Source organism: Cervus elaphus, chromosome 1, assembly GCF_910594005.1.
Source record: "Cervus elaphus chromosome 1, mCerEla1.1, whole genome shotgun sequence".
Classification (NCBI taxonomy): Eukaryota; Metazoa; Chordata; class Mammalia; order Artiodactyla; family Cervidae; genus Cervus; species Cervus elaphus.
The window spans coordinates 92,152,895-92,297,073 of record NC_057815.1 but is presented as its reverse complement, the minus strand read 5'-3'; the positions used below and the strand labels follow the sequence as shown (position 1 = coordinate 92,297,073).

Sequence of the window (144,179 nt, the reverse complement as noted above, 5' to 3'; positions counted from 1 at the left end):
ATTCATTTATGCACCAACTCCTGTTTTTTCAAGTATTCATATTCTATTAAAAACTGGAAAACTTCCTTAAATAAAGTGTGTGTGTGCTATGCTTCTTGTTCGAATCTTTGCCACCTGTGGACCGCAGCCCGCCAGGCTCCTCTGTACACGGGGTTTTCCAGGCAAGAATACAAAAGCGGTTTGCCGAGCCCACCTCCAGGGGATCTTCCTGACTCAGGGACTGAACCCGTGTCTCTAACCTGCATTGATCGGTGGGTTCTTTACCGTTAGCACTACCTGGGAAGCCCAAATCAAGTATTCATTCATATGATAATGAAATAGAGAGTAATTTATAGGATGAATAAAATATATCAGAAACATCTGTGAATCTGAATACATTTTTTCCCCTTTTGTACATCATTTCAAGGGGACAATCATGTGAAGCACACTAAGACTGATTTTAGAAAAGGTATATAGCATTATGTTTACTCATGATTTTTTTTTCATTCCTTATATTAGAAACTTCTCTTTATCACAAAAATTGCAATTATTTGCTAAAGATATTTTGGGAAGAACATAAAAGCAAATTTATTAAATTAAGCATATTAATAATCTCAGCAGCCTTAAATAGCTAAAATTAACATTTCTCAGGATCACTGTCTAACATAATTTTCTAGGAAGATAGTTTATGTTTATAAATACATATTTCTTAGCTATATTATTTTTCATAATTAAAAAATCAACTATAAAAGCTTATTAGTAATATTTACTTCTACATGATAATATAACATAATTTTAATCCAAATGAATTTTGTTTATTCAAATTCATTTGACTTCATGAAAAAATTTTAATAGTTTAAAAAAAATTTTTTTTTTAATATTTATTTATGTTTGGCTGTCCTGGGTATTTGTTGCTGCATGCAGGCTTTCCATAGTTGCAGCAGGTGGGGACTTCTGTTTTTGTGAAGCACAGGCTCTAGGTATGCTGGCTTCAGCAGTTGTGGCAAAAGGGCTTATTTCATCCAGAGTATAAGGGATCTTCCACGACCAGGGATTGAACCTGTGTGCCTAGCAATGGCAGGCAGATTCTTAGTCACTGGACCATCAGAGAAGGCCTGATCACATGCAAAATTTTAGTCCTTGACAGTAGCTGAAGAAAAGAATCTAGATCCTCTCTGATGTAAATAAAGCACCATTAATGTTAGAAAAATACTACAAGTAATCAGAAACATGGAGGAATTTATGGTAGTTTATAGTTAGTCCAGATATCATAGCATGTACATCAATTGTTACCTGTCACACTATACTTTCACTAGAAATACAGCATAGACCAAGTCATGGGAGGGCCGCTGTTTATTTCTCAGAAGAGGAACCATCAAATCAATGCAGTGAGATCATGCATCCTTATCACATCTAATACACACTCAGTCAAATCCGAGGAAGCAGCAGCATGAAAGGGAAGCAACAAATAATTTATCATACAGTGGGCCTCTTATGCAAATATAGTTTGCATATGACCCTCATATGGTCAATTTGCAAAATGACCCTTAAACAAAAATTATTTAAAATCATTTTTGTCTTTAAGAAATCTGTCTTAACTGACATATTCACAAGTGTAGACAAAAAGACTGAATAAGACAAAAACAGATACTGTGCTGATCTTCTGAGCTGCTGAAATGCCATGATGTTGAGTGAATAGGTTCTGTAGAACTCATATGTGATAATAATAGAACTGAGGAGAGAAAAACAGGACCCTGAGATCCCCGTGTGGAAGGAAGATGTTTGAGCAAATTCATATGACTGTTGAGTTTAAGTCCTCCCACTCCAAGGAGCTTGCTTGAAACCACAAATAAGTTTGCTATTAATATGAACCATGAAAGCGTATGAATGCTAAATCACAACAAATGTTAATAAACAAAACCCCACACACGTACACAAGCAAAGGTAAATAAGTAAAACAGAAAGGAAAAGAAATAATATACACTTTAGCTTCTTTATGGGTGGGGACATTTAGAAGCTCTCACTTTAAAACATACTTATGTGAAAGACTTTATGTCTACTGAATGCACAGGATGAAATGATGAATACACTTGCCTAATACTGGAAAGAGATCTGAAGTTAAAGAAATTAAAGAAATTCTATCAGATCATGTTAAACATAATTGGCTTTCATTACAGGAAACATTTTGAGAAGTGTGCATAGGTGGTATAATCTGTTACATGTGCATTTTTGGTACATACAAAGCATTACTTTGGCAAATATGAACTACCTTAACCTCTATGCATGCATGCCTGCTCAGTCACTGGAGTTCTATCTGACTCTTCCCGACCCCACGCATCTTGGCTCACCAACCTTCTCTGTCCACAGGGCTATCCAAGCAGGAATCCTGGAGTGGGTTGCCATGCCCTCCTCCAGGGATTGACCTCTTGTCTCTTGCAGTGCAGGTGGAGTTTTTACCACTGAGCCATTGGTGAAGCCCCTAATCTCTTTATATCCATCAGTGAAATCAACTATTTCTTGCAAGGTTGTTGGGAAGATAATCAATAATGAAATCTTTCAGTATATTCATGGAACCTGGAAATGTCTTCATATGTCAGCTAAATTAGATTTTCCTGTTAGTTATTCTTCATTTCTTAATAGAGACAGCAAGTTGCCTAAAACAGATTACTTTTACACATGTACATGCAAATTCTTTTAGGGTGACTAAACTGTTTTTCAGGGGTATGACAATGAATAGATACCGTGTTTCCAGGTAAGAGTCCTCCAGGCCCCCACCATGACCCAACTTGATGCCTACAAGGGGCATAGAATCAGCGCTATACTGCAAATCGTCAAACAATCTGGATATTGGTAAAATACGGCACCACACAAAATATACTATGTTTACTTGTAATGAAAACTCTGTTTTGGCTTTCTCATGTGCTTCGTAAAATACATATTGTGAATAATTTATGAATTATTTTCTGCCCTTTGAGACTCTCCTTAAGGAGATACCAAGCAATTTCTTGATCATCCCTGAAGCATTTGAAATCTTAACAGAAACAAGGGAGGAGATGTGGCTATTAGTAGTCTTGAGCAATTTGTGTTTCCCAATAGCCTGGTCAGATTTATTTGTGTGCATTTCATTTTCCTTTTCCTCATACTTGAATTTCATTTTCCTTTTCCTCATACTTGCTGCTGCTAAGTCGCTTCAGTTGTGTCCAACTCTGTGCGACCCCATGGACAGCAGCCCATACTTAGGTTCATATTAATTCTGTTCCTATGCTTCACCCTAATACAATCTCATAAGGATTTGGATTAAGATATATTTTATCCATAGTACAAGCCCTTCGGCGTTCCTGTAGCTCTGCAGTGATCTCCTTAAGTGGATGACATAATGGAGATGTATGAAATCATTGTCTTATTTAAAATGTTTAAATACATTAAACATAATAATATGATGTGTCTAGATAAGATAGTGTTTCCTTTTTTTTTTTCTTTTTAAAACTCTAGGGAGAGGAATTAGCTACTTCTATTTTACATTCTCATTCCATACTGCATCATCATCATTTTATTACAGAATTGTCTTTCATTTGCTTTGTTTTCATTACATTTCAATGTAATAAAATGTTCAATTCAACATTTTCACTATCACATGCAATACCTATTCTCATTTTTCTCTCTCAATTCACAGATTCTACTGTGCTTCACTTAAGCCTTGCATGATCAATATGTTTTGCAATATTGCCATGTTTTGTGCACATATGTTTTACTATGTCTACATATTATTGAGCAGTAAAATTGCATTGTTGAATATAATTTGCTAATTATTTGTCATATACAATGATGTGACTTTTTTTCTTCTTAATTCATTACAGTAAAAAATACATGGAGAAAGTCATGGATCTTTTCTTTATTAACGCATATATTGTTTTTCCTTATCCTCAGCTATCATGAATACTACTACAACATATAGGCCAATAAAAAGCCTCGTGTTTGACATGTTATTATGTTGTGAACAAATTCCACATGATACACACATCACATATCTGCCTCTGTGAGTGTTCCTGTGTAGACAGAGATAGAGACAGGACTTTTGAGTTTTTATGCCAGGCTGATTTGAGAGTCCATACCACAGATCATGGGAGAAGTGCTTGCTTTTTTCAAATGCCTAATTTTTAACAAAATATCACAGGACATCACAAAGAAACACACACAAAGATCACAAAGAAACAAGGAAAATAGATCAATTCAAACAAACATAACTCTCCAATATATAAACAAACTGAGGACATAAACAGAGGTAGAAAGTAATTTAAAAAGAATAAAATCAAAAACTCAAAAGCCGAAAACACAACAATTGAATTAAAATTTTACTACCTGGTTTCACCAACAGATTAGAACAATCAGAAGTTTATAATCAGGGAATTAAACTCAAGTCATTTTAAAGTGTTGAGTATGAGGAGTAAATAATAATAATACTAATAGTAATAATAATAAGTGAACAGAGACTAAGGGATTTAGAAGACACCACTAAAAAAGTTTATTTACAGAAATAATGGGCAAGAATTCCCCAAATTTGAAGAAAGGCTGATACAAAAGTACAAATGCAAGAAACTCACACATATAAGTGGGGTAAAAAATTTCAGAGCTTAAACAGAAACATATTATGATCAAGATGTGGTAATTAAGTCATTTGGCTCAGAGGTTAAAGCGTCTGCCTGGAATGTGGGAGACTGGGGTTCGATCCCTGAGTTTGGAAAAACCCCTGGAGAAGGAAATGGCAACCCACTCCAGTACTCTTGCTCGGAGAATCCCATGGAGGGAGGAGCCTTGTAGGCTACAGTCCATGGGGTCGCAAATAGTCGGACACGACTGAGCGACTTCATTTTCTTTCTTTCTTTCTTTCCTTTTCTGTACCTACTATTCTTCCTTACCCCCACAGAGCATACACACAGTCCTTGATTGCTCTTATGGTCTATTCTACTGTCCTCTAAAATATACTTAACTATTATGCTTACATTTCATCACTTCTCAAGATGGAAAAGAGTTTTGCCTTTTTCTTTTAGCCAATGTGTTTATACCACTTAGGAGTATGACTATCAAATAGAATACTCTAAATTCATGATGATCTTATATGTACTTGCTTTTCTCTCTGAATGCACCCACAGCAAGGTGGAAAGTACCTAACCTAATTTGTAGGAATGACATGGACAGTGACTTTTAAGGAAAGATATTGCAAAGTTTTTTCCATGTCCTTTGTAGTGCATATTTTACATCTTTGTTTCTTAAACTATAGATCAAGGGATTTAACATGGGAATAACAAGGGTGTAAAATATGGAAGCAACTTTATCAGTGTCAAAGGAATGACTGGACTCTGGTTGCACATACATAAATATCAAAGTCCCGTAGAACACGGTGACCACTGTCAGGTGGGATCCACAGGTAGAAAAAGCCTTGTGCCTGCCTTCAGCAGAGCTCATCCTGAGAATAGCTGCAAGGATGAGCAGGTAAGACACAAGAACTATTAGAAGAGAGAAAATCAAATTAAATCCTGATAAGACCAGGATGATTAATTCAATTTCATGTGTGTTTGAACAGAGCAGGGATAATATGGGGAGACTGTCACAGTAGAAATGACTGATGACATTACAGCCGCAGAAGGATGAATTAAAAATGTTTACAGTGACTAGAAGAGAAATGAATGTGCTATAGAGGTAGGGGATTGCCACCAGAACCCGGCACACCCTTTGTGACATGATGACCGTGTAGAGCAGGGGGTGACAGATGGCCACGTAGCGGTCATAGGACATTGCGGCCAGAATAAAAAGTTCACTAATGATGAACACAATGAAGAGAGCCAGCTGCGTGGCACACATATAATAAGAGATTGTGTTTTGATCCACAACGAAATTCATCAACATTTTGGGTCCTACAGCTGTGGAATAACCCAGATCAGTAAGAGCCAGGTGCCTGAGAAAGAAGTACATGGGTGTCTGCAGCCTGGGGTCCACCTTGGTGAGGATGACCATGCCCAAGTTGCCCACCACTGAGGTCACGTAGATGACGAGGAAGAGCCCAAACAGTGGAGCCTGCAGCTCGGGGCGGTCTGTGATTCCCGTGAGGATGAATTCACTCAGCACTGTTCCATTCTCTGTTTCCATTTTATCAGAAAACCTACTTTAATAGAGACATTGTATAGTCAATGATATCATTAATGAAATATAGTGATTTCTTTTAGTTTACATACATGAAATAAATAAATCTAAATTATATTTTAAACACAAAGAAAGACTTCTGTGTCCTTTAAATAAAACATACAAATATAAATAGAAATAAAAAAGAGGGATAAATATACATCTGGAGAAAGAGAGAGACCTGTAGTTTTTCACTGGTGAAGATTAACCCCCCAAAGAATATGTAACAATATTTTGAGGCCATTTGGTTGTAAGCATTGGAGGTAGTTAGAAACCAGTGAGACTAGTATTTATCCTAATATATTAGGGCTGCCGCCAAAACAACAAGGGGGCTTCTCCATGGCTTAGTGAGTAAAGAATCTGCTTGCAATGCAGGAGACTCAGGAGACATGCGTCCAATCCCAGGGTTGGAAGATACCCTGGAGGAGGAAATGGCAATCCATTCCAGTATTCTTGCCAAGAAAATTCAGTGGATACAATCTGTGGGGTCACAAAATGTTGGACATAGCAATAAGGAATTATACAGACCAAAATGCCAAAGGGCCAAGACTGACCAGCAGTGGTATATGTGTGCATAGAGATATGGATTGATATAAATATAGATGAGGGAAACATATCTAAAAAAATTTTATGAATTTTAGCTGCTATTTTATAGGTGAAGGCAATCTTTTCTGTTATCTTTTGTGTAATGACCATCACACCACTGCTTTCACAAAATTAAAGCCACATAATACTACATAGTACACATGCTAAACTTTACCTCATAAAAAATGAAGCCCAAATTGCAATATGCATGGAAACATTTAGAAGCCCTTACATTAAAATAAGTTTATCTGAAGCCCTTATGTCTACAGGGGGTGCAAGATGATAAAATTAATACATTTGACCAATATTGAACAAAGGTGTAAACATAAGGGAATTCTAACATATGATACCACACTGGTTGTTTTTTTTTTTATTCTTTTTTTTTTCCACAGGGAAACATTCCATATAACATACATGGGTTGATATAATCTCTGCTATAGCAATACTTTTTGTATATGCAAATGAGTACCCTAGCAAATATGGTAGGTTATTTCAATCTCTTTCTTGCCAGGTTGTGGGAAGATATGTGAGATTTAAACATTTAATTGCATTGATGTTATCTGAAATACCCTTCAAATATCTAATACATAGAATTTTTGTGTGCATTTGCTTTTAATTTCTTAGTGGAAAAAGCATGCTACCTGAATTGGATTCTCCTTACACATGCACGTATAAATTCTTTTGTGCAACTTCCTTCTTGGCTGTACGATGGTGCACAGACTGAATGCTATGTTACCCAGGAAACAGCCCTCAACGTCCCCACTGCCCCTACGGCTGCAACTGGGACCATCCGTGAGCTCTTGCTCAAGTTTTTTAACCTCCTACATAACTTAAAATATGTAATATATATTTTCTCAAAATGTAACATTTTTTCCTCCTCCCCAACTGCATTTTCACTGAAACTGACATATATTGAATTGTTTGTAACATGGACAGTATATTTAGCCAGGGAGAAACCAAGGTCACAATGAGGAAATTGAGCCACTGGAGAGACTGTGATGTAACTAAAATTTGTTTTAGATAACGAAGTTTCATAAATACTTCCTTTGGATAAAAGGATTCTCTATTGAAAAAGAAAAGTTTTAAAATTATTATATATTACACAATATCATACTGAAAAAAAATTTTAAAAAAGGATATACAAGCATACATCTATATCATCTATCTATATATATTTATATGTATCATATATTTCCAGAATATTATTTTGTCTGATTTCACATCAAGGCTGCAAATATCCTCCATACAACATTAAATGCAGAGGTATAAGTACAGTGAATTAAAGATATATATGAATACTCCTAAGAAAACATCATTCTTATCATGAATATTACTAAGAAAACAGGATACCAGAGTAGAATGTAGATTTTTTTTGAAATGTAGATTTTTTTAACTTAAAGAATTCGCTGAGGTTTGCAACACTGTATAGTAGGTGGTGATCAAAACCATCCTCAAGAAAAAGAAATGCAAAAAAGCAAAATAGTTGTCTGAAGAGGCCTTACAAATAGCTGAGAATAGATGAGAAGCTAAAGACAGAGGAGAAAAGGAAAGATATAGCACCTGAATGCAGAGTTCCAGAGAATAATAAGGACAGATATGAGAGCCTTCCTAAGTGATCAATGCAAAGAAATAGGGAAAACAATAGAATGGAAAAGACTAGAGATCTCTTCAAGAAAATTACAGATACCAAGGGAACATTTCATGCAAATATGGGTACAATAAAGGACAGAAAAGATATGTACCAAACAGAAGCAGATAATATTAAGAAGAGCTAGGAAGAATACACAGAAGAACCAAAAAATAATAATAATAGCAATAATAATAATGACCCAGATAACCAAAATGGTGTGATCACTCAATATGCCAGCAAATTTGCAAAACTCAGCAGTGGCCGCAAGACTGGAAAAGGTCAGGTTTGATTCCAGTACCAAAGAAGGCAGTGCCAAAGAATGTTCAAACTGTGCACGATTGCACTCATCTCACAAGCAAGCAAAGAAATGCTCGAAATTCTCCAAGCTACGATTCAACATTAGGTGAACCGAGAACTTCCAGAAGTTCAAACTGAATTTAGAAAGAGCAGAGGAATCAGAGATCAAATTGCCAACATCCATTGGATCATAGAAAAAGCAAGAGAATTACAGAAAAACAACTGCTTCTGCTTCATTGACTGTGCCAAAGCCTTTGACTGTGGATCACCACAAACTGTGGAAAATTCTTAAAGAGATGGTAATACTAGACCACCTAACCTGCCTCCTGAGAAACCCATATGCAGGTCAAGAAGTAACAGCTGGAACCAGACATGGAACAGGGTGTCCTTTGCCAACAAAGGACTGTATAGTCAAAGCTATGGTTTTCCAGTAGTGATGCATATATGTGAGATTTGGACCATAAAAAAGGCTGAGCACTGAAGAATTGATGCTTTTGAACTGTGGTCTTGGAGAAGACTCTTGAGAGTCCCTTGGACTGCAAGGAGATCCAACCAGTCAGTCTTAAAGAAAATCAATCTTGAATATTCATTGGAAGGACTGATGCTGAAGCTGAAGCTCAATACTTTGGCCACCTCATGCGAAGAGCTAATTCATTAGAGAAGACCCTGATGCTGGGAAAAATTGGCGGGAGGAGAAGGGAATGACAGAGGAGGAGATGGTTGAATGGCATCACTGACTCAATGGACGTAAGTTTGAGCAGGCTCCAGTAGATGGCGAAAGACTGGGAGACCTGGCATGCCGCAGTCCATGGGGTCACAATGAGTCAGACACGATGGAGTGTCAACAATTAAAAGAAAAGCAATAGCAAAAAAAAAAAAAACAACTGATTTTTTTTAATATACTAATGCTTTACTAAAAAAAAAAATAAGAAATAGAATTGATATTATTACCAGGAAAATAAGTGTCAGGATTCTCTGTGAACTCTAGGAAAGTAAATAAAAATATAATATTCATAAAATTAAATTATGTATGTGTTGATTGGAAATCCACATTTATCTCATCAAGTGCGTTGCTTATAAGATTTTGAACCTCTGATATCCTAACCTATCCCCATATACATGCTTTCTTATATCAGAAATATGGCACTACAAATAGGAAAACATGAAGTGACATAAATCTTTGTTTAGTTTGCTTCTGAAAGGCTACTGAAAGAAAAAAAAAACTCTACACTGGTAAATGCTGATTTTCCTGTAAGATAAGGTGGGGGATATTGAAGAGAATTTTCTGTTTGCTTCACCAGCTTTAGAAATGTATGAAATGTATGAAATTACTTTTCCAAAGTTTACTACCTGTGCTGATCTCCTGATTATTATTTTTAGAACTATACTCTAAAAAAGTTATGTGTTTTCTGTCCGATTCCACTGGAAACTGAACTTGCTGGATGGCAGATTTACCGAAACACTGGGTACTCAAAACTCCTAGCCTCCAAAAATTTCTTTTCACATCACAGTGCAAGATGGAAAACCCTGCTTTTGCTCATCAAGAGATCAGAAATATTCCCATGAATACCTTGATTTAATTATTCATTAAAAACACAATATTTTGGGAAGGCAATAAGATCCCAGAGTCACTAAATGACTGAGAATTTCGAAGAATACCAAACAAGAACATGACCACCAGCAGCTTTGTAATTCTGACTTAATTTTTTTCTTTTAATTCCTGAATCTTCAGGTTTTCTTGTCCCACTGTTGTGTCTTTTCTTACTCATACAATTAAGCGTTTATAGAAAACATCTGCTGCCATTGCTCAGTTCCCAAGTCATGTCAGACTCTTTGTGGCCCCATGGACTGCAGCACGCCAGGCCTCCAAATATTAAATAATATGACCCTGACATTTCAAAGATGCTCCTTAGTGTTTGTGAAAATATTTGAATGGTTATCGGCAGGAAAAGGGATGCATGCAGTTCTATTCTGGTCATACATTATCAACAGAAAGTTGTACATGGAAAAGAACCAAATATCCTCATGTTTTGCTGTGATTTGACATAGAATAAAACAGCTATCTTGCAAATGTCACCAAAGCTATCCATCTATTGTTAAAATAAGGCACCACATGAAATATGCTATTTACCTGTAATGAAACCTCTGATGTTCTCATGTGCTTTGCAACACAAATAGGGCAATTTATGCATTTTTCTCTCCCTCTGTGACTCTCCTTGAGGAGTTGCCAAGCAATTTTTTGACTGTCCCTGAAGCATTAAAATATAACAGAATGCAAGTAATGAGGTGTAGTTATTAATAATCCAGAGCAGTTTGTATGTACCTGTAAATAAGTTACATATATTGGTTTCCTATTTTTTTTTTTTACCATTTATTAATGTTCTCTTTTTTCCTGCTTTGATAGTTAATTTCTGTACCCATTTGGCTAGGCTGTGGTGCCCAATTGTTTAGTTAAATATCAGTCTAGTGTCACTGTGAAAATTATTCTTTTTAAAATTTTTATTAACACTTAAATGAATAGACTTTCAGTACAGCCAATTGCTCCTCAAAATATAGGTGGGCTTCATCTAACCAGTTGAAGGTCTTCAAAAGCAAATACTGAGGTCCTTTAAAGGAAAAAGTGTCTGTCTCTAGACATTATGTAAGTAATTAAATAAACTGAAAATAACAATGCATCATGTAGATTTTATATATGTATACAACTATGTATAAAGGACAGGGAGCTATATTTAATATCCTGTAATAAACTGTGAACTGACCTGAACTGAATAAACCATAAAGGATATATAGAGTCTTTATCTGCTATTTCCAAATTGATCCCTCCCCCCACTTTCCACTTTAACCATAAGTTTTTTTTCCATGCCTCCAGTTTATTTCTGTTCTGTTGCTAAGTTAGTTTGTAGCATTGCTTTTAGATTGCACATGTAAGTGATATCATGCAGTATTTGTCTTTCTCTTTCTGACTTCACTTAGTATGATATGCTCTAAATTTATCAATATTGATACAAGTGGCATTATTTCCTTCTATTTTTATGACTCAACAGTATTTCATCATGTACATACACCACATCTTTGTCCATCCCTCAGTGGACAGGTGTCTTCCATGTCTTGGCTTTTGAAGTTCATGTATCTTTTTGAATTGCTCTTCTCCATATATGTGCTCAGAAGCGGGATTGCTGGATCACATGGCAACTCTATTTTGTACTGTTTTCCATCGTGGTGATGGTGGTTCAGTCGCTAAGTCGTGCCCATCGTGGCAGCACCAAATTATATTTCCACCAGCAGTGTAGGAGGATTCCCTCTTCTTCACACCCTCTCTAGCATATACTATTTGTCGACTTTTAAAATGATAGTCATTCTGAACAGTGGGAAGTGATAACTTACTGTAGCTTTGATTTTCATTTCTCTAATAATTATCAAAGTTGTGCATCTTTTCATATGCCTACTGGCCATTTGTATGTCTTTTTGGAGAAATGTCTATCTACACCTTCTGCTCATTTTTTGACCGGGAGCAGTCTTCCCCTAAATATACACATATTCCATTCACTCAACTTCTCAAGTGTTTATTTAACCAATATTCTTACAGAGGGCTACCTGACAACTTTAATCAAAATTTAAGTTCCATCCTGGCTACTTCCTCTTTTTCTTTTTCATATTGCTCAACAACACCAACCATACTATAGAGCTCACTTTTCATTCTTCAAATTTTCTGTATTTTCTCTAAGCCCCATGAAGAAAGAGTCTTGGTTGTTAAAATAGCAATGCATGTTTATTTTCCTGAATGAATCATTTAGGTAATATTTATCAGCTATTCTTTTTGTACCTTTTACTCTGCTAGTACTACAGAAAAACTGAATGTACTATACATTTTCTGGTTTATAAAAATAAGTGCTTTAAGAAAGAGACACGTTAATAGGTCACACGTGAGAACACGTGGGAATGGCAGTTAGATGAGGGCCTGAAACTAGGTATGGGTGAGTATCTGAGCAGGGAATAGTCATCTGTTAATGATATATTTTGTTTCAAAGTAATGAATGGTTTTCTTTATTTCTATGCTTCTCATACATCAATTCTTGTTCATCCAATAGAGGCAAATTTACAAGGCTTAAACACACCAATAATAATATACTTTCACTAATACATCATCCATTGTTAGCATATCCTAGAGTGAATTTTAAATAGTATATTTGCACATATTTTCCAGTTTCTAGAGAGGGCATTTTTCACCTCTTTGTTCCTCAAACTGTAGATCATCGGATTCAGCATGGGTATTACTAAAGTATAAAATAAAGATGCCATTTTATCAGTATCAAAGGAATCACTGGATTTGGGCTGCACGTACATAAAGAGGAGAGTGCCATAGAATATGATTATCACTGTCAAATGAGATCCACAGGTGGAGAAAGCCTTGTGTCTGCTTTCTCCTGGTTCATCCTGAAGATGGCGACAAGGATCAAGATATAGGACACGAGAACTATCAGAAGAGATGAAACCAAATTAAAAATTGAAAAGATCAGAATTACCCATCTAATCTCACGTGTCTGAACAAAGCAAAGATATCAAGGGCAGACTATCACAATAGAAATGTTTAATGATATTATGACCACAAAACGATGAAATAAAAATTTGTATGACGGTCAGCAGAGACAAAAAGAGGCTGTACAGATAGGGACTGGCCGCTGGTCTGTGACGTAACCTTTGTGACATGATCCTGTGTGGAGCAGAGGGTTACAGACGGCCACGCAGCGGTCATAGGCCATCGCAGACAGCGTGAAAACTTCACTGTGATAAACGTGCTGAACAAAGTGAGCCGGGTGGCACACCAGTGATGGAGATTGTACGCTGATCTGCGGCAGCATTCACCAGCGTTCTGGGCCCTACAGCTGTTGAATAACCAAGGTCAGTGAGAGCCAGGTGTCTGAGCAAAAAGTACATGGGTGTTTGTAGCCTAGAGTCTATCGCAGTGAGAATAACCAAGCCCAGGTTACCCCCACTGAGCCCAAGTAAACAGTGAGGAAGAGTCCAAACAAAGGCGCCTGTAGCTCAGGGAGATCCGTGATTCCGAGGATGAATTCAGTCAGCAGCTCAGGCTGTGTTTGTCCAGCCAGGCCATTCGGGAAACACAAACTGGGAATAAATATAAAATAATTATTAACCTTCACGAGCTGTGATGAGATTATCATTGTAATAAGTGGCTAAAATCTTAAATCTTATGCTTATGGTTTGTTAATTTAATTGGCAGCTCAGTTCTCTCTCTCCCAAGTCACTTAGCTCCTGACAGGTGTCTTAGATATGACACATAAACAGTAAAAATATAAAATAAAATAAACAAAAATAAACAAATTGACTTTAATCTAAATGAAAATTAAAACAAAGTTTTGTCTGTCAAAGGACAGTCTCAAAGTTTTAAAAATGTGACCCTCACAATGGAAAAAGTTGGGAATCATATGCCTGATGTGTCTAATGTATTGAATAATGTTTTGTATAAAGTATTGAATAATGTTTTGTATAAACACTTTTATAACTCAACAACAGAAAAATACCCAAATTAAAAACAGACAAAGGATGTGAACAGAAATTTCTCACAGGAGATATACAAATGACCAGTAATCACCTGAAAATATGTACAAAATACAATGGACAAGGGTGAACATTGGACCTTCACTGTAAAACCACACGAAGTACAGAGGTTAGAGAAGCCAAATCATCCCCAACCCTCCCCCCACCCCCTCTGCCGGGGACAATTACACCTTTCAACAATAAATGCGTGACAGTAAGTGCAATCTACAAAGAGAGATAAAATATATATATTTAAATGCATACATTTAAACATCAAAGCAATTTTTTGAGAGACAATAAAGTGAGTTTTGGTAAGAGCTACTAAATAAATAAAGAATGGAAAATAATATAAATTTTAAGCAAAAAATACATTCCCACTTCATAATTTTGAAGGGACTGTCCTGTGCATAAATTTGTATTTGTACAGGTTTTCTTTTTCATTCCAGTCTCCAATAGATGTCCAGTCAGTCATTTAAGGGATGATTTGACAGCCTCAAAGATTTGTAGGTGGGAGGGAGTGAGAGTCCTCTAACTAATTAGATATTACGGTGTGGTGAAGCCACAATGTAGTGAAATGGATGCTTTAATATTTTATTTTGACCTCACCTCTACAAAAAAATAAAAAATGATGACTTTCAAATGGCATTGATCCTTGCAATGATATGGATACATCTGGGAAACTCATGTTATATTAGAAGCAGATAAATTACAAGGACTATAAACACATGGATATAATGCCTTTAATTCAGACATAGTTGGAAAACACTGTGGGAATCTGTCATTATCTGGTGTTAAAATTTTGAAGTAAATTCAATTTATATCAAATCTGCCCTCAATCTTTTCCAGCACCCGGGACTTTTCCATTGAGTCATGTATGCATCAGACGACTGAAATACTGGAGCTTCAGCTTCAGCATCATTCCTTACAATGAGTATTCAGTTGATTTCCCTTAAGATTGAGTGGTTTGATCTCCTTGCTGTCCAAGGGACTCTCAGGAGTCTTCTCCAGCACCACAGTTCTAAGGCATCAATTCTTTGGTGTTCTGTCTTCTTTATGGTCCAGCTCTTACAACCATACATGACCACTGGGAAGACCATAGCCTTGACCATATGGACCTTTGTTGGCAGAGTTAAGTCTCTGCTTTTCAACACACTGTCTAGGTTTCTCATAGCTTTCCTGCCAAGAAGCAATCATCTTCTGATTTCATGGCTTCAGTCACCACCCACAGTGATCTTAGAGCCCAATGAGAGGAAATCTTTCACTACGTCCACCTTTTCCCCTTCTGTTTGCCATGTACAATATTATGGACCTCTGCCCATAGTTCTTCAGGCACATTGTTTACTAGATCTAATGCCTTGAATCTATTCATTATCTCCACTGCATATTCACAGAGGATTTAAGTCATACCTTAAAAATGAACATTCAGAAAACTAAGATAATGGCAGCCTGTTCCATCACTTCATGGCAAATAGATAAGGAAACAATAGAAACAGTGAGAGACTTAATTTTGGGGGGCTCCAAAATCACTGCAGATGGTGACCACGGCCATGAAATTAAAAGATGTTTGCTCCTTGGAAGAAAAGTTGTGGCCAACCTAGGCAGCATATTAAAAAGCAGAGACATCACTTTGCCAGCAAAGGTCCATCTAGTCAAAGCTATGGTTTTTCCAGTAGTCATGTATGGATATGAGTTGGTCTATAAAGAAACCTGAGCACCAAAGAATTGATGCTTTTGAACTGTGGTGTTGGAGAAGACTCTTGAGAGTCCCTTGAACTGCAAGGAGATCCAACCAGTCCATCCTAAAGAAAATCACTCCTGAATATTCATTGGAAGGACTGATGCTGAAGCTGAAACTCCAATACTTTGGCCACCTGTTGCAAATAACTGACTCATTTGAAAAGATTCTGACGCTGGGAAGGTTGAAGGCAGGAGGAGAAGGGAATGGCAGAGGGTGGGATGGTTGGACGGCATCACTGACTCGATGGACATGAGCTTGAGCAAACTCCAGGAATTGATGATGGTGTGCTGCAGTCCATGGGGTCGCAAAGAGTCGGACATGACTTAGGGACTGAACTGAACTGATACCTGGCTGGCCTAGTGGTTTCCCCCAGTTTCTTTAGTTTAAGCCTGTATTTTGCTATGAGAAGCTGATGAGCTGAGTCACGGTTGATTCCAGGTCTTGATTTTGCTAACTGTAAACAGCTTCTCCATCTTTGGCTACAAAGAATGTAATCGATTCTAACACCAGAAAAAAAAAAAAAATGTTCTACTCAAAAGAACCTGGAGTAACAGGCAAATTTGGCTTCGAAGAATAAAATGAAGCATGGCAAAGGCTAACTGAATCCTGCCAAGAGAATGCAGTGGTCATAGCAAATACCCTTTGTCAACCACACAAGAGACGACTTCACACATGGACATCAACAAATGGTCAATACCGAAATCAACAGGGTATTAGACCAGAAACTTCAGTTATCAAAACAGATTGTTAAAGCTATGGCTGAATGACCAAGTTGGGGTATTAGGAAATCAACTTCAAGTCATTGTTGAGGCCATGAGTCACTAGACTCAGAATCAAAAACAGATATAATCTACTCACCTCTAATGAGGAACCTTCTGTTCCCAGTGTGTTCCTAACAACCCAGTGAGAAGAATTTATGGGTTTCTTTGCTCCTTTGAGACTCTGCCTGAGGAGAAATGATACAGTCTGATAATTAGATGCAAAGCATTTTAAAGCTTCAAGCAAAGCCAACAGGATGTCTGGGGATTATGCAGGACATCTTTACATTCCTATACAAATAAAGGTATGTTAGATAACTTTCCACAGTTTTCCCTGGTTAAGTTTCCTCTACTGCAACCCAGAGATCCAAAATCAATTGTATTAATTGAGCAGGCATTTTAGATTTTCTTGCAACCCTTAATTTTCTCCTCTTAATATAGCAGCTTTTCATGACTTCATGGCTGAGGACGTAATGGACAAAGGTTTGAACAGTGCTTATTGCACTGTTTTAAAAATTCACAAGGGAAAATAATATTTATGTTATCAACTTTCTCCTTATTCATGGTGTTTTATTATTGGAGTATAATATACATACTAATGGGGCATGACCTGATGTCTCAGATGATAAACTGCTTGCAATGTGGGAGACCCGGGTTCAGTCCCTGGGTCATGAAGATCCCCTAGAGAAGGAAATGGCAAACCACTCCAGTGTTCTTGCATGGAGAAGTCCATGGATATAGTAACTGGTGTTGCAGTCCATGGAGTTGAAAAGATTTGGACACAACTGAGTGACTAACACTTTCATACATATTCAACACACGTGTACAACATACACTTAAAACTTAACACATCTGTATAATCAGAATCCAAATTAAACATCAATAACAAACCCTAAACTAAAACATTACCAGGACTCCAAAAGAACCCTTTATTTTTCTTTTTACCATGAACTTTTCCACTAACACACACACACACACACACACACATTCATATAACCATTTCTCTGACTTCTAACAGCATAGATTATTTTCACCTATTTTTGTTATTTTATATAAAAGAAGTTCTGTATATGTTGCTCTTTTATGTATATGTGTCTGGCTTTTCTTAATGAATAATAATATATAGTTCTAGATTGCTCATTGTTTATTTTGTGTACAATTCCATTTTGTGAATAAATCACAAATTAGTTAAACTTCATTGCATTGTTACATATAAGGATTGCTTATAAGGAGGTTTATAATTAGTGACTCACTGGAAAAGAGCATGATGTTAGGAAAGATTGAAGGCAGGAGAAGGAGATGACAGAGGATGAGATGATTGGATGGCATCACCGACTCAGTGGATATGAGTTGGGATAAACTCCGGGAGTTGGTAATGGACAGGGAGACCTGGCATGCTGCAGTCCATGGGGTCACAGAGAGTCCGACACAATTGAGCATCTGAAAACACCGAACTGAACTGAATTAGTGTTACTGTGAACATTCTATTTCATTCTATGTTTCAATAAAAGTAAAACTATTTTTCCATATGTCTGAGTCTTTATAAAATAATGAAAATTGGATTTTTGCCCTATATTTGTTAAATATAATCATTTATAATTTATAAAAATGATGTACTAATGTTATGCAGAAGTTTTTTGATAATGCTAATTAAAAAGTTACTCCCACACTCCTTGTGTCCCTAGTATTATTCAATCTAGAATGGCTTAATCTTGAATGCATTTCTATTTGGGTACATTCCTTATAATGAAATTGCTGAGTCACAGGAGGGAGAGTCATATTCAGTTTTATTAAATACTGCAAAATAAATTTCCAGAGTGGTTATAATCAATATGAATTTTCACTAGCAAATAGTTATGATTGCTTAGTATCTTAGTCAAGACTCAATATTTTCCTTTATTTTCTTTCTAGTCATTCTGGATGATGCATACAGGTATCATTAATTTTAGTTTATTCTAATACTGAATGAAATTGAAAACATTTTCATGTGTTGAAATGTTGCTTAGGTTTTTTTTTTTTTCCAAAAAGCACTTTTTCATGTCCTTTGTTAACTTTGTATTGTAATTCATGTCAATTATTTATTGATTTGTAGGAGTTATTTTTGTATTTTACATTGAATCCTCTCTCAGATGCACTCAATGTAAATAACACGTCTGATTATGTATGTATGATGTAAATATTCGTTCACACTATGAGAGTTTCTTGTTCATACCGTCAATTTTGATGTTCAGAATTTCTTTAAATAGTCCAGTTAATCTTTTTAAATCTTATGTAGTTACTTCTTTGTGTGTTCTGCTTAACAATCTGTACCTATTTCAATATCGCAAAGATTTCCTACTATGCTTTCCTCTGAAGTGTTTATTGTTTGCGTTTTCACATTTGGATCTTTAATCGAGGTAGAATTGAATCTGCATAGCATATGTGCCGGAGAAGGAAATGGCAACCCACTCCAGTACCCTTGCCAGGAAAATCCCATGGACGGAGGAGCCTGGTGGGCTGCCGTCTCTGGGGTCCCACAGAGTCGGACACGACTGAAGTGACTTAGCAGCAGCAGCAGCATATGTGTAGGTATCTGAATCCTGTTTTTTCCCTAAAATAATTATGCAAATGACTCAATAGCATTTATTGAAGAGATATTTCTTTCTCCTTTAGAAAGCAGTGATTTCCCTAAGTCAGATAAGAGTAGATGACTGGATCTGTTTCATTCATCAGTCTTATTTCATTGATCAGTCTGTGCTCAGCAAAATGTTTTCTAAATTTCTAAAGCTTTATAATAGGCCTCAATGTCTGATAATGTACCTTCTTCTACTTTACTGTCTTTCTTTAAGATTATCTTCACTATTTTTGGTGTTTTCACTTTCTGAATAAATTTTAATATACAAAGTGTCAGTATCTTATAAGTACAGATCAGTATCTTTTATGTTTGTATCTATTGGTATAATTTTTGGAGAGTCTGTCACTTAATGTTATATCCATTCATGTTTCATTTAATGTTATTTATACCCATTTATTTTTCTCCTCATTTGTTCCCTTCCCTTCCCCTCCCTTCCCTTCCCTTTCCCATTCTTCTTGCATTGCTGTGTATAATATATTGCATTAACAGCATAGAAAGTACCCTTATATAATGACCCATAACATCAGATTGTTTTTATTGAACACCTATAATGAATATATTTGCTCCAAACATGCTATTGCTTACCTTCCAGTACCCACTGTTACTTAGGAAAGGAACTGCTGCATCAGAGAGAATACACATTCTAAAATTTAGTGTTTGCTTATTTTCCCAGTCTTTATAGCAACATACACTTACTCAGGCAACTAAAAGGGGTTTAGTTTCTTCACATTCTCATCAAAATCTCTAACTGTTCAAAGAAACTTGACTTTTGGCCATCTTGCCGGATATGTAGTGATATGGCTGTATAGACTTGACTTCCATTTAGCTAATGATCAGTGATGTTTCTGAACACATTTATATGTTTTTTTATATTTTGATGTACTCTTTTGTGAAGCAGTTCTTCGGATATCTTGCTCTCTTTTCCCCAATAGTCTGTCTAGCTCGTACTGATTTTAGGAATTAGGATATCTGTTCTATTTTTACTTTTTTTTTTTTTTAATTATTGATACCAGTACTTTGTAGGATGTACTTGTTTCAAATGTTCTCTCAAGATTTCCTTTTCACTCTCCTATGATGTATTTTCATAATTTTGTACAGAGTGTTATTTTTCTATCATTTAGAGTTATTACTTTTTGTCACTTGCTTAAGTAGTCTTTGTTTATCATGAAGGTATCTATTTATTTTCTGTCAAGAAACTTTGTGATTATAATATTTCTATTATTTTTTTACTAAGCAAGTAAATGACTTAAATGTCCATGGTTTACATAGGAAGCCTAATTGTACTGTTAATTTACTAAAAATATCTTCTTTCCTCATTACATTTCAGTTGAGTTTTTGCTTGAAATCAGGTGAAATTGTACATGTGAGTTTATTTTTGGATTCTATTTTCATTTAGTTTATTGGTCTTTCTATTCAAAGTTTCACTGATGGCATACTCTTTAAAAATAATCTGGCTTTTAAAAAGGCATTGAATATAAGCAACTCCTGCAGCTCAATTCCAGAAAAATAAATGACCCAAGCAAAAAATGGGCCAAAGAACTAAACAGACATTTCTCCAAAGAAGACATACAGGTGGCTAACAAACGCATGAAAAGATGCTCAACATCACTCATTATCAGAGAAATGCAAATCAAAACCTCAATGAGGTACCATTACACACCAGTCAGAATGGCTGCTATCCAAAAGTCTACAAGCAATAAATGCTGGAGAGTGTGTAGAGAAAAGGAAATCCTCTTACATTGTTGGTGGGAATGCAAACTAGTACAGCCACTATGGAGAACAGTCTGGATATTCCTTAAAAAACTGGAAATAGAACTGCCATATGACCCAGCAATACCACTCCTGGGCATACACACCGAGGAAACCAGATCTGAAAGAGACACGTGCACCCCAATGTTCATCGCAGCACTGTTTATAATTGCCAGTACATGGAAGCAACCTAGATGCCCATCAGCAGACGAATGGATAAGGAAGCTGTGGTACATATATACCATGGAATATTACTCAGCTGTTAAAAAGAATTCATTTGAATCAGTTCTAATGAGATGGATGAAACTGGAGCCCATTATACAGAGTGAAGTAAGCCAGAAATATAAAGACCAATAGGTATGCTATTGCATATATATGGAATTTAAAAAGATGGTAACAATAACTGTATATGCAAAATAGAAAAAGAGACACAGATGTACAGAACAGACTTTTGGACTCTGTGGGAGAAGGCGAGGGTGGGATGTTCTGAGAGAATAGCATTGAAACAAGTATACTATCAAGGGTGAAACAGACCACCAGCCCAGGTTGGATGCATGAGACAAGTGCTCAGGGCTGGTGCACTGGGAAGACCCAGAGGGATGGGATGGGGAGGGAGGCAGGAGGGGGGATTGGGATGGGGAACACATGTAAATCCACGGCTGATTCATGTCAATGTATGGCAAGAACCACTACAATATTGTAATTAGCCTCCAACTAATAATAATAAATGAAATAAATTTGAAAAAATAAAATAAAATGCCACTTAAAAAAATTAAAAAGGCATTGATATCTGTTATTGGCACTCCTCTGGATTCTTTCTTCACATAACATACTCTTCTGACTACTCTAGATCTTGTGCATTTCTATATAACTTCTGATGCCAACTTAAGTCTTAAAAATGGAATTTTGATTGCTCTTGCTTTAAATATATATGAAAATTTAGGGAGAACGGATTTCATCATATTTAGTTCTTTCAGTCATTGAGCATGGCACATTGCTGCTTTTATGTTTACTATTTTTTTTTTTTTAATTAGTTGGAGGCTAATCACTTCACAACATTTCAGTGGGTTTTGTCACACATTGACATGAATCAGCCATAGAGTTACACGTATTCCCCATCCCGCTCCCCCCTCCCACCTCCCTCTCCATCCGACTCCTCTGGGTCTTCCCAGTGCACCAGGCCCGAGCACTTGTCTCATGCATCCCACCTGAGCTGGTGATCTGTTTCACCATAGATAATATACATGCTGTTCTTTCGAAACATCCCACCCTCACCTTCTCCCACAGAGTTCAAAAGTCTGTTCTGTACTTCTGTGTCTCTTTTTCTGTTTTGCATATAGGGTTGTCGTTACCATCTTTCTAAATTCCATATATATGTGTTAGTATGCTGTAATGTTCTTTATCTTCTGGCTTACTTCACTCTGTATAATGGGCTCCAGTTTCATCCATGTCATTAGAACTGATTCAAATGAATTCTTTTTAACAGCTGAGTAATATTCCATGGTGAATATGTACCACAGCTTCCTTATCCATTTGTCTGCTGATGGGCATCTAGGTTGCTTCCATGTCCTGGCTATTATAAACAGCGCTGCGATGAACATTGGGGTGCACGTGTCTCTTTCAGATCTGGTTTCCTCGGTGTGTATGCCCAGAAGTGGGATTGCTGGGTCATATGGCAGTTCTATTTCCAGTTTTTTAAGAAATCTCCACACTGTTCTCCATAGTGGCTGTACTAGTTTGCATTCCCACCAACAGTATAAGAGGATTCCCTTTTCTCCACAGCCTCTCCAGCATTTATTGCTTGTAGACTTTTGGATAGCAGCCATCCTGACTGGCGTGTAATGGTACCTCATTGTGGTTTTGATTTGCATTTCTCTGATAATGAGTGATGTTGAGCATCTTTTCATGTGTTTGTTAGCCATCTGTATGTCTTCTTTGGAGAAATGTCTGTTTAGTTCTTTGGCCCATTTTTTGCTTGGGTCATTTATTTTTCTGGAATTGAGTTGCAGGAGTTGCTTGTATATTTTTGAGATTAATCCTTTGTCTGTTGCTTCATTTGCTATTATTTTCTCCCAATCTGAGGGCTGTCTTTTCACCTTACTTATAGTTTCCTTTGTTGTGAAACAGCTTTTAAGTTTCATTATGTCCCATTTGTTTATTTTTGCTTTTATTTCCAATATTCTGGGAGGTGGGTCATAGAGGATCTTGCTGTGATTTATGTCGGAGAGTGTTTTGCCTATGTTCTCCTCTAGGAGTTTTATAGTTTCTGGTCTTACATTTAGATCTTTAATCCATTTTGAGTTTATTTTTGTGTATGGTGTTAGAAAGTGTTCTAGTTTCATTCTTTTACAAGTGGTTGACCAGTTTTCCCAGCACCACTTGTTAAAGAGGTTGTCTTTTTTCCATTGTATATCCTTGCCTCCTTTGTCAAAGATAAGGTGTCCGTAGGTTCATGGATTTATCTCTGGGCTTTCTATTCTGTTCCATTGATCTATATTTCTGTCTTTGTGCCAGTACCATACTGTCTTGATGACTATGGCTTTGTAGTATCGTCTGAAGTCAGGCAGGTTGATTCCTCCTGTTCCATTCTTCTTTCTCAAGATTACTTTGGCTATTCGAGTTTTTTTGTATTTCCATACAAATTGTGAAATTATTTGTTCTAGTTCTGTGAAAAATACCGTTGGTAGCTTGATAGGGATTGTATTGAATCTATAGATTGCTTTGGGTAGAATAGCCATTTTGACAATATTGATTCTTCCAATCCATGAACACGGTATGTTTCTCCATCTGTTTGTGTCCTCTTTGATTTCTTTCATCAGTGTTTTATAGTTTTCTATGTATAGGTCTTTTGTTTCTTTAGGTAGATGTACTCCTAAGTATTTTATTCTTTTTGTTGCAATGGTGAATGGTATTGTTTCCTTAATTTCTCTTTCTGTTTTTTCATTGTTAGTATATAGGAATGCAAGGGATTTCTGTGTGTTAATTTTATATCCTGCAACTTTACTATATTCATTGATTAGCTCTAGTAATTTTCTGGAAGAATCTTTAGGGTTTTCTATGTAGAGGATCATGTCATCTGCAAACAGCGAGAGTTTCACTTCTTCTTTTCCTATCTGGATTCCTTTTACGTCTTTTTCTGCTCTGATTGCTGTGGCCAAAACTTCCAAAACTATGTTGAATAGTAGTGGTGAGAGTGGGCACCCTTGTCTTGTTCCTGATTTCAGGGGAAATGCTTTCAATTTTTCACCATTGAGGGTGATGCTTGCTGTGGGTTTGTCATATATAGCTTTTATTATGTTGAGGTGTGTTCCTTCCATGCCTGCTTTCTGGAGAGTTTTTATCATAAATGGATGTTGAATTTTGTCAAAGGCTTTCTCTGCATCTATTGAGATAATCATATGGTTTTTATCTTTCAATTTGTTAATGTGGTGTATTACATTGATTGATTTGCAGATATTAAAGAATCCTTGCATTCCTGGGATAAAGCCCACTTGGTCATGGTGTATAATTTTTTTAATATGTTGTTGGATTCTGTTTGCTAGAATTTTGTTAAGGATTTTTGCATCTGTGTTCATCAGTGATATTGGCCTGTAGTTTTCTTTTTTTGTGGCATCTTTGTCTGGTTTTGGAATTAGGGTGATGGTGGCCTCATAGAATGAGTTTGGAAGCTTACCTTCATCTGCAATTTTCTGGAAGAGTTTGAGTAAGATAGGTGTTAGCTCTTCTCTAAATTTTTGGTAGAATTCAGCTGTGAAGCCATCTGGTCCTGGGCTTTTGTTTGCTGGAAGATTTTTGATTACAGTTTCAATTTCCTTGCTTGTGATGGGTCTGTTAAGATCTTCTATTTCTTCCTGGTTCAGTTTTGGAAAGTTATACTTTTCTAAGAATTTGTCCATTTCATCCAAGTTGTCCATTTTATTGGCATAGAGCTGCTGGTAGTAGTCTCTTATGATATTTCAGTAATGTATTTGTAGTTCCTAGCAATGAACTCACTCAAATCATTCATTAGTTTTCCCTGAGTATTTTACAGACTTTTTCTGGTGTAATGAATTGTTGAAAATCTTGCTTTAGCCTGTTTTATGCTAGCATATAGCAAAATAACTATTTTTGTATGCTTATATTATAGCCATCAACCTGGTAAAATTCACTTCTTATTTCTAATATTTTAGCTTGAAATTTATTTTTGGGTTTTTAATTAACACATATCCACTTGAGAATAACTTCCCTTTTGTTTTTGTTTCCCAAAGCTTAAAAAATGTTTGTTTCATAATTTGACAGAAATTTGAGATGACAGCAACCATAAGGGGATATGGCTGATGTTTCATTAAGGCAAATATTTTTGATGTATTGCTCATTGTTGTACTCGCCAGCAAAAGAACACTAACTGCCATCTTCTACTTGTCAGGATGCCAGTGTGATGGGCACTAATATTTAAATGTTGTGTAACCAGTTTCAGTTCAGTTCAGTCACTCAGTCGTGTCTGACTCTTTGCGACCCCATGAGTCACAGCACGCCAGGCCTCCCCATCCATCACCAACTCCCAGAGTTTACTCAAACTCATGCCCATCGCGTTGGTGATGCCATCCAGCCATCTCATCCTCTGTCATCCCCTTCTCCCCATGCTGTCAATCTTTCCCAGCATCAGGGTCTTTTCCAATGAATCAGCTCTTTGCATGAGGTGGCCAAAGTATTGGAGTTTCAGCTTCAACATCAGTCCTTCCAATGGACACCCAGGACTGATCTCCTTCAGGATGGACTGGTTAGATCTCCTTGCTGTCCAAGGGACTCTCAAGAGTCTTCTCCAACACCACAGTTCAAAAGCATCAATTTTTCAATGCTCAGCTTTCTTCACTGTCCAACTCTCACATCCATACATAACCACTGGAAAAACCATAGCCTTAACCAGACAGACCTTTGTTGGCAAAGTAATGTGTCTGATTTTTAATATGCTATCTAGGTTGGTCATAACTTTCCTTCCAAGAGTAAGTGTCTTTTAATTTCATGGCTGCAGTCACCATCTGCAGTGATTTTGGAGCCCAAAAAAATAAAGTCTGACAATGTTTCCATTTTCTCCCCATCTATTCCCCAAGAAGTGATGGGACCAGATGCCATGATCTTAGTTTTCTGAATGTTAAGCTTTAAGCCAACTTTTTCACTCTCCTCTTTCACTTTCATCAAGAGGCTTTTTAGTTCCTTTTCACTCTCTGCCATAAAGGTGGTGTCATCTGCATATCTGAGGTTATTGATATTTCTCCCGGCAATCTTGATTCCAGCCTGTGCTTCCTCCAGCCCAGCGTTTCTCATGATGTACTCTGCATATAAGTTAAATAAGCAGGGTGACAATATACAGCCTTGATGTACTCCTTTTCCTATTTGGAACCAGTCTGTTGTTCCATGTCCAGCTCTAACTGTTGCTTCCTGACCTGCATACAGATTTCTCAAGAGGCAGGTCAGGTGGTCTGGTATTCCCATCTCTTTCAGAATTTTCCATAGTTTATTGTGATCCACACATTCGAAGGCTTTGTTGTAGTTAATAAAGCAGAAATGGATGTTTTCTGGAACTCTCTTGCTTCTTCGATGATCCAGTGGATATTAGCAATTTGATCTCTGGTTCCTCTGCCTTTTCTAAAACCAGCTTGAACATCTGGAAGTTCTTGGTACACATATTGCTGATACATACACACAAAAACATTTTATTAAAAGACACAAGAATGTCTTTAAAAAATATTTAATGATAGATGTAGTTAAAAAAAGAAAAAGGTTTCCCTTCAATTGAAACATAAACACTTGGCAAAGTGGGAACAGTGATCTGGACTTGAGTCTCTTGCACTGAAACTTGAGGTTAAGCCAAAGTTGACACCAGAAGAATGATCACAACTTGAACATCTACCGTTGACACAAGAAAAACCATTTTTAGTTTGCATGCTTTTCATACATTACTGCTTTTGGGTAATTTGTCACATAAAGTAAACAATTGTCTATAATCTAATTTATCGTGCATGCCTTTTATATTTACTTTTATATGGGGATTTTGCACAGATTTTTCCACACCCTACGCAGAGCACCTTTTACTTCCTTGTTCCTCAAGCTGTAGATCATAGGGTTCAGCATGGGTATGACCAAAGTGAAAAATACAGAGGCCATTTTGTCAGTATCAAAAGAGTGGCTGGCCTTGGGCTGCATGTACATAAAGGCTAGCGTGGCGTACAGTACAACTACCACTGCCAGGTGAGAGCCGCAGGTGGAGAAAGCCTTCTGCCTGCCCTGTACAGTGTTCATTTTTAGGATGGCTTTAAGGATCAGCATGTAAGACACAAGGACTATCAGGAGAGATGAAACCAAATTAAACACGGAACAGACCAGTATGAACAGCTCGATTTCCCATGTGCCTGAGCACAGCAAAGTTAGCAAGGGGAGACTGTCACAGTAGAAATGACTGATGATGTTATGGCCACAGAAGGATGAAATAAATATCTTGATGGTAGTTATCAGAGAAACGGAGGCGCTGTAAACATAGGGGATGGCGACCAGCACCCAGCATACTCTCGGTGACATCACTACTGTGTAGAGCAGAGGGTTGCAGATGGCCACGTAACGGTCATAGGCCATTGCCGACAGGATGAAGAGTTCACTGATGATGAACAAGATGAAGAAAGTCAGCTGTGTAGCACACCAATGGTAAGAGATTGTGTTTTGATCAGCTATGAAATTTACCAGCATTTTGGGTCCCACAGATGTGGAATAGCCCAGATCGATGAAAGCCAGGTTTCTGAGAAAAAAGTACATGGGTGTCTGTAGCTTGGAGTCCACCTTGGTGAGAACGATCATGCCCAAGTTTCCCACTGCCGACACTACATAGATGGTGAGGAACAGCACAAAGAAGGGAGCCTGCAGCTCGGGCCGGTCTGTGATTCCCGTGAGGATGAATTCAGCAGGCATCGTTTGATTTTGTTTGTCCATCCAGGCCATCAAGGAAAGTAACTGTGGGAAGAACCATAAGAATAGACAGTGGGGTTCAGAAGATGCCATCTGATATAATTTTAGTACGCAAAGCCATTATGTGTAAGACGAATCTAATTATTTTTGATGGAGTGATATAAAACAAGACTCAGCTCCGTCACTGAACCTGGAACCAAATTTAGAAACCATCATGAGGTAAGATGGACTTCCCGGTGGCTCAGCGATACAGAATCTGCCTGCAGTGCAGGAGAGGCGGTTTGGTCCTGGAAGATCCCCTGGAGAAGGAAATGGCAACCCACTCCACTCTCTTTGCCTGGGAAATCCCATGGACAGAGGAGCCCTGCAGACTACAGTCTATGTAGTTGCAAAGAGTCAGACACAACTAAACCACCAGCACCAGCATCATAACCTAAGATATATAGTAGTCATTTTACTTTTTGTCTCATGTACTGGTTCTCATTGCAAAATATACACCGTTCCTTTATGGCTCTGTTAGCAAAATGTCATTATAAACATTTGGGCAGAAAGGGAAACCTGATGTTTTTTTCAAAAATATTTTTCAGTTGAAATACATATAATTGGTAAAAATGTAACAAATTTTAGAAAGAATCATAATACAAAGTAACAGTCCTTTCTTTCTTTCCTTTGGATCTTCAGTCCCAGTCTCTGAAGAAAACTGTTAGTAACTTATTTGATAGACTTTGATTTACTTCTCTTCAGTGTAACTCCACATATTCAAACATTATTTTCATTCCAATATCCATTTTGTAAAAAAATGTACTAAATTGATTATCTCCATAGAAAATGGTGAGATTGAATCTTTAGCTCATCCATATAAAAATCAGTCACAGACTGGTCAAGAACTTGGTATTAAAAGAAAAATTTTAAACTCACAGTGCTGAAATTGAAGCTCCAATATTTTGGCCACCTGATGCAAAGAGCCGACTCATCAGGAAAGACCCTGATGCTGGGAAGGATTGAATGCCAAAGAGAAGGGGCAGCAACAGACGAGGTGGTGAGATGGCATCACCTACTCAAGGTACGAGGATCTGAGCAAACCATGGGAGGCAGTGAAGGACAGAGGAGCCTGGCTGCAGCCCTTGGGGTTGCGGAGAGTAGAGCATGACTTAGGGGCTGAGCAGCAGCAAGTTAAACGCTAGAACTTCCGGCTGTCACTAAGCAAATGTAAATGTCAAGAAAACCAGAACATAAATTTGCTTAACTTGGAAGATGAAATCTGCCTCATACAATTCATTCTTTCTAAAAATCTATTCACAATATTAACAAACTATTTACAAAAAAGGTGAAAAGCAAACATTCATTAGCAGCAACCAGACAAGAAAGAGGGGAAAATCTAGGGCTTTTAGCTACAACAGTTTTACTCAAGGAAAACAATTTTTCCACAGAAGCTTGTGTATTGTGGCAAACCTTTTCATCCAAATTATGCTGTGCTTTACAAATCCTTGGAGTTCTGAAACTCAACTGAGTTGATTTTTTTTTTTTTTCATTTAAAAATTATCTTTATTAAAGCAGTTTGAGATAAAGTCTTATGGTATTGAAAACAAGACAAGCTTTCAATTCATGGGCATGTTTATGACTTGGAGGAGTTGGACTTCCTAACTATGAATTTGACACTCCACCTTACGTGACTGGGTCTTCATGTGATGAATTAAAGCGCAGGATGGTTTATTTGTGGTTAGAGGCTCCTCAGGTATAATCAGAGGAATATTCACTTCTCTATGTAACGACAAGCTCTCACCTTATTATTATTATTATATACTTTCATCTGATTCTCCCCACATCACCCCCACCCAAGAATTAGAGCACCAACTGGAAAAAGAAACAGGAAATCTGAGCAATAAGACTGACCTTTCTCTGATAGAAGCACAAACTTCAGAGTTTCACCAGGCCTTGGGGAATGAATGGATGTAAAACCCATTAATTATTATCTTATGCAAACTCAAACACCCAGTCTTAGCTATGTATTCTAAAACTTTGCAAACAGTCTCAACTGAGATACATGGGTTGGTCAGATTGAGAATATTCTCTTTCAAAGGGCAGACAGAAAAAACTAAGGAGGATAAAAAAGAAGAAGAATCTTGAATGAGTCTTAAAGTAGGTCAGGGTCAGCAGTCTTTAGGTGAGTTAACATCGGCAGAAATATTTACACCATTATTTTAAAAGTATGAAAGTACAACAATACTTTCTCATTCAATACAGCTAATAAGGCCAAAAGTCCTTATCTTCCCTTTCCTTATTTTGTAAAATACACCATATTTTCTCAATCAGGGAGCACTAACTCTGCAATTATGTAGCACTAGTGAAGGTCATAAAATCAGTTTGAATCTTTTCCTATTACATCTTTGGAATCTGACAAATAGTGCACGTGGCAAATCCTCCTTAGCAAACACCAAAATTTTTTGACTTAAGATGTCCAGTATTATACTCACCAAATGTGGGATTCAGTGTCAATTGCTAAACCACTATTATGTGGCTTTTTATAATCCATGAAGATTATTTAGAACTGTACCGCTTCATTATAATGATATCCCATGATGCTAGATTCTCAAACACGCAGAAATTCTATCAGCTGAGTAACACAGTTTGTGTTTTACTTGTGCTATGTATCTGGGAGCTGTGGAGAGATGTAGGGAGGTCTTCTGCCCTCTTCTTCTCATCCTTCAAAAAATAATTCTTCCTATTCAATTCTGATGTGTGCAGTTTGTAACACAAAACACAGGAGATCAAGAAGAAAGTTTCTCTTAAAGCATTTAGATTAATGAGAGTGAAGAGGCAATACCCTAGGCTAGATTATGAAGTGTTTAAGGTGTGGCAAATTCACAAATACTAAAACTATAATGCATGCACTAGATTAAGAAATCTGCCAAGGACTGATATTTCTTGACTCTTATTGGTATTGATTTTAGACTCAGTTTTGCTCCACTATATATATAATGCTTCCAAGCCTTCAGCCTCATTATCCATATAAAATTAAATTTGACACAAAGGTGATAGGGTCAAAAACCTCCTATCATGGTGATGTGGAGGACATAGTACCCTAAGTAAAAAAGTCTATTTTGGAAACCAGGGACAAGCAAAAAAGTCTCCTTCCTGTTGCATGGGTTTAAAAGGGCCAAGTCAGTGTAGCCCACACCCTTCATGTTAGTAGAATTTTCTGACATCTGTGCAAGGAGAGAATATCTGCAAACAGGAAAGAATAAATTAACAGCTTCATCTCTGTATAGGAGCTGTTTTTTCCTGAATGCCTCTTGAGACAAAGGGCAGAAGAGGTTGGCCTTTTTGGCATCCCAAGGTCCTTCTGCCTGTGGGTGTGGTGGGAGCCGGTGAAGGAACCATGACTTTGAAGGCAAATTCCAAAGATGTCAATGTGATTCCTCAGCATAATATTGATGAGGAATGACCCAGAGAAGGAGTAAAAGAGGAACCAATGGCAGCTTCTCGGCAAATGTTTTTAAAAGTGTATTCTGTATTATTTTGCCTTTTCCATCGACTTACTCCTGCAAATATCACTGTAGCAGACACAGCTGTCTTCCATGCCATGTGTTTGAGGTCACCTCTGAATTGACCCGGGCTTCTCTGGTGGCTGAGACCGTACGGAATCTGCCTGCAATGCGGGAGACCCTGGGGCGATCCCTGGATGGAGAGGTGCCCTGGAGAAGGGAATGGCTGTGAACTCCAGTATTCACACCTGGAGAATTCCATGGAGAGAGGAGCCTGGTGAGTTATAATCCACGGGGCCGCAAAGAGTCAGACGTGATTGCTTGACTAACACTGTCTTTTTCTTTCTGACTTGACCTACAGCCAAGATAGACTGTTTTTTGACATGCTGGTTGCTTTCCCATCTCTAGTGTTTGACTTCATTTCCTGAGGGCAAAGGGATCTTGCTTGGACCCCACCCACAGCAGTTTGTAAGGTCCTGAGATCTAATGTGTTAAGAGAAATATGAAACTAATAAGTGATAGGACTCAATGGATAAAAACTCAAACTTTTCTAGCCCTCTTTTATGCAGGAAGCTAAAAATATCTTAAGTAATTGAAATTTAGTTGCGTGCAGCAGTAATTTTTCTTTATTGCACACTTTGTTAGCTTTCTCCCTAATCAGGGGAGTCTCTTGTTCCTCATCCCTCATTTTTGCTTCCTAAAATCCTCTACCAAATAAACATTAAAGGTCCAGCTCCTTGCCTCAGAGTCTTCTCTTGAAACTTACACTCTGACCATCACTGCCTCTTATATGATGTTAACAGAAAGAGGCAACAAATATGTATATAGCACAAGTAAAACTCTGTGGAGCCATAATAATAGTAATAATATTGTCTTACCGTATAACTGAAAGTTCTATCAGAAATTGTTACCATCTGAGGCATAGACGGTTCTTTAGTATCAGAAAGTCTGGCCTGCAATCAGTGTCTTTGCATAAACTGCATTTTAGGTGGAGCTTTCAAAAAATACCTACACCCCCTTCAGAATGTTTATGGTTTCAGAATCCCAGTATAGAGTTAATAACAAATAGAAAAAAGGATTGTTTACTATTTCCAAAAATATAATAATGGAATAGTAAAATATATCACTTCTCCATAAATCAGTTATGATGAGGCTATTAATATTCATGGACTAATGTATTGGGTCTGGCATCAGTGATTAAATTCATCTATAATTTTAAACTGAAGATAGAAATCAAGAATTGTCACTGGAGCTAATCTAGTAGTCAGCCAACCACTCACCTAAAACAAGGAATGCCTTCTTGTTCCGCCATGTGGTTAGTAGTCTGACTGCAGTCAGAACAATTTATGAATGTCCCTCCCCTTTGAGACAGTCCCCCAGAAACTTGAATGCAATTTCTTGATTATTCCCAAAGCATCTAAGAACATGAAATGAAGCCAGTAGTCTTCGTTAATTATTTTTGATTTCCCTATTGAGGAAACACTCTTTTAAATGCAATTCACATGCTTTTCTGTTCTTAATTTTATTGCACTCACTCAAATATCTAGATTTCAGCTTATCATTCATTGAGTAGACCCTTTAATCACCCATAAATTACTTCGACAGTCATCATTTTCCACCGTGACTTCTGCCCAAGTTTATGACTGAGGATAAAGACAAAACTCTTTAAACATGTCCTAGAGTGGTTCTAAAGACTCAGAAGGAATACAAATTATGAATATGCATGTAACTCATTTTTCATTTTTAAGGGACTAAATTGAGTTGATCATATGCTAATTCTGTATCCTATAATCGTCTGCAATCCTCATTTGCCATTCCCACTCCAGTTTTCCTTCTTCATACAGGCACCTTCTCAATGAGAGCTGATATACACTCTTAAAAAGAAATACAGTTGTATAATGTAAATATAGTATACGCTTTAGTACACTCATGTTGTCATTTAACTTGCTTTGATGCTTAAAGAGTCTCATCCAACTCTATATTTTTGAAACACATTCATTCTACTGTGTGTGCGTGTGTGTATGTGTGTTAGTTGCTCAGTCGTGTCCAACACTTTGCAACTCCATAGACTATAGCCCACCAGGCTCCTCTGTCTGTAGAATTTTCTAGGTAAGATTACTAGAGTGGGTATCCATTCCCTTCTCCAGGGGATTTTCATAATGCAGGGTCTGAACCCGGGTCTCCTGCATTGCAGGCAGATTCTTTATCATCTGAGTCACCAGGGAAGCCCCGTTTTAGTACAAACACACCATTATTTATCTCTATTCTGTTTTGTAAAATTACTATAATCTGGGTCTCCTTTAATTTAAAGTGGTTGCTTCCATAGTAGTGGGATTCAGCTAGTTACCAACTCTGGGATTTTATCTGTGTCACCACAGTTAATGACTTTGTGTGTGGTCCCCACAGATCCATGAATGAACTTTTCTGTGATATATTGGGTTAGTCAAAAAGTTTGTTTTTTCCCATAAGATGATGGTAATACCACCTATTTAACATTAATTTCATTTGAAAAAATTTGGTTAGATTGTATCCTCAGTTCAATTCAGTCGCTCAGTCCTGTCTGACTCGTTGTGACCCCATGGACTGCAGCATGCCAGGCCTCACTGTCCATCACCAACACTCAGGGTTTACTCAAACTCATGCCCATTGAGTCAGATATGACATCCAACCATCACATCCTCTGTCATGCCCTTCTCCTCCTGCCTTCAAACTTTCCCAGCTTAAGGGTCTTTTCAAATGAGTCAGTTCTTCACATCAGGTGACCACCAGTATTGGAGTTTCAGCTTTAGCATCAATCCTTCCAATGAACATTCAGGACTGATTTCCTTTAAGATGGACTGGTTGGATCTCCTTGCAGTCCAAGGGACTCTCAAGGGTCTTCTCCAACACCACAGTTCAAAAGCATCAATTCTTCACCACTCAGCTTTCTTTATAGTCCAACTCTCACGTCCATACATGACTACTGGAAAACCATAGCCTTAACTAGATGGACCTTTGTTGGCAAAGTACTGTCTCTGTTTTTTAACATGCTGTCTAGGTTGGTCATAGCTTTTCTTCCAAGGAGTAAGCGTCTTTTTATTTCATGACTGCGCACAGCATCTGCAGTGATTTTGGAGCCCAGGAAATAAAGTATGCCACTGTTTCCACTGTTTCTCCAGCTATTTGCCAGGAAGTGATGGGACCAGATACCATGATGTTTGTTTTCTGAATGTTGAGCTTTAAAGCAGCTTTTCCACTCTCCTCTTTCACTTTCATCAAGAGGCTCTTTAGTTCTTCTTCACTTTCTGCCATAAGGGTGGTGTCATCTGCATATCTGAGGTTATTGATATTTCTCCTGGCAATCTTGATACCAGCTTGTGCTTCTTACAGCCCAGCATTTCTCATGATGTACTCTGCATATAAGTTAAATAAGCAGGTGACAATATACAACCTTGACATACTCCTTTTCCTATTCGGAACCGGTCTATTGTTCCATGTCCAGTTCTAACTCTTGCTTCCTCACCTGCATGCAGATTTCACAAGAAGCAGGTAAGGTGGTCTGGTATTCTCCTCTCTTTCAGAATTTTCCACAGTTTATTGTGATCCACACAGTCAAAGGCTTTGGCATAGTCAATAAAGCAGAAATAGATGTTTTTCTGGAACTTTCTGGCTTTTTCGATGGTCCAGTGGATGTTGACAATTTGATCTCTGGTTCCTCTGCCTTTTCTAAAACCAGCTTGAACATCTGGAAGTTCTCGGTTCACATATTGCTGAAGCCTGGCTTGGAGAATTTTGAGCATTTCTTTACTAGTGTGTGAGATGAGTGCAATTGTGTGGTATTTTGAGCATTCTTTGGCATTGCCTTTCGTAGGGATTGGAATGAAAACTGACCTTTGCCAGTCCTGTGGCCACTGCTGAGTTTTCCAAATTTGCTGACATATTGAGTGCAGCACTTTCACAGCATCATCTTTCAGGATTTGAAATAGCTCAACTGGAATTCCATCACCTCCACTAGCTTTGTTCGTAGTGCTGCTTTCTAAGGCCCATTTGACTTCACATTCCAGGATATCTGGCTCTAGGTGAACGGTCACACCATTGTGGTTATCTGGGTCATGAAGATCTTTTCTGTACAGTTCTTCTGTGTATTATTGCCACTTCTTCTTAATATCTTCTGCTTTTGTTAGGTCCATACCATTTCTGTCCTTTATCGAGCCCATCTTTGCATGAAATGTTACCTTGGTATTTCTAATCTTCCTGAAAATAAATTTTTGACAAAATGCGGTTCACTGGAGAAGGGAATGGCAAACCACTCAGTATTCTTGCCTTGAAAACCCCATGAACAGGATGAAAAGGCAAGAAGATAGGACACTGAAAGATGAATTCCCCAGGTCGGTAGGTGCCGAATATGGGGAGATCAGTGGAGAAATAACTCCAGAAAGAATGAAGAGATGGAGCCAAAGCAAAAAGAACACCCATTTGTGGATGTGATTGGTGACGGAAGCAAGGTCTGATGATGTAAGAGCAATATCGCATAAGAACCTGGAATGTTAGGTCCATGAATCCAGGCAAATTGGAAGTGATCAAACAGGAGATGGCAAGAATGAACGTCGACATTTTAGGAATCAGTGAACTAAAATGTACTAGAATGGGTAAATTTAACTCAGGTGACCATTATATCTACTACTGTGGGCAAGAATCCCTGAGAAGAAATGGAGTAGCCATTATGGTCAACAAAAGAATTCGAAATGAAGTACTTGAATGCAGCCTCAAAAACGACAGAACTGATCTCAGTTTGTTTCCAAGGCAAACCATTCAATATCATGGTAATCCAAGTCTATGCCCCGACCAGTAATGCTGAAGAAACTGAAGTTGAATGGTTCTCTGAAGATCTATAAGACCTTCTAGAACTAACACCCAAAAAAGGTGTCCTTTTCATTATAGGGGTCTGGAATGCAAAAGTAGGAAGTAAAGATACACCTGGAGTAACAGGCAAATTTGGCCTTAGAGTAGAAAATGAAGCAGGGCAAAGGCTAACAGAGTTCTGCCAGGAGAACACACTGGTCATAGCAAACACCCTCTTCCAACAACACAAGAGAAGACTCTACACATGGACATCACCAGATGGCCAACACCGAAATCAGATTGATTATATTCTTTGCAGCCAAAGATGGAAAAGCTCTATACAGTGAGCAAAAACAAGACTGGGAGCTGATTATGGCTCAGATAATGATTGAAGAAAGTGGGGAAAATCACTAGACCATTCAGGTATAACCTAAATCAAATTCCTAACAATTATACAGTGGAAGTGAGAAATAGATTTAAGGGGCTAGATCCGATAGGCAGAGTGCCGGATGAACTAAGGATGTGAGTTCGTGATATTGTACAGGAGACAGGGATCAAGACCATCCCCAAGAAAAAGAAATGCAAAAAAGCAAAGTGGCTGTCTGAGGAGGCCTTACAAATAGCTGACAAAAGAAGAGATGCCAAAAGCAAGGGAGAAAAGGAAAGATATATCCATTGGAATGCAGTGTTTCAAAGAATAGCAAGAAGAGGTAAGAAAGCCTTCCTCAGTGATCAGCGCAAAGAAACAGAGGAAAACAATAGAGTGGAAAAGACTAGAGATCCCTTCAAGAAAATTAGAGATACCAAGGGAACATTTCATGCAAATATAGGCTCAATAAAGGATTGTATCCTAACAGCTGTCATAACAACATGCATTTAAAAATTATCAAAATTGGTGAATTTTTGTGTAGCCATTTTAATATTGAAGATGAAAGCAAAAAGCAACAGTTTGGCATATTACACTCTACTATTTCAAGAAAAATAAAAACACAACTGAAACCCCAGAAAGCATTTTTACAGTATATGGAGAAGGTGCTGTGACTGATCAAATGTTTCAAAAATGATTTGCTGTGTTTTGTGCTGGAGGTTTCTTGATGGACAATGCTCCACAGTCAGGTAGACCAGCTGAAGTTGATAGAAATCAAATAGAGACATTGAGAATAATCAACATTATACTCTGCGGGAGAGAGCTGACATGCTGAAAATATCCAAATCACGCACTGAACATCTTTTGCACCAGCCTGGTTATATTAATCATTTGATGTTTGGGTTCCACATAATTTAAGTGAAAAAAACCTTCATGATCATATTTTTGCAAGCTATTCCCTACTTAAACATAGTAAAAACGTTCTTTTTAAAAACAATTTGTGGTGGGTGATGAAAAATGGATACTGTAACCTAATGAGGAATGGAAGAAATCACAGTGCAAGTGAGGAGAGCCACCATCAACCACACCAAAGGCAACTCTTCATTCAAAGATGATGTTGTCTGTATGGTGGGATTAGAAGGGAGTCCTCTATTACGAGTTTCTCAGTTTCTCCTGAAAAACCAAATGATTAATTCTACCAAGTACTGCTCTCAATTAGATCAGCTAAAAGCAACACTTAATGAGAAGCATCCAGAATTAATTAATGGAAAATTTTAATCTTCCATCAGGAAAACATAAGGCCACATGTTTCTTTGATGATCAGGCAAAAACTGTTACAGCTTGGCTGAGAAATTCTGATTTATCTGCTGTATTCACCAGATATTGTACCTTCAGATTTCCATTTATTCTGCTCTTTATAAAATTCTCTTAATGGAAAAAATCTCAATTCCCTGGAAGACTATAAAAGGCACCTGGAATCGTTCTTTCTCAAAAAGGACAAAAGCTTTTGCAAAGATGGAAATATGAAGTTACCTAAGAAGTGGTAGAAGGTAATGAAATGAAATGGTGAATATACTGTTCAATAACGTTATTGGACAAAATTAAAATATATCTTATATTCTCACTTAAAAACTGAGGGAACTTTTGACCAACTCAATATCTCCTGGAGTGGATCCCTGATGAGAGAATTATAAGCAAAATTAGTTTATTTAAATTAATATGAATTGATGCCAAGATTTATCAATATACATTCTATCATCACTACATAAGATTTTATACTTTGGGCATCCAACTTATGAATATGTATAATGTGTTCATATGGTAAGGGACTGTAAAAAATAATTAAGCCAGATTCAAATTTTTAGAGCTAAAATTGTTTTCTTATCTTAATATATTATTTTTTTTAAATAATCATCCAAATTGGGTCTGAATTTGGAATAGAGTGATATCTATCCAGAGTAGTATCCAGGTCAACTGATACAGATAACACATATTTTAAAATAGTTTTAATAGTCAAATGTCTATAATAGTGATAAGGCTGACAGTTTTGGATAATGCTGAGGAAACAATCATTGAAGTGACACAAAATCTGCCACATACATCCCGTAGCAGAGACTGACTGATCAACAAATCTTTTTTGTTTTCATTTTGATGACTTCTACTTACATATCCAATTTTCAGTTCAGCCCACTTATCTTTTGAGTGATGTCTTTGAATGGACTTACTATTTCGTTTCCATAGAAGTGGCTTGTGGAGACAGCCCCTTGGAAAGTAGAGATGCAGGTATGCCAATGCAGACAAAGGGACTCAATGCTTGTGGACTTCCAGGGTGGGAGGAGTAGCTGCTCACACTAAACTTATCCGTAAACAGCTCATAAAGTATTCTGTTTTCAGTTATTAGTAGCCTCTTCTGACCAAGAGACAAGAAAATCACTGAAAACCATAAAACTCAAGTTTGCTTTTAAATGAGAAAAAAAAAAAACAAAAACCTAAATGGGACCAGTTTCTATTATCTTTTTAGTTATTGAACTAGAAACATCTTTTAAACCTGAGTGTTTTGAGATATAGGTAAAATAATGGAGATACATGATCACAGTCCTTCAAAACAAAAGGGATTACTGAGAAAATGTCAGGGCCTTTTAGTAGGGTTTTATATTTAAAGTTGTAAAATGGCATTTGCTATTCTGATTTTGGGAAATTTGAATGGCTTTTCTTATTTTCATGATCTTGAAAGGATTTATTTAAGACCTCCACCTCCAAGATTAACACACTTGCAGTGCTTTCTGCCTAGGGTATCCTTATATTACAGAGCTGGGCTCAAGTTATTATACTTACTGTCCCTATTGCAGCTACAGAATGAGAGGTCCTTCTGGTTGCTGTTTCAAGTCTTTCCTAACTTCCAACAGTATTCCCAAACCTCGCTTCATGACTGTGCCCTGAGTTTCCTGTCTCCCCCTAATGACTAGAAAGATTTTGTTGTCACTGTTTAGACACAAAGACCATGGGAACTCGTGAGCACTCAGGTAGGCATAAGATGGAAGTACGGGTGATTTAATGTCCAGAGGGTAAACTTTGAACAATCAGAGAGCTGGCAGATTTTTTTTTTTTTTTTTTTTCTATCTGACTTCATTGAAAACCAGGGCTTGGCTGATGTACCTGTACAGTTAATTGATTGAGTTGATTCATCAGTTTTGATAATTGGGAAATAAGTGGCATGTGAGTACATGTGTATCTGTGTAACACATTTGGAAATGGAACAAAATACCTTTGTTTATCTTTCATTCAAAGAAGGCATTATGTACAGTTTGGAACAGAGTTTGGAGCTAAGTAATATAGAAAGAGCATAGTGTAAGCTTTCATGAGACTATCGTATTGAACACTACTGAATAAGAGGCAAAAAATTTTAGATTGTGCCATTTCACAAACTATGTCAGTATAGCTACAGATGTTTTGACAGCTATGTCAATAAACGCTGATGCAGCCCTCCCTTCACCCTGACCAAGATGCCTGTGTCTGAATCCTCAAAACCTGTGACCATGTTGCCATGGTACATGCAATAAAGAGATTTGTCACAAGCCTGTTTTCTATGTCTGCATCTTCATTGGCTGAAGCAGAGGATGGGATGAATTGAGAGAGTAGCATGGAAACGTATACATTACCATGTGTAAAATAGATAGCCAGTTAGGAGTTCATGGATTTAATGATGCAAGGAGATCAATCCAGTGCTCTGCAACAACCTAGAGGGGTGGGACAGGGTGGGAGACAGGAGAGAGGTTCAGGAGTGAGGGGCCATATGTATACCTGTGGCTGATTCATGTGACATACGGCAGGAACCAACACAATAGTGTAAAGCAATTATCCTCCAATGGAAATTTTAAAGCAAAAAAGAGATTTGCCAACGTGATTAAGTAAAGGGCCTTATGTGAGTGAGTCCAAAGTAGTCACAGGGAGAGAAAGATGCAAAAGTAGGAATCAGAGGAGATGTGTCAGTGAAAGCAGTAGTTAGAATGATGGCTTTGTTGGATGGAAGGCAAACACCAAGCAAGGTATATGGAACCTATAGGAGCTGGGAGAGGCAAAGAGACAGACTGAACCCTATGTGGGTCATGAAAGGAATACAATCTTCTGATACCTTGATTTTAGGTCTGGATGAGTCATTGTGAACTTCTGACCTCCAAAACTGTGGGACAAGAAGTTCACTTTGCTTCAGGTGATCAAATTGGTGTTGATTTGTATAGCAGCATTAGGAAGCTAATACAAGTGACAACATAATTATTTTAGAAAATACATGTCAACCAAATTAAGAAGTAGGAAACACTACAGTTTTCATTCTTAACTTCAGTTCAGTTCAGCTGCTCAGTCATGCCCAACACTCTGACCCCATGCACTGTAGCACTCCAGGCATCTCTGTCTGTCACCAGCTCCTGGGCCTTGTTCAAACTCATGTCCATCGAGTCGGTGATGCCATCCAGCCCTCTCATCCTCTGCCGTCCCCTACTTCTCCCACCTTCAATCTTTCCCAACATCCCTTTCCCATGAGTCAACTCTGCATCAGGTGGCCAAAGTATTGGAGTTTCGGCTTCAACATCAGTTCTTCCAACGAATACTTAGGACTGATTCCCTTAACTTAAATTCCTAACTTAAATTAACTGAATAGATTGCAGATAACTGGTAGAAATACAAGTGTGAGTTTAGTCTTGTTGCTCTATTTCTGTTGACCTAACCAGTCTCAAAGATAATTGTTTTCTGCTAGAAAGTAAACTTCTCTGATTGCAAGTACCTAGGTTGATGAAGCTAACTAAAACTGTAATAAAAGAAAACAAACATTCCCTATGGACTTTTATATATTTATAAATAATAAAATATAAAATTCTAAAGGCTAATGGTACCAAGTTATTACTGGCTTCGTCCCTGAAGACCAGAAACGTACATTATATACTATAATTTTTCTGTTTTCAAATAAGCTACTTATTTGTGAGTAAAGTTGAAAACTAATTCATGAACTTGACTCTCACTAAAAGAAGTGTTTGCTGTTAAGATTTTATAACAAAAATTTTTTAATATGAGACTGTGTTAGGAAAAACAATTATATACTTTATATTTGAATGAACATTGATATTTTGCTTTATGTATATGTACAAAACGTAAAGGATGAAAAAATAGAATAAACTTTCACATGTATTTTTAGTCGGTTTTGCCAAAAATCCTATTTTCATGTATATCTAAGCATCCTGTATTCAACCTTTATTTTCCTGTACAAGCTTATTTTTTTTCTGTGACACAAGTTTATTTTAAATGCAAAATAACAATTGGTTGAAAAGCTTGATAAACTGATGGGTAAACACCACAAAAAATAATGAAACATTTAGTAGTTGAAGAAAAGATATTTCTGACAAGGAAGATAATCTAACTCATAGCAAACATCCAAAAAAATTTCCTACAGGTATTCATTTTTATCTTCCATATTTAGAAATTCTGAAAATCTTTTATTTACTTATATTTTATTTTTTTAAGTACTTATTTCCAAATTATTTTATATTATTTATATTAGTATATTTTTTAGTCACAATGCATTTTGTATGGAACATTTAGTATTTAATGATAAGATTAAAAGGATTAAGACTTTTCCTTAAAATTAGCAGGATTTTATTTATTGCTTCACTTAGCAAAATTTTCAGGAACAAATAAAACCTTTAACTGGAGACAGTTGCAGTTTTAAATTTGCATTAATCTGAATGACTGACATGGGTTATCCAGGAATCTCTTCAATGCATCCTTCACGTCCTTGTTCCTTAGGCTGTAAATGAGGGGGTTCAGCATTGGAATCACCAGGGTGTAGAAGACCGAGGCCATCTTATCAGTATCTAATGAGTGGTTGGTCCTTGGTTGCAAATACATGAAGAGAAGAGTCCCGTAGAACACAGTGACAGCCACCATGTGAGAAGCACAGGTGGAAAAAGCTTTTTGTCGACCTTCTGAAGAGCGTATCCTCAAAATGGCAAGGATGATGTTGAAGTAGGATGTCAGAACAATAATCAAAGAGAAAAACAAATTGGTCCCCGAAAAGGCAAACACTGCTATTTCTGGAATGTAGGTATCAGAACAGGACAATGCTAACAAAGGGACATTGTCACAGTAAAAGTGGTTGATCTCATTGGATGAACAGTAAGACACAGAAAACACACAGGAGGAGACCGTCAGTGCTGTGGTCAGACTGTAGACGTAAATAAGGGCCACCAGGAGGAGGCAGAGCCGTGGACAAACCACCACCAGAGAGAGCAGGGGGTTGCAAACAGCCACATAGCGGTCATGGGCCATGGCAGCCAGCAGGAAAATCTCAGCCGCAACAAAAACTAGGAATCCACCTAGCTGGGCTGCACATGCATAGTAAGATATGGTTTTCTTTGTAACCAAGAAGTTAACCAACATCTTAGGGGCAATGACAGAAGAATTGCCCAAATTGATGATAGCCAAGTGCTTGAGGAAAAAGTACATGGGGGTTTGAAGCTGAGAGTCCACGCTGGTGAGGATGACGATTCCCAGGTTCCCTGCCAGGGTCAGTCCATAGATGACCAGGAACACACGAAAAAAAAGGAATCTGGAGTTCTGCGAGATCTGAGATTTCCATTAGAATGAATTCAGTCACTTGAGTGTGATTCCCTGCAGCCATAAGTTTTGCTGAATTCCTATTTTAATGGGGAAAATGGAAAGAGATTAACAGGATAAAATCATTTTTTTTCTGTTAGATGTCAGATTGTTAAATGTTTCATTTAAAATCAGCTTCTGTTCAAAAATACTTAAAAGTCTCAGATCTTCTTTGTTTTCCTCTCTATCTTTTCACAAAATTCACATATGCTAACTCTGCAGAGACCTGTTTTAGGATCTTATAACTATCTGACCAAAATATTAATGTATTATTCACTGCAGGATATGGTTTATATTGAATAAATGCACATTATTTTATTACCCTATTCCATGCATTATTAATATGAATATATTAATCATATTAGCACATATTTAATTAATACATATTTAATACACATACACTTGCCTCTGTGCAGGTATTTCCAGTGATTAATGAAAGGTACCTATAAGATGTTGATGAGCTAGAAAATTATCCAGTTATTTTTCCTTAGCTCCTATAGGTCATCACGTCAGACCAGGCCTTGCCATCATTTCTGGGAATTTCCATTTTTCTATGGGAACACTTTCAGCAGTTTTATCTTTAATAATCATTACCACTTCTGCTTCAGCTGCCCTCAGGCAGTCTTATATTTCAATATTGTTCCTTAGCATCAGGGAGAAATTCCTCTGAATCTTCTTTCCTTGATCTCATTTCCTTTCTTCTGCCAAATAAAACAAACCCGTCCTGTCTTATCATTCTGACTTCTAATTTCTCACTCTCCCTTAATGTTTAATTCTGACAACTCTTTTTTTTTTCCTTTCCAACATATATCCCTTTTCCTTAAATGGTTTAAAGTCCATTTTGATTTTTTAAAAGTGTACTGTGGGCAGTTCTGATTTTGTGAAAATTTTATCCATTTGTTTATTTATATAGATAAATGAATAGAAAGCTTAGCATTATTTAGTATGTAGTGTACACTTCCCTGGTGTCTCAGATGGTAAAGAGTCTGCCTGTACTGCAGGAGACCCAGGTTCGATTCTCTCTGGAGAAGGAAGTGGCAATCCACTCCAGTATCCTTGCCTGGAAAATCCCATGGATGGAGAAGACTGGCAGACTATAGTCCATGGGGTCGCAAACAGTTGGACATGACTGAGTGACTTCACTCTGTTTTCTTTCTTTCTATCTATACTCTGTGCCCAGAAGTATGTGAAGTATTTTGAAATAATCATTTCATTATTTTGCAGAAGCATCCTGGAAGATGGGTATAATTTTTTTTTTTTTTTTGGTCTGATGAGACAATTTAAGCTCAGTGAAATTAAGTTACTCAGTGTCTGTATATCAGTTAATGACATGGTTTTATAATTTTTTATGTATTTTTGTTTGTTTATTTGGTCTATTAGTTTTTTGGTTATCTGTTAGTCCACCAATTATTAGCTGTGTGATTTTTACCAGGTAATTGTGTCTTCGTGTTTTATAAATTAGATGAGATATTGTACATGTAAACTTAGTTCTCACAAAGTGGAAATAATGAACGTAACATGACTAGTCACGCGGCCCTCAGTACTTGCAGCATGCAGGTTCTAGATCACAGGCTTAGTAGTTGTGGTTCATGGGCTTAGCTGCAGCACGGCATGTGGGATCTTCCCAGACCAGGAGTTGAACCCGTGATCCCACTATTGACAAGCAGATTTTTAACCACTGAAACCACCAGGGAAGTCCCTTGAATAACTTTTTAAAATGTGGTTTCTTATTTCAGTCCCAGTAACTCATTTTCCCTTACTGGAAATTTTATAGTTGAGATGAAAATATTAAGTGAATTATAATTTTGCATATTCAAAACACAGGGACAGATGGTATCTGGCTCTACAGTTAAACAAATCCAGATATATTCTCCTACAACCTGACTCTCTTACATCTGCCTTTTTCGTTTCTATTAAGTAAAGATACTCTGTTCCATACATCAAATATGCTTCTAATGAGTTGATCTGATGTTGCACCATCTATGTCCTATTTCTTGCCTTCTACCCCTGCATTTAAAATAAATGCATAAGTAAGCTTTTGATGGGAAAAGTAGGAGGAACACTCAAAGCAAAATATCTGTTTGCTATACATAAAGCAAGTCAGTGCATGTTTCATGATGAGATAGTATATTCAATAAACTCACTTTTAATTTAACAAGAATAAAAAGAGTGTCAATAACAGAAAATATTGTGTAGTCTCAATTTGTGAGGTTAGCTTTTAAAACGGAGACCATGATATGCATCACGGTCTATTATTTGTTACCACTTACCATAAAATATAAAGGATGCAAAGCTTTTTCATTAGGTAAGTACTTGTCACTGAAATAAAGTCTCTATAAAAGAGCCCCAGTTTTCACCTATGTATTTATAATCTTGTCTGACTTAGAACTTGCTACTGATGGTAGCTATTTTAATTTTTGAGAAATAGTTTTCTCAAATTTATTTTCAAAATAAACTATTTTGTAGATTTTCTAAAGCAACAGATTTTCAGTGAATAAAATTAAAAAAAATACAAATGTTAATCATTTATCTCAAAATGTGAATGAAAAATAATATTGCAAGTTATTTTTTTAAATAGATGATGATGAGATTTCAAGAGTCTGCTCCATTGGTCTCTGACTATGGAATTTATCCTAAACTGGTTGTGTTAGGGACAGACGCTGCATCTCAACATGAGCTCTGTGTCCACCAGCAACAGAGAATGACTGCTGACACCAAACTCTTTCCATCTGAAGGTTTATCACACTGGGCAACACAGAAAACAGGAAGGGGAGAAAAACTTGTTTTTGTTGGCATTAAGTAGGAATAGATCTTACTTGGAGACATAGAATCTTGTATAAACACAGAGTTTCCTATGTGGTGTAGTGTGCCTCTAAAACATCCATCAATTCTGCAGAAAACATTTCTTTATAAATTAAGGTAAGATATAATTCCTTAGTCAGACTTTGTTATTCTGTGCAAAAGGTCAGTCTATGGGTGGAAATGCTAGAAAATACTACTTACTCTGTATCTCCAGCACTTCCACTTTGCAATCAATCAGTGGGTAGAGAAGCGAATGACTTGAAAAGTGGACAAAGTGGATATAAGTTCAATTCTGATTTCAGTTCACTACTGCTTGTCTTCTATTTTTTTTTTTTTTTCCCTTGGCCATGCTCTGAATCATGCAGGATATTACTTCCCCAATCAGGAATTGAACTCATGCCTTCTGCACTGGAGTGTGAATCTTAACCACAGGACAAGTGCCAGTTCTGATTTGAATTGACTAAGTTTTCAATATCCTTGCTTGTCTCTTCCAGAATTTGTCATAAACAAGATTTCTAAATTGACCTACCTGAAAAGAGAGGTCTGCCGAGACCCCTCCTGCGGCCTTGGTATGAAGCGCGCTAACTGGCTTATGTGCTGCGCCCACTGGCTTCAGTCGTGTCTGTTCTTTGTGGCTCTTTGGAGACTGTAACCTGCCAGGCTGCTCTGTCTGTGCCATTCTCCAGGCAAGAAAAATGGAGTGGGTTGCAATGCCTTCCTCCGGGGGATCTTCCCGACCCAGGGATAGGACCTGAATCTCCTCTGTCTCCTCCCTGTCAGCAGAATTCTTTACTGTTGAGCCACAGGTGACTGAATTATACAAGATTCCGAAGTCCCTGAAGACCTTCACAAGGAAATGTCTGTTCACGGCCCAGGTCCTCAACAGCAGAACCAGAATCCCCTGGCTCAGGTCAGATTCCCCAGGGAAAGAATGGCAAACTTAGTATTCAACAGTCAAGTCTCTGTGCAAAACTGCCCCCCAGAGTGAAAATGTGGAGACAGCTTGGGGGCTTGCTTGGATAATCACATTCAATAACTATTGCATACAGTGATTTCATCTTTTGAGTGGTTTGAAATGTACCTCTACATCTTCTGACATTTTCTGAGAGTGTTGTCTCTGGCCCTGGGATGGAGAAAATCCCAGTGGCTAGGAAGCACAGAATTCTGATCCCAGTGTTCAACTTATGTGAATATTGGAAGTAGAACCAACTGCAAAGCCTCCATTTTTGTGTTAAGAATAAACCCTGCTGTAATTGCCGCATATTAAAAAAAATCGGATAATTTCAACATAAAGTCAAAGTGGGAATGGTTGTCAAGGCAGTGAACATGTTTTTTAACTGAAATTCTTAGTGTAGCTCTCATGCATGCTATTGCTGTTGTTAGTTAACTGCTTCTTTTACCGTGCTCCACTTTCACTGACGCTTTACTTGACAACATGATCTCTCATTCTAGCCTGCTGTTTATTGTATAGGAGGTACTTTCTATCACAGAATCACGAAATTTCACTTTCAAACTATTTATGATAAGCACACACATATAAATAAGCAGAAAAATGACATTATGGACACTATAATGTGATCACTCACATTAAACCATAGTTTTATCTTACCGGGTTCATTATTTTAAAGTAACACATAATTACATATAAGCCTAATTTCCATCAGTCCAGCCTCTCTCAATCCCATTCCATCCACCTCACCTAGAGAAAATAACTATTGACTAATACAACATTTCTCTACTCTTCCAAATTTTTTAAGTTTTATTGGGGTAAGAACAATAAATATAAGATTTACCTTCTTAACAATTTTTTAAATATACAGTATGCTAATGCTAATTATTGGCACAATGTTATAGAACACATTTCTAGAATCACATCATCTTTTATAGCTGAAACTTTATACCTATTGGGTAGCAATCCCATTTTCCCTGTCTCCCTGTCCCTGACAATCCAATTTCCACTCTCTACTTCTATGTGTTGATTATTTTATATGGTTGATATAAATGATGTCACTCATACTTGTCCTTTCATGACTGTCTTACTTCACTTGGTATATATTGTCCTTGTGGTTTACTCATATTCATTTTTTTAATCAAATGCATTTAACACTTCGCTCTTGAATATATAAATCATTTATACCTACATATATTGCTGTTTTGCTTACTTTCTAAATCGTGCCTGACTTTTTTGCGACCCCATGGACTGTAGCCTACCAGGCTCCTCTGTCCATGGGATTTCCCAGTCAGTAATACTGGTGTGGGTTGCCATTTCCATCTCCAGTGGAGCTTCCTAATCCAGGATCGAACCCATTGCATTGAAGAGGATTCTTTACCACTGAGCCACCAGGGAAGCACTATATACATACATGAAAAGTGAAGTTGTTCAGTCGGGTCTGACTCTTTGCAACTCCATGGACTGTAGCTTACCAGGCTCCTCCATCCATGGGATTTTCCAGGCAAGAGTACCGGAGTGGGCTACCATTCCCTTCTGCAGGGGATCTTTCTGAACCAGGGATCCAACCCAGGTCCAGCATTGCAGGCAGACGCTTTACCGTCTAAGCCAACAGGGAAGCCCCATATACATATTATATATGTACATATGTATAATTGTTAAGTAGTTTTAAAATTGATATGAGTGAATTTAAGATATTTATATATTTTTGTGATTGGTTATATACATATGTATATGTATAACAACACAAAAGAAGACTCTACACAGGGACATCACCAGATGGTCAACACCGAAATCAGATTGATTATAGTCTTTGCAGCCAAAGATGGAGAAGCTCTATACAGTCAGCAAAAACAAGACCAGGAGCCGACTGTGGCTCAGATCATGAACACCTTATTGCCAAATTCAGACTTAAACTGAAGAAAGTAGGGAAAACCACTAGACCATTCAGGTATGACCTAAATCAAATCCCTTATGACTATACAGTGGAAGTAAGAAATAGATTTAAGGGACTAGATCTGATAGAGTGCCTGATGAACTATGGACAGAGGTTTGTGACATTGTACAGGAGACAGGGATCAAGACCATCCCCATGGAAAAGAAATGCAAAAAGGCAAAATGGTTGTCTGAGGAGGCCTTACAAATAGCTGTGAAAAGAAGAGAAGCAAAAAGCAAAGGAGAAAAGGAAAGATATTCCCATTTGAAAGCAGAGTTCCAAAGAATAGCCAGGAGAGATAAGAAAGCCTTCCTCAGCGATCAATGCAAAGAAATAGAGGAAAACAACAGAATGGGAAAGACTAGAGATCTCTTCAAGAAAATTATAGGTACCAAGGGAACATTTCATGCAAAGATGGACTCTATAAATGACAGAAATGGTATGGACCTAACTGAAACAGGAGGTATTAAGAAGAGGTGGCAAGAATACACAGAAGAACTGTACAAAAAAAGATCTTCATGACCCAGATAACCACGATGGTGTGATCACTCAGCTAGAGCCAGACATCCTGGAATGTGAAGTCAAGTGGCCCTTAGGAAGCATCGCTACGAACAAAGACAGTGGATGTGATGGAATTCCAGTTGAACTATTTCAAATCCTGAAATATGATGCTGTGAAAGTGCTGCACTCAATATGCCAGCAAATTTGGAAAACTCAGCAGTGGCCACAGGACTGGAAAAGGTCAGTTTTCATTCCAATCCCTAAGAAAGGCAATGCCAAAGATGCTCAAACTACCGCACAATTGCACTCATCTCACACCCTAGTAAAGTAATGCTCAAATTCTCCAAGCCAGGCTTCAGCAACAGGTGAACTGTGAACTTCCAGATGTGCAAGCTTGTTTAGAGAAGGCAGAGGAACCAGAGATCAAATTGGCAACATCCACTAGATCATCAAAAAAGCAAGAGAGTTCCAGAAAGACATCTATTTCTGCTTTATTGACTATGCCAAAGCCTTCCACTGTGTGGATCACAATAAACTGTGGAAAATTCTGAAAGAGATAGGAATACCATACCACCTGACCTGTCTCTTGAGGAAACTGTATGCAGGTCAGGAAGCAACAGTTAGAACTGGACATGGAACAATAGACTGGTTTCAAATAGGAAAAGGAGTCCATCAAGGCTGTATATTGTCACCCTGCTTATTTAACTTATATGCAGAGTACATCATGAGAAACGCTGGGCTGGAAGAAGCACAAGCAGGAATCAAGATTGCTGGGAGAAATATCAATAACCTCAGATATGCAGATGACACCAGCCTTATGGCAGAAAGTGAAGAGGAACTAAAAAGCCTCTTGATGAAAGTGAAAGAAGAGAGTGAAAAAGTTGGCTTAAAGCTCAACATTCAGAAAACTAAGATCATGGTATCTGGTCCCATCATTTCATGGGAAATAGATGGGGAAACAGTGGAAACAGTGTCTCACTTTAATTTTTTGGGCTCCAAAATCACTGCAGATGGTGATTGCAGCCATGAAATTAAAAGACGCTGACATCTTGGAAGGAAAGTTATAACCAACCTAGATAGCATATTAAAAAGCAGAGACATTACTTTGCCAACAAAGGTGCATCTAGTCAAGGTTATGGTTTTTCCAGTGGTCATGTATGGATGTGAGAGTTGGACTGTGAAGAAAGCTAAGCGCCGAAGAGTTGATTCTTTTGAACTGTGGTGTTGGAGAAGACTCTTGAGAGTCCCTTGAACTGCAAGGAGATCCAACCAGTCCATCCTAAAGGAGATCAGTCCTGGGTGTTCACTGGAAGGACTGATGTTGAAGCTGAAACTCCAGTACTTTGGCCACCTCATGTGAAGAGTTAACTCATTGGAAAAGACCCTGATGCTGGGAGGGATTGGAGGCAGGAGGAGAAGGGAACGACAGAGGATGAGATTGTTCGGTGGCATCACCGACTCAATGGACATGGGTTTGAATAAACTCCGGGAGTTGGTGATGGACAGGGAAGCCTGGTGCGCTGCACTCCATTGGGTCACAAAGAGTCCGACATGACTGAGTGACTGAACTGAACTGAACTGTAGCCCTGCTGGCTCAGTGGTAAGAATCCACCAGCCAATGCAGGATGCTTGGGTTCAGTCCCTGAATTGGAAATATCCCCTGTAGAAAGAAAATGGCAGGGCACTCCAGTATTTTTGCCTGGAAAATCCCATGGGCAGAAGATACTGGGAGACTACAGTCTATGGGATCGCAATAGAGTCAAATATGACTTTGCTACTAAACAATAACAACAACAATACCTCTAACAGCTTTTCATGATGTCATGTAAATTAAACTTTGGTAGCTGAAAGGAGGCACTAAAAATGAATTTACAGTACCGAGATACTAGATTTGTGCATGCATATTTATGCAGCTCTTAATAATTAGTTATGCTGCAGCTACAGAATGAGAGACCCTGTAGTTGTTCTTTCCTCACTTCTAACTTTCACAGGTATTCTCAGACCTTGCTTCATGACTTCATATCTTGTGTTTCCTGTCTCCCCTAACCACCAACAAGGTTTTGTTATAATGGTTTGGGCATGAATGTTTTGGAACCACTTGGGCACTCAAGTAAGCATAACTTGGGATTACAGGTGATAAGGTCCCACAGGGTAAGCGTTGACTAATAAAAATGAGAGCTGGCAGACAAATTCCTTTTTCTATCTTGGTTCCTTGAAAACTGGCGCTTGGTTGAAATGCTTGCCTATTTGTTTCAACAAATTATTTTTTTGAAAAAGTATATTTTTTATTAGGTATCTTTATGCCTGAAAGCTTTATTTTTTGTGATATATATTTGGTTAGATGCAAGATATCAATGAGTTCAAAAAGGTTGATAATTTAATAGGGAAAATGCTGCGAAAAATAATAAAACTTTTAGTAATCAAACAAAATGTCAACATACCTGTGGCAAAGAAGATGATCTGACTCTTAACAACCATCCAAAAATTGATTCCAATATAAAGCCACCTTACTATCAGGTTATTCTTTCTTGTTCAAAAACCATAAATTATTTTCTAACATATTTTCTTTTTTTTTTTCATTTATTTTTATTAGTTGGAGGCTAATTACTTTACAATATTGTAGTGGTTTTTGCCATGCATTGACATGAATCAGCCATGGATTTACATGTGTTCCCCATCCCGATCCCCCCTCCCACCTCCCTCCCTATCCCATCCCTGGGGGTCTTCCCATTGTGTATTACTTATATTAGTGTGTTTTCTTTGAACAGTTAATGCCTTTTGAATTATGGAAAATTGGGTACTTGAATTTGGAATGAAAAGGATTAAGATTTCTCTATTGATATTAATGGAATGTTTTAACAATTTACAACCTCTTCACTTAGCAGGATTTAATTCTTAAATGAAGATAGCTGTAGTTTTAAATTTGCATTAATCTGAATGACTGACATGGGTTATCCAGGAATCTCTTCAATGCATCCTTCACGTCCTTGTTCTTTAGGCTGTAAATGAGGGGGTTCAGCATTGGAATCACCAGGGTGTAGAAGACCGAGGCCATCTTATCAGTATCTAATGAGTGGTTGGTCCTTGGTTGCAAATACATGAAGAGAAGAGTCCCGTAGAACACAGTGACAGCCACCATGTGAGAAGCACAGGTGGAAAAAGCTTTTTGTCGACCTTCTGAAGAGCGTATCCTCAAAATGGCAAGGATGATGTTGAAGTAGGATGTTAGAACAATAATCAAAGAGAAAAACAAATTGGTCCCCGAAAAGGCAAATGCTGCTATTTCTGGAATGTAGGTATCAGAACAGGACAATGCTAACAAAGGGACATTGTCACAGTAAAAGTGGCTGATCTCATTGGACGAACAGTAAGACACAGAAAACACACAGGAGGAGACCGTCAGTGCTGTGGTCAGACTGTAGATGTAAATAAGGGCCACCAGGAGGAGGCAGAGCCGTGGACAAACCACCACCAGAGAGAGCAGGGGGTTGCAAACAGCCACATAGCGGTCATGGGCCATGGCAGCCAGCAGGAAAATCTCAGCCACAACAAAAGCTAGGAATCCACCTAGCTGGGCTGCACATGCATAGTAAGATATGGTTTTCTTTGTAATCAAGAAGTTTACCAACATCTTAGGGGCAATGACAGAGGAATTGCCCAAATTGATGATAGCCAAGTGCTTGAGGAAAAAGTACATGGGGGTTTGGAGCTGAGAGTCCACGCTGGTGAGGATGACGATTCCCAGGTTCCCTGCCAGGGTCAGTCCATAGCTGACCAGGAACACACAAAAAAAAGGAATCTGGAGTTCTGCGAGATCTGAGATTTCCATTAGAATGAATTCAGTCACTTGAGTGCGATTCCCTGGAGCCATGTATTTGGCTGATTTCTGCTTAGTGGGGAAAATGGAAAGTGATTAAGAGACTGTAAAACGGTTTCTGTTTTTGTTACTTGCCATATTGTTAAGTGTTTCACTTAAAATCAGTTCACTTCTGTTGACAAACACTTGAAAGTTTCAGAACTTTCTTAATCGTCTTTTCTCTCCATCTTTTCATCAAATTCAGCAATACAAATTTTCCAGAGTTCCATTTCAGGATCTTAGAACTGTTTGAGCAAGTAATTAATGTGTTTATGTACTATAGGATATTGTTTATATTGGATAAACATACATAAATTGCATGATGAGATGCATTTATATTTACATGCATATGTACATTATATTAATATCTCATGCAAATATGCTGCATGTATACGTATGTTGGAGAAGCAAATGGCACTCCAGTAATCTCGCCTGAGAATCCGTGGACAGAGGAGCCTGGCAGTTTACAGTCCATAGAGTTGCAGAGAGTCAGACATGACTGAAGTGACTTAGCACACATGAAAATGTACCACATCTATATATGTGTAGGTATTTATTTATGTACACATCATGCCTCTCTGTGTGTTTGTGTTTCTTGGAATAAAAGAGAGGTACCTATAAGAAGTTGATGAGCTTGAGTGACATCTAGTTATTTTTTTCTTAGCTGCTACAGACCCTCACACCCTCTCATACATTGTCATCATACTGGTTATTTTAGTATTTCTGTGGAAAATGTATTCAATAGCCTGTTTTTTCCTTAACAATAATTACAATACGCCTCAGATGCAGCTGCCCACAAGCAAATTTACACTGTGCTACTGTTCATTCTTAGTATCATTCAGACATTCTGAATCTGCTTTTTGAAAATCACATTTCCTTTCTTTTGTAAAGTAAATTACTCTTGTCTAGTCTCTGTCTTTTAGGAGCTCAGACTTTTTATTTTGTTCTGGCAATCCTTTCTTTCTTTTCCTATTTAAAGAAAAGCTATATGCTTTTCCTTTAAATAACTTAAGGCCCGTTATTATTTTTTAAGTACATAATGTATAGTTTTGATTTGTTAAAGGTTGATTGGTTTATTTGCTTCTATACAGAAATCATAGAGTCTAACATTATTTAATAATACTGTAGTCCACACCCAGCACATACAGAGGCACTTTGAATAATGATTTCTTTGTTCGGCAGGAGTGTCCCAGAATGTGTATATCACTAATTATTTCTATGTCTGATGAGATAATTTAGGCTCAGTGAGATTCAGTTACTCAAAGAGCCTCGTGTGTGTGTGTGTGTGTGTGTGTGTGTGTGTGTATGTGTGTGTGTGTGCACGCATGCGTGCACGCATGTATATTCAGTTTCTCAGTTGTGTCCAGATCTTTGTGACCTATGGACTGAAGCCCACCAGGCTTCTCTGTCTGTGGAACTTTCCTGGTGTGAATCCTGGAGTAGGTTGCCATTTCCGCCTCCAGGGGATCTTCCCAACCAGGGCACAGAACCTGTATATCCTGAGTCTCCTGCATCGCAGGTGGATTCTTTTCCAGCGAGCCACCAGAGAAGCCCAAGAGCCTTTAGGGGATATTTATCAGTGGTATGCTCTTATGATGTTTTGGGTGTGGTTTTTTTGTTTGTTTAGTTGGTGGTTAGCAGTTAGTGCACTAACTAATGAAAAAGTAGAAGTCACTCCGTCATGACCAACTCTTTGCAACCCCATGGACTGTAGCCTGCCAGGATCGTCTCTCTAAGTGATTCTCCAGGCAAGAATACTGGAGTGAGTAGCCTTTCCCTTCTCCGCTGTGTCGGCAGGCAGATTCATTACCACTGCGCCACTTGGGAAGTGCCTAAGATATCTATTCCATACGTCAACCTGCACCCAGATCTCCTGCATTGCAGGCGGACTCTTTACCATCTGAGCTACCAGGGGAACACTTTACTAATAGCCATATGATTTTCCAAGTATTTATAGTCTGGTGTGGGATAGATTAAATGAGACAGTGTACATATGTGTGTTATTTAGCACAAAGCCTTGTGACAATGAAAGCAAAATAATTTGTACCAGAAATTATTGATATGAACATGTTTTGAACGATTTTTTAAATGCAGTTTTTTATTTCAGTTCCAGTAACTCATTCTACCTTACTGAGAGTTTTCGTAGTTGAGCTAGAAATAGCAAGTGAATTATAATTTTGCATATATAAAACACTGGGACACATGATATCTAACTATATATTTAGCAACAACAACAACAAAAGCCCAATGTACTCTCCCTCAACCTGATTCTGTCTTAAATCTGTGATGTTTTTGTTGTTGTTGATCGTTTCTCTTATGAATACCTAGCCTGCATCCGCTGTGTTGGCAGGCAGATTCATCACCACTGCACCACTTGGGAAGCGCCTAAGGATATCTATTCCATGCATCAACTCTACGTTTGATGAGCTGATCCAATGGTGTTGCAACAACTGTCCCTTATTTCTTGCCTTCTAACACTGCATCTAAAATAGATGCATAAGTAAGTTCTTGATGGAAAACATAGGGGCAACACTCACTCTAATCAAAGTATTTGTTTGCTATACGTATAGTAACTCAGTGCATGTTTCCCTGAGAGATAACATATATAATAAGTCTATTCTTAATTTAACAACAACAAAAAAAAACATTAACAACAATTATTGTCTATTCTGAATGTGTGTAATCAGCTTTTTAAAAGGAGAACATTTTTATGTAGGAGAGAATTGTATAAGGAGAGAATCTTATATTTCAAAGACATTTAAGTTTCTTATCTAGTGTAATGTGTCCTCTAAAATATTCACTAATTTCACCAGTTCTATGGCAGAAAACATTCCCTTATAGTTAAAAGTAAAATATACTTATTTAAAGGACTATTCATTATTCTGTACAAATGCTCAGAGTTTAATGTATCAATAGGGGTTGGTTATTCAGTTGTGTCCAACTCTCTGATCCCAGGGACTGTAGACCACCAGGCTTCTCTGTCCATGGGGTTCTCCAGACAAGAATATTGGAGTAGGTTGCCATTTCCTTCTCCACATTCTATCAATAGGGTTTTAAAAATCATTGTATTTACATGTATCACCAGCACTTCCACTTAGTAATCAGTGGGCAGAGACATGAGCGACTCGGCAAGAGTATGGACCAGACATCATCAGTTCTGAGTTTAACTTGAACTGATGAAGTTTCTAGTATCCTTGCTCTCCTCTTCTGGAATTTGAAATAAATAAGGTATTTGATTTTACCTACCTGAGCAGAGTGATCTGCCTAGACCTGCTCGTGAGGCTTTTGCATGAAGTCTGCTAACTGGCTTATACAAGTCCTTGAAGTCTCTGAAGACCTTCACACTGAGACCTGTGCCATGGCCCTAGTCCTTAGACAGGAGAATCACAATGCCCAGTACAGATCAGGTCCCCCAGGGAAGTAAAGAAAAACGAACTTTCATTAGTCAAGCCTCTATGCAAAAATGTCACGCAAGATGCAAATCTGTAGATAGCCAGGGAGTACTCTTGAAAACCATTAATTAACTATTGCATCTATTGAGTCCACCCTTTTTGTTTAGAATTTTACCCCTACATTGTTTGGAAGTATTGTGTCTGGCTCTTGAATGGAGAAAAGCACAAGATTCTGGTTCCAATGTTGAATTTTAATGTACATATTGGAAATAGAACCAAATATAAAGCCTCCATTCTTGTGTCAAGATAAACCCTGGTGTATTTACAAGAACCAGATGATGTACAACATAAAGGCAAAAGTCTTGCTATGTGTGCTTACTTGCTTCCATTTTTACAATTGTGAATGTAAAAAGGCACTTTAAGTACCTCGTAACAAAACTAGTATGTAGTTGTATACTTTCCACAATAACATTTCAATATTGAAAGAGCTACATTTATTCATACCTGTGGATTTTAAAATATGAAAACATGATAAAGAATGTAACAAAAAATAAACTGTAAAATAAACCACTTTAGTTGACATGGTATTTTAACATGATTAATTTAGCCAACAACTGAATGTAATAACTTGTAATGTAATCTCATTTTAGGGAAAGACTTTTACCTTAGACTCTGTATTTAAGGAGGTAGTCCTATTAAAACTAAATCTGGTGGCCAAAGTATTGGAGCTTCAGCTTCAGAATCAGTCCTTCCAATGAATATTCAGGGCTGCTTTCCTTTAGGATTGACTGGTTTAATCTCCTTGCTGTCCAAGGGGCTCTCAAGAGTCTTCTACAACTTATTTAAATGCATATAAGCATTTAATTCGCACACAGTAAATTGGTAGATTTCAGTGTCATAGTTCATGTTAATACCTTCCTTTTCTTTCTTTTTTTTTCATTTATTTTTATTAGTTGGAGGCTAATTACTTCACAACATTGCAGTGGGTTTTGTCATACATTGACATGAATCAGCCATGGAGTTACATGTATTCCCCATCCCGATCCCCGCTCCCACCTCCCTCTCCACCCGATTCCTCTGAGTCTTCCCAGTGCACCAGGCCCGAGCACTTTTCTCATGCATCCAACCTGGGCTGGTGATCTGTTTCACTATAGATAATATACATGCTGTTCTCTCAAAACATCCCACCCTCGCCTTCTCCCACAGAGTCCAAAAGTCTGTTCTGTACTTCTGTGTCTCTTTTTCTGTTTTGCATATAGGGCTATCATTACCATCTTTCTAAATTCCATGTATATGTGTTAGTGTGCTGTAATGTTCTTTATCTTTCTGGCTTACTTCATTCTGTATAATGGGCCCCAGTATCATCCATCTCATTAGAACTGATTCAAATGAATTCTTTGTAATGACTGAGTAATATTCCATGGTGTATATGTACCACAGCTTCCTTATCCATTCATCTGCTGATGGGCATCTAGGTTGCTTCCATGTCCTGGCTATTATAAACAGTGCTGCAGTGAACATTGGCATGCACGTGTCTCTTTCAGATCTGGTTTCCTCGGTGTGTATGCCCAGAAGTGGGATTGCTGGGTCATATGGCAGTTCTATTTCCAGTTTTTTAAGAAATCTCCATGCTGTTCTCCATAGGGGCTGTACTAGTGTGCATTCCCACCAACAGTGTAAGGGGGTTCCTTTTTCTCCACACTCTCTCCAGCATTTATTGCTTGTAGACTTTTGGATAGCAGCCGTCCTGACTGACATGTAGTGGTACCTCATTGTGGTTTTGATCTGCATTTCTCTGATAATGAGTGATGTTGAGCATCTTTTCATGTGTTTGTTAGCCATCTGTATGTCTTCTTTGGAGAAATGTCTGTTTAGTTCTTTGGCCCATTTTTTGCTTGGATCATTTATTTTTCTGGAATTGAGCTTCAAGAGTTGCTTGTATATTTTTGAGATTAATCCTTTGTCTGTTGCTTCATTTGCTATTATTTTCTCCCAATCTGAGAGCTGTATTTTCACCCTACTTATAGTTTCCCTTGTAGTGCAAAAGCTTTTAAGTTTCATTATGTCCCATTTGTTTATTTTTGCTCTTATTTCCAATATTCTGGGAGGTGGATCATAGAGGATCCTGTTGTGATTCATGTCGGAGAGTGTTTTGCCTATGTTCTCCTCTAGGAGTTTTATAGTTTCTGGTCTTACATTTAGATCTTTAATCCATTTTGTGTTTATTTTTGTGTATGGTGTTAGAAAGTGTTCTAGTTTCATTCTTTTACAAGTGGTTGACCAGTTTTCCGAGCACCACTTGTTAAAGAGGTTGTCTTTTTTCCATTGTATATTCTTGCCTCCTTGTCAAAGATAAGGTGTCCATAGGTTCATGGATTTATCTCTGGGCTTTCTATTGTTTCATTGATCTATATTTCTGTCTTTGTGCCAGTACCATACTGTCTTGATGACTGTGGCTTTGTAATAGAGTCTGAAGTCAGGCAGGTGGATTCCTCCAGTTCCATATCTCTTTGTCAAGATTACTTTGGCTATTCGAGGTTTTTTGTATTTCCATACAAATTGTGAAATTATTTGTTCTAGTTCTGTACCTTTTCATGTGACTCTTGTGCTTGGAGAAAAAGCATTGATTCCAATAATATGACAATGTTTTAAAGGGTCCTAACATTTCAGAGATACTTATTGTGGGATTAATAGAGTAATTTTGTGATATTATTTTGTCAAATTATCACCTATTCATCTTTCACTACTTTCTATATTGCAGCTTGTTTACTGCTGTTTCTATGCTTTATTTCAGGAAGTATTTTGGAGGATATTAATGAGAATTTTCTTCTGCCTGATGTATAATTTCCATTCAATTTTTTAATGACTATAAAAAGAAGTAATAGGTTCACAGCAAAATTAAGAGGGAGGTATAGATATTTTACATGCATGCCCCTTATTAATATTCTCCATCAAAGTGCTATATTTTTTACATATGATAAGCCCACGTTGACACATCATAATCACTCAAAGTCCATTATTTACATTAGACTTCATTCTTGGGGCTGTATGGCATATGAGTTTCAAGAATACATATAATGACATGAATCCATAATCATATTCTTATATAGAATTGTTTTCAATGCCCTAAAAGTCCTCTGTGCTCTGTCTCTTTATCCTCCTGCTCCCAAACCTCTGGCAACCATTGATCATCTTATTCTTTGTGTTCTCTGATTGTCATGTTTATAGGTTTTCTCTTCTTTAATAATAACCTAACAGGTGTGAGGTGATATGCAATTGCATTTGATTTGCATTTGATAAAATTTCTATGCTACCCAAGGCAACAAAAAATTTAATGCAATGCTTATCAAATAAAATTGGTATTTTTTAAAATAGAAAAAAGATTCTAAATTTTATGTGATGCCAAAGAAGATTTCAAATATCCAAAGAAATCTTGTGCAAAGGTACAAAGCTGGTGTCATCACGCATCTTGGTTTCAAAAATGTATTACAAAGCCACAGTACTTGAACCGTACAGTAAGGGCATAAAAACAGACATGTAGACCAATGGAGCAGAATAAGGAGCCCACAGATCAGTTCACGTATATGTAATCAGCTGATCTTCAACAAGGGTGTCAACAGAAGACAGTGGGAAAAGGACAATCACTTCAACAAGCTGCCATTGGCAAAACAGGATATCCACATGCAAAACAACAAAACTCAACCCTCATCTTAAACCAAGAACAAAAGTCAACTTAAAGATTAAACATAATACATGACACTATAAAACTCTCAGAAGAAATATAAAGGAAAATCCTCTTGACATTAGATTAGTGATAATTTAATAGATATCACATCACAAGCACAGGCACAAAAGAAAAATTGGATAACTGTGAATACATCGCATTAAAAGTATATACAGCAAAGAAAACAATCAACAGAGTAAGGAGGCCTCCTACAGAGTGGGAGAAAATGTTTGCAAACCACTTGAACAGAATCTTCTCCAAGGAAGACACACAAATGGACAACAGGTCAGTATGAAAAAGTACATAAAACCACTGGTTATTAGGGAAATGCAAATATAAAGCATTATTATAAATCAGAGGCTGAAAGACTTTATTTATTCAACAAATATTACTAGGTCATGAATTATTCCAAGACTGTTTTCTTTATCATTGAGTGAATCATGTTGCTATTTTGAATCAGATCATAATTGGAGTGTATTCCCCTTGGAGACTCTCTTGTGGTTTGATCAGCACTTGAGTAGGTAGATATAAGCAGTTTAAGTTAATTACATCCAGAGTATATCAAAAGCTGCTTTTGCCAATCCACAGGTAAGAGAAAGTTTCAGGCATTTGCTGAGTACTTCAGGAGTTTGGACCTAACAATATCAGATATGTTGTGTAATCCTTTCATTAATAGCTGTTGTCTCTCATATAGATGAATAAATACAGCAAAGAGAATAAAGTATTAAATTTCTGTTGGTTAATCATTGTTGTCATAGTTTAGTTACAAATTTTTACAAGTGACTTTAATTGTGACTCAGCTTGTCTAGTTGACAATTCACTGGATCCACAGTAAACAATATCTAAACAAGTATAATTTGGGAAAAATGGTTTTGATCTGTATTTTTTTTTTTTCAGAAAAATTCTTTACATTTTCAACACAGGTCTTAAGACAGTTGAAAATCAAAGACTTTAGATATACAAAAGTAATAAATATGACTGATTATTTAGTAAAAGAAAAAACACAATGTAATGCAAAATAATGGAGAAAAACATTTGAATGAAATATGTTGTCATATAATAATTTAATCATGGCCCATCACCTTAAAAAAAAAATCTTCATTATTCTTTTGGATACACCTAAGAAGGGCTAAAAGAGTTAGAAAGAATTTGGGAATAGCTCATAAAATATTACAGTCTGAGAGGCTGCTACTCTGTAGGACCAGCCTAATTTAGCATTATCTATTTAACATCATTTTGAATATTCATTTTTATTAGTGTACTTTATGTTACAATTTTTGTAAATCAATTTTGATTTACTCCACTTTTTAAAATCAATTTTAATGATTTCACTCTATAGATAAATTATAACAAATCATTTTACACAGTTACTGAAAGTAACTAGAAAGCTCATATCCTATTCCAGGTATCTGCACATGGATAAACTAGGCCATGTTACTGTATGGGAGAAGGAAATTGACTTTAGCCAATGATTTGGAGTTTTAAGCCAGCTTAATATGGAAACAACTAATAGGATTCGGTGGTAAACTAGCTGGTTTATCTAGTGGACCTAGATGCGTGGATCTGCCCGTGAGTGAGGAACACACGTATTTTCCCCTTTGAGTCTTCAGTGAGTGGCATGAACGCTTGACCCGCTGTCTTGTCACCATGTTCTGATCTACAACTGGGAAATCACGCTCTGGCAAAAAATAAATATGAGGACACAAATCACATTCTATTGAGTCACAAAGTTATTCACTGTTTTGGTAGGAAATTAATTGCAAGTTTTGAAAAATCTTTGCGTTTGTTCCATGAGGTATCAAGATGAAGAATGTCACCGAAGTAACATCCTTTTTACTGAAAGGCTTCACAGACAATCTTGAACTGCAAATCATCTTATTCTTCTTGTTTCTAGCAATTTACCTCTTCACGCTGATTGGAAATTTAGGACTGATTGTGTTAGTCATTGGGGATTGCCGGCTCCACAGCCCCATGTACTATTTTCTGAGTGTGCTTTCATCTGTGGATGCCTGCTATTCCTCAGTAGTTACCCCCAAAATGTTAGTAGATCTTATGTCAAAGAACAAAGCCATTTCCTCCCTTGAATGTGCAGCACAGGTGTTTCTTGCTGTTACTTTTGGGACCACAGAGTGCTTCCTCTTGGCTGCAATGGCGTGTGATCGCTATGTGGCCGTCTACACCTCCTCTGTATTCAGGCAGCATGGGACCCAGAGTCATGTGCCACTCACCACTGCTTCCTGTGTTGGTGGCGTCTTGCATGCTTCTGTACACACCGTGGCTACTTTCAGCCTCTCCTTCTGTGCCTCCAATGAAATCAGACATGTCTTCTGTGACATCCCTCCCCTCCTCGCTATTTCTTGCTCTGACACTCACACAAACCAGCTTCTGCTCTTCTACTTTGCAGGCTCTATTGAGATAGTCACTGTCCTGACTGTCCTGATCTCCTATGGTTTCATCCTGTTGGCCAATCTGAGGATGCCATCTGCTGTAGGGAGAAGGAAAGTGTTTTCTACATGTGGTTCTCACTTAACTGGAGTGTCCATTTGTCATGGTATAGTTCTCTTCATGTATGTGAGGCCAAGTTCCAATTATGCCACAGATCATGATATGATTGTGTCTATAATTTATAGCATTGTGATTCCAATGCTGAATCCCATCATCTATAGTTTAAGGAACAAAGATGTAAAAGAGGCGATGAAGAGAGTGTTTGCAAAAAAATGGTTTATCAGTAAAGTACATTTTCACAGTAAAAATGAACTAAAAATATCGAGAGTGATGTTATATACCATAATACCAAGAAGATATGATGAAATTGTTTTGTTTTACCTTATTAATGCATTTCTCTTCTTCCTGGATATTTTAATATAAACATCATAGCTAACCTTCTATCTATGTTATATTTAAATGCAGAAAAATTGTATCATCCATTTGCACCTTAGTATTATCCTATTGATAGAGGTGTCCACATACACACTCACACACACACACACACATGCACACACACCTATACATGTTTGTATGTAAAAACATGCTGATTGATATAACACAAACACACACAGGCATATGTAGATGTAACTTTTCTTTAGCATATTATGCATTCTTTTCTTCTTTCATCTTGATATAACTTGAATGTATAGTCCCTGTTGCAGTCCTTTAATGGACTGGAACCTGGTGGTCTGGAGTCGCCGATAAGAAAGTGAAAGAGAGAAAGAGGCTAATATTCCCTGGGTTACGCAGAAAACCAATAAAGCCCTAGGAGAGGGCTTGTACCATTCACGTAGGCACAGGACATCCTCTCGAAGAGGTCTTGAAAGCCCGGGCAGGAAAGTGAGCTCAGCAGGCTTCCGCGCTCCAGAGAATTAGCCAGAGGGTGAGAGAGAAAGAGATAAAGAGAGAAAGAGATAAAGAATGACACGGGGACCCAAGTCTCTGATGGAGCAAGGGTGCTTTATTCAACTCTGTGTGAGTATATATACTGTCTACAAGGTAACTTCTTCAGCAAAGATAAAGATCAAAAGACCAGACTTACAAGTTACCAAGGAAACAAGCAGTAATAGAGGTCATAAAGCCAGAAGACAATCCATATCAAAAGAAAGAGGGTCGTAAATAATTGCTTTCACCGTATGGAAAAGCTAATGAAGGAGATCCATGCATACATTCCATCTCATGACCTCAGTCCTGGGAGCAGTGTGCAGCTCAACTCCTTTCTGTTATCAGGAACTGATAAGGAGCAGAGGGCTCCTGAGAGATGGAAAACAGCACACAGGAATCCTACTGTTAAACATTCCCTGACAAGTCCCCAGTATTCACAATTGTTATTAACATTATATCTAACTAGCTTGATCAAATGCCAACTGGTAGCAAACCCATAGTTCATATGATCCCATACCATGGAGTCATTGGTATCTGAATTCATTTCAAAGCATTCTGATCTATCCTTAGGTTTATTCACTGGCAGCTATCTAATCCCGGTCTGTGGTTTGGGGACCATAGAAAACGTGTTCAAATCCCTGGTGTTAACTACCATGCTTATTTGTAAGGATGCATTTCTTCCATTTTTTGTTATTCCATTCAGAGCTTGAGTGCTAAACAAATCTTTAATTTCTCACAGAAAATAAAGTCCAGGCATTGACATTTATCAAGATCACACATAAATTAAAAAATGAGAAAAGACAAACACAATTCAGAGAGTAATGTATAACTGGCCTGTGTATTCGGCTCTTTCCACAACTGAGTCCCAAACCATTTTTATGGATTTGATTACAGGTCTGGTGCTGACTCAGATTTTAACTCTCTTTTCCTTGGACCATTTCAATTCTGATATGCCCCTGCAGAAACCCCCACTCCTCTTGCTCAGGCCCAAGAACCTCATTATAGAAGAGTCTCTCCTACATGCATGTTTAATCCTTGTTTCCAATAGACCTCATTTTCATTGTGAGGACATGTGTCCTTCAGAGATAACTTTAAGATGCACTGTTATCCTTTCCAGGTTTCTCTCATTTGAATTTATTAATTTAATCACAATTTTGCAAAAAGTCATTCTCTGATTAAAGGAACATCCTTATTTTTAAATCCAAGACAATCTTTTGAGATTTAGAGTCCAACCTAATGATACTTTTCTAAATTTGGATTAAGTTTAAATTATAATTCAACAGTTCTTGTGCAGAACCCTCCTACCTATATTACCTGTATTTGAAAGTGCTAGTAGCTCAGTCATCTCCATCTCTTTGCGACCACATGGACTATAGCCTGCCAGGCTCCTCTGTCCATGGAATTCTCTATGCAAGAATTCTGGAATGGGTTGCCATTTCCTACTTCAGGGGATCTTCCTGACCCAAGAATCGAACCTGGCTCTCCTGCATTGCAGGCAGGTTCTTCACCATTTGAGCCATCAGGTAAGCTGTTATTATATTTATTCCTATGCAATACCTCTGCTCTTATTTCTCCTGTTTGGGATACTCTCCTCACTGCTGTTCATATGGTTTCTTCTACTAAATATCAAAACTAAACCATGTTCACTGATATTAGTTATAGTTGCACATCCAAACTATGCAGATATGTTGTTGATAGTGTGTGTGTATGTGTGTGTGTGTGTATCATTCGGCATTGAAGAGATTCTTAAACATAATTCACTATCACAAAAATAAATTTTATGCTTTAAAATTTTAGTTTAAAAAAAATAAGCAAAAATGTAGGGGAAAACACAAGCCATAAACAAGACAAAATAGATACAGTTATGCATCTGTTAAATTTATAAATAATGGACTACATATAGAAGTATGTACATAGTATGTACATATAGAATAAGTACATAGAATTATGGTTTCTCACATCATGCTATGGTAAAGAATTAGCCTGCCAATGCAGGAGACACTAGAGATGTGGGTTTGATCCCTGGGTCAGGAAGATTCCCTAGAGAAGGCAATGGCAACCCACTCCAGTACTCTTGTCTGGACACTCCAATGGATGGAGAAGCCTGGTAGCCTGCAGTCCATTGGGTCACAAAGAGTCAGACACGACTGAGCAACTTCGCTTTCACTTTTCACTTTCATGCATTGGAGAAGGAAATGGCAACCCACTCCAGTGTTCTTGCCTGGAGAAACCCAGGGATGGGGGAGCCTGGTGAGCTGCCATCTATGGGGTCGCACAGAGTCAGACATGACTGAAGTGACTTGGCAGCAGCAGCAGCAACAAAGGGACATAATCACAATGAAATTGGTTGAACACATGGATGAACAATATGACACGGTAAACACACAGGAAAAATCGTCAGTGCTGTGGTCAGACTGCAGACATGTATAAGGGACACCAGGAGAAGGCAGATCCCCGGAGAAACCTCCAACGGATAGAGCAGGTGGTCATAGGTCTTGGCAGCCAGCATGAAAATCTCAGCCACAACAAAATCTATGAATCCACTTAACTGGGCTGCACATGCATAGTAAGATATGGTTTTCTTTGTAACCAAGAATTTAACCAACATTTTAGGGGCAATTGACAGAAGAACTTCCAAAACTGATGATAGCCAAGTGCCAGAGGAAAAAGTACATGGGAGTTTGAAGCTGAGAGTCCACAGCTGGTGAGGATGACGATTCCCAGGTTCCCTGCATGATCGTTCCATAGATGACCAGAAACACCCAGAAAAGAGGAATCTGGAGCACTGGACGGTCTGAGATCGTCATTAGAATGAATTTAATCACTTGAGTGCAGTTCCCTGGAGCTATTTATATTGCTGATTTCTGCTTAGTGAGGAAAAAAAGCAAGAGAGCTTCAGAAAAAATATCTATTTCTGCTTTATTGAATATGCCAAAACCTTTGATAGTGTGGATAACATCAACTGTGGAAATTTCATAAAAAGATGGGAATATGAGACCACCTGACCTGCCTCTTGAGAAACCTGTATGCAGGTCAGGAAGCAACAGTTAGAACTGGACATGGAACAGACTGGTTCCAAATCAGGAAAAGGAGTACATCAAGTCAGTATACTGTCACCCTGCTTATTTAACTTATATGCAGAGTACATCATGAGAAACGCTGGGCTGGATGAAGCACAAGCTGGAATCAAGATTGCCGGGAGAAATATCAATAACCTCAGATATGCAGATGACAACACCCTATGACAGAAAGTGAAGAGGAACTGAAAAGCCTCTTGATGAAAGTGAAAGAGGAGAGTGAAAAAGTTGGCTTAAAACTCAATATTCAGAAAACTAAGATCATGACATCTAGTCTCATCACTTCATGGCAAGTAGATGGGAAAACAGTGAAAACAGTGACAGACATTATTTTGGGGGTGCTCCAAAATCACTGCAGATGGTGACTTCAGCCATGAAATTAAAAGACGTTTATTCCTTGGAAGAAAAGTTATGACTGACCTAGACAGAATATTACAAAGCAGTGACATTACTTTGTTAACAAAGGTTCATCTAATCAAGGCTATGGTTTTTCCAGTGGTCATCTATGGATGCGAGAGTTGGACTATAAAGAAAGCTGAGGGCCGAAGAAGTGATGCTTTTGAACTGTGGTGTTGGAGAAGACTCTTGAGAATTCCTTGGACTGCAAGGAGATCCAACCAGTCCATCCTAAAGGAAATCAGTCCTGAATATTCATTGGAAGGACTGATGCTAAAGCTGAAACTCCCATACTTTGGCCACCTGATGCTAAGAACCGACTCATTTGAAAAGACCCTGATTCTAGGAAAGATTGAAGGTGGGAGGAGTAGGGGTCAACAGAGGATGAGATGGTTGGATGGCATCACTGACTCAAGGGACATGAGTTCGAGTAAACTCCGGGAGTTTGTGATGGACAGGGAGGCCTAGCATGCTGCAGTCCGTGGGGTCGCAGAGTCAGACACAACTGAGAGACTAAACTGATGGGACCAGATGCTATCAACTTAGTTTTTTGCATGTTGCATTTTAAGGCAGCTTTTTCACTCTCCTCTCTCAACCTCTTTAGTTCCTGCTGGTTTTTTTCATTTGAATGGTATCATCTGCAAATCTGAGGTTGTTGATATTACTCCCTGCCATCTTGATTCCAGCTTGTGAGTTATCCAGCCCTGCATTTAGAAGGATGTACTCTACATGTAAGTTAAATAAGCAGAGTGACAATATACAACCTTAATACTCCTTCTCATATTTGAACTAGTCCAGTGTTCCATGTCTGTGTCTAAACGCTTCTTGGCTGCATACAGACTTCTCAGGCGGAAAGTAAGATGGACTGGTATTCCCACCTCTTTAAGAATCATCCTGATGGCTCAGAGGGTAAAGAGTCTGCCTGCAGTGCAGGAGACCCGGGTTTGATCCCTGGGTTGGGAAGATCCCCTGGAGAAGGAAATAGCAACTCTTACCAGTACTCTTACCTGGAAAATCCCATGGAGAGATGAGTCTTGCAGGGTTCAGTCCATAAGGGGCAAAGAGTCCGACACAACTGAGCAACACACTTTTGAGAGGGTAACAGGCAGGAAGGCCAGGGGTCTCCAAACAGAGGAAATAGGCTGCAAGTGCCAGACATTTTTATCTCTCTTAAGTGGCAGGAGGAAACAGACTACTGATATTTTTTTCTTCTCTACACAAATTTAAAAGGAGGTTTCTCTTAAAATGCTGTGTTGCCATGACACCTGGTTTCACCTGAAGCTAACTGTTCTCAAACCTTGAGTTAACCAATACATTTTTTTATGGAAATGTTTGTCTTAAGATATGTTAATTTACCCCAGACTCTGTAAGTTCCGCCAAATGGCCCAACCTACTTACTCAGATATTGTTCCCCTAATCTATGTAAATGAAACTATTTGTGTGGTAATCTGCCCTCCTACAAGATTCAAGTCAATCGTTTTATGGCCTGGGATGAACTACCTGGTGCCATTCTGAGTTTTAAGACATTCTTTCTTTCATTAACAGACTGCTAGTGACTATATAACATCCAGCTGAAGACTAGCAAGGGGTGCTCTTTCTGTCCCCTTCTGATGCCTGTGTCAGAAGCTTCCTCTATCTCCTTTATACTTTAATAAAACTTTATTACACAAAAGCTCTGAGCGATCCAGCCTCGTCTCTGGGCCCAGATTGAATTTGTCTCCTCCGGAGGCCAAGAATCCCGGCATCTTATCGTTCAGCAACAATCTTTCATTTTTTTAAAGAATTTTCCAGTTTGTTGTAATCCATATAGTCAAAGACTTTAGCAAAGTCAGTGAAACAGAAGTAGATTTGTCTTTAATTCTCTTGCTTTTTCTATAATCCAACAGGTGTTTGACAAGTTGACTTCTGGTTCCTCTGCCTTCTCCATATCCAGGTTGTATACCTGGAAGTTTTGATTCACACACTGCTGAAACCTAACTTGAAGGATTTTGAACATTACCTTGGTAGCATCTTTCAGTATTTGAAATAGCTCAACTGGAATTCCATCACATCCATTAGCTTTGTTCATAGTGTTGCTTTCTAAGGCCCACTTGACTTCGCATTCCAGGATGTCTGGCTCTAGGTGAGTGATCACACCATTGTGATTATCTGGGTCATAAAGATCTTTTTGTACAGTTCTTCTGTGTATTCTTGCCACCTCTTCTTAACATCATCTGCTTCTGTTAGGTCCATACCATTTCTGTCCTTTATTGAGCCCATATTCTGCTTTATTGACTACGCCAAAGCCTTTGACTGTGTGGATCACAATAAACTATGGAAAATTCTGAAGGAGATGGGAATACCAGACCACCTGATCTGCCTCTTGAGAAACCTGTATGCAGGTCAGGAAGCAACAGTTAGAACTGGGCATGGAACAACAGACTGCTTCCAAATAGGAAAAGGAGTACGTCAAGGCTGTATATTGTCACCCTGCTTATTTAACTTATAGGCAGACTACATCATGAGAAACACTGGGCTGGAAGAAGCACAAGCTGGAATCAAGATTGCCAGGAGAAATATCAATAACCTCAGATATGCAGATGACACCACCCTTATGGCAGAAAGTGAAGAGGAACTAAAAAGCCTCTTGATGAAAGTGAAAGAGGAGAGTGAAAAAGTTGGCTTAAAGCTCAACATTCAGAAAACTAAGATCATGGTATCTTGTCCCATCACCTCATGGGAAATAGATGGGGAGACAGTGGAAATAGTGTCACACTTTATTTTTTGGGCTCCAAAATCACTGTGGATGGTGATTGCAACCATGAAATTAAAAGATGCTTACTCCTTGGAAGGAAAGTTATGACCAACCTGGATAGCATATTAAAAATCAGACACATTACTTTGCCAACAAAGGTCCATCTGGTCAAGGCAATGGTTTTTCCAGTGGTCATGTATGGATGTGAGAGTTGGACTGTGAAGAAAGCTGAGCACTGAAAAATTGATGCTTTTGAATTGTGGTGTTGGAGAAGACTCTTGAGAGTCTCTTGAACTGTAAGGAGATCCAACCAGTTCATCCTGAAGGAGATCAGTCCCGGGTGTTCATTGGAAGGACTGATGCTGAAGCTGAAACTCCAATACTTTGGCCACCTCATGCGAAGAGTTGACTCATTGGAAAAGACCCTGATGCTGGGAGGGATTGGGGGCAGGAGGAGAAGGGGATGACAGAGGATGAGATGGCTGGATGGCATCACCAACTTGATGGGCATGAGTTTGAGTAAACTCCGGGAGTTTGTGATGGACAAGGAGGCCTGGCGTGCTGAGATTCATGGGTTTGCAGAGTCGGACATGACTGAGTGACTGAAATGAACTTAACTGAACTTGGTAGTATGTGAAATGAGAGCAAATGTCTTGTAGCTTGAGCATTTTTTTGGCATTGCCTTTCTTTGGTATTGGAATGAAAACTGACCTTTTCCAGTCCTGTGATCATGGCCGAGTTTTCCAAATTTGCAGGCATGTTGAGTTCAGTTTAACAGCATCAGTTTTTAGGGTTTGAATTAGCTCAACTGGAATCCCATCACCTCCACTAGCTTTGTTTGTTGTAATGCTACCTAAGGCTCACTTGACTTCATATTCCAGGGTGTCTAGCTCTAGATGAATGAGCACACTGTTGTGGTCATCTGGCTCATTAAGAACTTTTTTGTATAACATTCTGTGTATTCTTGCCACCTCTTCTTGATCTCTTCTACTTCTGTTAGGTCCTTGACGTTTCTGTCCTTTGCTGTGTCCATCTTTGCATGAAATATTCCATTAGTATGTCCAATTTTCTCGAAGAGATCTCAAGTCTTTCTTATTCTATTATTTTCCTCTATTTCTTTATATTGCTCTCTTAAGAAGGTTTTCTTACCTTGCTATTCTCTAGAAATCTGCATTCATTTGGGTATATTTTTCCCTTTATCCTTTGCCCTTTCTCCTTTTGCAAGTTCCTGGTCTATAAGTGTTGTGGGATATACAGTATGTCTAAATAAATTGCCTTTGTATTAATAGCTTCTAAAATAGGCCCCAAATCTACTTTTGAACAGTAGATGTTCAAAAGTTACTTGCTAACTGACTGACTGAAAGAGATGAATGGTGAGTAAGTGAAGGAATGAATGTACCCAATATCAATCCTGAAATTCCGAAATAACATATGGGATTTTTGTTCCAAGGCCCATAGTTTTATGGTAATATGATTATTAAAATGATTTTGACTTTGATAAAGAAACAGAGACAACCTACATATCATTTTCTAGAATATTCACTACTTTAGTGCAGGGCACAACTGTTCTTTCTTTATTGACTTAATCCTAAAATTAATAAAGTTATGGTATATTCTTGGCTCTAAAATTAATAAAATAACAGATAAATTGTGGACCATAGAAAGGGAGTTCCAAAGATTTTTTCCATAAAGTCACATTTTTTACCATGAAGTCACCATGAGGTTGCAATGATATAAATTCTTGAATATTAAGTTGTTGCTTCCTCTGGTGTCCTTTGAATCTTTTCTGTCACATGACCAATGACACTGTCTGCATCATGCAGAGTTAACAATACCTTCATTTGTTCATAGCTCTGCCAACCTCCCCATTGATTCAGTATTCCTAGAAAAATGTTGGGTTTCCCAGGTGATTCAGTGGTAAAGAATATGTCTGCCAGAGCAGGAGATACAGGAAATGTGGGTTTCATCCCTGGGTCTGGAAGATCCCCAAGAGTAGGAAATGGCAATTCACTCCAGAATTCTTGCTGGGAAATCCCATGGACAGAGGAGCCTGATTGGCTAGAGTCCTTGTTGTCACGAAGAGTCAGAAACAACTAACCACACACACACATAACATTGTTAAGATTCTTTAATCCTTTCTTTTTCACAATTTCCATTGTGTTATTTTGCAACTTGATCTCTCATTTGAAGGTTATTATTTATTGTACAAGAAGGTTTCTTTTTATTTCCTAAATCTTCTGTATGTTACATAATAAACATATCTTGGTCAAAAAGACAAAACTGTAAGACAGTGCCATCACTGGATCACAGAATCTCACCTTTCAAAAATATTTGTAAGAAATATGCACACATATATAAATATACAGAAAAATCATGAAAGACACTACATTTCCATTATTCATGTTAAACAGTGGATTTATCTTATAGGATGCACTAATTTAAGGTAAAATTCAACAACGTATAAGCTAAATTTCCTTTGAATCAACCTCTTATATTCTCACTCACGTGTTTTCTTTTGTCATTTTTGAATGTAAGTATGATCTCTGTAAGTGTTAATGAATAGACTTTATTATCTGTGAGAAATCAAAGGTGGATATAATGCTTGTGTTTTGAAAGAATTTAAAATAAGGAGGAACTGCTTCCTCAAATCAGCATAGTAGTAGTAACACCAGGAATTTGAACATGTTACCTATGGTTCCCAAACCACAGACTGGGATTAGATGACTGACAATGTTAAGAATGGAGGCCAAGTCAGATACCAGTGACTCCAGGTTATGAGGTCATTTGAGCTACGGTTTTACTATTGATCAATTAGTATTTGATAAAGCTAGTCATTTATAATTGTACTATTTATAATTGCAAATTGGAGTCTATATACCCAAGTTATATGGAGATAAAATAATAAACAGCATTATCAAATAAAGATTATATATACATATGTCCTTGGCCGTGCTAGCGTTCTGTCAGTCAGCACAGCTTCTACATACATATATACACATATTGGTAGGAACATACTGAGAAGCACATGGATGATAACAAATGGGTTTTTTCTGAATATAAATATAGTATATGTAGAAGGTTATTTGCAATCTTTGTTTTAAAACATCCAGGGAGAAAAGAAATGCATTCATAATGTAAAAATATTTTCAGCATATCTTCTTGATATTGAGGTAGAGAAGAACCTTACCTCAATTTTTTTAACTTTAATTTTTACTGTGAAAATATGCTTTACAGCTAAATCAAATTTTCCAGAACATTCTCTTCATTGCCTCTTTTACATCTTTGTTCCTTAAACTATAGATGATGGGATTTAGCAGGGGAATCACAACGCTGTAAAACAGTGACACTACCATGTCATGGTCCAAGGCGTAGCTGGAACTTGGTCTCAGGTACATGAAGAGGATGGTTCCGTGGTAAATGGACACTCCAGTTAGATGAGAGCCACATGTAGAAAAGACTTTCCTTCTCCCTTCAGCAGAACGCATCCTTAGAATGGCCAACAGGATGAAACCATAGGAGACCAGGACACTCAGGACGGTGACTATCTCAATGGAGCCCACGAAGTAGAAGAGCAGAAGCTGGTTTGTGTGAGTGTCAGAGCAAGAAATAGCGAGGAGGGGAGGGATGTCACAGAAGACATGTCTGATTTCATTGGAGGCACAGAAGGAGAGGCTGAAAGTAGCCACTGTGTGTACAGAAGCGTGCAAGACGCCACCAACACAGGAAGCAATGATGAGTGGCGCATAGACCCTGGGTCCCATGCTGACTGAATACCGGAGGGGGGTGTAGATGGCCACATAGTGATCATACGCCATTGCAGCCAAGAGAAAGCATTCCGTAGTCCCAAAAGTAGTGCAGAGAAACATCTGTGCTGCACACTCAGGCAACAAAATGGTTTTGTTTTTTGACATAAAATCTGCTAACATTTTTGGTGTAATTACTGAAGAATAGCAGGCATCGATAGATGATAGCACACTCAGAAAATAGTACATGGGGTTGTGGAGACGGGAATGCCCAATGACCAATACAACCAGTCCTAAATTTCCTATCAAAGTAAAGAGAGAAATTGCTAGAAACAGGAAGAATAAGATAACTTGTATTTCAGGATTATCTGTGAGACCTTTCAGTACAAATAGAGTAACTTCAGTGGTATTCTTCATGGTGACACCTCACAGAACAAATTTAAACATAAAATTACAATTCATTTACTACAAAATAATAAAAACATTGTGAGTCAATAGTGTGGCTTAAAGGAGAGTGACACATGCTCTCACGTTTATTCTGGGGGTGCTTCATTTCCTAGTGGCTGGTCAGGAGACTGTGACAAAGCAGTGAGTGAAGTGTCCCTGCCGCTCACTGGAGAATCAGCTGTCAGTGTGTGTGTTCACTTACTTCTCGAATCCATGTAGTTCACAAAACCACCAGGCTAACTGGGTAATGTGTCCCTGCATTCTACTAGCTGTTCTCATGCTAAATCACTTTAAATCACACCAAGTGATTGAAGAAAGAATAGTTTCTTTCTGACATCCAAACACATAAGATAGCATATCAGTGTACAGATCACTGGAATAGAAGAGTAACACTCCAGAACTTTCAGTAAAAGTGTCAAATGGCTTGCAATCACTGTCTAGTCAATTGTAGAATGAGAACATTAGTATGTTTGACAACATTAGAATTATTATTTTTAAATGGGAGTTTGATTCACAAGATTAACCCCATTATGATTGTTAACATCAGTTCAATGATATAGTTTGTTCAAGACAAACAACATAGGATTTAGAAACTGAAAATATTTGTTCATAGGCCAGGTTCATAATTAAACGCCCTGTGCAATGCTAATATTGTTGTCTAAAGTTTTCCCTCTTCAAGTACTAATACATGTAAATGATCAAGCAGATAAAATAATACACAAGCCACACAGACTAATTAAACATGCAAAGCAACAAATATAAATATGTAAAACAATTTCCTTTAAATATGTCTTGTTTGGTTACAAATTTAGGATGACCATATAATTGAACTTTGATCACCAGATGTATTTTTAAAATATTAGCAAATACTGGATTACAAAATTAATACTATAACTAATAATTTAAAAATATATGTGATTAGATCCTTGATCCAGATATTCTATTCCTTATCTACTTGTCATATATTTGTTTTGTGATTTTTAATACACACCAAAACGTTATTCTACTAGGAAGAAATGCAATATATCATAATTTGATGATGATTTTTATTCCCTATTCACTCTTCATGACTCTGGCTTATTCTTTAGAGAGTAAAGAAGCTTTGTAAATTTTGTATTCTGGTAATACCAAAGATACACACACACATCACATAATTCCATTTTCTATGTTACAGGGAGTTGAAGTTTAGATAGTGAAAGACTTATGATGTTAAATGTGTGTGTGTGTGGGAGGGCAGTGCTCATTCATATCCAACTCTTTGGGACCCAGTGGACTTCACTCTCCCAGGATCCTCTGTACATGGAATTTTCCAGGCAAGAATACTGGAGTGGGTTGCCATTTCTAAATTTCTCTGAAACAGGCTTTTCTGCTGGATGCCAAAATGAAAGCTATACTGGGTATAATTGAGTCAATATTAGAATATATTGAAAGGACTCAGAATTTTAAAGAGAAAATGACTGATTCTCAAAGGATTTAATAATACAGGATCGGGTTCTAAAATAACATAAAGCTTCTTCTAAAAATACAATGTTAATAGAAGGCGAATACTCCAAACATCTTGATCCAACCATGAAACAGTAAATTTGCAAAGAAGAGGAAAAATAATAACAGCTATACGCCGAGCACATGCTCCACTGTGGGTTTTGTACATGTTACTTTCTATCCCCTTTATAGAAGCTCTCACAGCTAGTAAGTGTCAGAGCCAAGATCCAATCCCAGGTCTCCCTCACGATGCATCTGCTTTTCATCTTTTTTCACTGCCTCCTGTAATACCACGGCTTCATTCTGAAGCTGATTTCTCACTTGCTACTCTCAGTGAAATAAAACATTCCATTTTTGAGACTTTTTATTTATTTTATTATTTAACTTTTTATTTTTAATCGGCATATAGCTGATTAACATTGTTGTGATAGTCTCAGGTGGGCAGCAGAGGGACTCAGCCATACACGCACATGTATCCCTTCTCCTCCAAAACCCCCTCCCCTCCAGGCTGCCACATAACCTTGAGCTGAATTCCATCTGCTCCACAGGAGGTCCTTGTTGGTTATCCATTTTAATACTGGTGTGTGTACTTGTCCATTCTAAGCTCCCTAACTCACCTTTCCCCTCATTCTTCCCCCGTCTAGCAAAAACAAAACAAACAAACAACAACAACAACAAACATGATTTTTGATGTTCATTTTTCAAAGTTAAATACATTCTTATTTAATTAAAACCATATAATCTCTTCTATTTTCTCTGTTGTATTTATTCTCCTATGTGATAGGCAACAACGAACAGGATTGCATGCCATATCTGATATTGATATGATCTTATTATTATTTTGCAAATGTTAAATTATTCTCCAAATGACCTGAAGTTAGTTTCCTCTTACCTGTGGATCAGCAAAGACAGGTTTAGATACAGTAGCTCGAAATGCTTATATCCACTTACTCAATTATTGATGAAACCACAGGAGATTCTCCAAGGGGAATATGTCCTAATTACCTCCTGGATCAAAATAGCAACTTGATAATTTACTCAATAAAAAAGAAAACAGTCCTGGAATGATTGAGTGCATGTTAGTATTTGTTTGAATAGAGTCCTTTGGTCCCTGATTTATAACAAAACTTTAGACTTGCATTTCCATGATAATTATTGGTGTTAATTATTTTTTCATACTAACCTATTGTCTGTGTATCTACTTTGAAGAAAACATCTGTTCAAGGGGGATTTGCAAATATTTTCTCTCATTGTGAAGGTTGCCTTCTTACTCTGCTGACTCTTTCCTTTGCTGTATGTATTTTTAGTTTGATGTATTCTCAGTTGTCTAATTTTGATTTCGTTTCCTGTGCTTATGGTGTCATATCCATGAAATTATTAATAAGTACAGTGTCATGAAGTTTTACCCTTCTATGTTCTTCTGCGAGTTTTTTAAATTCAGGTCTTAGGCTTAAGTCTTTTGATTTTCATTCATGTTGATGATGTGAGATGATGGTTGACTTTCATTCTTTTCTATGTGAATACCTAGTTTTCTCAACACAATTTGTTAAAGCGACTATCATTTTCCCTTGGTGTGTTGTTGACACCCTTGTTGAATATCAACACTAAATATATGTAAATTAATATGTAGGCTCTTTGTTCTATTGCTCTATATGTCTGTCTTTATACCAATACTATATTGTTCACATACTGTAGCCTTGCAACATATTTTGGAACCAGGATGTATGATGACTCCAATTTTGTACTTCTTGCACATGATTTCTTTAGATATTTGAAGTCTTGCTACCACATAAAATTTAGTATTTTTTTCTTTTTAATAAATACCAATGTTATTTTGATAAGCATTGCATTGAATCTTTCATTGACCTGGGTAGTGTGGATATTGTATCAAATTCACATCAAAAATACAATTGCATATAACCTCAGAGCTGTTAGGATAGCTGTTATTGAAGAATAAAAAAACAACAAGTGTTGGCAAAGATATGGAGAAAGAACCTCTTGGGCACTGATGATATAAAGGAAATTGGTACAGCCACTGTGGAAAATGTTGTAGAGTTTCATCAAAAAATTAAATATACTATGTAATTTACCAGTAATTTCTGGGTATTTATACAAAGAAGCTGGAATTAGAATCTTGGAAAGCTATTGCACTCCTCTGTTCACTGCAGCATTATTCACAATAACTAAGATATAAAAACCACTTAATTATCTATTTATGAAAATATGGATTTTAAAAAGCTGACATATACAAACAGTGAAACACTACTCAACCTTAATAAAGGAGGAAATCCTGACATTGTTAAGCGAAATAATTCAGACACAGAAAGATCTCACTTACATGAGTTATCTATAATAGTCAAACTCATAGGAGCAAAGAGGAGAATGGTGATTTCTAGGGATTGGGGCAAGGCAGAAATGGAAAAGTGATCATCAGAAGATACAAACTTTCAGTTATTCTAGTCAGATTAAGTTCAGGAGATCTCTACACAGTGTAGTCCCTATAGTTAATAATTCTGTTGTGTATACTCAAAGCTGCTAACAAGGTAGATCTTAAGTGTTTTTATTATAAAATTATAATAAAAATAAAAGAGACAGAGGAAACTTTGAGAAATAAGGATATCTTGATGGCCTTGATAGTGGTCATGCTTTCATGGATGTACCCTTCCCAAAATCTTCAAGTGGAGTGCCTTAAATACACATATAAATTTACATATGTTATACCTCAATGGTAGGCTTCCCTGGTCTCTCAGTGGTAATGAATCGGCCTGCAATGTAGGATACGCAGGTTAGTATCCTTGGGTCAGGAAGATCCCCTGGAGAAGGGAATGGTTACTCAGTCCGGTAATTTCTCCTGAGAATTCCATGGACAGAGGACCCTTGTTGATTACAGTCCATGGGGTTGTACACCAGCTAAACCTCATACTTTTCTCTATCATGAATCCAGTGCTCTATAGTGAAATAGATAAATTCTCTAATGGGACATAAAATGAATAAAACATACTTTCATTCATAAACTCATCTTCTTGCTATACAGGCAAGAACAGACATCAAGGATTACTAGAAGTTTATACTGACCAGAGTATCAGAACTTATGTAAATATACCAGCATTTTATTAGCATGTCCACAAATTTTTACTTACCATTCCATATTTTTATTTAAAAAATTGGTACTAATTCTTAAAATTTTCCTTTGTTAAGCTTAAAAAATTTACCAGTAAAGGTTTTTTGGTTTTGGTATACTGAATCACAGAATACAAGCTATAAATTCTAATTTTAGAGACACTATTAATTTAGAAAGGATGTTCGTGCTTGGGCTAATTTTCAGAAAAGATGATTAGCTATTCTAATTTAGGGACAGGCACAATGAAGTGACAGAAAGACATTTTAAGGTTTCTTATAGCATAGAATACTGGGACTCACCCAGTTTAATATCAATAAAATAGTGTTTATTATATGTTTTATCTCTTGTAAATGCATGCATAGCTTAAAAAATTCTTTGTTTCTATTTGGGACCTATTAATTGCTCAGTACTTTTATTTTTACACTTTGATTTTAAATTCTCTATTTATTTTATTGGATTTAAGTAAAATTTAGAAGTTACATTCCATGTATATGTATCCTTTACAGATACACAATATTTTAGCATATGAAACATATTTTAATCAGTTGATAAAAGATGCTCTGAAATTACACCATATCCGTGTAGTCGAACAAAATATACCTGAACATTTTGGTAAATTAATTAGTTTTTTCTGTGTGTGTGTGGTTCAGAAGTAACTTTTCCAAGTTAATGCTGTCACTAAGTGCTAAATCTGAGATTTCAATGGTTTTTAACTCCAAATAAGGTTCTTAATTTCCCATAATTGTTTTATTTCAAGTACATTAATTAAGCAAAGGTTAGAATTGTAATGTCACTGAAATGTCTCCTGTACCTAGCAGTTAAATTATATTTTGTGATGGAGTCCTTGCTAGACTCCCTACTGGTCCATTTTTCAAAATTTGCTTGCATATTTGTATTTATTTTCTCTACTTAATTCCTGTTTTTTTTATCTTACTATTTGTATATGTTTCATGGATTTGAGAGAAAAAGAGAAAGAAACAGGAAGAGAAGGAAAGTAGGAGAGAGGTTTGGAGAGAAAAAGAAAATAGAATTTTTAAAGATTAAGGTAATATTGATGATGCTCCAAATTTATTAATACATATTTATGTTTTATATACTAATGCAAATTAATTAATACTAATAAAACTAATACAAATTGATGCTTTATGGACTATTTTATTAATACAACAATTCAAACCTAATGATACATTATTATTTTTGTCTCTGTGTTCTCATGATTATTATATAAGTGGTATGCATTTATACAGAAATCAAAATTAATTGTGTTATTTTTTCACACTAGTATTTTGTGAGAATTAAATGAACATTTTTTGGTGTGGTAAACTCACACCTGTATTGTTGTTTTTTAATCCCTAAGCCATAGCTGACTCTTTGTAACTCCATGGACTGCAGCCTGCCAGGCCCCTCTGTCCTTGGGATTTCCCAGGCAAGAATACTGGAGTGAGTTGCCATTTTCCTCTCCAGGGGATCTTCCCAACCCAGGAATAGAACCCGGGTCTCCTGCATTGACAGGCAGATTTTTTTACCACTGACCAACCAGGGAAGCCCTTAAACTCACGTCTATCAATTTATTTATTTTATGCATTAGAAATGTCTTCTACATGGATTTATGGAAACATTTCTGGGAAAATAAAGACGTGACTTTCTTCTAACGGCAAACTGAAGCTTTTTATTTATTCTTCCTGAGCTATGGACAACTAAATTCAGTAAAAATGTAGCATGTTTAACATCATAAATATAAATTATATAAATTATTGAATTCAACCTGATCCTGTATATAGCAGATTTCTCACTACTTTTAAATGCTTTTTTAATTTTGACAAGCTGAAGGAAAAACAAAAGTTAACATGCCAAAAATTTGCCCCTTAATGTGATGAATCCAGTAATTAATTTTGTTTCAATAACTAAGATTTCAGTTCAGATGCAAGAATGTCTTTAACTTTAAAAAAAAAAGTCATAAACTTCCCTTTGTCCAATCCCACCAAGTAAGAAACAGTGTAATGACATTGGGGGGAAGAAGGAAACCCCATAAGCAACTATAATGTAACAAAAGAACATCCACTATTTGTTTTTGACTGAAATATATTTCAAAAATATTTCCAAGAACATGCAAAGATAAGAACATGAATTGAGAAGCTCCTCACTTGTTACTAATACAATTTGAAAGTCAGTACCAGTATGATAAGCTGCAGAGGTCAAAATGAACAGTTTAATAATATGTGTTTTTAGAAAAAAAATAATAAAATCATATTGTTATTGTTTGCAAAAACAGTGCATCTCCAAAATACAGTATGTTGTTCAGTTCAACACTGGTTTTGAATGGAAGCTAATGGAATAGGAAAATTGCCAGAAAAATGATATTAAATTATTTTACTTAAACAGGCAGCTCTGTACAATAAGTTGAAATATGTTTCGTTGGTGACACCTTCTATTTATCTGGAAGACTTAAGTAGTTTTTATATTATTTTCTTATTTAAAGAAAATCCAAATCTTGCTATGTGTGCTTACTTACCTCCATTTTTACAACTGTGAATGTAAAAAGGCACGTCAAGCACCTTGTAGCAAAGCTAGTATGTAGTTATATACTTTCCATAATAACATTTCTATATTGAAAGAATTACATTTATTCATATCAGTAGATTTTAAAATATGAAAACATATGGTAAAGAATGTAACAAAAAATAAACTGGAAGATAAACCACTTTAATTGACATGGTATTTTAACATGATTAATTTAGCCAACAACTGAATGTAATAACTTGTAATGTAATCCCATTTTAGGGAAAAAATTTAGCTTAGACTTTATTTTAATGAGGTAGCACTATTAAAACTAAACTATTTTACACCCCGAAAATACTAATGATAATGGAAGGATTGATAGAAGGAAGGAAAACTACATATAATATTGATACAGCTAACTTTGAAAGACATGCCCTTGCAATGAAAATGAAGTCTATCGGAATCAGGGCTCAATATGAGCACGGTAGGGATGCTGTTTGTGCTTTGTTCACAGTCCCGGACACTAAGGAATAGTGGCATCTACCAGGGCCCACAGAGCGGAAAGAGTCAAAAAAATCAGGCAAAGCTGAGTCAGGACCAGGCCTGCAGGGAAAGCCAGGAAGATGTGGTGGAGCTTAGCTTGGGACGAGTTCCATATGCCAGTCAGTCCTACCTAACTCTCTGAGTTGTGCTTGTCTTTTGTCATCCTTGAGAATTAAGTGCAATCCTGGTAAATGCTAATGCCTAGTCTCTGCATTCTGCAATGAATTATTGAATGAATTTACTATCCATAAGTTCAGTTCAGTTCAATTGCTCAGTCGTGTCCAACACTGTGCGACCCCATGGACTGCAACACGCCAGGCCTCCCTGTCCATCACCTGGAGTTTACTCAAACTCATGTCTATTAACTCTGTGATACTATCCAACCATCTCATCCCCTGTCATCCCCTTCTCCTCCTGCCTTCAATCTTTCCCAGCAGCAGGGTCTTTTCAAATGAGTCAGTTCTTCGAATCAGGTGGCCAAATATTGGAGTTTCCGTTTCAACATCAGTCTTTCCAATGAATATTCATGACGGATTTCCATTAGGATGGACTGGTTGGATCTCCCTGCATCCAAAGGACTCTAAAGAGGCTTCTCCAACACCACAATTCAAAAGCATCAATTCTTCAGTGCTCAGTTTTCTCTATAGTCCAACTCTCACATCCATACATGACTCCTGGGGAAAACATAGCCTTGACGGGACGGACCTTTGTTGACAAAGTAATGTCTCTGCTTTTAATACACTGACTAGGTTGGTCATAACTTTCCCTCCAAGGAGTAAGCATCTTTTAATTTCATGGCTGCAATCACCATCTGCAGTGATTTTGGAGTCCCCCAAAAATGAAATCAGCCACTGTTTCCACTGTTTCCCCATCTATTTGCCATGAAGTGATGGGACTGGATGCCATGATCTTAGTTTTCTGACTGTTGAGCTTTAAGCCAACTTTTTCACTGTCCTCTTTCACTTTCATCAAGAGGCTCTTTAGTTCTTCTTCTTTAGTTCTTTCTGCCATAAGGGTGGTGTCATCTGCATATCTGAGGTTATTGATATTCGATCCAGCTTGTGCTTCCTCCAGCCCAGCATTTCTCATGATGTACTCCACATATAAGTTAAATAAGCAGGGTAACAATATACAGCCTTGACATACTCCTTTTCCTATTTGGAACCAGCCTGTTGTTCCATGCCCAGTTCTAACTGTTGCTTCCTGGCCTGCATACCAATGTCTCAAGAGGCAGGTCAGGTGGTCTGGTATTCCCACCTCTTTCAGAATTTTCTAGTTTGTGGTGATCCACACAGTCAAAGGCTTTGGCACAGTCAATAAAGTAGAAATAGATCTTTTTTTCTGGAACTCTTGTGCTTTTTTGATGATCCAACAGATGTTGGCAATTTGATCTCTGGTTCCTCTGCCTTTTCTATATCCAGCTTGAACAACTGGAAGTTCATGGTTCACGTATTGCTGAAGCCTGGCTTGGAGAATTTTGAGCATTACTTTGCTAGCATGTGAGATGAGTGCAATTATGTGGTAGTTTGAGCACTCTTTGGCATTGCCTTTCTTAGGGATCGGAATGAAAACTGACCTTTTCCAGTCCTGTGGCCACTGCTGAGTTTTCCAAATTTGCTTGCATATTCAATACAGCACTTTCACAGTATCCTATTTTTAATATTTGAAACAGTTCAACTGAAATTCCATCACCTCCATTAGCTTTGTTCGTAGTGATGCTCCTAAGGCCCCCTTGACTTCACATTCCAGGATGTCTGGCTCTAGGTGAGTGAGCACATCATCGTGATTACCTGGGTTGTGAAAATCTTTTTTGTACGGTTCTTCTGTGTATTCTTCCCAACTCTTCTTAATATCTTCTGCTTCTTTTAGGTCCATACCATTGAGCTCATCTTTGCATGAAATGTTCCCTCAGTATCTCTAATTTTCTAGAAGCGATCTCTAGTCTTTCCTATTCCATTGTTTTCCTCTATTTCTTTGCACGGATAGCTGAGGAACACTTTCTTATCTCTCCTTGGTATTCTTTGAACTCTGCACTTAAATTGGTATTTCTTTCCCATATGATCTGTATACTTCTTCATATATAAGATAAAATGATAAGAGGGAGAGAAATGCACTGGCACAAAGAATGTAAGAATAGCAACACACATTTGAACACATGCATGAGGTCTCTGAACCACAGACTGGCAGTAGACTGCTGCCCGTGCAGAGATCTGAGGTTGGAGCAGAGTGCTTAGCCCTGGAGTCCGAACCAGTGATCCCATGGAACATGATACGGGGGCAGGTGAGCTGTGGTTTTCCTGTTGATCAGATTGTGCTTGCTTAAGCTAGTCAGATATATAATTATCATACTACTAGTGATTGCAACTACAGTAACACAGCCACTTTTGATTATATGATAAAAAAGTTGATACCACATATTTTAAGGTAAAGATCCCACACCTATGAGACTGTGTGTGTGTAAATATATGTAGAGTATGTACCAATATACATAAATTAAAATCTTAACCCTCTGTATTTCAGAATGTGACTGTTATAGCAATGGATTTTTCATGGATATAATTAACTTGAAGTCTTTAGTTGTTGTTGCTAAATCACTAAATCACTTTAGTTGTTCTTGCTAAAGTCACTAAATCACTTCTGACTCTTGCAACTCCATGAACAGAGAAGCTTGATGGACCCCATTGACTGTAGCCCACCAGATTTCTCTGTTCATGGGCTTTCCAGGCAAAAATACTGGACTGTGTTGCCATTTTCTTCTCTAGGGAATCTTCCTGACTCAGGGATCAAACCCACATCTCTAGTGTCTCCTGCGTTGGCAGGCTGATTCTTTATCATTGCACCATGTGAGAAACCATAATTCTATGTACTTCTCGTCAATGATTTGTAAATTTATAAGATGCATAATTGTACTGTTTTCTCTTGTTTACAGCTAGTTTACTTTTCCTACATTTGTGTTTCTTTTTCTTTAAAACTTAAAAATTTAAAGCTTAACATTTATTTTTGTGATGTTGATGTCTGTTTAAGAATCTCTTCAATGCTGAATCATACACATGCACACATACACACACACTATTCAACAACATATTTGCGTAGTTTGGATATGCAACTATAACTAATATCAGTGAACATGGTTTAGTTTTGATATTTAGTAGAAGAAACTGTATGAATAGCACAGAGGAGAGTATCCCAAACAGGAGAAATAAGAGCAGAGTCTTTATATAGGAATAAATATAATAAGGGCTTCCCTGATGGCTCAAATGGTGAAGAAGAACCAGCCTGCAATGCAGGAGACCCAGGTATGATCCCTGGGTCGGGAAGATCCCCTGAGGTAGGAAATGGCAACCCATTCCAGTATTTTTGCCTGGAGAATTCCATGGACAGAGGAGCCTGGTGGGCTACAGTCCATGGGGTTGCAAAGAGATGGAGACAACTGAGCTGCTGGCACTTTCAAATACAGGTAATATAGGTAGGAGGGTTCTGCACAAGAACTTTAGAATTATAATTTATACTTAACCCCAATTCAGACAAGTATCGTTAGGTTGGACTCTAAATCTCAGAAGGTTGTCTTGGATTTAAAAATAAGGATGCTCCTTTAAGAAGAGAATGAGTTTGTGCAAAACTGTGATTAAAAGTTAATAAATACAAATGAGTGAAAGCAGGAAAGGAGAACACTACACCTTAAAGTTATTTCTGAAGGACACATATTCTTACAATGAACACGAGGTCTATTGGAAACAAGGATTAAACTTGCATGTAGGAGAGACCCCTCCGTAATGAGGTTCTTGGGCCTGAGCATGAGGAGTGGGGGTTTATGCAGGGGCATATTGGAGTTGAAAGGGCCCAAGGGAAAGAGAGCTAAAATCTGAGTCAGCACCAGACCTGTAATCAAATCGATAAAGGTGGTTTGGGGCTCAGTTGTGGAAAGAGCTGAATACACAGGCCAGTTATACATTACTCTCTGAATTGTGTTTGTCTTTTTTTAATGTGTGATCTTGATAAATGTCAACACCTAGACTTTATTTTCTGTGAGAGATTAAAGATTTGTTTAGCACTCCAGCTCTGAATGAAATAATAAGAACGGAAGAAATGCATCCTTACAAATAAGCATGCTAGTTAGCACCAGGGATCTGAACATGTTGTCTATGGTCCCCAGACCACAGACTGGGATTAGATAGCTGCCAGTGAATGAACCTAAGGACAGATCAGGGTGCTTTGAGATGAATTCAATACTAATGGCTCCATGGTATGGGATCATATGAACTATGGGTTTGCTATTGATTATTGGCATTTGATCAAGCTCCTCAGATATAATGTTAATTACAGTTGTGAATATTGGGAACTATACATTCAAATTATACCAAGATGAAAGAAGAAAAGAATACATACTATGCTAAAGTTACATCTACATATGCCTGTGTGTGTTTGTGTTATGTCAATCAGCATGCTTTTACATACAAACATGTATAGGTGTGTGTGCATGTGTGTATGAGTGTCTGTGTGGACACCTCTATCAACAGGAGAATATTAAGGTGCAAATGCATGATACAATTTTTCTGCATATAAAAATAACATAGATAGAAGGTTAGCTATGATGTTTATATTAAAATATCCAGGAAGAAGAGACATATATTAATAAACAAAAAAGAAATTTTCATCATGTCTTCTTGATATTATGTACATAACCTTACTCTAAATTTTTTTAATATTTACTCTGAAAATACACTTTATTGATAACCAATTTTTCCCAAACACTTTTTTCATTGCCTCTTTTACATCTTTGTTCCTTAAACTATAGATGGTGGGATTCAGCATTGGAATCACGACACTGTAAAACAGTGACACGATCATGTCATGGTTCAAGGCATAGCTGGAACTTGGTCTCACATACATGAAGAGAACTGTACCATGAATAATGGACACTCCAGTTAAGTGAGAACCACATGTAGAAAACACTTTCCTTCTCCCTACAGCAGATGGCATCCTCAGAATGGCCGACAGAATGAAACCATAGGAAACCAGGACAGTCAGGACAGTGACTATCTCAATAGAGCCTGCAAAGTAGAAGAGCAGAAGCTGGTTTGTGTGAGTGTCAGAGCAAGAAATAGCGAGGAGGGGAGGGATGTCACAGAAGACATGTCTGATTTCATTGGAGGCACAGAAGGAGAGGCTGAAAGTAGCCACGGTGTGTACAGAAGCATGCGAGACGCCACCAACACAGGAAGCAATGGTGAGTGGCACATAGACTCTGGGTCCCATGCTGCCTGAATACCGGAGGGGGGTGTAGATGGCCACATAGCGATCATACGCCATTGCAGCCAAGATAAAGCATTCTGTGGTCCCAAAAGTAACAGCAAGAAACATCTGTGCTGCACATTCAAGGAAGGAAATGGCTTTGTTCTTTGACATAAGATCTACTAACATTTTGGGGGTAACTACTGAGGAATAGCAGGCATCCACAGATGAAAGCACACTCAGAAAATAGTACATGGGGCTGTGGAGCCGGCAATCCCCAATGACTAACACAATCAGTCCTAAATTTCCAATCAGCGTGAAGAGGTAAATTGCTAGAAACAAGAAGAATAAGATGATTTGCAGTTCAAGATTGTCTGTGAAGCCTTTCAGTAAAAAGGATGTTACTTCGGTGACATTCTTCATCTTGATACCTCATGGAACAAACGCAAAGATTTTTCAAAACTTACAATTCATTTCCTACCAAAAGAGTGAATAAATAACATTGTGACTCAATGGAATGTGATTTGTGTCCTCATATTTATTTTTTGCCAGAGCGTGATTTCCCAGTTGTAGATCAGAACATGGTGACAAGACAGCGGGTCAAGCGTTCATGCCACTCACTGAAGACTCACATGGGAAAATATGTGTATTCATCACTCATGGGCTGAATTCATGCCGTCTAAATCCACTAGATAAACCAGCTAGTTTACCACCGAATCCTATTAGTTGTTTCCATATTAAACTAGCTTAAAACTCCAAATCATTGGTTAAAATCAATTTCCTTCTCCCATACAGTAACATGGCCTAGTGTATCCGTGTGCAGGTACCTGGAAAGGATATCAGCAATCTAGTTACTTTCAGTAAGTGTGTAAAATGATTTCTTATAATTTGCTTATCTATAGAATGAAACATTAATATTGATTTTACAAAGTGGAACAAATACTGTAATATAAAACACATTAATAAAGCTGAATCTTCAAAATATTGTTAAATAGATAATGCTAAATTAGGTTGGTCTTGCAGAGTAGCAACCTCTCAGACTAACATTTTATGTGCTATTTCCAAATTCTTTCTAACTCTATTAACCCTTATTAGGTGTATCCAAACGAAATAATCAAAATTTTTAAGATGATGGGCCATGATGGAATTAAACAATGATATTGCAACTTATATTCATTTAAATGTATTTCTGAGATACTTAGCATTATATTGTGTTTTTTCATTTACTAAATAATCAGTCATATTTATTATTTTCAGATATCTAAAATCTTTGATTTTCAACGGTCTCAAGATCTGTGGTGAAAATGTGAAGAAATTTTCTGAAAACAAAAACAATTTTTAAAAAATTATTATACTTGTTTAGATAGTTTACTGTGGTTCCAGTGAATTATCAACTAGACAATGTGAGTCACAATTAAAGTCACTTATAAAAATTGTAGATAAATATGGCAACAATAACAAACAAATATAAACCTAAATTTAATCCTTTGTATTTTCTTTGTTGTATTTATTCACCTATGTGATAGGAAACAACTGTTAATAAAAGGATTGCACAGCATCTCTGATCTTGTTAGGTCCAAACTCCTAAAATACTCAGCAAATGCCCTGAAGATCTCTCTTACCTCAGCAGAAGCAGTTTTGATGTCTTATGAGTATAATTAATTCAAACTGCTTATATCTACCTCCTCAACTGTTGCTGAAACCAAAGGAGAGTTCCCAAGGGGAATATGTTCCAATTATGATCTAGTTCAAAATAGCAACATGATGACTCACTCAATAAAAAAGAAAATGGTCCTGGGATAATTCATGACCCACTAATATTTGCTGAAAAATAAAGTCAGTCAGCCTCCAACTTATAATAATGCTTTATATTTGTGATTCCCTAATAACTAGTGGTGTGAAGTATTTTTTCACACTAACCTGTTGTCCGTTTGTGTCTTCTTTGGGGACAGTCTGTTTAAGTGATCTGCAGACATGTTCTCCTCCTCTGCTGGAGGCCTTCTTACCCGGTGGATTCCGTCACTTGCTGCACGTAACTTTAGTGAGATGAGCTCACCTTACCTAACTGCGCTCTTGCTGCCTGTCCTTACGGTGCATATCCATGAAATCGTCACTAAACTTAATGCCATGAGGCTTTTCCCTTTTATTTCTTCTGAGTTTTATAGTTTCATGGCTTATGTTTAAGCATAAGTTGACTTTTATTCATGGTTTAAGATGAGGGTTGATTTTCATTCTTTTGCATGTGAATATCCAGTTTTTCCAACAGTATACTTTTCCCACTATGTACTGTTAACACCCTTGTTGAAGATTCAGTTGACTAAATATGTGTGAATTGATTTGTGAGCTCCTTATTCTGCTCCATTGGCCTATATATCTGTCTTTATACCAATGCTGTTTTGTTCAAGTACTGTAGCTTTTCAATACATTTTTGAAACCAGGATGTGTGATGACTCCAGCTTTGTACTTTTGCATTCTGTTTCTTTGGATGTTTGATATTGTCTGTGGTGTCACACAAAGTTTATGCTTTTTCTACTTCAAAAAATACCAAAGTTATTTTATGAACATTTCATTGGATCTTTTATTGCCCTGGGTAGCAAATAAATTTTATCGAATGAAAATCTAAAGTGCAATTGCATATCACCTCATATCTGTTAGGCTATTATTAAAGAAGAAAAAAAAAACAACAAGTGTTGACAAAGATATGAAAAAAGAACTCCTCAGGCACTGATGATACAAATGTAAATTGGTATAGCCATTGTAAAAGTATAGAAGTTCCTCAAAACATTAAAAAAAAAACCAAAAAACCTACTTTGTAAGCTACCAATTATTTCTGGGTATTTACACAAATTAATTGATATTAGAATCTTGGTGAGATATTGCACTCATGTTCTTTGTAGCATCACTCCCAACAGTCAAGATATGAGAACCACTAAAGTATCTTTCATGGAAAAATGTATTTTAAAAATCTGGTGCATATGTATACAATGAAATGTTATTCAGTCTTAATAAGTGAGAAAATATTGTCATTGCAATAATATGGATGGATGTAGAGGACTTTTGCTAAATGAAATAAGTCAGACACAGAAAGACGAACACTGGGTGATCTCATTTATGTGGATTATCTAAAATAGACAATCTCATAGAAGCAAAGAGTAGAATAGTTGTTTCCAGGGACTGGGGGAAGGGGGACATTGGAAGTTTATGGTCAAACATAAAAATTTGAACTGTTTGAATTAAATAAGTTCAGGTAACCTATTATATAGTTTAGTGCCTATAATTAACAAAACTTTTGCATACTCAAAATTGCTAAGAATGTAGATCTTACATTAAAATTATAACAGCAATAAAAGAAAAAAAAAAAAAGAAACTTTAGGAGGTAAGGATTTGCTTATGACCTTGATAGTGGTGATGTTTTCATGGGTGCACTCATCCCCAAACACTTTAAGTGAAGTGTATTAAATATATATGTAACTTTATACTTCAGTTAGTCCCCAAAGGTGGTCTTCTCCAGCGGCTCACTGGTAAAAATCCCCCTGAAATACAGGAGATTCACTAGATGCCGGTTTGATTCCTGGGTCAGGAAGATCCCCTGGAGGAGGAAAATGCAGCTCACTCCAGCATTCTTCTCATGAAAATTCCATAGAACAAGGAGTCTGGTGGGCCACAGTTCTTGGGATCACAGAGTCATGCTCAGGCATGACTGAGCACAAGAACTATATTTCAAGAAGTTGATTGTATTCAGATATACAAATATATTGTATACAGATATATATATATATGTTATATATATACATACAATCTTTTAACATTAGATAAAACTCTAATAAAGAACCAAAATGAAATGCTAGAAGTAAAAAATGCTATACTTAAAATGAAGAATACCTTTAATGAATTTACCATTAAACTAGATATGCCAAAAGAAAGAATCTGTGAACTTCAGGATACATTAATCGAAACCTAGAACAATGGCAACCAGAGAACACATGGAATAAAATGATTAATGGTTGCCAGAGGTTTGGAAGTAGGATGATAAAGAGATAGAGCACAGAGGACTTTTAGGGCATTGAAAACAATTCTATATAAGACTATAATGATGGATTCATGTCATTATATATATTTTTCAAACTCATTGAACACACAACACCAAGATTGAATCCAAAGGTAAATAATGGACTTTGAGTGGTTGTGATGTGTCAGTGTGAGCTTATAAAATGTAAAAAATTACCACTTTGATGGAGAATATTTATAATGGGCATATATGTAAAATATCTGTACATTGGGGAGGGAAACTTGAAATAAGGGAGGAGTTTCTGTAAGAAGTAGGTCTCAGAAAGTACTATTATAGCAACATACAATGTTGAAAGTGTAGACACCAGTTTGTAAGGTAAGATCTATCTAGCTATGGAGCTCAAGAAACTCTAGGTAGAAGCTATAATGAATTAGGCTTGAGTTGAATTGCTCAGTCGTGTCTGACACTTTGAGACCCCTACTGAAAGTTAAAGTAGTTAGAAAATGACAGTATTATAAGGTTATAGAAACATATGAGACATCATTTGGGCATGAAATTTAAAATGCTAACTCCACCAATTCAACATAAATGTGTGTGTATATGTATATATATAGGCTTCACCAGTGGCTCAGTGGTAAATAATCTCTGCAGTGCAGGAGATGCAGGAGATGTGAGTTTTAAATCAAGGTTGAGAAGATTCCCAGAGGAGAAAATGAAAACCTACTCCAGTGTTCTTGCCTAGAAAGTCCCACAGACCTGGTGGACTGCAGCCATAGAGTCACAAAGAGTTGGACATGACTGAGTGACTGAGCAGTATCTATATATATATGTGTGTGTGTGTGTGTGTGTGTGTATATAATATTAATGTATTATCTATTTATATTATAATATAATATATATTATAAATATATATATATTTCCTTAGGATATTCAAAATGTCCAACTCATTTAAACATGGAAGAGTAGTTAGAAAAAGTGTATATTATAATAGTATATATAATAATATACTTTTTCTAACTAATAATTACTAATTAAGGATCAGCCTAATCAATATAATAGTATATAACTTACATATGAATAAAAAGAAAGTTTTTGTTCCACTTTTCTAGGTTTTTTTAATGACTGACATCTCACTCTTTCTACTTTACTATTCTTTCTCAGAATTCTTTGCTTTTTCATGTAAATTGTAGAGTCAGAAGATCTATTTCTCCAAAAGACTTGTTTAATTTTACTTGGAATTGTATTAATTCTGTATACAGATCAATTTAGAGTTGCATTTGATTGATGGATCCTCTGTTCACAGTTGGGCTACCTGTCAGTATTTTTTTTCCCTTCTATTTACATTCAGATTTTAAAACCAACATTCCTTTTTACTAGCTTGTAATCTCTTAATTTAGAACTTTGGTATCCGTATATCTGCCACAAATTACTTATGCACAAAGTGTCACTAGTCGGTTTTAGGAAGTGGGATCTTTGCATTCCACAGATATAAAACCCTATACACAAAATATTTGACCTTTCTCGCTTCCGTTTCTCTCACGTTCTAATGCTCTATCACACAGAATGTTATAGTTACCTGTGTGCTGTCGCATCTCTCCTTCAGCCCTTCCTATCTATGTGTTCACGTCTTGTCATTCTTATTAAACTTTTTTATAGAACTGTGCTTGTTAACTCTCGCTGTGCCGGATCGGCGTCGCTGCAGGGGCTTCGCCCTAACTGGCTGAGCGGCGGCCGCCCTCCAGGCGCGGGGCGCGGGCTTCTCTTGTCGCGGCAGAAAGTGAGCGTGCGAGTGGCTCTTTGTGACCGCATGGACTGTGGCTTGCCAGCCTCCTCTGCTCATGGAGTTCTCCAAGCACGAGGATGGGGTGGGTAGCCTTCCCTTCTCCTCGGGGTCGTCCCACCCCCGGGGCTGAGCCCAGGTTGAGGAGCAGAGCACAGGCTCGGGAGCTGTGGACGCGGACACGGGCGTAGGTCCTCTGAGTCGAGTGCAGTCTTCCCAGATCGGGGAGCAAGCCCGTGTCCCCCGCGTTGGCAGGGGGATTCTTTACCACTGAGGCACCAGGGACGTCCACTCTTATCCAACTGTTAATGAACTCTATCTCATATCACTTAGAAGTGTAGTATTTTATTTATTTTTTCATTTATTTTTATTAGTTGGAGGCTAATTACTTCACAGCATTTCAGTGGGTTTTGTCATACATTGACGTGAATCAGCCATGGAGTTACATGTATTCCCCATCCCGATCCCCCCTCCCACCTCCCTCTCCACCCGATTCCTCTGGGTCTTCCCAGTGCAATATTTTAAAATTTACCTAAAAAAATATAGTTATCCTTCTTTAAGAAGAGACACTACTCTGTTGACAAAGGTCTGTATAGTCAAGGGTATGGTCTTCCTAGTGGCCACATACAGCTGTGAGAGTTGGGTCTTAAAAAAGGCAGAATGCCAAAGAATTGATGCCTTCAAACCGTGGTGCTGAGAATTCTCCTGAGGGAGATCAAACCAGTCAGTCTTATGGGAAATCAACTCTGAATACTCGTTGGAAGGACTGATACTGAAGTTGATGCTCTAGTATTTTGGTTCAGCCAACTCATTGGAAAAGTCCTGACGTGGGAAAGATTGAAGGCAGAAGAGAGTGTCAGAGGATGAGATGTTTGGATGGCATCACCAATGCAGTGGGCATGAACTTGGGAAAACTCTGGGAGATGTTGAGGGACAGGGAGGCCTGACGTGCTGCAGTCCACGTGGTCACAAAGAATCTCGGACATGACCTGGCCACTGAACAACAACAGAGAATTATAAATTTTGTCATGTTATGATTTCATTATCTTCATGTTTTAGAGAAGGGATTAGAGAATCAGAAAGGCTTTATTTCCAGAAAGAGACAAGTGGATTTTGTAGAATTGTGGTTATCAGCCTCGTTTGTTATTGTCATTTAGTCCCAAGTGTTGTCCAATTCTTTTGTGACTCCATGGATGGTAGCATGTCAGGCTCCTCTGTCCATGGGATATCCCAGGTGAGAATTCTGGAGTGGGTTACCATTTTCTTCTCCAGGGGATCAACCTAATAGCATATAGCTATTTAGGATCAGAGCTTAGAATAGTCCTATAGTAGTAGGTTTTTTTTTTCCACTGAGGGATTTTTAAAAGTAAAGTATGCTGATGTAATCATTCTCATCAGGTAGTTCATTATCCAGAAACATCCACTTGTTTACAAGAAAAAAGTTCATCTTGAAACTTCTGTCCCAGAAAATAGAGTGCCTTCCTCTAGAGACTTCACTGTAGACTTTAAGAAGAACTTGAGACGATGGTGGAGTATAAGAATAAAAATACATAATATTCACAGAGTTTCTTGAGTGAGGAGTTCATTTCCACAGGTAAGAGGAAAGTGTTTTCATAACTTGCAATATATTTTAGAAAATATACATTTGAATTTGAAACTGGAATAAGTGTCTTAATATTTGTATTCAAGACAGAAGATTTGAGTTAAACCAAAGTTTTATTCAAAATCTAATATACTCCTTTCAGGAAACATAGCAAAGAAAATAAGAAGGATTCCATATATATTTTGGTCAATAGAATTGTAAATTAGAAATTTTCATTAATTTCCTTGATGAAAAATAATGTTCTGTATAGGGGCAGAACAATTAAGGGGTTACATTTAAATTTTAAGAAACTTATTAAATGAAGAAAAATTAACTATTAAGCAACCATTGGGTATATGACACTTTGGAATCACAAATTTTTGACAGAAGAATACAAACTAATTTTAAATGTATTTTATAGCTAGTTTAATTGATCTAGAAGTCACTTGTATGTGTGTGTATGTGTTTTAACTTCTTGGCTTAATAAACTTAATTGCTTAAAAAAAGAGAATTAAACTATTCAAAGTTTCTATCTCATACAGTTTCTAGGTTGTAAAATGTCTTGAATTATGCCAAGTCATAATGAAATTTTAATGCAATCATGTAGAAATAGTATAGATTCTGAAGTCAGAGAAATCTAGGCTTCAGTCCTGGTTCTCCTAGGAACTGCATGTGCCTGGTTAAGTTATATGTCTAGTTGAGCCTTGGTGTTCTCATCTATTAATCTAAAATGATACTGAATTATATAGCTTGCAGGTTGCTATGTAGATTACATTACGTAATATGCATACAGTTCCTAACCCCCTAGCAGCCACTCAGTCATACATAGTAGCCGCCCTCCTCACTCTCCTTCCTACTGAGCTTGCTATCAGTGATACTGCTTCCATGGACACCTAGTACTTTACATTTTTTATCATGAGTGTTGGGAAACATTTTGTTTTCATCTTTTAGATTCATTATATTTTGCTAAAAAATTACAATTTCTAGTTCCCACCCATTAAAGTGAAATAGTAAGACATAAACACAACCAGTTCTAATTTTTTCAAATATCACTTAACAAAAAAGCCTGTTTGAAAAACTGGACATAGTAGTTAAACATCATACTTTTTCTCTGTCACAACTCCAGTGCCCGTTAATGAAATAAATAAATTCTCTAATAGGACATAATTTTGAATAAAGCATACCTTCTTTAATAAACTCATCTTTTAGCTCTGCAGGTAAGAACACAGACATCAAAGATTATTATAAATTTATACTGAACAGAGGAACAGGCGAATTTAAATAAATACATCATTATTTTAAATTGACATGCCACATTTTCTTTTTAACATTTTATATTTTTTATTTTGAAAAGCAATACTAATTCTTACCTTTTCAGTTTCTGAGCTTAAAAAGTTCATAAGCCAAACTTTTTATGTGCTTTTGTTTTTTCAGACTGGCTCACAGGATGCCATTTATAAATTCTAATTTTAAGCACACCGTTAAGTTTCAAAGGACATTTATGGAAGGGCTAGTTTTTAGAGGAGATGATTCACCATTCTAATTGCAGAACAGACAGATTTCAGTGAGTGAAATGCATTTTAATGCATTTAATGCAGTTTCTTATAACATAGAATATTGGTATGTACTGGGTTTAATTTCAATAGAATAGTATTTTGGTATCTATCTAGTGTCAAATAACAAATATGTGTATTATTTTTAAAATAAGTTTTTGTTTCTGTCTGGGACCTAGCTAAATGCTGTTATTTTTCAATTGGATTTAAACTTTTTCACTTTATTGGAGTTAAATAAAATTTGGAAGTTATGTTTGATTTATATGCATCATTCACAAATGCTTAATACTTTACCTAATAAAACATATTTTAATGCAACTGATTAAAAAATGTTCTCTCCTATGACACCATATTCAGGTAGTAGAACAAGATATTCCTGAAAGTTATGGTCAATTAGTTTTTCTGTCTTTTTTTTCCTTTTTTTTGGTGGTTCAGAAATAACTTTCCCAAGTTTATGCTGTCAGTAAGCACTAAATCTGAGATTTTAGTATAGGGTTTTAACTCCCAATAAAGTTCTCAATTTCTCATGATTGTCTTATTATAAGCATATCAGTTAAGCAAATCTTGAATTGCAGTGTCACTGAAATTTCTCCTGTACATATCCATGAACATATATCTTGTGATGGCTTCATTAGAGGACCACATGCTGGTGCAGTCTTCAAAATTTGTTTGCATATCTGTACCTGTTTTCTCTGTCCTTATTTCTATCTGCCTTATTCCTGTTTTTTTTTTTTTTTTTATCTTACTCTCTATAGTAAATATTTCTATATATAGTTCATGAATTTGAGAGAGAAAGAAATAGGAAAAGAAAGAAAAAAGGAGATATGTTTGGAGAGAAAAAGAGAACACAAAATTGTAAAAAGTAATTTTGATGAGGCACCCAAATTTATTAATACATATTTGTATATTAATTGATGTTCTATAAACAGTTTTATTATGATGGCTTAAAACTCCACATTAAAAAAAAAATTAGATCATGGCATCCAGTCCCATCACTTCATGGCAAATAGAAGGGGAAAAAATGGAAGCAGTGACAGATTTTCTCTTCTTGGGCTCCAAAATCATTGTGGATGGTGACTGCAGCCATGAAATTAGAAGACGTCTGCTTCTTGGAACAAAGGCAATGACAAACTCAGACAGCGTATTAAAAAGCAGAGACATCACTTTGCGGAGAAAGCTTCATAGAGTCAAAGCTGCGGTCTTTCCAGTAGTTATGTAGGGATGAAAGATTTAGTCCATAAAGAAGGCTGTTACTGTTAGTCGCTCAGTCAAGCCTGACTCTTTGCGACTCCCTGGACTGCAGCCCACCAGGTTCCTCTGTTCATGGGATTTTCCAGGCAGGGATAGTGGAGTGGGTTGCCATATTCTTCTGCAGGGGATCTTCCCGACCCAGGGATCGAACCCGGGTCTCCTGCACTGCAGGCAGATTCTTTACCATCTGAGCTAGGAAGGAAACCCTGAGGGCTGAGTTGATGCTTTTGAACTGTGGCAGGGAGGCCTGCCATGCTGCAGTCCATGGGGTAGTAGAATCAGATAACACTCAGTGACTGAACAGCAACAATTTTCTTAATAAAACAATTCAAACTTAATGATACTTTATTATTTTTGTCTCTTTGTGTTCTTATAATTATTATGTAAGTTGTATGGGTTTATACAGAAATCAGAACTTATTATTATTATAATTCTTTTTACTCTAGACTTTTCTAAGAATCAAATGAACATTCTTTGGTGTTGTAAACTCACACGTCTTTGTTGTTTAGTTCCTAATTCGTGTCCAGCTCTTTTGCAACCCCATGAACTGTAGTCTGCCAGGCTTTTCTGTCCATGGAATATCCCAGGCAAGAATATGGAAGTGGGTTGCCATTTCCTTCTCCAGGGGATCTTGCAGACCCAGGGATCGAACTTGTGTCTCCTTGGTTGGCAGATTATTTACCACTGAGCCACCAGGCAAGTCCTTAAACTTAAACTTATCAAGCTATTTATTCTTTGCATTAGAAATAGCCTCTAAATGGATCCATGGAAACGTTTCTTGGAAAATAAAGACATGGTTTTCTTCTAACAGCAAGTTAAAGATTTTTATTTATTCTCTTCTTGATGTGTGGCATCTAAATGCAATAAAAATGTAGTATGTTTAACATCATAAGTATAATTTTCTTTTAAGTCATTGAATTCAGCCTTACCCTGTATATGGCTGATTTTCCATTACTTTTTAATGCTTCTTAATTACAACATGCTGAAGGAAAAATAAAAGTTAACTTGCCAAAAATCTGCCCTTTAATGTGATGAACAGGGAGGCCTAGCATGCTGCAGTCCATGCAGACACAAAGAGTCAGACATGACTGAGCAACTGAACTGAACTGATTGAATGTGATGAATCCAATAATTAATTGTGTTTCAGTAATTAACTGAAATTTCAGTTCAAATGTGATTGACTCTTTAACTTTAGAAATATATATGTATATTTTTGTACATTTGTATTTGTACTTGTACAATACCATACAATACAAATACAATACAAAACTTGTACTTGTACCCTCTATTTGTATATGTACTTCCCTCTATTCATATACAACCAAATGAGAAACAGTGTGATACAGGGGAAAAAAATAAATCAAACACAATTTTGTGGCAAATAGAGTGATTTTATTCTCTTAGCAAAAAATTTCTAAAAAACTATTTTTTATCTATGATCAGGTGACATTAATTTCACAAATATTTCAGAAACCCCATAAATAACTATAATATATTAAAAGATTTGTTTTTGACAGCAATATATCTCAAAAATATATCCAAGAACTTTCCAGAGACAATAGTATATGACTATAGAAATACCTCACATTGCTACTAAAATAAAATTTGAAAATCAGTAACAGTATGATAAGCTGCAGAGGCCAACATGAACACCTTAATGACACCTATTTTTAGAAAAAAATTAGCATTCATATTGTTATTCTTTGCATTAGCTGCAGAGGCCAACATGAACACCTTAATGACACCTATTTTTAGAAAAAAAATTAGCATTCATATTGTTATTCTTTGCAAAATGGCTATATAATCTCCAAAATACTGTCCGCTGTTCAGTTTACCACTATTCTTGAATGGAAATGAATGGGACAATATAATTGCCAGAAAAAAAGGATATAAAATGATTTTGTTTAAACGAACAGCTCTGCACAAAAAGTTTCATTTATGTCATTTCTTACTTATCTGGAAACATTTAATATTAAATAATTTTATATTGTTTTCTTATTGAAATCAAACTCAATCTTGTGTGATTACTTCCATTTTTACATTTTACATTTGTGAACATAAAAAGACACTTCATGCACCTTATAGCATTTAATTGTGTGCTTTCCACTATAATATTTCATGATTGGAATAGTCCTATGGTTATTTATATTTGTTTATTTTAAAGCTATGTAATATGAACACAGGTAATACAGAATACAACAAAAAATAAACTGGAAAATAAACCACTTAAATTGACTTGATATTTTTAACATGATGAATCTAGTCAACAATTGAATGTAATAACTTCTTTTATTAACTGCAAAATGTATCCATTTGAATCCAAGATCTTCATCACTGACCATTCCATGACTACAAAGGAAATCATTAGATTCTGATAAGAAAGATAGGAAGATATAGTCGGCTGGACTCTATTTTCACAAAATACTGCCTTTAGAACTTATAGAGAAAAACTAAAATGGTACAGCTCCCATCAGATTTAAATTCATACAGAATCCGGATGAAAAATGTGACTGAATTAAACATGTTTATACTGACGGGCTTTACGGATGATTTAGAGGTGCAAGTCTACCTATTTTTGCTTTTTCTGGCAATCTATCTTTTTACACTGGTAGGAAATTTGGGACTGGTTATGTTGGTCGTTGTGGATTCCCGGATCCAAAACCCAATGTACTATTTTCTCAGTGTCTTATCATTCCTGGATGCCTGCTATTCTTCAGTGGTCACTCCAAATATGTTGATTAATTTCCTGTCAGAGAATAAAACCATTTCCTACCTTGGATGTGAAGTACAAATGCTTCTCTTTGTTACTTCTGGGACCACAGAGTGCTTCCTCTTGGCTGCAATGGCGTATGATCGCTATGTGGCCATCTACACCCCCCTCCGGTATTCAGTCAGCATGGGACCCAGGGTCTATGTGCCACTCACCATTGCTTCCTGTGTTGGTGGCGTCTCGCATGCTTCTGTACACACCGTGGCTACTTTCAGCCTCTCCTTCTGTGCCTCCAATGAAATCAGACATGTCTTCTGTGACATCCCTCCCCTCCTGGCTATTTCTTGCTCTGACACTCACACAAATCAGCTTCTGCTCTTCTACTTCGTGGGCTCCATTGAGATAGTCACTGTCCTGAGTGTCCTGATCTCATATGGTTTCATTCTGTTGGCCATTCTAAGGATGCGTTCTGCTGAAGGGAGAAGGAAAGTCTTTTCTACATGTGGCTCTCACCTAACTGGAGTGAGTATTTATCATGGAACTATCCTCTTCACATATATGAGACCAACTTCCAGCTATGATTCAAACCATGACCTGATCGTGTCAACATTTTACACCATTATCATTCCCATGCTGAATCCTATCATCTACAGTTTAAGGAATAAAGATGTAAAAGAGGCAATGAAAAAATTGTTGAGAGAAGTTGGTTTATAACCATAGTGTATTTTTAGTACTGAATAAAGCTACAAAGATTAAATGTCAATATCTTGATGCTAAGCAACTAAAGAAGAAAATGCTCCATTTCAGTTACTAGTGTTTGTGTATCCTAGAATAAAACATTACTAGTCCATCAAGAACAAGACTGGGAGTTGACTGTGGCTCAGATCATGAACTACTTATTGTCAAATTCAGACTTAAATTTAAGAAAGTAGGGTAAACCACTAGACCATTCAGGTATGACCTAAATCAAATCCCTTATGACTATAAAATGGAAGTGAGAAATAGATTTAAGGGACTAGATCTGATAGACAGAGTGCCTGATGAACTATGGACAGAGGTTCATGACATTGTACAGGAGACAGGGATTAAGACCATCCCCAAGAAAAATAAATACAAAAAAGCAAAAGGCTATCTGAGGAAGCCTTACAAATAGCTGTGAAAAGAAGAGGAGTGAAAAGCAAAGGAGAAAATGAAAGATATACCCATTTGAATGCAGAGTTCCAAAGAATAGCAAGGAGAGATAAGAAAGCCTTTCTCTGTGATCAATGCAAAGAGATGGAGGAAAATAATAGAATGGGAAAGACTAGAGATCTCTTCAAGAAAATTAGATATACCAAGGGGACATTTCATGCAAAGATGGGCTTGACAAAGGACAGAAATGGTTTGGATCTAACAGAAGCAGAAGATATTAAGAAGAGGTGGCAAGAATACACAGAAGAACTGTACAAAAAAGATCTTCATGACCCAGATAATCACAATGGTGTGATCACTCACCTAGAGCCAGACTTCCTGGAATTTGAAGTCAAGTGGGCATTAGGAAGCAGCACTACAACCAAAGCTAGTGAAGGTGACAGAATTCCAGTTTAGCTATTTCAAATCCTGAAAAATGATGCTGTGAAAGTGCTGCACTCAATGTGCCAGCAAATTTGGAAAACTCAGCAGTGGCCACAGGACTGGAAAAGTCAGTTTTCATTCCAATCCCAAAGAAAGGCAATGCCAAAGAATGCTCAAACTACCACACAATTGTACTCATCTCACATGCTAGTAAAGAAATGCTCAAAATTCTCCAAGCTAGGCTTCAGCAATATGTGAACTGTGAACTTCCAGATGTTCAAGCTGATTTTAGAAAAGGCAGGGGAACCAGAGATCAAATTGCCAACATCCGTTGGATCATCAAAAAAGTAAGAGAGTACCAGAAATACATCAATTTCTGCTTTATTGACTATGCCAAAGCCTTTGACTGTGTGGATCACAATAAACTGTGGAAAATTCTGAAAGAGATGGGAATACCAGACCACCTAACCTGCTTCTTGAGAAACCTTTATGCAGTTTAGGAAGCTGCAGTTAGAACTGGACATGGAACAGCAGGCTGGTTTCAAGTAGGAAAAGGAGTACGTTAAGGCTGTATATTGTCACCCTGCTTATTTAACTTATATGCTGTGTACATCATGAGAAATGTTGGGCTGGAGGCACCACGAGCTGGAATCAAGATTGCTGGGAGAAATATCAATAATGTCAGATATGCAGATGACACCACCCTTATGGCAGAAAGTGAAGAACTAAAGAGCCTCTTGATAAAAGTGAAAGAGGAGAGTGAAAAAGTTGGCTTAAAGCTCAACCTTCAGAAAACTAAGATCATGGCATCCAGTCCCATCACTTCATGGGAAATAGATGGGGAAACAGTGGATGACTTTATTTTTGGGCTCCAAAATCATTGCAGATGGTGATTGCAACATGAAATTAAGACACTTACTTCTTGGAAGAAAAGTTATGACCAACCTAGACAGCTTATTAAAAAGCAGAGACATTACATTGTCAACAAAGGTCCATCTAGTCAAGGCTATGATTTTCCCAGGGGTCATGTATGGATGTGAGAGTTGGACTATAAAGAAAGCTGAGCGCCAAAGAATTGATACTTTTGAACTGTGGTGTTGGAGAAGACTCTTGAGAGTCTGTTGGACTTCAAGGAGATCCAACCAGTCCATCCTAGAGGAGATCAGTCCTGGGTGTTCATTGGAAGAACTGATACTGAATCTGAAACTCCAATACTTTGGCCACCTCATGCGAAGAGCTGACTCATCTGAAAAGACCCTGATGCTGGGAAAGATTGAGGGCAGGATGAGAAGGGGACGACAGAGGATGAGATGGTTGGATGGCATCACCGATTCAATGGATGTGGGTTTGGGTGGACTCCGGCAGTTGGTGATTGACAGGGAAGCCTGGCGTGCTGCTGTTCATGGGGTTACAGAGAGTCAGACACGACTGAGCAACTGCACTGAGTCCATCAAAGTAACATTTTACAAATATAGTTCATATCATTTATATGCTGATCACTACCTTTAAACTAATCCATATTAAATATACGCTGATGTAAGTATATTGCAGTTGTCATTCACTCTGTGATTTCTTTCACACCCTATTGTTATAGCTATAATCTTGTGATTTGGTAGATTGATGTAAGCTCACATTAATTACAGAAAATCTTTAGCACACATTATGAAGTTACTTCTCCATTCTGGAACTCCTATGTAGAACCTCCATGTGATCTCACACAATATGTTCCATCCAGGTATATGGGCATGACTTTTCCAGCCTGGTTCAATATCATATATCTTTATTCCATTATCAAAATATTTTCTTATTACTGTCAAATTATAGAAATAGATTAGGTCCAGTTTCAAACTCCAAAAATTATATTGACATTAGGTGGTAATATTTATTGATAGTATGTTTAAGGTCAAGTCAGTTCAGTTCAGACGCTCAGTCGTGTTCAACACTTTGTGACACCACGAACCACAGCACGCCAGGCTTCCTGTCCAAAACCAACTCCTGGAGTCTACCCAAGTTCATCTCGATCGAGTCGGTGATGCCATCCAACCATCTCATCCTTTGTCGTCCCCTTCTCCTCCCGCCTTCAGTCTTCCCCAGCATGAGGGTCTTTTCAGATGAGTCAGCTCTTTTCATCAGGTGGCCAAATTATTGGAGTTTCAGCTTCAATATCAGTCCTTCCAATGAAAATCCAGGACTGATCTCCTTTAGGATGGACTGGTTGGACCTCCTTGCAGTCCAAGGGACTCTCAAGGGTATTCTCCAACACCACAGGTCAAAAGCATCAATTCTTCTGTGCTCAGCTTTCTTTATAGTCCAACTCTCACATGCACACATGACCCCTGGGAAAACCATAGCCTTGACTAAATGGACCTTTGTTAACAAAGTAAAGTCTCTGCTTTTTAATATGCTGTCTAGGTTGGTCACTTACTCCTTCTAAGGAGTAAGTGTTTTTTAATTTCATGGCTGCAATCACCATCTGCAGTGATTTTGGAGCCCTGAAAAATAGAGTCAGCCACTGTTTCCACTGTTTCCCCATCTATTTCCCATGAAGTGATGGGACTGGATGCCATGATCTTAGTTTTCTGAAGGTTGAGCTTTAAGCCAACTTTTTCACTCTTTTCTTTCACTTTCATCAAGAGGCTCTTTAGTTCTTCACTTTCTGCCATAAGGGTGGTGTCATCTGCATATCTGACATTATTGATATTTCTCCCAGCAATCTTGATTCCAGCTCGTGCTTCCTCCAGCCCAGCGTTTCTCACGATGTACTCTGCATATAAGTTAAATAAGCAGGGTGACAATATACAGCCTTGACGTACTCCTTTTCCTGTTTGGAACCAATCTGTTGTTCCATGTCCAGTTCTAACTGTTGCTTCCTGACCTGCATATAGGTTTCTCAATAGGCAGGTCAGGTGGTCCGGTATCCCCGTCTCTTTCAGAATTTTCCACAGTGTATTGTGATCCATGTAGGCAAAGGCTTTGACATAGCCAATAAAGCAGAAATAGATGTTTTTCTGGAACTCTCTTGTTTTTTTGACAATCCAACAGATATTGGCAATTTGATCTCTGGTTGCTCTACCTTTTCTTTAAAACCAGCTTGAACATTTGGAAGTTCACCATTCACGTATTGCTGAAGCCTAGCTTGGAGAATTTTGAGCATTACTTTACTAGCATGTGAGATGAGTGCAATTGTGCAGTAGTTTGAGCATTCTTTGGCATTGCCTTTCTTTGGGATTGGAATGAAAACTGACCTTTTCCAGTCCTGTGGCCACTGCTGAGATTTCCAAATTGCTGACATATTGAGTGCAGCACTTTCACAGCATCGTCTTTTAGGACCAACTATAAATAGAGTTTAGAGAAAATTGTTCACATTGTATACATTATATATACACACCATATATGTCTATACCTCTCTACATACATTAAAGACTTCAAGGGTTGTTGAGACTCAATCTCATAAATAACCCTTCTCCTTTCTGGCAGGGTGCTAGTATGCATACCCAAATGTATGATTTGTTGCATCAGAAGACCCCTGGCTCATAATGGGAAGGTGGACTTCCCTGGTAACTCAGTTGGTAAAGAATCCACCTACAATTCAGGAGACCTCAGTTCGATTCCTGGGTCAGGAAGATACATTGGAGAAGGGATAGGCTACCTGTGCCAGTATTCCTGGACTTCCTTCATGACTCAGCTGGTAAAGAATCTGCCTGCAATGTGGGAGACATGGGTTCCATCCCTGGGTTGGGGTGATCCCCTGGAGAAGGGAAAACATACCCCCTATAGTATTCTGGCCTGGAGAATTCCATAGTCCATACAATCAATGAGGTCACAAAGAAATCTACCCTGAATATTTATTAAAATGACCGATGCTGAAAGTCAAGCTTCAATACTTTGGCCACCTGATGTGAAAAAATGACTCATTGGAAAAGACCCTGATGCTGGGAAAAGCTGAGGCAAAAGGAGAATAGAGTGGGAAAGGATGAGATGATTAGATAACTTCTCTGGCTTCAGTTACGTTCAGTCACTCAGTTGTGTCCGACTCTTGGCAACCCCATGGACTGCAGCAGGCCAGGCCTCCCTAAACATCAACAATTCCTGGAGTTCACTCAAACGCATGTCCATTGAGTGAGTGATGCCATCAAACTATCTTGTCCTCTGTCGTCCCCTTCTCCTCTTGCCTTTAATCTTTCCCAGCATCAGGGTCTTTTCCAGTGAGTCAGTTCATAGCATCAGGTGGCCAAAGTATTGGAGTTTCAGCTTCAGCAACAGTCCTTCCAATGAATATTCAGGACTGATTTATTTTAGGATGGACTGGTTGGATCTCTGTGCTGTCCAAGTGACTCTCAAGAGTCTTCTCCAATACCACAGGTCAAAAGTATCAATTCTTTGGTGCTCAGCTTTCTTTGTAGTCCAACTCTCACACCCATACATGACCACAGGAAAAACCATACCTTTTACTAGACGGAACTTTGTTGACAAAGTAATATCTCTGCTTTTTAATATGTTGTCTAGTTTGGTCATAACTTTTCTTCCAAGGAGCAAGCGTCTTTTAATTTCATGGCTCCAGTCACAATTTTCAGTGATTTGGAGCCTCAAAAAAGAAAGTGTGTCATTGTTTCCATTGTTTCCCCATCTATTGGCCATGAAGTGATGGGACAAAATGCCATTATCTTAGTTTTCTGAATGTTGAGTTATAAACCAACTTTTTATTTCTCCTCATTCACTTTCATCAAGAGGCTCTTTAATTCTTCACTTTCTGCCATAAGGGTGGTGTCATCTGCATATCTGAGGTTATTGATATTTCTCCCGGCAATCTTGATTCCAGCTTGTGCTTCCTCCAGTCCAGAATTTCTCATGATGCACTCTGCATATAATTCAAATAAGCATGGTGACAATATACAGCCTTGATGTACTCCTTATCCTATTTTGAACCAGTCTGTTGTTCCATGTCCAGTTCTGTTGCTTCCTCACCTGCATACAGATTTCTCAAGGGGCAGGTCAAGTGGTCTGGTATTCCCATCTCTTACAGGAGTTTCTGGAGTTTGTGGTGATCCATACAATCAAAGGCTTTGAAATAGTCAATAAAGCAGAAATACATGTATTTCTTGAAATCTCTTGCTTTTTAGACAATCAAACGGATATTGGCAATTTGATCTCTGGTTCCTCTGCCTTTTCCAAAACTAGCTTGAACATCTGGCATTTCAGAGGCTTCATGTTGAAACCTGGCTTGTAGAATTTTTAACATTACTTTACTAATGTGTGAGATGAGTGCAATTGTACAATACTTTGAGCATTCTTTGACATTTTCTTTGAGATAGGAATGAAATGTGACCTTTTCCAGTCCTGTGGCCACTGCTGAGTTTTCCAAATTTGCCAACTTATTGAGTGCAGCACTTTCACAGCATCATCTTTTAGGATTTGCAATAGCTCAACTGGAATTCCATCACCTCCACTAGCTTTGCTTGTAGTGCTGCTTCCTAAGGCCCACTTGACTTCACATTTCAGGATGTCTGGATCCAGGTGAGTGATCACACCATTATGATAATCTGGGTCGTGAAGATCTCTGTGTATTATTGCCACTTTTTCTTAATATCTTCTGCTTCTGTTAGGTCCATACCATTTCTGTCCTTTATTAAGCCCATCTTTGCATGAAATGTTCCCTTGGTGTCTCTAATTTTCTTGAAGAGATCTCTAGTCTTTCCCATTCTATTTTTTTCCTCTATTTTTTTTTTTTTTTTGCATTGTTCTCTGAGCAAGGCTTTCTTATCTCTCCTTGCTATTAGTTGGAACTCTGCATTTAAATGGGTATCTTTCCTTCTCTCCTTTGCTTTTGGTTTCTCTTCTTTTCACAGCTATTTGTAAGGCCTCCTCAGATAGCCTTTTTGCTTATTGCATTTTTTTCCCCTTGGGGATGGTCTTACTCCCTGTCTCCTGTACAATGTCATGAACCTCTATCCATAGTTCACTAGGCACTCTCTATCAGATCTAGTCCCTTAAATCTATTTCCCACTTCCACTGTATAATCATAATGGATTTGATTTAAGTCATAGCTGAATGGTCTAATGGTTTCCCCCACTTTCTTCAATTTAAGTCTGATTTTGACATAAGGAGTTCATGATCTGAGTCACAGACAGCTCCTGGTCTTGATTTTTGCTGACTGTATAGAGCTTTTCCATCTTTAGCTGCAAAGAATATAATCAATATGATTTAAGTGTTGACCATCTAATGATGTCCATGTGTAGAGTTTTCTCTTGTGTTTTTGGAAGAGGGTGTTTGCTATGACCAGTGCGTTCTCTTGGCAAAACTGTATTAGCCTTTGCCCTGCTTCCTTCTGTACTCCAAGGCCAAATTTGCCTGTTACGCCAGGGATTCTTGACTTCCTACTTTTGCATTTCAGTCCCCTATAATGAAAAGGACAATTTTTTTGCGTGTTAGTTCTAGGAGGTATTTTAGGTCTTCATAGAACAGTTTAACTTCAGCTTCTTCAGTGTTACTGGTTGGAGCATAGACTTGGGTTAACGTGATATTGAATGGTTTGCCTTGGCAATGAACCGAGATCATTCTGCCGTTTTTGAGATTGCATCCAAGAACTGCATTTCGGACTCTTTTGTTGACTATGATGGCTACTCCATTTCTTCTAAAGGATTCTAACCCACAGTAGTATATAATGGTCATCTGAGTTAAATTCACCCATTCCAGTCCATTTTAGTTCACTGATTCCTAAAATGTCGACATTCACTGTTGCCATCTCCTGTTGACCACTTCCAATTTGCCTTGATTCATGGACTTAACATTCCAGGTTCCTATGCAATATTGCTCTTTACAGCATCGGACCTTGCTTCCATCACCAGTCACATCCACAACTGGGTGTCGTTTTTGCTTTGGCTCCATCACTTCATTCTTTCTGGAGTTATTTCTCCACTGACCCCCAATCGCATATTGGTTACCCACCGACCTGGGGAGTTCATCTTTTAGTGTCCTATCTTTTTGCCTTTTCATACTGTTCTTGGGGTTCTCAAGGCAAGAATACTGAAGTGGTTTGCCATTCCTTTCTCCAGTGGACCACATTTTGTCAGAACTCTCCACCATGACCCATCTGTCTTGCATGGCCCTTCACAACATGGCTCATAGTTTCATTGACTTAGACAAGGCTGTGGTCTATGTGATTAGATTGGTTAGTTTTCTGTGATTGTGATTTTCAGTCTGTCTGCCCTCTGATGGAGAAGGATAAGAGGCTTATGGAAGCTTCCTGATGGGAGAGACTGACTGGGGGGGAAACGGTCCTGTTCTGATGGGCGGGGCCATGCTCAGTAACTCTTTAATCTGATTTGCTGTTGATGGGTGGAGCTGTGTTCCCTCTCTGCTATTTAGTAGTAGTGAAAGTGAAAGTGAAATCGCTCAGTTGTGTCTGACTCTTTGCGACCCCGAGGACTGTAGCCTACCAGGCTCCTCCATCCATGGGATTCTCCAGGCATGATACTGGAGTGGGTTGCCATTTCCTTCTCCAGGGATCTTCCCAATCCAGGGATCGAATCCGGGTCTCCCGCATTGCAGGCAGACACTTTACCGTCTGAGCCACCAGGGAAGCCATTTAGTAGTAGTGGTAGTTTATTTGCTAAGTTGTGTCCCACTCTTGGGACCCCATGGGATTGCCATTTCCTTCTCCAGGGGATCTTTCTGACCCAGTGACTGAACGCATTTCTCCTGCACTGCAGGCAGATTCTTTACCGGTTGAGCTACAAGGGAACACTGCTATTTACCTGAGGCTGAGGCCAAACTACTGTGGATGTGATGAAGATAATGGTGACCTCCTTCAAAAGGCCCCATGCATGTACTGCCACACCCAGTGCCCCCAACCCTGCAGCAGGCCTCCGCCGACCCACGCCTCTGCTGGAGACTCCAGGACGCCCACAGACAAGTCTGGGTCAGCCTCTTGTGGGGTCACTGCTCCTTTCTCCTGGGTCCTCGTGCACAAGGTTCTGTTTGTGCTCCAAGAGTCTGTTTCCCAGTCCTGAGTAAGTTCTGGCAGCTCTGTGGTGAGGTTAATGGCGACCTCCTCCAAGAGGGCTTGTGCCATGCCCAGGTCTGCTGCACCCTGAGCCGTGTCCCTGCGGCAGGCCACTGCTGACCCGGACCTGCTCATGAGACGCTCAAACACAGTTCTGTTGTTATAGCCACGCTTTCCGGGAAACAAACTCACTCAGAAGGGCAATGCAGATAGTGGAGTGCAGTTTATTACACCGGCGGGCCCAAGGCAGAGTCTCCTCTTAGCCAAGGGCCCCGACCAGCATTTGTGAAAATCTTTTATACCCCATGTGTACGTGTCCAAACCCACCAGCCCAAATCCCTTGAGGCTTACAAAGGAAGGGTAAATACAATCAGAATAACCCCATCATTCACGTGTTTTGTGTTCAAACAGTTAATAATCAATAAGCCTGTGGTTACATTCCTATAGATACTGTCCGGAGGCAGGGGTGATTAGTGTCTGTTTTCTCTTAGGCAATGAGTAACCTGGATGTGATCGTCAAGATTCCCCTGCCCAGAGGGGATCTTATCCTTCCATTGTCGTTCCCACAGGCGCTAAGCACAGAGTTCAGAGTCCATTGGAGAGGCAGCCGTGCATGACCAGCAGGGACAGGCCTGAGGTGGAGTCCAGGCCCTGTGAGTTCCTTCCTCACTGTCTCAGTCTCTGTGGGGGTCTCTGGGTCCCGGTGCGCACAAGGTTCCTCTGAGGCGCCTGAGCGATGCTGGCGGGAATGTGGCTGGATTCTAGGGAGATATTGCCACTGCCACCATCTTGCTGGGGCTTCTCCTCTGCCCTTGGATGTGCGGTGTCTCCTCACAGCCGCTCCAGCGCCTAATGTCTTACTGGGATTCCTCTGCCCTTGGACGTGCGGTGTCTCCTCAGGCCGCTCGCTCCAGCGCCGTGCCTTTAGATTTACACAATTATTATAATACTGCTGATTCAGTATCCACCCTCATTTAATTCTAAATTTCATAATATAGTGTGGCCAGTATTATACTAGCCTATCATAGAACCCATAATTCCGTGTGTTATGTGTGACTGATACCGCATAACCAACTTCTATCTAGTGAAGTCTGCCTCAGATGTTTGGAATTTTATTGAATATTATTTGTCCAAGATGAAGAAACAAAGAAAAACTCTAAAAAGGGGTAAATTGAAAGTCAGATTAAAATATTCTTGTGACTCTTTCATTAAAGAAAGTGAAAGTGAAGTTGCTCAGTCGTGTCTGACTCTTTGTGACCCTGTGGACTGTAGCCTACCATGCTCCTCCGTCCATGGGATTCTCCAGGCAAGAATACTGGAGTGGGTTGCCATTTAATTCTTTATCATTAAACCAGTTGTCAAATAGACATGAAAGGAATTCTTACAGAAAACTCTACTTATACACCAGAATTTCAGGAGCGGATTTGTAGGTTTGTATAAAGGAGTTGTAATAAATTATTGTAAATTTGATGAAGTTAGGAAGACCAATTCTAACCATGAAATGTTTGCCTTACTAAAACAAGTGTGAAATAAAAATCATATTTATGGCTAGATAAGAAAGAATGTAAAGAAATTTAAAGAAATTTATTTCTTAAAATTGTATAAAATTAATTTAATAAATAACAAAAAATGACTTTAATAAATACTTTAGTACTGATCATTTTTCATTAACCTAGAATACATTATATCCATTCATTAGGAGGTTTAATTTTTTTTTTTTTTCAGAGGAAAAAAAACCTTATTTGTACCTTGTGATATGTCTTCTTAATTTGGCTTGGTGTTCATCTTTGAACATCTTTGAAACATGTCTTGCTTTCTTTGTCTATATATTTTTCCTTTTTTCTATTTTCCTGACTTTAATTTAATGGAATTTATTCATTAAAAAAAAATTCCCATGGTCTCTTTTCCTTCATCTCATGTAAATAATATTTTGTTGTTGCTCAGTCACAAAGTCATGTTCAGCTCTTTGTGATCCCATGGACCACAGCATGCCATGCTTTTCTGTCCTCCATTAACTTTTGGAGTTTGCTCAAACTCATGTCCATTGAGTCCATGATTCCATCCAACCATCTCATCCTCTGTCGTCCCATTCTACTCCTGCCTTCACTCTTTCCCAGCATCAGAGTCTTTTCCAATGTGTCAGCTCTTCTCATTAGGTGACCAAAATAATGAAGCTTCAGCTGCAACACTTCAGCATCTGTCCTTCCAATGAATCACTTTATGGTTATTTGAATTGTTTCTATTCTTTGGCTTTCATTCATAGTGCTTATGAACATTTTCATGCATGCACTTAAGTGAATTTATGCTTTCAATTAACTTTATATACTGAAGATTAGACCAAAACAAGATGGCTTCGTGACGAAATGTACCAAATATTATTTTTTTAAAAAATCAATCGTTCAACAGTGCAGAAGAGGACAGCATTTGGGAGGTCAATGATCAGCAACATAGAAGAAACTTAGTTTGCAGGATTGTTGTCATTTATTCACTAAATCGTATCAGACTCTTTTTGGTAATATGTACTGTAGCCCACCAGGTTCCTCTCTCCATGGGATTTTCCAGGCAAGAATGCTAGACTGGGCCTTCTTGAGGGGATCTTACTGACCAGGGACCATATCTGCTGCTCCTGCATTGGCAGCAGGATTCCTTACCACTGATTCACCAAGGAAGCCCAGTTTCTAGAATTATGTTGTGAAAAGGACTCATCCACATACCCTAGTCAGCTAAAATCTGGAAGTTTATAACCAAGGATACTTTTTTCTTTGCTGAGCCAGTCTTTCTGAATCCCATTTTTATATCAGGCTAGCCTGTACCCTGACTATTACAGATTCTCTTCCTAGAACAATATCATTATTGGGCAAACTGTTCTTTGCTTAATGGAATTTTCCTTCTGTTAATAGGGCTGAGCCTGGATGTTTGAGAAGACTTAGCTGGTATTGTCCAAATCATGCTGGCTGGATTTAGCATGTTTTAAAAAATGTCTGCCAGCCGTATAAGACTTTCAACGGCCCCTGGTATTTTATGTAATATTTTCTTTAATATAGTAATGAATTTTATTTTCTAAGTTCTGGTAATCACAGTACAATTTTGTTGAAAATGTCCAATTAGACAATGATGAGAAATATTAACAGTGGAGTTAGACTATCAGTGTTCAAATGTGAGTTTGTTCTTTCACTAGTGAGTGATCATGGGCCAGTTGTTTGCTGTGTTCTTTAATTTCATCCTCTATAAATTGCAACCTTAAGATACATTCATTGAGGTTTAGATCTAGGTGCTGGGGAGATGATGTTGAACAAACTAAACAAGAATCTTCATTCATTAAACTTGGATAGTGAGTGAGGCGCAGCAGACAAGAACAAAAATACACTAGCAAAATATTATAAAAGGTTAAATGTAGATAACTGCTATGGAAAATAAATGAAATATGCAAGGGGGAAGGGAATAGGTACACTTTTGAATGTTTTTATTAAGAATAGAATAGAAAAGAAAGCATGCATTTCTCTGCGAATAGGAAATTTCTGAATGAAAGGGAAAATGGAAAAATTCCAAGAACCATCAGTATTAGTGTGAACAGAAGAGTTAGGATGTCAGTGGTCAAATCAAAGTGAGTATGATTGATAGAATAATGAGTGAGTTCATGAAGGTAAGGAGTGGGGACAAGGTCACTATGGAGCAGTGGGCTACTATGAAGATTATAACACAAAAAAGAACAACCGTATGACAAAGAAACCCCACTCCTAGGCATGTACCTGTAAAAAACTATATTTCAAAAAATTCATGCACCCAAATGTTCATTGGAACACTATTTACAAAGGCCAGAACATAGGAACAAGCTGTAAGTCCATTAACAGAAGGAAACTTTTAATTCAATAATTTATTTTTAATGATCATAACAAACTTATAGAAATCAGGTGGAGAAGGCAATAGCAACCCACTCCAGTAATGTTGCCTGGAAAATCCCATGGACGGAGGAGCCTGGTGGGCTGCAGTCCATGGGGTCGCTAAAAATCGGACACGACTGAGTGACTTCACTTTCACTTTTCACTTTCATGCATTGGAGAAGGAAATGGCAACCCACTCCAGTGTTCTTGCCTGGAGAATCCCAGGGACGGGGGAGCCTGGTGGGCTGCCATCTATGGGGTCGCACAGAGTCAAACACGACTGAAGTGACTTAGCAGCCGTATTAGCATAGAAATCAGGAGAAAGGTAATGCTATTGAAAATGCACAGAATTTCAACAACAACAACAACAAAAAAGCAGTTTTCTGAAGCTTTTTGGCACATCACACACATTTAGGGGTTTTAAATATTTTCAGATAGGTACTGAGGAAATATCACTGCATGCAGATTTTTAACTTGATGAAGTTGCACACATTTCATGTCCAAAGCATTGCAAAATGAGTCTGGATTTTTCCCATTTGCCAAAAACACATTCACCCTAGATTTCAATGACAAAAGAATAACTAATGGTAAACTTGTAAGAGTACAAAGAAAGCTGCTGAAAAGTTCATAAGAAATGAGAGAAATATGATTGATATAATGTAATACCATGTACATACATAACTATCGATCTAGAGCATATGTTGTTGTTGTTAGTCCCTAAATGGTGTCCGACTCTTTGTGACCGCATGGACTCTAGCCCTCCAGGTTCTTCCATCCATGGGCATTTCCAAGCAAGAATACTGGAGTGAGTGCAATTCCCTTCTCCAGGGAATCTTCTGGGACCAGGGATCAAACTGGTAACTCCTGCATTGACAGGTGGATTGTTTTCCACTGAGCCACCAGGGAAGCCCCCAGAAGAAGATATTATTGCTGCTGTTCAGTTTCTCTGTCGTGTCTGACTCTTTGTGACCACATGGACTGCCGCCCATCAGGCTCCTCTGTCCGTGGGGATTGCCAGGCAAGAATACTGGAATGGGTTACCATTTCCTTCTCTGGAGGATCTCCCTAAATCAGGGATCGAGCCTGCATCTCCTTCATTGGCAGGCCAATTTTTTACCACTGAGCCAATAGGAATGCCCAGAAGAACATATATTGAAAACTTTTTTTGTAATTTTAATTTTATATTTTCCAAGTTTTTTAAAGAAATCTTGAAGTGTTGAGCATTTACTTAGTTGTTTGTGTATTTGTCTTTTAAATAAACTAAAGGTAATTTATAAATTAGAATAATATTCTTTAAGAAAAAATAAAACATTGTAAGTTAAAAATAAGCAGGGATGTGAACATTCTAATGACCATAGTTAACATTTCTTTGTAAGGCCTTAAATGCTTTACATCAGTTGTGTGATATAATACCTACAATAACACTACAGACCTGGAATTATTACTTACTTGGTGAGGTTGAGGAAACTTGAGTCCAAAAGTTTCAATGATTTTTTCAAATCTTACAGAGCTACAAGGGTTGCAGATCAAGAACTGAAATCCTGTAACGGATAGTTCCAAAGCAAGTGCTACTAATCACTCTGTTATATTGTTTCTCCACAAAGTACATGAAATAATTTCTAAAATTGTTATTACTGTTCCTAAAATGTTCCTTTTTTTATAATAAAATTCTCCAAATTTGTATGATACTGTTTAAAAGGTAATAACTATACTTCATCATTCTGCAAATCAGTTGTCCTTAAATGAATTTAAGGACACCATGAATTTAGCATGTTTCAGCATTGCAAATTATTTCCTGAAGGCATATTCCAGGAAAAGGGCTTCCTATGGCTGAAGGTTAAAATTTGTTGCCAATGCAAGAGATGTAGAGGTTGCATGGTTCAATCCCTGGGTTGGGAAGTTCTCTTGGAGTAGGAAATGACAACCCCTTTCTGTATTCTTGCCTGGAATATTCTGTGGACAGAAGAGTCTGGTGGGCTAGGGTCCATGGGGTCGCAAAGGGTCAAACACGACTGAGCATGACCACAATGCCAGGAAATGCCCAAGATCATATTAGATCAAGCAAAGAATTTTTCAAAAAAAAAAAAAGCAAATAAATAAATAGTTCAGTTTGTTTCTAGAAAGAGAAAGCAAGGGAATAAAATACAGATAAGGAAAAAAAAAATAAACTGGTGAGCATGAACACTTACCTTCAATGCTATTTTAATTGTTCAGAACACTTTACCTGGCCTTCCCTCATAGCTCAGTTGGTAAAGAATCCACCTGAAATGCAGGAGACCTGAGTTCGATCTCTGAATTAGGAAGATTCCCTGTAGAAGGGAAAGGCTCCCCACTCCAGTGTTCTGGCCTGGATAATTCCATGGACCGTATAGTCCATGGGGTCACAAAGAATCTGACACGACTGAGCGACTTTCACTTTATCTTCTGCATGACTCTACTGAGAGCATTTTTTACCTCCTTGTTTCGAAGACTATAGATGAGGGGATTCAGCATGGGGATGACAATAGTATAAAATACAGAAGCCACTTGATCCTTTCCCAAGGAGTAGGATTTACTTGGTTTTAAGTAAGTAAAAATCATAGTGCCATAAAAGATGGTGACCCCCAGAAGATGTGATGCACAAGTAGAGAAAGCTTTTTGCTTACTAGAAGTGGAAGTGATTTTCAGGATAGTAGATAGGATGGAGACATAGGACACTGTTATTGTAATAAGAGACAGCACTAGGCTGGAGCCAGCAAAGGTGGATATGATGATTTCTATGTCACGTGTGTCAGTGCAGGACAAGGCTAAAATTGGGGATAGATCACAGAAAAAGTGAAAGATTATATTGGATTTGCAGAAATGCAATCTGCTCATGCAAAGTCCATTAACAAAAGAGTCCATAAAGCCAATCAAATAACATCCAAATACTAGGGAGCAGCAGCGTCTGGTGTACATGACAAGCGGGTAATGCAGAGGGTTGCAGATGGCTACATAGCGATCATAGGCCATGGAGGACAGAAGGAAACATTCAGTCCCACCCAAGAATATAAAGCAACTCATCTGGATGAAGCAGTTCAGGTATGAAATGTTCTTGGTGGAATTCAGTAAGTTGTCTAAGGTTTTAGGGGTGATGACACTTGAGTAACTGAGGTCAAGAATTGACAAGTGACTGAGGAAAAAATACATGGGTGTGTGAAGCTGGGGGTCCAGGCGGATTATCAGGATCATCCCCACATTGCCCAGCACAGTGATCAGGTATATCAGGAGAAAGAGGGTGAAGAGGACCAGCCGGATCTCTTCAGAGTCTGTCAGTCCCATGAGGATGAAGTCAGACACATGTGTGATATTCCTTCTGCCCATAGTGTTCAAATGCTCCAAACTGTTGAGAAATCAAAGTTGATATTCAGCAGGAATTACCTCAAAAATTAAAAAAAAAAATTACTTTGTGTATGTATGAATAACATCACTTATTTATATTAATTTAGTGTTTCCATGAAGTGATGATAAGGAGATGTGTATAGTGTATGCAGAGACAAAAACTTATTTTGATTTCCAAATATAAAAATAGGTTTGAGTTGACATTTGGATATATTATAACAAAAACTAATATATTGAAGAATTAGAATAAGCCTGACATGGCCCTAAATGCTTCCGTTAAGGCACTTAATTAATGCATTTCATGAGATTTTTATACCATAGTTAGCCATATTTTTCTGATGAGACAAAGGGCACAGATAATTTAGTTAACAGATTTAGAACTCCTAAATTTTGGATCCACAATTCCACCTCGATAGATTGACTCCAGAGAGCATGTCCATAATACTATGTGTGTGTGTGTGTGCTCAGTCATGTCTGACTCTTTGCAAACCCCATGCACTGTAGCCCTCCAGGTTCTTCTGTCCATGGAATTTTCCAGGTAAGAATATTGGAGTGGATCGCTGTATCCTCCTCCAGTGTATCTTCCCCACTCAGAGATCAATGTCTGGGTGCATAGTATGCACCATGTCTCCTGCGTAGCAGGCAGATTCTTTACCACTACACCACTCCATAATACCATACTCCTGTTTATAATTAATTTCAACAACACCAAAAGTAAACTGCTAGCTATATGATAATGATAGACAAATGGTTTTAATGTATCATGTTCTGTCCTTTCATTTCAAATACTATTTAATGTTAATGACAAGTAGCCAAACTTAGTGAACTTTAATAGGGTGTATTAAAATGATAGACCACATGTTAGTACTAATTTCCAAAAAATATGATATTTTTCTAACTTGACCACTGAAAATCAAATTTCTTCCAAAATTATATCTCTAAAAAATGCTAATGACTTTTAGACCCTGATTATATCAACTCTGTACTTCTCCTTCCACAAATCCTGACACTTTTTAATGTCTAAAAGATACCTGCATGCATATCCTGCTGATAAAATTCCTGTTTTATTGGATCCTACCTAAAACCTTCCAAATTTTAGAATGATACTTACTTTCAGCCAAAGTTGGTGAAAAAACACTTTCTTCCAATATTTTCTCTCTAGAAGTATGTTAAACTCCAATTTTTCTCACAAATAACACATGAAGACCATTTCAGTTGAAAATTTCTATGATGAAATATTTGTTTCCTTTGAGATAAGTTCTTTTAAAATTTTGGTGCATTCATTTTGTTTTATTCTGAGGCAAAAATAAATCAAATGAAGTTTTGTTCAACTCCTGATCATGCATAAAATTCGCCAGGAAGTTATGTCTAAAATGAGTATCAGGGATCAACTGAGTACATATATGTAAGTGAAGGCTCTCATCCTGATAACTCCAGGTACGGCATATTCTGGGGGCTGATGATAATGCAAACTTTGGCCATCTCTGTGGACCAGTTTCCAAGGCAGATTACTCGGCATGTCTCCAAGGACAGGAGTTCAAGTACTAAATGCTGCTATGCTAAGTTCTGAGAAACTATTTTTTTTCCTTAGAAGCCACACAGTGAAGAGCCTAATGCTGTGGCCTTCCAACGTGATGCTCTGAATTCATGCCTGCTGTGGTAGAGAAACTATTTTTAGAGAAATACTTCCTTATTCTGTGACTGAAACTATCAAGGAAGGAATGATGCATTTTTTACAATGAAACCTTTATATTTAAATTGTGACAATATTATAGGAGTGGACTTCCCAAGTGACACTAGTGGTAAAGAATCCGCTGGCCAGTGCAGGAGACATAAGACACGGGTTCAGTTTCTGGCCTGTGAAGATCCCCTGGAGGAGGAAATAACAACCCACTCTAGTAGTCTGGCCTATTGAATCCCATGGACAGAACAGCCTGGTGGGCTACACTCCTTAGTGTTGAAGAGAAGTGACTTAGCACACATGCATTAGAGTAGTAAATAAGCATTTTGGAAATAAAATGTAAATATAATAAAATTCGAAGAACAACATGACATAATCAAAACTAATGTAACATTTTGATTATAATTTCCCAATTATTTTTACTTCATAAAATTCTTATTTGTAGACCTCTAGATTTTCAATAAAGGGCAGAAAAGGTATGGACCTAACAGAAGCAGAAGATATTAAGAAGAGGTGGCAAGAATACACAGAAGAACTGTACAAAAAATATCTTCACGACCCAGATAATCATGATGGTGTGATCACTCACCTAGAGCCAGACATCCAGGAATGTGAAGTCAAGTGGGCCTTACGAAGCATCACCAAAAACAAAGCTAGTGGGGGTGATGGAATTCCAGTTGAGCTATTTCATATCCTTGAAGATGATGCTGTGAAAGTGTTGCACTCAATATGTGAGCAAATTTGGAAAATTCAGCAGTGGCCACAGGACTGGAAAAGGTCAGTTTTCATTCCAATCCCAAAGAAAGGTAATGACAAAGAATGCTCAAACTACCACACAATTGCATTCATCTCACAGGCTAGTAAAGAAATGCTCAAAATTTTCCAAGCCAGGCTTTAGCAATACGTGAACTGTGACCTTCCAGATGTTCAAGCTGGTTTTAGACGTCAGAGGAACCAGAGATCAAATTTCCAATATCCGTTGGATTGTTGAAAAAGCAATAGAGTTCCAGAAAAAACATCTATTTCTGCTTTATTGACTATGCCAAAGCCTTTGACTGTGTGGATCACAATAAACTGTGGAAAATTCTGAAAGACGTGGGAATACCAGACCACCTGACCTGCCTCTTGAGAAACCTGTATGCAGGTCACGAAGCAACAATTAGAACTGGACCTGGAACAACAGACTGGTTCCAAATAGGAAAAGGAGTATGTCAAGGCTGAATATTGTCACACTGCTTACTGAACTTATATACAGAGTACATCATGAGAAACCCTGGGCTGGGGGAAGCACAAGTTGGAATCAAGATTGCTGGGAGAAATATCAATAACCCCAGATATGTAGATGACACCATCCTTAAGGCAGAAAGTGAAGAAGAACTAAAAAGCCTCTTGATGAACGTGAAAGAGGAGAGTGAAAATGTTGGCTTAAAGATCAACATTCAGAAAACTAAGATCATGGCATCCCGCCCCATCATTTCATGGCAAATAGATGGGGAAACAGCGGAAACAATGGCTGACTTTATTTTGGGGGCTCCAAAATCACTGCAGATGGTGATTGCAGCCATGAAATTAAAGGATGCTTACTTCTTGGAAGGAAAGTTATGACCAAACTAGACAACATATTAAAAAGCAGAGACATTACTTTGTCAATAAAGGTCCGTCTCAACAAGGCTATGGTTTTTCCAGTGGTCATGTATGGATGTGAGAGTTGGACTTTAAAGATAGCTGAGCACTGAAGAATTTATGCTTTTAAACTGTGGTGTTGGAGAAGACTCTTGAGAGTCCCTTGGACTGCAAGGAGATCCAATTACTCCATCCTAAAGGAGCCCAGTCCTGGGTGTTCATTGGAATGACTGATGTTGAAGCTGAAGCTCCAGTACTTTGGCTACCTGATACGAAGTGCTGACTCATTTAAAAGACCCAGATGCTGGGAGGGATTGAGGGCAGGAGGAGAAGGGGATGACAAAGGATGAGATGGCTGGATGGCATCACCAACTCAATGAACATGGGTTTGGGTGGACTCCGGGTGTTGGTGATGGACAGGGAGGCCTGGCGTGCTGCAGTCCATGGGGTTGCAAAGAGTCGTAAACGACTCAGCAACTGAACTGAACTTAACCACTTATCTCTGTTAAGCAATTTAAAACACATGAGTTAGGCATTTAATTTAATAAATTTAATTTTTTAATGACCATAACAAATCTGTAGAAATCAGGAGAAGGCAATTATGATTTAAAATACACAGAATTTCAATTAAAAAGCAATTTACTGAAGCTTGTTGACACATCATAGAAAGGAAGGATTTTTTTTTTTTGTAATATTTTCAGTTAGTCACCAAAGAGATATAACTGTTTGCAGAGTTTAACTTGAATTTACAAACACTTCATATCCAAAGAATTGCAAAATGAAAGTCTAAACCTTTCCCATGTATCAAAAGCACATTCATCTTAGATTTCATTACAAAGAAATAGTCAAAGGTTAATCTTGGTAGTGTACACAGTAAACTGCAAAAAGGTACATGTGAAATGACAGAAGTATTGTTCTAGCATATAATATGTATACACACACACACACACACACACACACAGCTATCAGTCTAGAAGAAAACATACAAAGCTGTTAATTTTTAGGGCATTTCTATTTCCTTACATTTTCAACATTTTTCAAGTTTTCTGCAATATTGACAGGTACCATTTTAAATCCAAATCTGTGAGGTGCTGAGTTTTTTCTTAGCTGTTTGTGTGTTTGTCCTTTAAATGAACCAAAAGTAATTTTTTACAAACAAGAGAATATTCTGTAAGAATAAGACACTGTGCATTAAAACTACTGAAGAAATAAGAGCGTTCTAATGATAATGGTCTGCCTTTAATAGTACTACCTTAAACACTTAATCAGCTATATGATTTAATCTTTATACAAACTCTATGGACCTGGAAACATAATTTATTATGTCTGATTGAGGAAATGCTTTATTTAAGAGTTACACAGTGGAAAGAGTTGCAGATCTAGAATCAAATGTCTGGAGTGTTTGGTTCAAAAACAAGAGCACTCTGGCATACTGCTTTTCCACAACGTAAATGAAATAATTTATAAAACTGTTATCATAGTTCCCAAAATGAAGCTTTTTTCCATCATAGAATTCTCTGAATCTGCATGATATACTTTAAAAGATGGTAAATATAATTTTTATTTTGCTAATCACTTACCCTTAAAAACAGATACATTTGCACCATTGATTTAACATGTGTCAGTGTTTCCAACTATAATGTGAATTTCTAAAGGCATGTTCTAAAAAATGTCCAAGAAAATATTTGGTCAAGCAAAAGATAATTCTACAGAATAAAAGAATAAATAAAGAACAAGTAAAGTCTTCAATTCATTTCTGGAGAAAGAGGAAGGAAATGCCATAGAGGGAAGAAGAAAAAATAATAGCTTAAAATTTCATCATCACTGTTATTTTAATTGCTTGGAAGCCTTTCTTTTCTGAATGACCCTACTGACAGCATTTTTTACTTCTTTGTTTCTAAGACTGTAAATGAGGGGATTCAGCATGGGGATGACAATAGTATAAAAAACAGAAGCCACTTGATCCTTTCCCAAGGAGTAGGACTTCCTTGGTTTTAAGTAAGTGAAAACCATAGTGCTGTAGAAGATGGTGACTCCCAGGAGATGGGAGGCGCAGGTAGAGAAGGCTTTCTGCTTCCCTGAAGTGGAAGTAATTTTCAGGATAGTGGACAGGATGGACACATAGGACACAGATATTGTGATAAGAGACACCACGAGGGTGGAGCCAGCAAAAATGGATATTGTGATTTCAATATCATGTGTATCTGTGCAGGACAGGGCTAAAACTGGGGGTACATCACAGAAAAAGTGATAGACTACATTGGAGTCACAGAAATGCAATTTGTTCATGCAGAGCACATTGACAATGGAGTCTGTAAAGCCAAACAAATAAGATCCAAAGACAAGAGAGCAGCATCTCCTGGTGGACATAACGATGGGGTAATGCAGAGGGTTGCGGATGGCTACACAGCGATCATAGGCCATCGAGGAGAGAAGGAAACATTCAGTCCCACCCAAGAATATAAAACAACTCATCTGGATGAAGCAGCTCAGGTATGAAATGTTCTTGGTGGAATTCAGTAAGTTGTCTAAGGTTTTAGGGGTGATGACACTTGAGTAACTGAGGTCAAGAAATGACAAGTGACTGAGGAAAAAGTACATGGGTGTGTGAAGCTGGGGGTTCAGGCAGATTATCAGGATCATCCCCACATTGCCTAGCACAGTGATCAGATATATCAGGAGGAAGAGGGTGAAGAGGACCAGCTGGACCTCTACAGAGTCTGTCAGTCCCATAAGGATGAAGTCAGACACATGAGTGACATTCCTTCTGCCCATAGAGTTCAAATGCACCAAACTGTTAAGATATCAAAGTTGAAACTTATCAGAAATTACTTCAAAAATGTTTGTGTTGCGATATATGTCATGACATATTTATATTTCTTTAATAATGCAAAAAAAGCAAAATGGCTTCCTGAGGAGATCTTACAAATAGCTGTGAAAAGAAGAGAAGTGAAAAGCAAAGGAGAAAAGCAAAGATATTCCCATTTGAATGCAGAGTTCCAAAGAATAGCAAAGAGAGATAAGAAAACATTCCTCAGTGATCAGTGCAAATAAATAGAGGAAAACAACAGAATGGGAAAGACTAGAGATTTCTTCAAGAAAATTAGAGATACCAAGGGAACATTTCATGCAAAGATGGGCTCTATAAAGGGCAGAAATGGTATGGACTTAACAGAAGCAGAAGATATTAAGAAGAGGTGGCAAGAATACACAGAAGAACTGTACAAAAAAGATCTTCATGACTGAGATAATCATGATGGTGTGATCACTCACCTAGAGCCAGACATCCTGGAATGTGAAGTCTAGTGGGCCTTAGGAAGCATCACTACAAACAAAGATAGTGGAGGTGATGAAATTCCAGTTGAGCTATTTCAAAACCTGAAAGATGATGCTGTGAAAGTGCTGCACTCAATGTGCCAGCAAATTTGGAAAACTCAGCAGTGGCCACAGGACTGGAAAAGGTCAGTTTTCATTCCAATCCCAAAGAAAGGCAATGCCAAAGAATGCTCAAACTACTGCACAATTGCACTCATCTCACACACTAGTAAAGTAATGCTCAAAATTCTCCAAGCCAGGCTTCAGCAACAGGTGAACTGTGACCTTCCAGATGTTCAAGCTGGTTTTAGAAAAGGCAGAGGCACCAGAGATCAAATTGCCAACATCTGCTGGATCATCTAAAAAGCAAGAAAGTTCCAGAAAAACATCTATTTCTGCTTTATTGAATACCAAAGGCTTTGACTGTGTGGATCACAATAAACTGTGGAAAATTCTGAAAGAGATGGGAATACCAGACCACCTGACCTGCCTCTTGAGAAATCTGTATGCAGGTCAGGAAGCAACAGTTAGAACTGGACATGGGACAACAGACTGGTTTCAAATAGGAAAAGGAATACGTCAAGGCTGTATATTGTCACCCTGCTTATTTAACTTATATGCAGTGTACATCATGAGAAACACTGGGGCTGGAAGAAGCACAAGCTGGAATCAAGATTGCCGGGAGAAATATCAATAACCTCAGATATGCAGATGACACCACCCTTATGGCAGAAAGTAAAGAGGAACTAAAAAGCCTCTTGATGAAAGTGAAAGAAGAGAGTGAAAAAGTTGGCTTAAAGCTCAACATTCAGAAAACTAAATCATGCCATCTGACCCCATCACTTCATGGGAAATAGATGGGGAAACAGTGGAAACAGTGTCAGACTTTATTTTTGGGGGCTCCAAATCACTGAAGATGGTGATTGCAGTCATGACATTGAAAGATGCTTACTCCTAGGAAGGAACGTTATGACCAACCTACATAGCATATTAAAAAGCAGAGAGATTACTTTGCCAGCAAAGGTCCATCTCATCAAGGCTATGGTTTTTCCAGTAGTCATGTATGGATGTGAAAGTTGGACTGTGAAGAAAGCTGAGCATGGATGAATCGATGCTTTTGAACTGTGGTGTTGGAGAAGCCCCTTGAGAGTCCCTTGGACTGCAAGGCAATCCAACCAGTCCATCCTGAAGGAGATCAGTCCTGGGTGTTCATTGGAAGGACTGATGCTGAAGCTGAAACTCCAGTACTTTGGCCATCTCACGTGAAGAGTTGACTCATTGGAAAAGACCCTGATGCTGGAAGCGATTGAGGGCAGGAGGAGAAGGGGATGACAGAAGCTGAGATGGCTGGATGGCATCACCAACTCGATGGACATGAGTTTGAGTAAACTCCGGGAGTTGGTGATGGACAGGTGTCGGGAGCCATTATGGGGGGTCCCGCCCGTGATGAGGTCATGAAGAAAATACCGGGCAGGCAAGGCCATCCGTGACCCCATCCATGACGAGTTCATGAGGAAAGAACCTGACAAGTCTAGGATAAGGGACCCTCCAGCTTGGCCTCGGCCTCTACCCCACTGTGTATCCTCCCCCCTTTTCTGCTGCTGTTCTTGTTTGCCCTGCTGCGGATTCTTGTGTTGCCTGCCGAGAGCTCTCCTGCTCCTCTTTCACTGAATGAGGACCAACTTAAAACCCTAATTAATAAATCTTCTGGATGCTGGTACCCTATGAAGGGGTGAGGGATGAAGGAAATGTTTCAATTCAAGCCCTTTTGCTGGCATTCTGGCTTGTTTGATAAATATGTGCTCTCATTGCACAAAATGCTCATGATTGTTCTAAACATCCTAAGCACAGTATGCTAACAAAAGAAACTATTAAGCATAGGCCCCTTCGCGGGGTGAGAAAAGCTCCACAAATCTGATAGCCACAAATGTGCCTAATAGAAAATAGTTTAGATAGAGATTAGCTGGTGACTTCTTGCAGGTGGTTAACTTTTAGACTAAGAGCCTGTTTTGTGCTGTTTTTGCAATCCTTTGCATTTTTGTTCTGTAAAAATGTAATCCTATCTAGTTCCCATAGAGATGACACCTAATAGAAAGAAAATAGATTAACCACAAAAAAGACAGGGTCGGCTACTGAAGTTGCTAAAAGTTGCACCAGGTGCAAGCCATAAATTGCCAATAGGCCTGAAAGCCAAAAGATATTATACATAGAGATTAATCATTAAAAAGGCCCTAATAGGCACAGAGCCCTTTGGGGGGTGAGGAAGCCCTATTAGAAAATACAAAAAAATATTGTTTTAAAAGTGGTTATTAGATCAACGTTTGATTGATGTTAATGTGCTGAGGTTGTGCAGTGGAAACTATTGTTAATATAGTTGGAGATCTAGAAAAATAAGAGCTTAGCCCTAGTGTACAAACAATAAGATAATTGTTAATTTTAACCAAGAGTGCTAAACAGGGGCTGCCTCTCCAGAGCCGCAGACTCTTTGTGTGCTAAACTTTTTAGATAAATTTAGCTGAGAATTTCTGCAAAAAGACTGTCTTTTATGTTAACAGGATTGTATTTCTATTATGTTACAACCTGCTGTACCATGAGACTGCCACTTTTCTGTTTTCTGCTAACCTCAAGGCCAGAAGATAATGTACAAAAAATCTATGGGAAAAGACTCTCATAAACAAAAATATACAGAGCACACCTGGTTTCGTGAAGGACAAGCTGATGTCATGTTAAACTAAGTCTGTGTGCTTATCTGCCCCTTAGAAATGTACCAACTTAGGGTATAAAGGCTACGGTGAAAAATAAAGCAACTGCCAGAATCTGCCGCACCTTCCTGGTCTGGTCTCTTTCTTTCTCTCTCTCTCTCTCTCCCTAGCAGATTTGGCCCTATCAAGGCCGGTCCTACGTGTCTCTCTCTCGCAGACGCCGTTCATCCTGAAGGTTCCCTGGATCCTGCTGGGGCTGGACCCCGGCAGACAGGGAGGCCTGGCATGCTGCAATTCATGGAGTCGCAGAGTTGGACACGACTGAGCAGCTGTACTGAACTGAACTGAATGTTTCTTAGAATTGGTGATAATGAAGTATGGACTGTGTACAAAGAGAAAAATAATAATTTGATTCCCAAATATAGGAAAAGATGCAAATTGATATTTGAATACAACAAAAGGTAGTATATTGAATAATTTGTATGATCCTGACACAGTTCTAAATGTTTCCCTTTATTAATGCATATAATGACCATGAGATTATTATACTATAGTATTATTAGCCACATTTTTCATATGAGAAAAGGGAACATAATTTGTGTAATGTATCCATAGTTACAACTATTAGATGTTGGCTCTGTATTTCTACCAAGATAGATTGACTCCATAGAGCATGTCCATAATATTCCTGTCATAGTTAATTTCAAATATGCCTATTAAAATGCTATATATATAATAAACAATCATAGTAGAATATTTTTAATATACTATGCTCTAGTATTTTCCCCAATATTATTTAATACTAATGAAAAATAACTTTCAACCTTTGGACTTTAGTAGCTTGACCACATACTTAGTATTGATTTCCAAAAGACGCAAACTTATCATAACCTGGCCATTCAAAATCAAATTTCTTCCAAAATTATATTTTTAAATTGCTGAAATACCATGATCATAACAACTCTATATTTCTGGGTCTGTCAGTCCTGGCACTACTGAAGGCAAAGATATATAAAATGATATTTGCATGCATACTCTTCTGATATTATCCTTACTTTATTTAATTTCAACTAAAACCTCCCAATTTTGAGAATAATGCTTACCGGGAGGCAAGGTTGATAAAAAAAACACTTTTCTTCTATATTATCTGTCCAGAAGAATGTCAACTTCAACATTTGCTCACAAAGTATGAAGACCCTTTCAGCTGAAAATTTCTGTAATATAATATTTTTTCTTTGAGATAAATTCTTTTTAAGTTTTAGTGCAGTCATTTTGTTTTATTCTGAGGGAAAAATTAATCAACCTAGAAAGTTTGTTAATTTCCTGATCAAATGTAACATCTGCCAGGAATTTATGTCTAAAATGAATATCAGAAGCAGAGCAGCATATGCCTTGCCTCTTATCCTAATAATTCCAGGGCACTTCACATACTGGGGATTGATGATTGCAACATTTGGTCATCCCTGTGGACCAGTTTCCAAGGAAGAATTCTTGGCATATCTCCAAGGGCAAAAGGGAATTGGCATGTCTTCAAGGACTAATGCAGGTATGCTAGGTCATGAGAAATTAGATATCTTCCTTTCCAAGATGCACAGTGGAAGGCCTAATGGTTTGGTCTTCCTGTGTGATGCTCTAAATATTTCCCTGGGTGGTAGAGAAACTATTTATAGAAAAATACTTACTTACTCTATGCCTGAAACTTTCAGGGAAAGAGTGATACATATTCACAATGAGTCTTTTATATTTAATTGTGTGACACTATTATGGGAGTAGGCATTTTAATTAGAAACAAATTGAGAATTTAAGAAAATTGAAAGAATGATGTGAAAATTTTCAAAACTTTTGTAACATTTTGATAAATTTCTCAGGATGATTTTTTTTAATAGAAAGCTTGTTTGCATGCCTATATAATTTCATAATTATTATCATACTGGGTGTTCACTATCTGCCCTTATTTGATAATTTACATTTCATAACATACTATGACCAATGTTATTCTAGCCTCTCATAAAACCAATAATTTCACATTTAATGTATTAACTGATACCCCATAACCAACTTTATTCTAGTGAAGTTTTCTTCAGATGTTAAGAATTTTATTGAATATTATTCATCCAAGATGAGACAACAAAAAAAGACTATAAAAAGGTATAGACTAATTAGATTAAAATACTCTTATGAATCTTTCATTAATTCATGATAATTAAACCAATTTTCATATAGATTTAAAAGTGACTCTTACTGGAAACTCTGGTCATAATCCAGAATTTCAGGAGATAATTTGTTTGGAAAAAAGGGGAAAAAATGTGCATTTATTGTACTTATAATGAATTTTGGAAGAGCAATTATACTCACCCAAACTTCATTCTGCTAGAACAGGTGTGAAATAAAATTCATATTTTGTGATGAGATAAGAAAAATTGTAAACAAAAACTGTCCTCTGACCTTTCACCTCCTCTCCCCTCTCCTGTGCATTGTGTATCTGCATTATGCATTGGCCAAGCCTCCACCATCAACACCTGCTCAGCCTTAAAGAGCAACACTTTTCTAGCATCAACAGAGCAACTCCTTAAGATATTCCTTCTTGATCTCATATGGGACCACTATGACCCATGACTTCCCTGGTGGCTCAGATGATAAAGAATCTGCCTTCAATGTGGGAGATCTGGGTTCAATCCCTGGGTCTGGAAGGTTCCCTGGAAGAGAAAATGGCAACCCAGTCCAGTATTCTTGCCTGGGAAACTCCATGGACAGAGGAGCCTGGTGGGCTGCAGTCCATGGGGCCGTAACAAGTAAAACTCAACTGAGCAACCAACACTTTCACGTGCACCATGACCCATTATTGCTTAGATCTAGATTGTATCCACTGTCAAGTATACATCATTTAATGTACATGTCTCTGTCTCAAAACTTATGGAACTGTCCTGACTTCTAATGGGCAGAACAGTTCTTAGAGATTTCTGAGGAGTTGTCCTCAGGTTATAATCCTCGACTTGAATAAAATTTCCCATTTCTTTCTTGGAGTGACCAATTAATTTTTCACTGAAAGTCCGACTCTTTGAGACCCTACGGACTGTAGCCCACCAGGCTCCTCCATCCGTGCGATTTCTTAGGCAAGAATACAGGAGTGGTTGCCATTTTCTTCTCCAGGGGATCTTCTGGACCCAGTGATCAAACTCAGGGCTCCCGAATTGCAGGCAGACTCTACCCTCTGAGCCACCAGGGAATCCAGTCTTCTTTGAGATTATAAAGCCAGAATAAATTTACTTGATGATAGGTAACTTGGAGCGTTAAGTCAAATAAGAAGTAAATGGTAATTTTCCATGTAAAAGCCACATCAACAACCATAATATTAGCATTAGTCACTTAGTTGTGTCCAACACTTTGCAGCCCCATGGACTATATAGCCTACCAGGTTTCTATGTCCTTGTAATTCTCCGGGCGAGAATACTGGAGTGGGTAGCCAAGCCCTTCTCCAGGGAATCTTCCCGACCTGGGGACTGAACCAGGTCTAGAGCGTTGCAGGCAGGTTTTTTACCCTCTGAGCTACAGGAGCTTCCCTGTAGCTTTTGGTGACTATAATTTTATGACTATAATTTTGACTATAAATGTGTGATTATAGTTTGGTGACTAAAAAGTTACCAGGAGCAAGTCACCTGCTTAATATTTTCCCATCATTGAAATTTATCTTGATTATGTTCAATTTTTTTTTTTATGATTTGGGGCTATTATTATACCATTTATTGTATAGTAGCAGAAACCAAAGTCTGATCATAGATTTTTAAAAAAATCTCTCTTGATTTAATATGATATAGTTTCATTCTCTAATTTATTAGTTTTAGCTATGCCATCCACATACATTCCTTTCTCTCTTGGGTTTTTCTTTTTTTCTTTCTTTCTTCTTTAACGAATGAAAGAATGTTTCTGTTTTTCTCTTTGGATGCTGCTGCTGCTGCTGCTTAATCCCTTTATTCATGTCAAACTCTTTGCAACTCTATGGACTGCTCACCAGGCTCCTCTGTCTTTTTGGATAAATATTATTAAATTATCTTTTTTGTTTTCTAATTCATTCATTGTTATCTAAGTTGTATCACTTTTCACCTACTTTATGAGATTTGTGGGAAACAAAAAATAATTTTCACTCTGCTCATTCAGATTTTTGGCTGAAACCCACCTCCTTGTAATGAAAGGCAGATGACCAGAATAAAAACAAATAGAAATTTAGTAACATGTATACCCCCTTTATACATGGGAGACACCCAAGAAAACTGAGTAATTCTCCAAAAACGGTTCAAGCCACTACCTTAAATACCATCTCCAGCTAAAGATAAAAGAAGATGTGGGAGGGTGGGAGCCAGGGAAAGAATAGTAACCAAGAGTACAGTTGTTAATGCAGACTCAGTTTCATTCCTTCTTCACTGAATAGAGACTTAGCCATCTTTCTCTTCCTGGTACATAAAGGGAGGCAAAGTGAAAGTGATAATCACTCAGTCATGTCGGACTCTTTGTGAGTCTTTGTGAGCTCATGGAATGTATGTAGCCCGCCAGGCTCCTCCGTCCATGGGATTCTCCAGGCAAGAATACTGGAGTGGGTAGCCATCCCCTTCTCCAGGGGATCCTCCCAAACTAGGGATCAAAACCAGGTCTCCTGCGTTGCAGGCAGATTCTTCACTGTCTCAGCCACCAGGGAGAGTACTAGTGTTAGTCATTCAGTTGTGTCCAACTCTTTGCAACCCCATGGATTGGACTGTAGTCCATCAGGCTCCTCTGTTCATTTGGATTCTGCAGGCAAGAATACTGGAGTGGGTTGCCATTTCCTTCTCCAAGGGATCTTCCCCACCTGGGAACTGAACCCAGGTCTCCTTTATTTCAGGCAGATTCTTTACCCTCTGAGCTACATGGACATTTCCCCTTTAAATGTAAATGCTTCCTACAAAAGGATAACTTCTACTCAATGTCCAGAACATCTTCTGTGTCTACTGTTTTATTTTTATTTTTTTAAATAACCAGATAATCCTTGAGCCTAGGAAGCATCTATTGGCATTGAAAATTCTGTTCCCTTTCAGGCTGAATTTATTGTTTATTCTCTAGGACCTAGTAATACCCACTTGGCCCATTCTGGAAAGATGTATATTAGAGGTTTTGAGGGACTGCACAGATAGAACAGTTCAAAGAGAGAATGAGGAGAGGTCACCAAGGATAAATTTGAGGCGTATATCAAAATATGTATACATATGGACATTTAATCATAACTCGACATGTAAAAGATATTTCTGCATTTTATGATTAACTGGAAAATTGTGGTATGTTTCTGCTCTTAGAGAGAGATTAACAAGGAAATATTAAAACATAAAAAAGTTGCAATTTGATATATAACTTTATTAATACTAAATAAATACAAAGGCCTGAAATGATCTACAGAATACATACAAGTGCAAGTGCAAATACATACAATTAGAACCAAGGAAAATGTAGGTAAATATAAATAAATTTCAACAGCTGTCATTTTTCACACAATTATAAAAATTTGAATATTTTAGTTATAGTGTATAAGTGAAAAGCTTTGATAGAGAATAAATAAAGGGAAATATCAGTTTAATAATTTTCTGTGATGTTGGTGAAATATAATGAAAGCAATCATCTGAATCTGATATTGTGCTTAGAAGGAAAAATGTATGTAGGTTTAAGAAAGGGAATGAGTGATGAGTTGTTAAGACAGACTTAATAAGTCTGTAAAATAATATATAGTATATCTCATCAGCTGTCACTTGCAATAGTTTATAATGTAAAATCACATTGTAAAGTGAAGTTTTCAGGAGTCAGATATCAGTAATGTAGATCAGAGAAGAAAATTAAAATTTTAAAACAAAATGTATACATTGTGCACACACACACATCCTTTCACATGAATTGTCTTCAGCTAGCCCCAAGACTGAAGACTGTTTATTTCTGTAGGAGGTTGGTTTGTGATATATGTAAGATATATGAGAAGCCCTAACCAGTTGACTGCGATGATTACAAAACACATCAACAAAGTATAAATCTACATACACTCGTTTCCTTATCCTAACCAGTAAAGAAAAAAAATCATTTGGAAAGAAATCTATTAATCACTATGCCATTTTTAATATACAAGTAAGCGATGTTTTTGAAAGAATTCTAGAAATAGAATTTTCAATTAATGTTTTTTGAGTGCTGATATGCACAGGATTGACTAAATACCAGGCAAGATATAAACATGAATAAGATAGAATTCTTAACCTTAATGAATTCATCACTATGTTTCCACAAGCCAAAAAAGCAAAGAAAGCATTTACTTATATGCGCATATGTTTCACATTTGTTCCATGCTGGGGAGAGAAAAACTATGACTAAACAAATTTTTCTCGTAGCGCTTACAATCTTGTTGAAGAGAGAGATAAACATTTTAAATACACGTATTTTCTCCTAAAAGAACTTCATGAAATTAATCTTTGGTTCCTTTTAATAAATGTTTTGACTGCTCAATTTGTTTCATTACTTCTCAATGATTCATGCACAGCTATGGGGATTTCATCTTTTCCAGAGGTCATTTTGTAACAATGCTGGGAAGAGGACATTAAACTGGGTTGATGTTCAAGTCTCTTTTCAAGGAAAAGTAAAAGCAAAAATTTAGAAAGATGGTAATGATAACCCTATATGCAAGACAGAAAAAGAGACACAGATGTATAGAACAGACTTTTGGACTCTATGGGAGAAGGCGAGGGTGGGGTGATCTGAGAGAACAGCATCAAAACATGTATATTATCAAGTGTGAAACAGATCGCCAGTCCAGGTTGGATGCATGAGACAAGTGCTCGGGGCTGGTGCACTGGGAAGACCCAGAGGGATGAGATGGGGGGGGGGAGGTGGGAGGGGGGCTCAGGATGGGGAACACATGTAAATCCATGGCTGATTCATGTCAATGTATGGCAAAAACCACTACAATATTGTAAAATAATTAGCCTCCAACCAATAAAAATAAATTTTGAAAAGTTTCATTTTTAATACCATCGACTTAATGAAGTTTTTCTGCCTGATTTGGAGAAATGACAATCTCTAAATATACCTCCAAAATGGCTTAGGAATTATGCTATGCTAAGGTACTTCATGTTTCTACACACACACACACATTAAAAAATTATCAACTCTTTGATCTTAGGGAAGCACATTATAGTGAATAAAAATTAAACTCAGCTGTTTATGATGGCTTCTGCACTCCACTGCATAAATGCATCACCTTTATCTTGATACTACACCTGATCTTGGCCAAAAGGCCGAGAAGTGATCACCTTTATACTGAAAACAAGGTAAAAATATAGCTTGTCAAAAGACTAGAAAAATGAAAAATGCCCAGAAATATAAGAAAAAGCATTATGCTTCTGAAAGATGAGAGAGGAGTAAAAAAGTATATTATTGAACAAATGCAAGCAAAAATAAATACCAATTGCTGTAAATATAGAGTCTAGAAAACATGGATATCAGAGCAAAAGTAAGTCATAATAATCTCAAGTAGAATTTGTAAAAATGGAAAATAATTAAAATAAATTAGGTAGGTGAAACAATACACATTTAAAACATTTGAATTTGTTGAGAGTTTTGAATTAATACAAGTAATTTACATTTACATTATCTCCTAATAAAGAGTTTATGCTTATGCATATTATTTTTAACATTTAAAAATATTCACAAAAATCAAAGATTGTTTTACATAGAAAGCAATCTAAATTTCAAATAACAAATGTTTTAATAACCACTGATGTTTGAATAAAATGATCTATGTAGTTACAAAAGTTTAAACAAGAAATATGAAATACCTAGAAAATAAAAAAAATACGTTCTGAAATAAGCTTTCAATAGAGAAAATTAAAATTGCAATTCAAGGTTATGTATAAGAAAAGCTTTAAAATATAAGAAATTTTAGTATTCTAAATGATTAAGGATTATGCATTACCAGAGTTCTGAAGTCATTTTTAAATTGCTAGCTTTATAACTTTCCTCTGCTTAAAAAAAAAAAAAAATTAGATGAACCAAGCATTTAGATTAATAATTTATTTTTAATAACCATATCAAACCTACAGAAAACAGCAGAAAGGCAGTAATGTTTTAAAATACACAGAATTTCAACAAAGAAGCATTTACTGAAGCTTGTTGACCTGTAACAAAAAGGTAGCCTTATTAAATATTTTCAGTTGGGAAGGGAACTCCAATCCAAGCGTGAAGGAATATATGTACACGTATAGTTGATTCACTTTGTTGTACATCAGAAAGTAACACAACATTGCAAAGCAATTATGCATCAATAAAAAATAAATATTAATAAAATAGAATTGATATATTCTGGGAGTCATAAAAGTGATAACACTGCATGCAGAATTTTAACTTATAAACTTACAAATATTTCATGTCCAAAACACTGCAAAATGAGAATCTAGATTCTCCCACAAACCAAACACAGTCCTTTTAGATTTCAATGATAGAGGAATAATCGAAGATTAAACTTGTAAGTGTACAGAGAAAACCTCAAAAAAGGACACAAGAAATGATAAGAATATTGTTCATGTACGTAATACACACACAAACACACACACACTTATATATATTTAAAACTATCAATTTGTTTACAATAGCTAGGACTTGGAAGCAACCTAGATGTCCATTGGCAGGTGACTGGATAAGAAAGCTGTGGCATATATACACAATGAAATATTACTCAGCTATTAAGAACAATGCACTTTTATCATTTTTTTTTACCTCAGTTTGAATGAGGTGAATGAAACTTGAACCTATTATACAGAGTGAAGTAAGTCAGAAAGAAAAGCAACAATACAGTATATTAATGCATATATGTGGAATTTAGGAAGATGGTAACAATGACCCTATATGCGAGACAGCAAAAGAGACACATGTGTAAAGAACAGACTTTTGGGCTCTGTGGGAGAAGGTGAGGGTGAGATGATTTGAGAGACTAGCATTGAACCATGTATATCACCATGTGTGAAACAGAGCACCAGTCCAAATTCGATGCACACCAACAGGACATCAAAGCCGGGGCACTGGGACAACCCTGAAGGATGGGATGGGGAGGGGAGTGGGAGGGGGGTTTAGTATGGCGGACACATGTACACCCATGGCTGATACATGTCCCATTATGGCAAAAACCACCAAAATATTGTAAAGTACTTAGCCTCAAATTAAAATGAATAAATAAATAAAAACTATCAATCTAGAAGAACACATACAAAACCCTGATTAACTTCTTAGGCATTTCTATTTCCTTAAATTTTTCAAATATCTCCAATATTAACATACTCCATTCTAAGTGCAAAATTGTGAAATGCTGTTTTCCTTTAGTTTTTTTGTGTGTTTGTCCTTTAAATCAACCAAAGCTAATTCATAAAACTTCACATGAATATTTCTTAAGAAAAAGGCATTGAGCAATGAAAATTCTGCAGGGATGTGAATGTTCTGATGGTAATGGCCAATGTTTATTCAGTTCAGTCGCTCGGTAGTGTCCAACTCTTTGTGACTCCATGAATCGCAGCACGCCAGACCTCCTTGTCCATCACCAACTGCCGGAGTCTACCCAAACCAATGTCTATTGAGTCGGTGATGCCATCCAACCATCTCATCCTCTGTTGTCCCCTTCTCCTCCTGCTCTCAATCTTTCCCAGTATTAGTATCTTTTCAAATGAGTAAGCTCTTCACATCAGGTGGCCAAATATTGGAGTTTCAGCTTCAACATCAGTCCTTCCAATGAACACCCATGACTGATCTCCTTTAGAATGGACTGGTTGGATCTCCTTGAAGTTCAATGGACTCTCAAGGGTCTTCTCCAACACCACAGTTCAAAAGCATCAATTCTTTGGCACTCAGCTTTCTTTAGAGTCCAACTCTCACATCCATACATGACCACTGGAAAAACTATAGCCTTGACTAGATGGACCTTTGTTGACAAAGTAATGTCTCTGCTTTTCAATATACTGTCTAGGTTGGTCATAACTTTCCTTCCAAGGAGTAAGCATCTTTTAATTTCATGGCTGCAATTATCATCTGCAGTGATTTTGGAGCCCAGAGAAATAAAGTCAGCTACTGTTTCCAGCGTTTCTCCATCTATTTCCCATGAAGTGATGGGACCGGATGCCATGATCTTAGTTTCCTGAAAGTTGAGCTTTAAGCTAACTTTTTCACTCTCCTCTTTCACTTTCATCAAGAGGCTCTTTAGTTCCTCTTCACTTTCTGCCATAAGGGTGGTGTCATCTGCTTATCTGAGGTTATTGATATTTCTCCCAGCAATCTTAATTCCAGCTTGTACTTCTTCCAGCCCAGCGTTTCTCATGATGTACTCTGCATATAAGTTAAATAAGCAGGGTGACAATATACAGCCTTGATGTACTCCTTTTCCTATTTGGAACCAGTCTGCTGTTCCATGTCCAGCTCTAACTGTTGCTTCGTGACCTGCATACAGGTTTCTCAAGAGGCAGGTCAGGTGGTCTGGTATTCCTATTTCCTTCAGAATTTTCCACAGTTTATTGTGATCCACACAGTCGAAGGCTTTGGCATAGTCAATAAAGCAGAAATAGATATTTTTCTGGAACTTTCTTGCTTTTTCAATGATCTAGCCTTAAAAAGTTAACATCCATTAACTGGTTTAATCTTTACAGTAACTCTTTTGACCTGGAATTTTTGTTTATCTATGAAGTTTATGAACTTGAAACTTAAAGTTTCAGTGATTTTTTTTTTTTAATTTTTTTATTAGTTGGAGGCTAATTACTTCACAACATTTCAGTGGGTTTTGTCATACATTGATATGAATCAGCGATTTTTTTAAAAGCATTCTATAGGTAATTGTGTAGAAGGTTTGGAATCTAAATCCTTAAACATTTGGTTCTCAATGAAGTACTCATAATCACTCTGCTCTCTTGCTTCTCCACCAAGTAAAGGAAATGATTTCTGAAACTGGTATCATTTTTTCCAAATGGAACTCTTTTCAATCATAAAATTCTCTGAAGTTTGATTATGCATGGGAATTTGTACAGCACCCTTCAAAAACTGACAACTATACTTTTCATTTTGCAAATAAGTTGCCCTTAAAAACATAGATATTGAGACCATGGTTTAAACATGTTTCATGGTTTCCAATTACAGTGTAGATTTCTTAAGTTGTATTCTTAGAAAGGCCTGAGATTGCATTTATTCAAGCAAAAGATGGATCAATAGAATAAATAAGTAAATAAATAGTTCAATGTGTTTTTGGGTAAAGAGCAAGGAAATGCACTATAGGGATAAAAAAAAAAAAAAAAAAAAAAAAAAAAAACAAAAAAAACCCACAAACAAATAGAGGAGCTTAAAAGTTCAGGATCAATGTTACTTTAATTTTTTCGAGCTTTTTCTCTTCGGTAAGACTCTGCTGAGAGCATTTTTTACTTCTTTATTTCGAAGACTGTATATAAGTGGATTCAGCATGGGGATGACAATACTATAAAAAACAGAAACTACTTGATCCTTTCCCAAAGAGTAGGACTTACTTGGTTTTACGTAAGTAAAAATCGTAGTGCCATAAAAGATGGTGACTGACAGGAGATGGGAGGCGCAGGTAGAGAAGGCTTTCTGCTTCCCTGAAGTGGAAGTAATTTTCAGGATAGTGGACAGGATGGACACATAGGACACAGCTATTGTGATAAGAGACACCACGAGGGTGGAGCCAGCAAAAATGGATATTATGATTTCAATATCATGTGTGTCTGTGCAGGACAGGGCTAAAACTGGGGGTGCATCACAGAAAAAGTGATAAATTACATTGGAGTCACAGAAATGCAATTTGCTCAAGCAAAGCACATTGACAAAGGTGTCCATGAAGCCAATCAAGAAGGATCCAAAGACAAGAGAGCAGCAGCGTCTGGTGGACATGACGACGGGGTAATGCAGAGGGTTGCAGATGGCTGCATAGCGATCATAGGCCATGGAGGAGAGAAGAACACATTCAGTGACACCCACAAAGACAAAACAATTCATCTGGATGAAGCAGTTCAGGTATGAAATATGCTTGTTGGAAGTCAGTAAGTTGTCTAAAGTTTTAGGGGTGACGGTAGTTGAGAAACTGAGGTCAAGAAATGACAGGTGACTGAGGAAAAAATACATGGGTGTGTGAAGCTGGAGATCCAGGCAGATTATCAACATCATTCCTGCATTGCCCAGCACAGTAAACAGGTACATCAAGAGAAATAGGGTGAAGAGAACCAGCCGGATCTCTTCAGAGTCTGTCAGTCCTATGAGGATGAAGTCAGACACATGAGTCATATTCCTTATGCCCATAGTGTTCAAATGCTCCAAACTGTTGAACAATTAAAGTTGGTTCTTACCAGGAATCACTGTAAAATAGATTTGTGTTTCTATGAACAACAAAGCATATTTATATTAGCTTTTTCTGAAAAGGGATAATATTGAGGGGTGTCTCAAGTATGAAGAGAAAAATCTTTACTTGATTTCTAAATATAGAAATATGTATAAATTGACATTTAGATGTAATATATTAAAAGCTACTGTATTGGAAAATTAGAAATAGCCTTGCAGTGTTCTAAACATTTCATTTTATTAAACTTTTAATACCATTGAGAAAATTATACCATAGATATTAATATTAGTCACATTTTTAGATGAAAAACAGTACATAGATAATTTAGGTAATTTACCAACAGTCAGAGCTAGTACATGTTGTGTCAGTAATTCTATGAAGATAGATCAATCACATAGTGTATGCCCATAATACTAATTCTTATTCATAATTAATTTCAGCAACCATGAAAAACAAATGCTAGATATAAAATAATGATGAAAGAATTGTTTCAATACATCACGCACAATTCTTTTTTTCCAATATTATTTAATACTAATGAAATATAAATCTGACCTTTGGAATTCAGTAGGGTGTATTAAAATGGTAAATCACATATTAGCATTAATTTCCAAAAAATATGAGTTTTCATAACTTGATATTCAAAATACAATTTCTACAAAAAATTATATTTCTGAAATACACACATTCCTTGCAGACCCTGATTACATCAACGTTATCTTCCACAAGTCCTGGGAGTACCTAGGGTAAGGTTAAATGATATCTGCATGCATGCTTTTCTAATGTCCTTGTTTTATTTGAACCTAACTAAAATTTTCTGATTTTCAGAATAATACTTACCAGCAGCCAGAGTTGGTAGAAAAACAACTATTCCAATATTATCTGACTAGAAGTATGACAAAGTTTCCCTCACAAATAAAATATAGAGACCATTTCAGCTGAAAATTTCTGTAACATAATATTTTTTGATGAGTTCTTTTTAAATTTTAGTTCTTTTGTTTATTCTGTGGGAAAAGTAAATCAATGTAGAAATTTTGTAAACTGCTATTCAAATGTAAAATTTGTCAGGAAGTTGTGTCTAAAAAGAATATCAGGGGTCTAACTGTGTATGAATACAGAGTAGAATACACCTTGCCTCTCATTCTGGTAACTCCAGGGAACCTCATATACTGGGGACTGGTGATTTTGCAACATCTGGTCATCCCTATGGACCAATTTCCATCAAAGATTGCTTTGCATGTCTCCAAGGACAAGATTTCAAGGACTAAATGCAGCTGTGCTGAGCTTTGAAAAGTTGGAGCCACATTTTCCCTAAGGAGCCACACAATGAAGAGTCCAATGCTTTAGTTTTCCTTTGTAATGTTCTAAATTTATTCCTGTGGTAGTAGAGTAATTATTTCTAGAGAAATAATTAGTCTATGACTGTAACCATCAGGAATGGAAAGATACATTTTTTACAAAGAAATTTTATATTTAAATATATGTGTGACACTATGCTAAGAGTAAATATGTCCGTTAGATACAAAATTAAATCTCCAAATATGAAAAAGAAAATTCTTCTAGGCGTGATCAGAACTGATTTTTTAAGCTTTACTGAAGCATCATTGATACAGAAAGGTTTATACACATTTACTATATACTGATTAATGAATTTGGACATCTGCACGTATCCAAATGCCACCACCACACTCAAGGTTCTAAACATAGCCGTCATCTCCAAAAAATTCCCTTGTGTTCTTCTATGCATGTGTGTGTTTTGTGGCAAAAAAATGATTTCTAAAGATAACCATCATATACTAAGATATAGCATGTACAAAAATAAAATGAATACATAACAAAATTCAAAAATGATATGAAAATAATCAAACTCAAATTTTGGTGAATGTCTGAGCTATTTTTGTTCATTGAATGCTTAATTGTATTCTGCTATATTTGCATACTTATACTATATAGTCAGTATCCATCTGCATTTTATAACTAAAATTTCACGATATAACGTGGCCAATTTTATACTAGCCTTTCTTAAATCCCATAATTAAATGCCTTATGCATTGACTGATACCCCTTGACCAACTTTCCTCCAGACTTCAGTTCAGTCATTGAATCATATCAACTCTTTGTGACCCCAAGGGCTGTAGCATGCCAGGCTTCCCTATCCTTCACTATCATCTGGAGTTTGCTCTCATGTCCACTGAGTTGATGATGCCATCCAACCATCTCATCTTCTCTTGTCCCCTTCTCCTCCTGCCTTCAATGTTTCCCAGCATCAGGGTCTTTTCTAATGAGTAGGCTTTTCACATCAGGTGGCCAAAGTATTAGAGCTTCAGTTTCAGCATCAGTCCTTCCAATGAATATTTAGAAATTATTTCCTTTAAGATTGACTGGTTTGATCTCCTTGCAGTCCAAGGGACTCTTAAGAGTCTTCTTCAACACCAAGTTCAAAAGCATTGATTATTTGGTTTTCGGCCTTCTCTAAGGTCCAACTCTCACATTCATACTACTGGAAATAACTATTACTACTGGAAAAAACTACTACTACTTTTTCCATGACTACCAGAAAAAACATAGCTTTGACTGTATGATCCTTTGTCAGCAAAGTAATTTCTGCCCTTCCAGAAATGTTCATCAAATATTAAATATTTCATTGAGGATTATTTGCCCAAGATGAAGAAGACTCTAAAAGGGGGTAGACTAAATATCAGATTACAATATTATTATAAATTTTATGTTGATTCATGATAATGAAATAAATGTTTATGTAGATTTAAAAGTGAATCTTACAGGGAAGTTTGCCTATACATCCAGAATTTCAGGTAATAATTTATTGGTATTGATAAAGAAGCTACATTTTTATGTGTTATACATTTGATGCAAGGCAATTGTGTTCCTCAAAAGATAGTGCTGCTAAAACAGGAATCTTTAGAAATTAAAATGCCAGTGTAAACTTATTTGACAACAGACAGCTTTGGGAGTTAAACCAACTGAGAAACCCTCAGTTATTTTCAGTGTAAAGTCACCTCAAGAACCATGGTGATTGCAAAATTACCAGAAGCAAGTTCTTGCTCAGTAATGTCCCACTGTTGAAACTCATTTTGTTAAAGTTTAGGATTATGCTTTCAGAATATTTATTTATTTGACCATGACCATTTATTTTATCATGTTGATACCAAGTCCTCATGAAACTGAGCTCCGCTGCTGAGTTTACGGCTAATATCTATCCAAAATGTTATTCCCTTCCTTGTCCAACACCTGTTCCCCACAAAGTTGAGTATTATCAAAGAAAAGAGGGATTGAGACCCAGCTGGACCTTGTGGGGCCCTCCCAGGTACAAATGCAGTTTCTAGTCCCCAGTTTCCTATTTGTAGAAAGAAGGTTTTCATCCTCCTTGACCTTTCCTGAGTTCTGAAGGGCATATTCAAACAATAACTGTTTAGGTCAGTGAGCACATGGGGAAAGAAACAATAGTGTAGTAATGGGCCAGTGTCCAGCTTCCTCCACAAGGGAGGTACATAACAGTGCATGTCACTGAGATCTCCTATAGGATCTAAGAGCCCACCCAGGTGGAGGATGGAAACTTCAGGCTAAGCACAAGAACGGGGACCCCAGACTGGTTGGAACCAGAAGGCAGATCCCTGGAACGCCACCCTGTGACCTCACCACCAACCAATCAGAGAAAGGTCACATATCCTGCAGAACTCCCTGCAAATTTTGCCTGTAAAACTTTTCCTTGAAAATCCTCTGGGAGCTTGGGTCTTTTGAACATGTGGGCATGTGTACTAACTCACTTCAATCGTGTCTGACTCTGTGCGATGGAATGAAATGTAGTCTGCCGGCTCCTCTGCCCATCGGATTCTCCAGACAAGGATGCTGCAGTGGGTTGCCATGCCCTCCTCTAGAGGATCTTCCCCACCTAGAGATCGAAGTCCCATCTCTTCCGTTTCCTGCATTAGCAGGCGAGTTCTTTACCACTAGTCACCTGGGAAGCCCTTTGAACACCAACACCACATCCACCTTACTTAACCTTAGAATAAAGCTTTCTTTGCTCCAAATAGCAACATTTCTCAACAATACCTAATCAATTGATTTCAACTACTTAAAATCACCTATACAATGTATAATTCTGTATATTTCAATGTCCTAACCACTAAGGAAAATGTGATTTGAAAAGATATTTATAAATAAAAGATGCTGTGGTGAACCAAGGACGAAAGAGCAGATAAAACCAAGGAGGGTCCTGGCATTCAGGAACAGAAACACCAGACCTTTATGGTCCTTCCCGCCCCATGTTGTAACTATTAATGGATTTCAGGTCCTCTTGAGCAGTATAACCTGTTTCCCCTCCTACTCCATGGGGAGAAGGCATTTGCCTTACTCTGCCCCCCGCTCAGTATACGTACCTCATCCAGTCAACAAATGACCCGCCAGACCCCTACCCCATTCCTTGTACCCTGGGTATAAAAGTGGGCTAAGGACCCCTGTTCAAGGTCAGTTCTCCTTTAAGCTGGTCCACTGTTCTAACAGCATCTCCCACTCTAATAAATTTTATTTCCCTCTCATTCTGCCTCATGTCTAGAAATTTGTTTCCAACCCACACCCAGACCTTGACAGATGTCTTTGAAATAATTTCTTAAATAGAATTTTCAACAAAACTAATAGTTTTTGAGTGCTAATGTGCTCAGTTGCTAAGTCATGTCCAATTCTTTGGGATACCACGGACTGTAGCTGCCAGGCTCCTCTGTCCATGGAATTCTCCAGCAAGAATACTGGAGTGGGTGGCCATTCTATTTTCCAGGGGATCTTCCCAACGTAGGGATCAAACCCTGGTCTCCTGCACTGCAGGCAGACTCTTTAGAATCTGAGCCACTATCTCTATAGATACCTCCAAAATGCCTCAGGAATTGTGCTATAGCCAGTGCTTTATTAATCCACACACACACACACACACACACACACACACACACATGCACACAGTTTATTCAGTCTTTGAACTTAAGGAAGCACATTGTATTTGTTAAGAAATGGAACTCTGTGGTTTTTGAAATATTCTCTACTTCATAAGATGAGGTTTCATAGATAAATGGTAAGAATTTTAACTCTCACAGCAAAATGAATGAACATTACCAAGAGATTTCTCTGTATTACCCAATGTCTTCTTATCACTTGTGTTTACACTTCATGAAAATTAATAACTCTAACCCTAACCATGCCCTTCCAACCACAGATTTATAATTGCTTTTATTATTTTTCTATGCTTTCACTTCCTCTCAGTTAATCAGCAATCATTTCTTGTTAATAATATTTGAGTCATCATTTCTTAATCTGCCAATTTTCTACTCTCAACTTGTTGATAGTGGAGAAAACAGAATGTCAAAACTTATGAAAAATCAATTTAATAGTATTTCAACATTTTGCAGTGTGATGGCATAATCACATCAGGGTGGGATTCAGTCACCATTCAGATGTTTTACAAATCTGGGCATGTCTAAGTCTGAATAATTTATGTACTGAAATGAACTCCTTACATGATGATCCAGTATTCCATATCAACAAATAAAATGATAATTCACCTCCCGCATTTCATGACTCTGTTACCATTTATTTTGTCTTATTCTTTGGGGGATTACTCCACTAGTTCCCAAATTTTTGAGCCATTGAAT

The 144,179-nt window shown here is 37.5% G+C and overlaps 9 protein-coding genes and 2 pseudogenes across 9 annotated transcripts; 2 read left to right on the top strand and 9 right to left on the bottom strand.

Moving 5' to 3' along the window:
• Positions 1-5,181: 5,181 nt before the first annotated feature.
• Positions 5,182-6,129, bottom strand: LOC122700099 (olfactory receptor 8K3-like). The gene has a single exon (XM_043912726.1). The coding sequence runs from the start codon at positions 6,121-6,123 to the stop codon at positions 5,182-5,184; it is 942 nt and encodes a 313-aa protein (XP_043768661.1). The 5' UTR covers positions 6,124-6,129.
• Positions 6,130-27,104: 20,975 nt separating this feature from the next.
• On the bottom strand, positions 27,105-28,055 carry LOC122699885 (olfactory receptor 8K3-like). The gene has a single exon (XM_043912318.1). It carries the CDS (start codon positions 28,053-28,055, stop codon positions 27,105-27,107), a length of 951 nt encoding a protein of 316 aa, XP_043768253.1.
• Positions 28,056-42,410: 14,355 nt separating this feature from the next.
• LOC122699868 lies at positions 42,411-43,365 on the bottom strand (annotated as a pseudogene).
• A 9,080-nt stretch (positions 43,366-52,445) lies between these two features.
• LOC122699860 (olfactory receptor 8J2-like) lies at positions 52,446-53,399 on the bottom strand. The gene has a single exon (XM_043912285.1). It carries the CDS (start codon positions 53,397-53,399, stop codon positions 52,446-52,448), a length of 954 nt encoding a protein of 317 aa, XP_043768220.1.
• Positions 53,400-62,303: 8,904 nt separating this feature from the next.
• On the top strand, positions 62,304-65,757 carry LOC122702783 (olfactory receptor 1086-like). Its single transcript, XM_043916620.1, has 2 exons — positions 62,304-63,205; positions 65,670-65,757. The coding sequence occupies exons 1-2, from the start codon at positions 62,304-62,306 to the stop codon at positions 65,755-65,757; spliced, it is 990 nt and encodes a 329-aa protein (XP_043772555.1).
• Positions 65,758-73,318: 7,561 nt separating this feature from the next.
• On the bottom strand, positions 73,319-74,284 carry LOC122699833 (olfactory receptor 5T2-like). The gene has a single exon (XM_043912236.1). It carries the CDS (start codon positions 74,237-74,239, stop codon positions 73,319-73,321), a length of 921 nt encoding a protein of 306 aa, XP_043768171.1. The 5' UTR covers positions 74,240-74,284.
• Positions 74,285-86,613: 12,329 nt separating this feature from the next.
• On the bottom strand, positions 86,614-87,692 carry LOC122702779 (annotated as a pseudogene).
• A 12,036-nt stretch (positions 87,693-99,728) lies between these two features.
• Positions 99,729-100,745, top strand: LOC122700089 (olfactory receptor 5T3-like). The gene has a single exon (XM_043912699.1). It carries the CDS (start codon positions 99,777-99,779, stop codon positions 100,743-100,745), a length of 969 nt encoding a protein of 322 aa, XP_043768634.1. The 5' UTR covers positions 99,729-99,776.
• Positions 100,746-115,880: 15,135 nt separating this feature from the next.
• Positions 115,881-116,810, bottom strand: LOC122702777 (olfactory receptor 8H1-like). Its single transcript, XM_043916593.1, has one exon. It carries the CDS (start codon positions 116,808-116,810, stop codon positions 115,881-115,883), a length of 930 nt encoding a protein of 309 aa, XP_043772528.1.
• Positions 116,811-121,959: 5,149 nt separating this feature from the next.
• On the bottom strand, positions 121,960-122,907 carry LOC122699918 (olfactory receptor 8H1-like). The gene has a single exon (XM_043912376.1). The coding sequence runs from the start codon at positions 122,905-122,907 to the stop codon at positions 121,960-121,962; it is 948 nt and encodes a 315-aa protein (XP_043768311.1).
• Positions 122,908-137,534: 14,627 nt separating this feature from the next.
• LOC122699913 (olfactory receptor 8H1-like) lies at positions 137,535-138,482 on the bottom strand. The gene has a single exon (XM_043912363.1). It carries the CDS (start codon positions 138,480-138,482, stop codon positions 137,535-137,537), a length of 948 nt encoding a protein of 315 aa, XP_043768298.1.
• Positions 138,483-144,179: the final 5,697 nt, after the last annotated feature.

Bases quoted from the DNA above. Each gene is read 5' to 3' on its own strand.
- LOC122700099 (XM_043912726.1), bottom strand. From the start codon at position 6,123: ATGGAAACAGAGAATGGAACAGTGCTGAGTGAATTCATCCTCACGGGA.
- LOC122699885 (XM_043912318.1), bottom strand. From the start codon at position 28,055: ATGGCCTGGATGGACAAACAAAATCAAACGATGCCTGCTGAATTCATC.
- LOC122699860 (XM_043912285.1), bottom strand. From the start codon at position 53,399: ATGGCTCCAGGGAATCGCACTCAAGTGACTGAATTCATTCTAATGGAA.
- LOC122702783 (XM_043916620.1), top strand. From the start codon at position 62,304: ATGAAGAATGTCACCGAAGTAACATCCTTTTTACTGAAAGGCTTCACA. The intron at 63,206-65,669 runs GTTTGCAAAAAA...TTAAAATTTTAG, and splicing joins AAAGAGGCGATGAAGAGAGT to TTTAAAAAAAATAAGCAAAA.
- LOC122699833 (XM_043912236.1), bottom strand. From the start codon at position 74,239: ATGAAGAATACCACTGAAGTTACTCTATTTGTACTGAAAGGTCTCACA.
- LOC122700089 (XM_043912699.1), top strand. From the start codon at position 99,777: ATGGTACAGCTCCCATCAGATTTAAATTCATACAGAATCCGGATGAAA.
- LOC122702777 (XM_043916593.1), bottom strand. From the start codon at position 116,810: ATGGGCAGAAGGAATATCACACATGTGTCTGACTTCATCCTCATGGGA.
- LOC122699918 (XM_043912376.1), bottom strand. From the start codon at position 122,907: ATGGGCAGAAGGAATGTCACTCATGTGTCTGACTTCATCCTTATGGGA.
- LOC122699913 (XM_043912363.1), bottom strand. From the start codon at position 138,482: ATGGGCATAAGGAATATGACTCATGTGTCTGACTTCATCCTCATAGGA.